General features: G+C 38.7%; 4 protein-coding genes across 14 annotated transcripts in view; 3 read left to right on the forward strand and 1 right to left on the reverse strand.

Annotated features, from left to right (window-relative positions):
* The window catches only part of pnmt (phenylethanolamine N-methyltransferase), a 199078-nt gene extending 160391 nt beyond the window's left edge, over positions 1-38687 (forward strand). Inside the window, exons 2-3 of the mRNA XM_084135935.1 lie at positions 17713-17920; positions 37429-38687. Of these exons, the coding sequence (XP_083992061.1) occupies positions 17713-17920; positions 37429-37867 (647 nt within the window). The 3' untranslated portion in view covers positions 37868-38687. The remainder of the gene's footprint in view (positions 1-17712; positions 17921-37428) is intronic.
* Positions 38688-59619: 20932 nt separating this feature from the next.
* Positions 59620-118265, reverse strand: pkmyt1 (protein kinase, membrane associated tyrosine/threonine 1). 4 transcript variants are annotated; one of them, XM_084135932.1, is made up of 8 exons: positions 116791-118263; positions 115664-116149; positions 114823-115060; positions 114383-114677; positions 114040-114146; positions 97594-97766; positions 84961-85169; positions 59620-60095 (listed from the first exon to the last, which is right to left on the reverse strand). In XM_084135932.1, the coding sequence occupies exons 2-8, from the start codon at positions 116030-116032 to the stop codon at positions 59810-59812; spliced, it is 1677 nt and encodes a 558-aa protein (XP_083992058.1). In that variant the 5' UTR covers positions 116033-116149; positions 116791-118263; the 3' UTR covers positions 59620-59809. The 4 variants fall into 4 exon arrangements, with proteins under 4 accessions (XP_083992058.1, XP_083992057.1, XP_083992059.1 ...); XM_084135931.1 differs by having other exon boundaries at positions 116787-118263; XM_084135933.1 differs by lacking the exon at positions 116791-118263 and adding an exon at positions 116434-116454.
* LOC311096260 (putative nuclease HARBI1) lies at positions 111298-113169 on the forward strand. The gene is made up of 2 exons (XM_084135327.1): positions 111298-112279; positions 112416-113169. Exons 1-2 carry the CDS (start codon positions 112181-112183, stop codon positions 112722-112724), a joined length of 408 nt encoding a protein of 135 aa, XP_083991453.1. The 5' UTR covers positions 111298-112180; the 3' UTR covers positions 112725-113169.
* Positions 118266-128585: 10320 nt separating the features above from the next.
* Positions 128586-144179, forward strand: part of LOC311096657 (transforming growth factor beta-1-induced transcript 1 protein-like) — a 135133-nt gene continuing 119539 nt past the window's right edge. For 4 of the 8 annotated variants that reach the window (XM_084135936.1, XM_084135940.1, XM_084135943.1 and 1 more), the window contains exons 1-4: positions 128586-128787; positions 131552-131602; positions 143226-143380; positions 143476-143537. In XM_084135936.1, coding sequence (XP_083992062.1) covers positions 128775-128787; positions 131552-131602; positions 143226-143380; positions 143476-143537 — 281 coding nt within the window. In that variant the 5' untranslated portion in view covers positions 128586-128774. The other 4 variants (XM_084135937.1, XM_084135939.1, XM_084135941.1 and 1 more) reach the window with 2 other exon arrangements.

The raw sequence follows: 144179 nt of genomic DNA on the forward strand, positions 1-144179 counted from the left end.
GACATAGCCCCACCTACTGGCAACAAAAACTGACATGGTTAACACAGAAATGCAGAACTAACCACATAACTATTGTGTACTAAGCATGCTAGAAACATACTAAACATGCTAGCAACTACTATATATACCTCCTTAAATGCACATTGCCCAACCATGCTCTGTCTTCCTAAAGCCACCGAGTGACGATGGCACGGGTGCGAGGGCCCTTTCATCGCTGCTTGCAGCTTTAATTATTATTATTATTCTTCTCAAAATTTAATCGCATTTTTGAGGGCCTAAACATGCTCGAAAACTCACGAAACTTTGCACACGTGTCAGAACTGGCGAAAACTTACATCTGATATAGGTTTCAGAATTGGGCGGGGCAAAATGGCTCGATAGCGCCACCTATAAAAGTTCAACGGAGTGCGCCTCCCGCTGTGTTCCACGTACGTGTACGAAATTCGGTACATATATGTAATGACCTAATACCTACAAAAAAGTCTCTTGGAGCGTAGCCCTAAACCCAACAGGAAGTCAGCCATTTTGAACTTCCTCTCAGATTTTTGTGCAGTTATTGCCATTTTCAGGCCTCGTACTTTAACGAACTCCTCCTACAGTTTTAATCTGATCATCTTCAAATTTGGTGAGTGTAATCTTAAGGCCTTTGCGACGTTAAATTGCGAAGATCTTGAGTTTTCGTCGAAGGGCGGGTCCTCGGCGGCCTGACAAATTTCGATGTTTCGCCATGAAACAGGAAGTTGCTGTAACTCAGGCATGGAATGTCCAATCTGCCCCAAACTTCACACGTTTGATAAGCATTCTGTCCTGAACACATGACCATGCTCATATTCAGTTACAGTCATAGCGCCACCTGCTGGCAACAGGAAGTGACATGTTTAACACTGTTGTGGACTCCTAATAACATATAAAAAAGTGCCAGCAAGTGCTAAACATGCTAACAACATACTATAAACATGCTAAAACATGCTAGCAAACACTTAGCTAAGTGTTAAAGCATGCTATTACTGCAATTGAATAGGAATTTGCTGTAACTCAGGCATGGAATGTCCAATCTGCCCCAAACTTCACACGTTTGATAAGAGTCATGGCTTGAACACATCTACATGAGAATATTCAGTTATAGTAATAGCGCCACCTACTGGTAACAGGAAGTGTCATGTTTAACACGTTGATGCTGTTCTAGCAACATGTTAAAAATGCCATTGACTTCTAAACATGCTAGAAACATGTTAAAACATGCTAGCAATACTTAGCTAAGTGCTAAAGCATGCTAATTCAATGAAACAGGATGTTGTTGTTACTCAAGAAGGCAATGTCCAATCTGCGTCAAACTTCACACTTTTGATAAGCGTTTTGTCCTGAACACATGACCATGCACATATTCAGTTACAGTCATAGCGCCACCTGCTGGCAACAGGAAGTGACATGTTAAACACTGTTGTGGACTCCTGATAACATATAAAAAAGTGCCAGCAAGTGCTAAACATGCTAACAACATACTAGAAGCTAAAACATGCTAGCAAACACTTAACTAAGTGCTAAAGCATGCTATTACTGCAATTAAATAGGAATTTGCTGTAACTCAGGCACGGAATGTCCAATCTGCCCCAAACTTCACACGTTTGATAAGAGTCATGGCCTGAACACATCTACATGAGAATATTCAGTTATAGTAATAGCGCCACCTACTGGTAACAGGAAGTGTCATGTTTAACACGTTGATGCCGTTCTAGCAACATGTTAAAAATGCCATTGACTTCTAAACATGCTAGAAACATGTTAAAACATGCTAGCAATACTTAGCTAAGTGCTAAAGCATGCTAATTCAATGAAACAGGATGTTGTTGTTACTCAAGAAGGCAATGTCCAATCTGCGCCAAACTTCACATTTTTGATAAGCGTTCTGTCCTGAACACATGACCATGCTCATATTCAGTTACAGTCATAGCGCCACCTGCTGGCAACAGGAAGTGCCATGTTTAACACTGTTGTGAACTCCTGATGACATATAAAAAAGTGCCAGCAAGTGCTAAACATGCTAACAACATACTAGAAACATGCTAAAACATGCTAGCAAACACTTAGCTAAGTGCTAAAGCATGCTATTACTGCAATTAAATAGGAATTGGCTGTAACTCAGGCACGGAATGTCCAATCTGCCCGAAACTTCACACGTTTGATAAGAGTCATGGCCTGAACACATCTACATGAGAATATTCAGTTATAGTAATAGCGCCACCTACTGGTAACAGGAAGTGTCATGTTTAACACGTTGATGCCGTTCTAGCAACATGTTAAAAATGCCATTGTCTTATAAACATGCTAGAAACATGTTAAAACATGCTAGCAATACTTAGCTAAGTGCTAAAGCATGCTAATTCAATGAAACAGGATGTTGTTGTTACTCAAGAAGGCAATGTCCAATCTGCGCCAAACTTCACACTTTTGATAAGCGTTTTGTCCTGAACTCATGACCATGCACATATTCAGTTACAGTCATAGCGCCACCTGCTGGCAACAGGAAGTGGCATGTTTAACCCTGTTGTGAACTCCTGATAACATATAAAAAAGTGCCAGCAAGTGCTAAACATGCTAACAACATACTAGAGACATGCTAAAACATACTAGCAAACACTTAGCTAAGTGCTAAAGAATGATATTACTGCAATTAAATATGAATTTGCTGTAACTCAGGCATGGAATGTCCAATCTGCCCCAAACTTCACACTTTTGATAAGCGTTCTGTCCTGGACACATGACCATGCTTATATTCAGTTACAGTCATAGCGCCACCTGCTGGCAACAGGAAGTGACATGTTTAACACTGTTATGGACTCCTAATAACATATAAAAAAGTGCCAGCAAGTGTTAAACATGCTAACAACATACTAGAAACATGCTAAAACATGCTAGCAAACTCTTAGCTAAGTGCTAAATCATGCTATTATTGCAATTAAATAGGAATTTGCTGTAACTCAGGCATGGAATGTCCAGTCTGCCCCAAACTTCACACTTTTGATAAGAGTCATGGCCTGAACACATCTACATGAGAATGTTCAGTTATAGTAATAGCGCCACCTACTGGCAACAGGAAGTGACATGTTTAACACGTTTATGCCGTTCTAGCAACATGTTAAAAATGCCATTGAGTTCTAAACATGCTAGAAACATGTTAAAACATGCTAACAATGCTTAGCTACGTGCTAAAGAATATAATTCAATGAAACATGACTTTGTTGTTACTCAAGAAGGCAATGTCCAATTTGCACCAAACTTCACACGTTTGATAAGAGTTCTGTCCTGAACACACATCCATGCTCATATTCAGTTATAGTCATAACACAACCTACTGGCAACAGAAACTGACATGGTTAACACAGTAATGCAGTACTAACCACATAATTATTGTGTACTAAGCATGCTAGAAACAGACTAAACATGCTAGCAACACTTAGCTGAGTCATGAAGCATGCTATTATCACCATTATACAAAACATTTTGTAACTGACTTTGACATACTCTTACTATATATACCTCCTTAAATGTACATTTCCCAACCATGCTCTGTCTTCCTAAAGCCACCGAGTGTTGATGGCACGGGTGCGAGGGCCCTTTCATCGCTGCTTGCAGCTTTAATTAGGGCCCGAGCACCGATGGTGTGAGGACCCTCTTGGAATTGCTCTGTTTATTAGGGCCCGAGCACCGATGGTGTGAGGACCCTCTTGGAATTGCTCTGTTTATTATTATTATTATTAGGGCCCGAGCACCGATGGTGTGAGGACCCTCTTGGAATTGCTCTGTTTATTATTAGGGCCCGAGCACCGATGGTGTGAGGACCCTCTTGGAATTGCTCTGTTTATTAGGGCCCGAGCACCGATGGTGTGAGGACCCTCTTGGAATTGCTCTGTTTATTATTATTAGGGCCCGAGCACCGATGGTGTGAGGACCCTCTTGGAATTGCTCTGTTTATTATTATTATTATTATTATTATTATTCTCCGCATTAAATTGCATTTTTGAGGGCCTAAACATGCTCGAAAACTCACGAAACTTTGCACACGCGTCAGAACTGGCGAAAATTTACATCTGATATAGGTTTCAGAATTGGACAGGGCAAAATGGCTCGATAGCGCCACCTATAAAAGTTCAACGGAGTGCGCCTCCCGCAACGTTCCACGTATGTGCACGAAATTCGGTACATACATGTAATGACCTAATACCTACCAAAAAGTCTCTTGGAGCGTAGCCCTAAACACAACAGGAAGTCAGCCATTTTGAACTTCCTCTCAGATTTTTGTGCAGTTTTTGCCATTTTCAGGCCTCATACTTTAACGAACTCCTCCTACAGTTTTAATCTGATCATCTTCAAATTTGGTGAGTGTAATCTTAAGGCCTTTGCGACGTTAAATTGCGAAGATCTTGAGTTTTCGTCGAAGGGCGGGTCCTCGGCGGCCTGACAAATTTCGATGTTTCGCCATGAAACAGGAAGTTGCTGTAACTCAGGCATGGAATGTCCAATCTGCCCCAAACTTCACACGTTTGATAAGAGTTCTGTCCTGAACACATGACCATGCTCATATTCAGTTATAGTCATAGCGCCACCTGCTGGCAACAGGAAGTGACATGTTTAACACTGTTATGGACTCCTAATAACATATAAAAAAGTGCCAGCAAGTGCTAAACATGCTAACAACATACTAGAAGCATGCTAAAACATGCTAGCAAACTCTTAGCTAAGTGCTAAAGCATGCTATTATTGCAATTAAATAGGAATTTGCTGTAACTCAGGCATGGAATGTCCAATCTGCCCCAAACTTCACACTTTTGATAAGCGTTCTGTCCTGAACACATCTACATGAGAATATTCAGTTATAGTAATAGCGCCACCTACTGGTAACAGGAAGTGTCATGTTTAACACGTTGATGCCATTCTAGCAACATGTTAAAAATGCCATTGACTTCTAAACATGCTAGAAACATGTTAAAACATGCTAGCAATACTTAGCTAAGTGCTAAAGCATGCTAATTCAATGAAACAGGATGTTGTTGTTACTCAAGAAGGCAATGTCCAATCTGCGCCAAACTTCACACTTTTAATAAACATTCTGTCCTGAACACATGACCATGCTCATATTCAGTTACAGTCATAGTGCCACCTGCTGGCAACAGGAAGTGACATGTTAAACACTGTTGTGGACATATAAAAACATATAAAAAAGTGCCAGCAAGTGCTAAACATGCTAACAACATACTAGAAACATGCTAAAACATGCTAGCAAACACTTAGCTAAGTGCTAAAGCATGCTATTGCTGCAATTTAATAGGAATTTGCTGTAACACAGGCATGGAATGTCCAATCTGCCCCAAACTTCACACGTTTGATAAGAGTCATGGCCTGAACACATCTACATGAGAATATTCAGTTATAGTAATAGCGCCACCTGCTGTCAACAGGAAGTGACATGTTTAACAGTGTTGTGGTCTCCTAATAACATATAAAAAAGAGCCAGCAAGTGCTAAACAGGTTATCAACATACTAGAAACATGCTAGCAAACACTTAGCTAAGTGCTAAAGCATGCTATTACTGCAATTAAATAGGAATTTGCTGTAACTCAGGCACGGAATGTCCAATCTGCCCCAAACTTCACACTTTTGATAAGAATCATGGCCTGAACACATGTCTATGCTCAAATTCAGTTACAGTAATAGCGCCACCTACTGGCAACAGGAAGTGACATGTTTAACACGTTGATGCCGTTCTAGCAACATGTTAAAAATGCCATTGAGTTCTAAACATGCTAGAAACATGTTAAAACATGCTAGCAATACTTAGCTAAGTGCTAAAGCATGCTAATTCAATGAAACAGGACTTTGTTGTTACTCAAGAAGGCAATGTACAATCTACCCCAAACTTCAAACGTTTGATAAGAGTTATCTCTTGAACACATGTCCATGCTCATATTTAGTTATAGTCATGGCGCCACCTGCTGGCAACAGGAAGTGACGTTTAACACTGTTCTTGACTCCTAATAACATATAAAAAAATGCCAGTAGGTGCTAAACATCCTACCAACATACTAGAGACATGCTAAAACATACTAGCAAACACTTAGCTAAGTGCTAAAGAATGATATTACTGCAATTAAATATGAATTTGCTGTAACTCAGGCATGGAATGTCCAATCTGCCCCAAACTTCACACTTTTGATAAGAATCATGGCCTGAACACATCTACATGAGAATGTTCAGTTATAGTAATAGCGCCACCTATTGGCAACAGGAAGTGACATGTTTAACACGTTGATGCCGTTCTAGCAACATGTTAAAAATGCCATTGAGTTCTAAACATGCTAGAAACATGTTAAAACATGCTAACAATGCTTAGCTAAGTGCTAAAGAATGCTAATTCAATGAAACATGACTTTGTTGTTACTCAAGAAGGCAATGTCCAATTTGCACCAAACTTCACACGTTTGATAAGAGTTCTGTCCTGAACACACATCCATGCTCATATTCAGTTATAGTCATAACGCCACCTACTGGCAACAGAAACTGACATGGTTAACACAGTAATGCAGTACTAACCACATAATTATTGTGTACTAAGCATGCTAGAAACAGACTAAACATGCTAGCAACACTTAGCTGAGTCATGAAGCATGCTATTATCACCATTATACAAAACATTTTGTAACTGACTTTGACATACTCTTACTATATATACCTCCTTAAATGTACATTTCCCAACCATGCTCTGTCTTCCTAAAGCCACCGAGTGTTGATGGCACGGGTGCGAGGGCCCTTTCATCGCTGCTTGCAGCTTTAATTATTATTATTATTATTATTATTATTCTTCTCCGCATTAAATTGCATTTTTGAGGGCCTAAACATGCTCGAAAACTCACGAAACTTTGCACACGCGTCAGAACTGGCGAAAATTTACATCTGATATAGGTTTCAGAATTGGACAGGGCAAATGGCTCGATAGCGCCACCTATAAAAGTTCAACGGAGTGCGCCTCCCGCAACGTTCCACGTATGTGCACGAAATTCGGTACATACATGTAATGACCTAATACCTACCAAAAAGTCTCTTGGAGCGTAGCCCTAAACACAACAGGAAGTCAGCCATTTTGAACTTCCTCTCAGATTTTTGTGCAGTTTTTGCCATTTTCAGGCCTCATACTTTAACGAACTCCTCCTACAGTTTTAATCTGATCATCTTCAAATTTGGTGAGTGTAATCTTAAGGCCTTTGCGACGTTAAATTGCGAAGATCTTGAGTTTTCGTCGAAGGGCGGGTCCTCGGCGGCCTGACAAATTTCGATGTTTCGCCATGAAACAGGAAGTTGCTGTAACTCAGGCATGGAATGTCCAATCTGCCCCAAACTTCACACGTTTGATAAGAGTTCTGTCCTGAACACATGACCATGCTCATATTCAGTTATAGTCATAGCGCCACCTGCTGGCAACAGGAAGTGACATGTTTAACACTGTTATGGACTCCTAATAACATATAAAAAAGTGCCAGCAAGTGCTAAACATGCTAACAACATACTAGAAACATGCTAAAACATGCTAGCAAACACTTAGCTAAGTGCTAAAGCATGCTATTGCTGCAATTTAATAGGAATTTGCTGTAACACAGGCATGGAATGTCCAATCTGCCCCAAACTTCACACGTTTGATAAGAGTCATGGCCTGAACACATCTACATGAGAATATTCAGTTATAGTAATAGCGCCACCTGCTGTCAACAGGAAGTGACATGTTTAACAGTGTTGTGGTCTCCTAATAACATATAAAAAAGAGCCAGCAAGTGCTAAACAGGTTATCAACATACTAGAAACATGCTAGCAAACACTTAGCTAAGTGCTAAAGCATGCTATTACTGCAATTAAATAGGAATTTGCTGTAACTCAGGCACGGAATGTCCAATCTGCCCCAAACTTCACACGTTTGATAAGAATCATGGCCTGAACACATGTCTATGCTCAAATTCAGTTACAGTAATAGCGCCACCTACTGGTAACAGGAAGTGACATGTTTAACACGTTGATGCCATTCTAGCAACATGTTAAAAATGCCATTGAGTTCTAAACATGCTAGAAACATGTTAAAACATGCTAGCAATACTTAGCTAAGTGCTAAAGCATGCTAATTCAATGAAACAGGACTTTGTTGTTACTCAAGAAGGCAATGTACAATCTACCCCAAACTTCACACGTTTGATAAGAGTTATCTCTTGAACACATGTCCATGCTCATATTTAGTTATAGTCATAGCGCCACCTGCTGGCAACAGGAAGTGACGTTTAACACTGTTCTTGACTCCTAATAACATAAAAAAATGCCAGTAGGTGCTAAACATCCTACCAACATACTAGAGACATGCTAAAACATACTAGCAAACACTTAGCTAAGTGCTAAAGAATGATATTACTGCAATTAAATATGAATTTGCTGTAACTCAGGCATGGAATGTCCAATCTGCCCCAAACTTCACACTTTTGATAAGAATCATGGCCTGAACACATCTACATGAGAATGTTCAGTTATAGTAATAGCGCCACCTACTGGCAACAGGAAGTGACATGTTTAACACGTTGATGCCGTTCTAGCAACATGTTAAAAATGCCATTGAGTTCTAAACATGCTAGAAACATGTTAAAACATGCTAACAATGCTTAGCTAAGTGCTAAAGAATGCTAATTCAATGAAACATGACTTTGTTGTTACTCAAGAAGGCAATGTCCAATTTGCACCAAACTTCACACGTTTGATAAGAGTTCTGTCCTGAACACACATCCATGCTCATATTCAGTTATAGTCATAACGCCACCTACTGGCAACAGAAACTGACATGGTTAACACAGTAATGCAGTACTAACCACATAATTATTGTGTACTAAGCATGCTAGAAACAGACTAAACATGCTAGCAACACTTAGCTGAGTCATGAAGCATGCTATTATCACCATTATACAAAACATTTTGTAACTGACTTTGACATACTCTTACTATATATACCTCCTTAAATGTACATTTCCCAACCATGCTCTGTCTTCCTAAAGCCACCGAGTGTTGATGGCACGGGTGCGAGGGCCCTTTCATCGCTGCTTGCAGCTTTAATTATTATTATTATTATTATTCTTCTCCGCATTGAATTGCATTTTTGAGGGCCTAAACATGCTCGAAAACTCACGAAACTTTGCACACACGTCAGAACTGGCGAAAATTTACATCTGATATAGGTTTCAGAATTGGACGGGGCAAAATGGCTCGATAGCGCCACCTATAAAAGTTCAACGGAGTGCGCCTCCCGCATCGTTCCACGTACGTGCACGAAATTCGGTACATACATGTAATTACCTAATACCTACAAAAAAGTCTCTTGGAGCGTAGCCCTAAACACAACAGGAAGTCAGCCATTTTGAACTTCCTCTCAGATTTTTGTGCAGTTTTTGCCATTTTCAGGCCTCGTACTTTAACGAACTCCTCCTACAGTTTTAATCTGATCATCTTCAAATTTGGTGAGTGTAATCTTCAGGCCTTTGCGACGTTAAATTGCGAAGATCTTGAGTTTTCGTCGAAGTGCGGGTCCTCGGCGGCCTGACAAATTTCGATGTTTCGCCATGAAACAGGAAGTTGCTGTAACTCAGGCATGGAATGTCCAATCTGCCCCAAACTTCACACTTTTGATAAGAGTTCTGTCCTGAACACATGACCATGTTCATATTCAGTTATAGTCATAGCGCCACCTGCTGGCAACAGGAAGTGACATGTTTAACACTGTTATGGACTCCTAATAACATATAAAAAAATGCCAGCAAGTGCTAAACATGCTAACAACATACTATAAGCATGCTAAAACATGCTAGCAAACTCTTAGCTAAGTGCTAAAGCATGCTATTATTGCAATTAAATAGGAATTTGCTGTAACTCAGGCATGGAATGTCCAATCTGCCCCAAACTTCACACTTTTGATAAGCGTTCTGTCCTGAACACATCTACATGAGAATATTCAGTTATAGTAATAGCGCCACCTACTGGTAACAGGAAGTGTCATGTTTAACACGTTGATGCCATTCTAGCAACATGTTAAAAATGCCATTGACTTCTAAACATGCTAGAAACATGTTAAAACATGCTAGCAATACTTAGCTAAGTGCTAAAGCATGCTAATTCAATGAAACAGGATGTTGTTGTTACTCAAGAAGGCAATGTCCAATCTGCCCCAAACTTCACACTTTTAATAAACGTTCTGTCCTAAACACATGACCATGCTCATATTCAGTTACAGTCATAGCGCCACCTGTTGGCAACAGGAAGTGACATGTTAAACACTGTTGTGGACATATAAAAACATATAAAAAAAGTGACAGCAAGTGCTAAACATGCTAACAACATACTAGAAACATGCTAAAACATGCTAGCAAACACTTAGCTAAGTGCTAAAGCATGCTATTGCTGCAATTAAATAGGAATTTGCTGTAACACAGGCATGGAATGTCCAATCTGCCCCAAACTTCACACGTTTGATAAGAGTCATGGCCTGAACACATCTACATGAGAATATTCAGTTATAGTAATAGCGCCACCTGCTTTCAACAGGAAGTGACATGTTTAACACTCTTGTGGTCTCCTAATAACATATAAAAAAGAGCCAGCAAGTGCTAAACAGGTTAGCAACATACTAGAAACATGCTAGCAAACACTTAGCTAAGTGCTAAAGCATGCTATTACTGCAATTAAATAGGAATTTGCTGTAACTCAGGCATGGAATGTCCAATCTGCCCCAAACTTCACACATTTGATAAGAATCATGGCCTGAACACATGTCTATGCTCAAATTCAGTTATAGTAATAGCGCCACCTACTGGCAACAGGAAGTGACATGTTTAACACTTTGATGCCGTTCTAGCAACATGTTAAAAATGCCATTGAGTTCTATACATGCTAGAAACATGTTAAAACATGCTAGCAATACTTAGCTAAGTGCTAAAGCATGCTAATTCAATGAAACAGGACTTTGTTGTTACTCAAGAAGGCAATGTACAATCTACCCCAAACTTCACACGTTTGATAAGAGTTATCTCTTGAACACATGTCCATGCTCATATTTAGTTATAGTCATAGCGCCACCTGCTGGCAACAGGAAGTGACGTTTAACACTGTTCTTGACTCCTAATAACATATAAAAAAATGCCAGTAGGTGCTAAACATCCTACCAACATACTAGAGACATGCTAAAACATACTAGCAAACACTTAGCTAAGTGCTAAAGAATGATATTACTGCAATTAAATATGAATTTGCTGTAACTCAGGCATGGAATGTCCAATCTGCCCCAAACTTCACACTTTTGATAAGCGTTCTGTCCTGAACACATGACCATGCTTATATTCAGTTACAGTCATAGCGCCACCTGCTGGCAACAGGAAGTGACATGTTTAACACTGTTATGGACTCCTAATAACATATAAAAAAGTGCCAGCAAGTGCTAAACATGCTAACAACATACTACAAACATGCTAAAACATGCTAGCAAACTCTTAGCTAAGTGCTAAAGCATGCTATTATTGCAATTAAATAGGAATTTGCTGTAACTCAGGCATGGAATGTCCAATCTGCCCCAAACTTCACACATTTGATAAGAATCATGGCCTGAACACATGTCTATGCTCAAATTCAGTTATAGTAATAGCGCCACCTACGGGCAACAGGAAGTGACATGTTTAACACTTTGATGCCGTTCTAGCAACATGTTAAAAATGCCATTGAGTTCTAAACATGCTAGAAACATGTTAAAACATGCTAACAATGCTTAGCTAAGTGCTAAAGAATGCTAATTCAATGAAACATGACTTTGTTGTTACTCAAGAAGGCAATTTCCAATTTGCACCAAACTTCACACGTTTGATAAGAGTTCTGTCCTGAACACACATCCATGGTCATATTCAGTTATAGTCATAACGCCACCTACTGGCAACAGAAACTGACATGGTTAACACAGTAATGCAGTACTAACCACATAATTATTGTGTACTAAGCATGCTAGAAACAGACTAAACATGCTAGCAACACTTAGCTGAGTCATGAAGCATGCTATTATCACCATTATACAAAACATTTTGTAACTGACTTTGACATACTCTTACTATATATACCTCCTTAAATGTACATTTCCCAACCATGCTCTGTCTTCCTAAAGCCACCGAGTGTTGATGGCATGGGTGCGAGGGCCCTTTCATCGCTGCTTGCAGCTTTAATTATTAGGGCCCGAGCACCGATGGTGTGAGGACCCTCTTGGAATTGCTCTGTTTATTATTATTAGGGCCCGAGCACCGATGGTGTGAGGACCCTCTTGGAATTGCTCTGTTTATTATTATTATTATTATTATTATTATTATTATTATTATTATTATTATTCTTCTCCGCATTAAATTGCATTTTTGAGGGCCTAAACATGCTCGAAAACTCACGAAACTTTGCACACGCGTCAGAACTGGCGAAAATTTACATCTGATATAGGTTTCAGAATTGGACGGGGAAAAATGGCTCGATAGCGCCACCTATAAAAGTTCAACGGAGTGCGCCTCCCGCAACGTTCCACGTATGTGCACGAAATTCGGTACATACATGTAATGACCTAATACCTACCAAAAAGTCTCTTGGAGCGTAGCCCTAAACACAACAGGAAGTCAGCCATTTTGAACTTCCTCTCAGATTTTTGTGCAGTTTTTGCCATTTTCAGGCCTCATACTTTAACGAACTCCTCCTACAGTTTTAATCTGATCATCTTCAAATTTGGTGAGTGTAATCTTAAGGCCTTTGCGACGTTAAATTGCGAAGATCTTGAGTTTTCGTCGAAGGGCGGGTCCTCGGCGGCCTGACAAATTTCGATGTTTCGCCATGAAACAGGAAGTTGCTGTAACTCAGGCATGGAATGTCCAATCTGCCCCAAACTTCACACGTTTGATAAGAGTTCTGTCCTGAACACATGACCATGCTCATATTCAGTTATAGTCATAGCGCCACCTGCTGGCAACAGGAAGTGACATGTTTAACACTGTTATGGACTCCTAATAACATATAAAAAAGTGCCAGCAAGTGCTAAACATGCTAACAACATACTAGAAGCATGCTAAAACATGCTAGCAAACTCTTAGCTAAGTGCTAAAGCATGCTATTATTGCAATTAAATAGGAATTTGCTGTAACTCAGGCATGGAATGTCCAATCTGCCCCAAACTTCACACTTTTGATAAGCGTTCTGTCCTGAACACATCTACATGAGAATATTCAGTTATAGTAATAGCGCCACCTACTGGTAACAGGAAGTGTCATGTTTAACCCGTTGATGCCATTCTAGCAACATGTTAAAAATGCCATTGACTTCTAAACATGCTAGAAACATGTTAAAACATGCTAGCAATACTTAGCTAAGTGCTAAAGCATGCTAATTCAATGAAACAGGATGTTGTTGTTACTCAAGAAGGCAATGTCCAATCTGCGCCAAACTTCACACTTTTAATAAACATTCTGTCCTGAACACATGACCATGCTCATATTCAGTTACAGTCATAGTGCCACCTGCTGGCAACAGGAAGTGACATGTTAAACACTGTTGTGGACATATAAAAACATATAAAAAAGTGCCAGCAAGTGCTAAACATGCTAACAACATACTAGAAACATGCTAAAACATGCTAGCAAACACTTAGCTAAGTGCTAAAGCATGCTATTGCTGCAATTTAATAGGAATTTGCTGTAACACAGGCATGGAATGTCCAATCTGCCCCAAACTTCACACGTTTGATAAGAGTCATGGCCTGAACACATCTACATGAGAATATTCAGTTATAGTAATAGCGCCACCTGCTGTCAACAGGAAGTGACATGTTTAACAGTGTTGTGGTCTCCTAATAACATATAAAAAAGAGCCAGCAAGTGCTAAACAGGTTATCAACATACTAGAAACATGCTAGCAAACACTTAGCTAAGTGCTAAAGCATGCTATTACTGCAATTAAATAGGAATTTGCTGTAACTCAGGCACGGAATGTCCAATCTGCCCCAAACTTCACACGTTTGATAAGAATCATGGCCTGAACACATGTCTATGCTCAAATTCAGTTACAGTAATAGCGCCACCTACTGGCAACAGGAAGTGACATGTTTAACACGTTGATGCCGTTCTAGCAACATGTTAAAAATGCCATTGAGTTCTAAACATGCTAGAAACATGTTAAAACATGCTAGCAATACTTAGCTAAGTGCTAAAGCATGCTAATTCAATGAAACAGGACTTTGTTGTTACTCAAGAAGGCAATGTACAATCTACCCCAAACTTCACACGTTTGATAAGAGTTATCTCTTGAACACATGTCCATGCTCATATTTAGTTATAGTCATAGCGCCACCTGCTGGCAACAGGAAGTGACGTTTAACACTGTTCTTGACTCCTAATAACATATAAAAAAATGCCAGTAGGTGCTAAACATCCTACCAACATACTAGAGACATGCTAAAACATACTAGCAAACACTTAGCTAAGTGCTAAAGAATGATATTACTGCAATTAAATATGAATTTGCTGTAACTCAGGCATGGAATGTCCAATCTGCCCCAAACTTCACACTTTTGATAAGAATCATGGCCTGAACACATCTACATGAGAATGTTCAGTTATAGTAATAGCGCCACCTACTGGCAACAGGAAGTGACATGTTTAACACGTTGATGCCGTTCTAGCAACATGTTAAAAATGCCATTGAGTTCTAAACATGCTAGAAACATGTTAAAACATGCTAACAATGCTTAGCTAAGTGCTAAAGAATGCTAATTCAATGAAACATGACTTTGTTGTTACTCAAGAAGGCAATGTCCAATTTGCACCAAACTTCACACGTTTGATAAGAGTTCTGTCCTGAACACACATCCATGCTCATATTCAGTTATAGTCATAACGCCACCTACTGGCAACAGAAACTGACATGGTTAACACAGTAATGCAGTACTAACCACATAATTATTGTGTACTAAGCATGCTAGAAACAGACTAAACATGCTAGCAACACTTAGCTGAGTCATGAAGCATGCTATTATCACCATTATACAAAACATTTTGTAACTGACTTTGACATACTCTTACTATATATACCTCCTTAAATGTACATTTCCCAACCATGCTCTGTCTTCCTAAAGCCACCGAGTGTTGATGGCACGGGTGCGAGGGCCCTTTCATCGCTGCTTGCAGCTTTAATTATTATTATTATTCTTCTCCGCATTTAATCGCATTTTTGAGGGCCTAAACATGCTCGAAAACTCACGAAACTTTGCACACGCGTCAGAACTGGCGAAAATTTACATCTGATATAGGTTTCAGAATTGGGCGGGGCAAAATGTCTCGATAGCGCCACCTATAAAAGTTCAACGGAGTGCGCCTCCCGCTATGTTCCACTTACGTGTACGAAATTCGGTACATACATGTAAGGGCCTAATACCTACAAAAAAGTCTCTTGGAGCGTAGCCCTAAACACAACAGGAAGTCAGCCATTTTCAACTTCCTCTCAGATTTTTATGCAGTTTTTGCCATTTTCATGCCTCGTACTTTAACGAACTCCTCCTACAGTTTTAATCTGATCATCTTCAAATTTGGTGAGTGTAATCTTAAGGCCTTTGCGACGTTAAATTGCGAAGATCTTGAGTTTTCGTTGATGGGCGGGTCCTCGGCGGCCTGACAAATTTTGATTCGCCATGAAACAGGAAATTGCTGTAACTCAGGCATGGAATGTCCAATCTGCCCCAAACTTTACACTTTTGATAAGTGTTCTGTCCTGAACACATGACCATGCTCATATTCAGTTACAGTCAAAGCGCCACATGCTGGCAACAGGAAGTGACATGTTTAACACTGTTGTGAACTCCTGATAACATATACAAAAGTGCCAGCAAGTGCTAAACATGCTAACAACATACTAGACACATGCTAAAACATGCTAGCAAACACTTAGCTAAGTGCTAAAGCATGCTATTACTGCAATTAAATAGGAATTTGCTGTTAACTCAGGCACAGAATGTCCAATCTGCCCCAAACTTCACACGTTTGATAAGAGTCATGGCCTGAACACATCTACATGTTCATATTCAGTTATAGTAATAGCGCCACCTACTGGTAACAGGAAGTGTCATGTTTAACACGTTGATGCCGTTCTAGCAACATGTTAAAAATGCCATTGACTTCTAAACATGCTAGAAACATGTTAAAACATGCTAGCAAAACTTAGCTAAGTGCTAAAGCATGTTAATTCAATGAAACAGGATGTTGTTGTTACTCAAGAAGGCAATGTCCAATCTGCGCCAAACTTCACACTTTTGATAAGCGTTCTGTCCTGAACACATGACCATGCTCATATTCAGTTACAGTCATAGTGCCACCTGCTGGCAACAGGAAGTGACATGTTAAACACTGTTGTGGACTCCTAATAACATATAAAAAAGTGCCAGCAAGTGCTAAACATGCTAACAACATAATAGAAACATGCCAAAACATGCTAGCAAACACTTAGCTTAGTGCTAAAGCATGCTATTACTGCAATTAAATAGGAATTTGCTGTAACACAGGCATGGAATGTCCAATCTGCCCCAAACTTAATATGTAACATGCAAGAAACATGCTAGCAACACATAGCTAAGTTCTAAATCATGCTAGAAATGCTAAAGGAAGTTGTTGTAACTTAAGCATACAATGTCCAATCTACCCCAAACTTCACACGTTTGATAAGAGTTATCTCCTGAACACAAGTCCATGCTCATATTCAGATATAGTCATAGCGCCGCCTGCTGGCAACAGGAAGTGACGTTTAACACTGTTCTGGACTCCTAATGACATATAAAAAAGTGCCACCAACTGCTAAACATGTTAGCAACATACTAGAAACATGCTATCAAATACTTAGCTAAGTGTTAAAGCATGCTATTACTGCAATTAAATATGAATTTGCTGTAACTCAGGCATGCAATGTCCAATCTACCCCAAAATTAATATGTAATATGCTAGAAACATCATAAAACATGCTAGAAATGCTAAAGGAAGTGGTTGTAACTCAAGCATACAATGTCCAATCTGCCCCAAACTTCACATGTTTGATAAAAGTCCTGCACTGAACACATCTACATAGCGATATTCAGATATAGACATAGCCCCACCTACTGGCAACAGAAACTGACATGGTTAACACAGTAATGCAGTACTAACCACATAACTATTGTGTACTAAGCATGCTAGAAACATACTAAACATGCTAGCAACTACTATATATATATATATACCTCCTTAAATGCACATTGCCCAACCATGCTCTGTCTTCCTAAAGCCACCGAGTGACGATGGCACGAGTGCGAGGGCCCTTTCATCGCTGCTTGCAGCTTTAATTATACATTGGAGCTCTATTTTTCCATGACAACTTTTAAACAATAACTAGCAACATTAACTTCATCAATGCAAGTTTACCTTTTATTTGATACTTGACCATACCTAATTACATTTAAACTAACTAGCCCTATAAATGAACCAGTCAAACATTTAATGATATTTGCACTTTGTACAAATAGCCTCTGCCAATTACTATTGCAGAAAAATGCAATAATAAACAGAAGAGGATAGTTGAATACTACAACTAACCTTGAATATCCGCTCTCTTTTACAGATGATATAAGAGGGGACGTTTTAGTTGATGTGGGATCTGGCCCCACTCTTTACCAGGTCATGAGTGGCTGTGAGAGATTTGATCGTGTCATCCTGTCTGACTTTTTGGAGGTGAATCGAAGAGAGCTGCAAAGCTGGCTACAGGAGGGCAAGAGTAGTATTGACTGGACTGCTTACTTCAAGTATGTGTGTGATCTGGAGGGCCGCAGGTGAGATTCCCTTTTCTTGTCCAAAAGAGATAATTAAAGTTGTATATATTTAAAGAATGCTTACTTACTTGAAAATAATGCATGCACAAATCTATTTGCAAACAATATATTCATTTTAATATGACACTTTCCTAACCACATACTTTAGTGAAAGCCAGGGCTTATTTTTATTCCCAGTCTGCCCCTAACTTAGGCTGCATAGACTATTTATGATTTAATCATTGTTTTAGCTCAATAATTTAATGATAGTTGAGATGCAATAAAAGTTAAGGCAATAAGGTTAATTAACAGTGTATTTGAAAAATAACCATTGCCATTCTGATATGCTCTAATGCTCTCACCGGTGCACATGAAATCCAGTCACCTTTATTTCTATAGGTTTGTTTTAAAGCAGCTTCACAATATAAACAGGAAAATAAGAATCAATGATTCAAACTTCATCAAATATAAGACAGATTCAAATTCTGTGGTATTGGAGCTCTACAGAAGACAATAGTGTCATTATTCAGCTCATGGTCAGTTTTTTGTGCCTTTATTGGATAAGACAGTTACAGATTAGACGGGAAAGCATGGGGCAGAGAGAAGGGAACAGGATTTGCAAAGGACCTTGGGCTAGGAATCGAACTCGGATCACCAGAGGTGCAGTTGCACTATGGGCCCTATCTTGCACCCAGCGCAATTTACTTTGTACATCGACGCATGTATCATTCCTATTCTGCACCCGACGCACAGCGGACTTTTCCCTCCACCGATTTTTTTTGCGCTCAATTTGCGCTCCTGTGGGCGGTTCAGCGAAAAGAGGAGGCGTGTTCCGGCGCAAACATTCCCTGGTGCTATTTTGCAGTTCCAGAAAACAATTCCACCACAGACCAGGAAAAACCTAGTCTAAAGTCAGTGAAGAGTTTTCAGTGGCGCATTCAGATGCTATTTTAAGGGCGCATGTGTTGTAGCAAATTCTAAGTCCTCAAATCGGGTCTCGAAGAAATCTCTCAAGAGTCGAATTTCCAGGTGTCAGAAGAAATAACTTTATTGACAAGCAACAAAGTGAGATGCAGCTGTTCATCTGATCTACAATGGTCAGAACCTCAGGTTTTATACTTTTTCTTATCACTAGGTAGCCAATCAGCTATCGAGATCTCGCTACCGCTAGCGTCACCTTTCCGGAGACATTATTCTATTGGTGGAAAAATCTTTGGTCATACCCATTTTCTAGAACATCTTTGGTCACATGATTCAATGCACCTGCAGTGTTGTCATACCATCCATCATTTTTAATTGACGTTTTTAGTACCATCTTATCAGCTACCCATACACATCTTCTCTCTGAGCTTGTTAGGTACTCTTTCATCCTCACAGACCACTTGACCTAATTTAACCTGATGTATCCTGTTTTAACCTGGGTTCTGACTGAGACACAAAAATACAGACTTTTTACATGAGGCAAAGGAAAATCTCCAACACATCCCCCCTTTGGGACTTATTCAAGTCCCACCTTCATGTTTATCCCAGAATGTATCTTCATGCGCAAGCCTCCTTCCGTTATCTATCAATCATGGCCAAAAATAGACCATCCGTCTTTCTTATCAATAGGCTTTTGTCACAAAGGTACACTCTGGAGGAATAGTGAGACCAAACATCTCCGCCCCCCTTTGACTAGAGCGGAGTAAAAGATCTCACCTTCCTTTTCTATTATCATTCTTGAGGGAGAGATGAGCATCTGTTATCCAGTTTTAATCAACATTTCTTGTACAGACTTGAGGGTAGAGTTGTCCCACGGTGCCAGAGAAACTGCACAGGCGCTTCCGGTGGCCTGGAGTGCTATCTGGGTTGCTCCATCGTTGCCAGAGGTGCCCTGGTCCTGCCTAGGGCGCTATCTGGTGTTGGAGCAGGCAGCGGGTTTTTAAACCACCAGTTGAGTCTGCCCTTGCTGGTCCGGCAATCGGTGACCGCGCTTGTAATTAATTCCTCTTTTGCCCCGTAAAAACATTTTCCAGTTGCCTAAGGCATTTACTTCACATTTATTTCATAAAGAAAACTTTAAAATATTAAAAATAACTTTTTTAATATTAATAAGTGATTAAAAAGTGATAAGAGTGATTAAAAGTAATAAAAACATTCTGATCTTTTCCCTTTATATCTGGTTGCATTACCTCGTACCACGGGCAATGACCTGCTTTAAACCATGTATCGTCCCCTCTCATTCACATATTCATATTTTGTGAACAATTAGTGTGATTATATAAAATATACTCAGTAGGATTATATGTAAAAATATATGAAGGATTATATGTAAGAATATATGTAGGATTATATGTAAGAATATACTCTGGAAGGAGCCCTTGTTTCAAAACAAAACAAAAAAACAAAAAATAACCCCTCTAACTAACTCCCTACTCTACCATGTTCTAATGATCTGTCTAATTTTACCCCAAAAATAAAATACACAGTGGGGCTACCTCCCTCTCTATCAAAAACAGTGTCAAATTGTGAAAATCAATAATCAGAAAATAAAAATAACAAGGCACTCTCTTCTTTACTCCTTCATCAGCACTGCTCACAGGAAGTCATCCAACTCGTCCAGACCTGGCCCAATAGGGCACACCCCATGTCAACTCCGGAAAGGTTGACTGACACATTAATCATCTGTTTGGCAGCTGCGTTGCTAGCATAGATCTGAGGAAAGGCACAACACAACAGAACAGCAAAAGAAAAAGCAACAACAGCAAAATAACAACTACTGTGGCTGTTATTATTCCTATTTTAGGAAGTCATTTATGCTATGATCCAAATATATAACTAGTTCCCAATATGCTTATCTCCTCTTTTCCGTGACTTCAGTGACCCTTATTATTCAGTTTCTTCCATGCCTGGGTGAATGGTTCATCAGGAACTGTATTATTTGGAACATAAGTAAAACAGTTAGCTTCAAATATTATACAACGCATTCTTTCTCCGCGAATAACCAATTTAATGCTGGTCTGTTTTGCCATATCATGTCGCTTATGAGTTCCCAACTGTTCTCCCAAGGCTCTCATTGTGCCTTCAGTGTGTTAATGAACTTCTGTTGATTGCAATAAATGTAATTCATCCATTCTTAATTTTATCAAGTTATGCATACAAATATACTCAAAGCCTGATTTACTTAATGCTTAAAGCTATGCTTAAACTCAGTTGGTATTCCCCATGGTTGATCAAGCAAATCTATACACACCTTTTCTGACATTGTTTTGAACACAAATATTGCATTTGGCAATCTATCAATCTTCTATCAAAATCATCTATCATCAACTGTTTATTTTTATTTTATTCTGAACTCACTTCCCCCCTTTGTGCGATGGTCAAAACCATGCACATCTGAAATTAAAATATTAAAAAGGGTTGCTAGTGTAATTATTTGTCTTTTAATATCTCATTTGTCCAATAGTCTGAAGTTGAGGGTTTTGCTTATGCCTTCTTGACTTATGATATAGACTTAATTTTACATTCAATTATCTATCCTAAATTTCAAGGTGCGAATACAACCAATTCTAAATTGGTAACACAACTCTGATGACAAAAGCTACTGAATGTAGGCAATGTGGCATTCCCCATGTGACAGTGTCTAAATGTTTAGAATAACACAGCTGGCCGATATCAGTTGCCATTTGATTGTGTTAAACACTGCTGTCATAAACCCCAAATTTTTCAATATCTAATAGATACAATTTTCTGGTAGGTCTGGACATGCTGTCATTTGAAAGAACCATTATCAGTTTCTCTTATCTGATTTGTCATTCATCTGTTAATTTAATTTCTCTTCATAATATTTTCTTCTGTTGCTTATGAGATGCTCTTTTAAATGACTGGAGATTTCAGCATAATCTCGAATTCATGACCAACAATATTAACATTGTGCAATCCCTGGCATTTGTGATACCACGTGTTTGTAATTTGTGTAATTACTATTTTTATTTCTAAACCTAAAAAATTAACTATTGACCAAGATGGAGTGACCAGCACCATAGCTTTATCATCCACATTTTTTGTTGTTGAATAGTATCACTCAAGCTTATATCAGCTCTGTCTTGAAAGCAGAGCCCAAAAACTCTGTTCAATGGACAACATCATCAATTATCTAATTATGCATTTACCCCTAGTTGGTTAATGCAGTAGTCCCTCACTCTGCTAAGTCCAGCATCAGTTGTAGTTAATTATTGAGTCATGCAAACACTTCCCCTTCCCTTCTTTTTTTTTTTTTTTTTTTTTTTTTTTTTTAATGCTTACAGCTGGACTAATGTTTATTGAAAGAAAGCAAATAGAGAGTGTCAGCTTCACAGAATATAGAGAACTGCTGTTGGACCAGTGAATAATCAAAATACAATTAATATGGCCAATCAATGAAATTTGAAGCGGTCTCTGTAGTGATCATTGAAAACGCATCACCTGGGCCTACTGAGTAAAGGATGAAGTCCTTCTGCTTGGACCAGCGATCAGTTGAACTGGTTGAGCTGCTGTCTGAATGTTTCCCTCCTCATCCAATGCATTTGATCTGTCAGTCTTTGCTGGCATTCAAGGGTCTGGTGTCATGTTGGGATATAGTGGTTTGACTCTGGATGCTGTTGTCTCTCTGCCTCTCCTCAGTCTGGCTTTTGGCCAAGCCACGGAGGAGGCGACTTTGCATGATGGCAGGATGTTTTTCTTGGTTGTTTCTGCATCAACACTGTCTATGTCCTTTCCAGCCCCTCAGAAGTTTCAGCTTCCTCTTTCAGAGGGGATGAAGGCCCACCAACCGAACGCCTCTTCTTTTCTCTGCAGCCGTGACCTTATGTTTCTCGCTCTCACTTGTTGCACAGTCCAGTTGTTGTTGTTTATGTTGAGGCAGCCGTCCCAAGAGCTGTCTGGTGTCATCTGGAAATTGAACACTCAGAGATCCGCATGAATCAAATTCATCCTTTATAAATTCTTCAACCATCTCTTTCAATTGTCCCTTAATTTCAGAAGTCTCATCTGGTTGATAACAGCAGTTTCCCCATGCAATTTTAATAAAGCAAGTTCTTTGCAGAATGCAGAAAATAGCAGCCTTTCAGTCTGTCTAAGTTGCCTTATTTTCAGTCACATATATAGTATTTCATCGCTCGTTTTATCGATCCCTACTCTCTCAAGCATTTTAGGATTAAATCAATGAGTCTCATTACTGTAAAATGTGTATAATACAGTATGGCTGTTAAAAATGTCTGTTTAGCTTTTGTCACCCAATCCTGCTCAATCAACACAATGCACAAGTTATTTTGAGTAACACAATCCAAAGATCTCAACATTTCTGCAATGGCTCAAATTTAAAACTGTCTCCCAGGGACAACAAGTTGCAAACATCATAGGCTACATCTTTATATAACAGGTCAGTCATACCCACATCTAGCATGTCTCTCTATATATACATATTTTATCTATAAATGTCAGATATTTCTATAAACCTTTTTATCAATTATTTGATTTTCCCCTCGGAACTACACAAACCACTTATACTAAGGAGAAAACTCCAGTGTTTTTGATGGCCACCAGTTTGCGCAATCTTCCATATCAATCCCTGTTAGGCTTGCTTATTAATTGAATTCCCCCATAGACCGGTCAACTAACATTTAAGCAATTTTTCTATTTTCTTTCAGGTTAATTTCTTATCAGTTATTTTTATTGGTGTTTTCTTGGTATTTGTGAAATTAGTCTACTTTTAATTCTGACTGGATTAGCAGATTTCACCAATCTTACTTGATCTCTTAGTAAACTGTTTTTGAATACCTTTTTATTTATTTATTTATTTATTTATTTTTATTTACACATAGCCACATCTAATGTTCCCTCAGCTGGTCATTTTGATTTTAGGCTTCTTTCCCCATTTTTGAAGGGTTGTCCTATAGTATCTCTGCAAAATTAATATTTTGATCTTGGTATCTCTACAGGTGTTGATGCCATTATAATCTTAAATATTATCAGTGTGTTTCATACCTTTTTAGTATACCTTACTAACCCCAGCTTGCATCTATTCTCAACTAGTTTTCAGCAAGTTGGTCAGACATTTATTAAGATATCTGATTAGTCTTTCTCAGGTATTTAAAAATGCAGTTCCTCTATTACAGGTCCACTGGTGGAGATGACAGTTACAAATAAAATCTCTCAAAGTGTTGTTCAAAGTGTATGTTGGAAATGGTTACTCACTTTCTGGTTTATATGCTAGTCAGAACTTGGAAAGGTGAACTCTTTCTCTCTGTCTCCCTCCTTTCCTTCCTCACACACACACATGCAGTCTCACTTTCTTCTTGCTGCCCTTCCTCTCTCTATCAGAGGCAGCCCCTCCTTTCTGCCTCTCTTTCTCATATCAGTCACCGTTTGCTTTTGCTATATGAGAGAGAAATAAGTGTTCTTTCATAATTCTAGTTTCTCTTTATAAATGAATATCGTTCTTTTTCAAACAGTCCTTATCTGTAAATTTTACGCGCACACAAACACACTTTTACTCGTTATTTTTTCTTGTAACAATGAAGAGACAAAGCCGAATTATTGTTCAGGATAGGCTGTTTTTCTCCAGCCGGATCACAGCTCTTGCAATCAGAAGAATGGGCAAATTGACGACAAAGCCAATTTTTTTGTAATCTTCCTGCAGTTACACTTCCTGTCCTAAATATAGATAATAGATGGGGTCAATTTCACTTCATGGCCTCCCCACATGGTGATTGAAATGTTGAATTCCTCTCTAGTGCATGTTTCTAAGTTTAATGGCGCAAATAAATCAATCAAATTTTTTCTTTCTTTTTTCTTTAAGAATTTTTCTCCCCGTTTCCTCTCCTGCCCCTCCTATTTGTCCATCGTTGCGACATTCTCAGTTGTTACTGACTGCTCTTCTTTGACAGCTGACTGCTCTTCTGTCTCTTCTCCATTTTCATAAATTTCTACCCACATATGACTGGTATGGTTGGGGTTGCTCCTCAAAACTACCACTACCTCCAGCCTTTCCAGTGTCCAATTATCTACCAGTGCTGGTCTGATTTCCCCTCCATGTCTGACTTCAACGACTGTGTCACTTTCCCACTGTACTGGTCTTAGACATGAGCTCACTACCATATACATGTTCCTCAAAATTGTGGCTCTTCCCAAACCCTGAGGCCAAGTGTACCACGCATCTCTTTTCAGGTATGGGATGTACAATGGATTCAGATTTATTTTTGATTTAATCAGCAATGATTCCAAAAGGGTAGTTTTGGGAAGGTCAAATCTGTTCAAGTGTGGTCTTAAGGCTTCAAGGTGATCTGTCTTTTGATCGCTTTAACCCAATCCACTAAGGGCCACTCATCCTCAAGGTGATTCAGATTTGTGATTTTTGTCAATTTTTGTAAGAATTCATTTTTCTTTTGAGTCGTCAATTCTTGTCTCAGTCCTTCATCTACCTGTATGAATTATTTTTCTAAACAAAAATGATTTTTGATGCCTTTGGTTTGTCTTAATGCCTGTTTAAAGTCATTTTCTTCTTTTATTTCTCTTCTTCCTCATAATGATCTCGTGCCCTGGTCAACATGTGTTTTCTTCTTCAAGCTTCAAAAAATATAATCAGTTATTTTATTACTTTCACCTTTCTCCCTCCCTACTTCTTTATCTCAATCCAAATATACTTAGTTTGTTAGTATATTCATTCATACACCCGGGATTTCATTCACACACATACATACATTCATACACACACACAGTTATTTTTCCTTATAACAAATGGAGAGACAAAGTTAATTCATTCAATTTCTGTTCAATATGGGCTGTGTTTCTCTATCTGGATCACAGAATCTGCAATCTGGAACGTGACCAAACAGTCTACAAACCCAGTATCTGGGAGTGTTTTTATGAATTCTATATTTTCTTATATTCTTTATATTAATTTGCTTTTCATTGTCCATAGAATTTCATCAGTCTCGTCTCTCCATTTTTATAGATCAAACATAATATTCTCATACACTTTCACTGTCTCAGCTTCTCTCAGTCACTTATCTCAGTCTTATCTCAGGAATGACTTCTCTCCTCTTAATTAGGGCAGTTCAAAGCAGCGTGGTCAGTGCCAACACAAAACAGCTCAAAGCAACTCGGTTAATTATCAGGCAAAGCAGTTAATGGCAAAGCAAAAGAGTTTAACACAGCGCGATTAGTGTTACAGCAGAGCAGTTTAAAGTAGCGTAGTTAGTGATAAAGCAAAATAGTTTAACAGCGCGATTAGTATTATAGTAGAGCAGTTTAAAGTAGCGTAATCTGTGATCACAGCACAACCAAAAGAAACTTTATCTCTGGATCCTGGCCTTTTATAAATTTTCCTTAAACACCAATTTTATGCTCCGGAATTTATTAAGCGCTTTATCTTATCTAACTGACGCACTTCTTGAGTTTTTTAAGCACTTCCTGCTTTATTTCGCACTTCCTGCTTTATTTCGCACTTCCTGCGTTTATTTCGCACTTCCTGCGTTTAAGCACTTCTTGCTTTATTTCGCACTTCCTGCGTTTCGCACTTCCTGCGTTTCGCACTTCCTGCGTTTATTTCGCACTTCCTGCGTTTATTTCGCACTTCCTGCGTTTCGCACTTCCTGCGTTTATTTCGCACTTCCTGCGTTTAGGCACTTCTTGCCTTTTTTCGCACTTCCTGCGTTTCGCACTTCCTGCGTTTAAGCACTTCTTGCTTTAGGCCTACTTACGCATGCGCTCCTTCTTGAGACCTGGAAATTACCCTCCTTTTAATTCCTTATCAATTTTAGGTTCTTTTTGGTGGGGTCTTTTATTTAAAGCCGTTACCAACCAGGCGCTAGCTTACCAGGAGCCACACAAAACAAATATAAGCAAAAATTGCTTACCTGATTTTATGGCGCGCCTTTGTTTTGTGAGGCCTCTGCCAGCGAGCTCCCCCGGTCACTCCTCGACCCCTTCGCCACTCCTGGCTGGCTCGCCAATTATGTTGTAGCAAATTCTAAGTCCTCAAATCGGGTCTCGAAGAAATCTCTCAAGAGTCGAATTTCCAGGTGTCAGAAGAAATAACTTTATTGACAAGCAACAAAGTGAGATGCAGCTGTTCATCTGATCTACAATGGTCAGAACCTCAGGTTTTATACTTTTTCTTATCACTAGGTAGCCAATCAGCTATCGAGATCTCGCTACCGCTAGCGTCACCTTTCCGGAGACATTATTCTATTGGTGGAAAAATCTTTGGTCATACCCATTTTCTAGAACATCTTTGGTCACATGATTCAATGCACCTGCAGTGTTGTCATACCATCCATCATTTTTAATTGACGTTTTTAGTACCATCTTATCAGCTACCCATACACATCTTCTCTCTGAGCTTGTTAGGTACTCTTTCATCCTCACAGACCACTTGACCTAATTTAACCTGATGTATCCTGTTTTAACCTGGGTTCTGACTGAGACACAAAAATACAGACTTTTTACATGAGGCAAAGGAAAATCTCCAACACATGCTTGGCCATAATGTAGCGTGTGCACAACGCACATACACTTTGCTTCTTTCATCTACACACAGACACAGCAGTTGCCATTTTTGCAAACCATAAATAATAAGAAAAAATATTCCACATGAGGGAAATCACTGTGCTGTCCATGAAGATGTGAAAAAATAGGCATAAATCTAGCTTACACATTTACCCAAATTATTATACGCCTGTTTAACCGAAGCTAATTTGGGTGGGTTTCTCCCATCCCCATACAATATCACTTCTCTGTCTTTTACGGCCCTGACGAGAACGTCGGTCTCCTCGGCTGTGAAACGCTCTTGGCGTGCGCCTGGCAAATCCGCTGTTAAAATAGCATCTGCCATGGAACAAACGCACCATACTCTTAAAGGGGTCATATAATGCCATTTTTGTACAAGTTATTATGATTCTTTAGGGTCTAAATGAAAAGTTTGTAATACACTTTAATTAAAAATTCTCATTAGTATTGTAAGAAAACACTAATTTTACCTGGTCAAAAACAGCTCTGTTTTCAGCACGCCATTTAAGTGCATGTGTCTTTAAATTATAATGAGCTTTGCTCACCCCACCCCTCTGTTCTGTGCGTACACAGTTTGTAATAACACAATAACCATAACGCGTTGTTCATTATAAACTTGGGATTATGAATTATATTGAGAACGTTGTACATAGAAAACATGCCGTAATGTACCCTGAGTGTAAACATTAGCCGCATTCATCGTGAAGCGTGCAAGCAATTTGCAAAGATTAATATAAAGGTTAATAAAACGTTACACTCACTTCTTCTGGAGGTGCAGCAGGAACACGAATAGTTGGTACCGATCCTTTTTTCAGGAGCAGCTTCCTAGCAAAACCAGCTTTATACTGACCCTCATTTATAAAGCAGCCTGGTGAGAAATGATTCGCGCAAACACGTTGACGTTGATCGTGGGGAATATTCCCTTCGAAAACAAAACTCAGCCACTGCGTCTTCAGTGGTTCGGATTTAGGAACATAAAAATGACTGCTGTGTTCGTTATTACACCCAAGAACAGAACACCACAATCGCTTAGACGCCATTCTGCTCCAGCGTATCAACAATGTCCACACGAACTATGATGATAGCACGCGCAGGGCGGGTGGGGTCTGTGTTGAAACGCTGCTGTCAATTAACAATCGTGGGAGGGGCGTCCGACCGTGTGACGTTACACGGTCAGACGGCTCGATTTGAGACAGGGGAAAAAATATAAGGAGATTAAAAAAAGACCACTGGTACAGGCACTGCCAACACACATTTCAGTACAATCAACTTGTAAAAGTGCATCTACCATTATATGACCCCTTTAAAGGGAATGTGAGATGATGCTCTGATTGGTTTATTTCACGTTACACCCAAACCACACCTATGAGTAATGTAGCTACTTCAGACCAACCCATTTTAGATTTGCGTCAGGCGCAAGAGTAATTTATCCCGCCAGTATAATAGCAACAGTGCCCGAGATCCGCCCACAAAGTTACTTGCCTTTCGCGTTTGATACTTGCGTTTCAGATCGTTAAAATAAGACCCTATTTGTCAGAGCGCTGCTCATAAGGCTATCGGCTCCAACAAGTCAGTGTATTGTTGATTAAGTTTAGCTCAATAACTAACTAAATAAATAAATAAATAAAGTTCATCCTGAAACAAGTTCTGTTAAGCTGTAAGCATCTCTACATAAGGCAATGGTGTTGTTATTTAGCTTAATTCAGTTCATTGTTGATTCAGTTCAAGACAAGTCAAGTCAAGTCACATTTATATATATAGCGCTTTTTACAAAACAGATTGTTTCAAAGCAGCTTTACAGAGATAACAGGAACATAAGGCAAAAAAGTTTGTTTCCAGAAGAAAATAGCTTCACAGTCCAGCTTAAGTAAGTTCAGTGATGTTTCATTTTTGTTTTAAAAAAGTTTTTAATTTAGTTAATTTATATATAAATATAGCCGATCTGGAGTAAAACATGATGTCATCATCCAGCTCAGTTCAGTTCTTGTATAATAGTGTCAATGCAGGCAGATAAATATTATTGTTGAATATTAAATTGAATGTCCCCATTCAGTTCAATTACAGCAACAAAATTCGTCAATTATGAGTATGAGTTATGAGTTAGGTTGATGCAAAGTCTATTTAGCTGCTCTGCAGAAAACTGATATCATCATTGTTCAAGTTTTTATATAATTAAAATAAAATATGACAATATTACTAAATATCAAGTGTCTTCTAAACCCCAACTAAGCAAGCCAAAGGTGACAGTGGCAAATAACCCAAACTCCATTAGATGACAGGTATGGATACATTTTTTTGGGAGAAACCCAGTTCAGACAGAGGGCTTCTGGTGTGATTTATGATTGTGGATTGATATAATTAAAAAATTTCTTCCAGATCATTCTGCTTGAAGATCGGGATTGCAAGTCACATTAGCATTTGGTGGGAGGAGGAGTTGTAGTCTGTCCAGCAGAGGTGCAGACTAACCATAGATCACAACTGTTCAGCGTTTTTAACCATATAATGTTTATATTATGTTTCTGATATTTAAATATATGTACAGTGGTTTCCTATCAAAAGCTACACTCGATGTTGTGTGAGGTAATTAGAATTGTTAGGCAGTATTCATGCTGTTCTTGCCCTCAAGGGTGCTGTGTACGAGCACTGCAAGTCATTTCCTAACAGAGTGCTCCGCTCTAAGCTTGCTTTCTTTTAACCCTCTGGGGTCTGAGGTGTTTTCTGGGCCTTGGAGGTGTTCTGACATGCTCTGACATTTGTGCTTATTTCTGTTACTTGTGACATTTTCATGGCTAAAGTCTAATTACACTGTATTCAGCACAAACTCTGCTACAATAATATATCAGCAGCATGTGTGTAAAAGTTTGTTGTTTTGAGATAATGACATTTATGCGTGGTTTGTGAAAATACAAAAAAAAATTCTCACTGAAATAAGGTCATGAAACCCATACTGATTATTTCTTCACAAGACTTTTGAAAATTGTATGACGTAGCCTAGAATATTTGCTCTAAAACTATGTGAAAATCACCCTGACTGCTCATTCAGATAAGACAATATATTGATTTAAAACATTTACGACGTGTTTTGTGTGAAAAAGCTTTATGCGGGAGCTCATTAATATGTAAGCTTTTCACACCTGAGAAAGACAAAGACCCTCCCCTAACAGCCCTGTTAGGAACTATCAGGCCCTATCATTCTGAGCAACCTTGCACAAAGAATGAGGAGATTTAAAAAAGAATGGCTTTTAGATTTTTTGGATTTATTTACAACACAACATAATCCAAAGATACAAAACAAATGACAAAAAAGCACTCATTGAAAACAATTATCCAAAGACAGAGACCTTTGTGCCATTCCTAAAAACATTGTACATACCTTTCATTTCCAAGGTGTTTGATTTTCACTTTACCATGTTCATGTACAGAGACTCATGTGAATGTTGAAGTCAGCAGGAGTGGCATCTGGGCCCTGAAAAAAAAAAAAAAATTGAACATACTGATATCAAGAGAAACTATAGGCCTGCACGATTTTGGGAATAAATTTTAGATTTTTCTGGTTAAAATTGCTTTTTAAAATTCACAGAATACACACATACACACACAAGTAAATGTTTCCAACAATATATAATATAATGAACACCAGGTTTGTTGTGCCTTGTAGGCATTGGCTATGCGCAGTGCTGCATAAAATAATAATAACAATAACCATAGCAGCCTATAAATCTTCCAAAATATTTCAGTAACAACTAAGCTAGAGAAAAATATATTGATTATCATGTTACTTCAAATGTTTCCATTCGTTATGATGATATGAAATGAGATAATAGTAAAAACATGAAGCCGTTTGGTGCTTTTCAAACGCGATCGCGATCCAAAATATGATGCATTCAAACGCGATCGCGCTCAAATATAAAACATTATGGTTACCAATACATATCTACATTTGAGCAGATATCCACACAGTACACAGTAACAGTAAACAGGGGTCTAAATATTATAATATTCCCCATATATCTAGCAACAGTTCAACTGCAATGTGAAATTTATGCAACAATAACAAACTAATATGTAAGAATTTCTTACCTTACATCTTTCTTGTCTTCAAATCGCGTTCTTCTTCTTCTGAGGTAATTCCAATGTAAGCTCACGGCGCGTCTTTCAAACTCGACGAAAAGCAGAGACTTGTGAAGTGTTTTGGTGTTTTGTTTTTGAGGTAACGAGCGTGTTCGCGTTCCATGTGGAGATTTGCATGTGAATATCTTTTGCGCGAGTGGGCGTGTTCAAATTAAAAAATAATTAGGAAGCCTTTGAGAAGCTGGACATCTTGTTGGTTTTATACAAATTACTTAAACTATTTATTTGTTTTCAGTTTGAATCCGATCATTTAAAAGTACACACTTAAATGTTTATAAAGGTATATGGCTCATAAATGTGTGACAAGTATTCGCTGAGTTTTGTTTCAGTTTATAGACGTGCTCAAGAAAAAAAAGTTCCCCGCGACGGAGAGGCAGAACGCACACCCTGTTTATTTTCTTTATTTTACAAAAGCACAGTGTTTTGATTTGATTGTAAGTGGACACATACAAAAGTAAAAATATCACAGATTCTTTTTTTTAAATATAATTTAAGTTTATAGTGCTACAATGTGAAGAAAATCCGGCAAAACGCGCCGGCTCGTTTGCCGACCTCAGAGGGTTAAGAAAGAAAGGGGCGAGCCTCTGCACCCTCGTTAAGATCGAGGGGCTCATTTGCTGAGGGGCAAGAGACAGGTCCTGCCTTTTCTCTTGTGCCCTCGAGCCCGCTGCTGAAGCCTGCTCCGGTGTTCTTCAGACCGGGCTGAGGACGTGGGTTCTCTTGCCTCCAGTGAAATGGAGCCACCTCCAAGCACTCCTCACGTGATGATAAAGCGTACGAGGAGTTACACAAGGAGTTACTCGAGGTGGTGACTCGTGTGGTGGCCAGGCTTCAATTGCCACAGGAGCAAGAGAACCCCAGACACTCCAAGCTAGATGACAGATTTCTGTCGGGTGGCCAAGAGGAGGTACACCAATGTCGATCTCTAGCCTTTTTCGCTGATCTCCATGCAGAACAACATCCATGCTGGTGGACAGATTGTTCCAGGGCAACGGGTCAGGATGCAGGCGTACCAGGCTGACCTGCTGAAGGATTTGAGCATGAGCAGGGCATTAGTGAGGAGGCATTTTCAGAAGTACACCAGCCCACAGACCTGACTCTCCACTCGACCAAGCAAATCTTCCATGGCTGCTATGTAGGGGTGTGCAGTGGTGACAATATCTGTATCTGTAACAATTGCAAAATTATTCGTATCTGTATCATACAATTACTTGAGAAGACTGTTTTGTCAATGGTTTGCAGCCTATCTATTTTCTTCTTAGTCACCACTGAACAAATATGCCTTGTATAATTAATAAAATGCACAATATTGCCAAAAGTTTTAGGACGTCTGCCTTTACATGCACATGAACTTTAATGACATCCCATTCTTAATCCGTAGGGTTTAATATGGAGTTGATCCACCCTTTGCAGCTATAACAGCTTCAATTCTTTTGGGAAGGCTTTCCAGAAGGTTTAGGAGTGTTTATGGGAATTTGTTACCCTTCTTCTAGAAGCGTATTTGTGAGGTCAGGCACTAATGTTGGACGAGAAGGCCTGGCTTGCAGTCTCCACTCTAATTAATCCTAAAGGTGTTCTATCGGGTTGATGTCAGGACTCTATGCAGGCCAGTCAAGTTTCTACACACCAAACTCGCTCATCCATGTGTTTATGGACCATGTCTTTTTATAGGTGCACAGTCATGTTGGAACAGGAAGGGGCCACCCCCAAACTGTTCCCACAAAGATGGGAGCATGAAATTGTCCAAAATCTCTTGGTATGTTGAAGCATTAAGAGAGTTCCTTTCACAGGAACTAAGGGGCCAATCCCAACCGCTGAAAAACAACCCCACACCATAATCCCCAAACTCCACCAAACTTTACACTTGCACAATGCAGTCAGGCAAGTACCGTTCTCCTGGCATCCGTCAAACCCAGACGTCCAGTGGCGGCGTGCTTTACACCATTGCATCTGACGCTTTGCATTGCACTTGGTGATGTAAGGCATGGATGCAGCTGCTCGGCCATGGAAACCCCCATTCTCTCTACACACTGTTCTTGAGTTAATCTGAAGGCCATGCAAAGTTTGGAGGTCTGTATTGACTCTGCAGAATGATGCTGACTTCTGCGCACTGTGCGTCTCAGCATGCGCTGACCTCACTCTGTGATTTTACGTGGCCTACCACTTCGTGGCTGAGTTGCTGTTGTTCCCAATTGATTCCACTTCGTTATAATACCACTAACAGGAAATTTCACGAATGGACTTATTGCACAGGTGGCAACCTATCACGGTACTACACTTGAATTCACAGCTCCTGAGAGCGACCCATCCTTTCACAAATGTTTGTAGAAGCAGTCTGCATGCCTAGCTGCTTGGTTTTATACAACTGTGGCCATTGACGTGATTGAATACCTGAATTCAGTGATTTGGAGGGGTGTCCCAGTACTTTTGGCAATATAGTGTATATTTTTATTACGATTATAACATTTATTTAAAGGGTACCTATTAATGCAAAATCCACTTTTACATGATGTTTGGACATAAATGTGTGTTGGCAGTGTGTGAACACAATCCCCCTACAATGATAAAAATCCACCCACTCCTTTTAAAAAAAAAATCCTCATTAGACCAAAGCAGTCTCATTAAACATGCCGTTTTGATTCTCTGAGCAGTGTGACATCATACTGCTCAGGCCCCACCCACGGCCGCTGACTGACAGTCCTGCATTACCATAGTTTCCACTCTCAGCGAGTTGTACACTATCTGCCATTTTCTCCATGCTGTAGCAGCTGTAGCAACAACAATGTCTCGTAAGCAATCCCGGTGATCTGTTGTTGGATGTAAGAGTGAACATAAGAGTCTTAATTTTCTGAGCCACTGAGGACGCAGTGGATTACATTTACATTTAGCAGACGCCTTTGTCCAAAGCGACTGACAAATGAGGACTAAAGCAAGCTAGTCATCGTGAAGAGGCAAAAACAACGCAAGAAGTGCTCAAACTACAGAGTTCAGGCATTGCTCAGAGTAGCATAAGCCAGACAAGGGAGGATTAAAGGAAAAGGAAAGATTTTTTTGAGTCTGGATTAGTTTTAATTTTGAAGGTAATGCACCCCAAAATATACCTAAATTTGTGTATGTCTGTGCAAATCATTTTACTCCAGACTGCTTTGTAAACAAGGGGCAATACAAGGCAGGCTTTCCTAAAAAGTTGTTACTCGAGGATGGATCAGTACCAGTTGTTCATGATCCAGCTTACAGTCTCCAGATCGATACTGGTCAGGGTAGTAATGAAAGGGAGAGCGCACACTTTATTAAAGTTCATAGGAGTTGTTTTACGGATATAAAGTTGTACAGTTTATTAAGCACCCCCTGAAAAGGCATAACGTCTGTATATATCTATTTACTGTTAGTTGTAACGAGTGGTTTTGTGTAATTCACTGTGTATGTTGATGATAATGAAAGTTTGAGAGAGAGTTTATGGATAAAACTTCAATGCACACTTTGTACTGTTTTGTTCAGCTCACACTGATTTTCTGGAGTGAAAACGGACGCTTCATCTTTTGTGCAATAAACTTCATAAAACTCATTAGTAAAGTTTTGGCCATCATTCAGACGGAGTCCGCAACAACAGGCTTGTAGTGGATAGCAAGGTGATAACATAAGTTATAACTGTAATTAAACTAAACTATACCTGTTCTGTCTCCATGCAGCATATATTCTCTGGCTCTGTAGGCATCATTGTCCAACTGAACATCATTTTTCGAAACTGAACACCGCAGTACAGTTTCTGAATTTTATTGCGCGAAAGTCCACACAAGGGCAAAGGGGCCGTAGAACATGTTCCCCTCCCAGACAGAGAGTCTGGCTACTACAGCCAGTACTTTTTGTTTCCCAAGAAAGATGGGGGGTTGCGTCCAATTTTAGATCTTTGTGGTTTGAACCATTTTCTCCAAACATACAAGTTCAAGATGCTAACAGTCAAAATGATTGTGTTTCAGATACAATCCACGGGTTGGTTTATTACGATCAATCTTGAGGATACATACTCTCATATAGAAATTCTGCCACAACACAGGAAGTTCCTGAGGTTTACTTTTGGTGACGAAGCTTACCAGTATTGGGTCCTTCCATTCAACCTTGTCTTGTCACCCTGCACATACACAGAATGTATGGATGCAGAACTGGCTCCTTTGCAACTCCAGGGCATTCGCATTTTGAATTACATAGATGACTGGCTGATTTTGGCTCAGTCTCAAGAGCTTGCATTTCGACATCAGGATGTCATCCTTGCTCATCTCAAATCTCTGACTCCAAGAAAAGCATTCTCTCTCCTGCCCAGAGGATAAGGTATTTAGGGGTCGTATGGGACTCGGTCACGATGTGGACACAACTGTCTCCTGTTGCATACATAAATCGCCAAGGCAGACTGCATTCGCGCCGCCTGAAAAGGCTGGCGCAGCAGGTTTTGCTTTGGGCTCAGAACAAGTTCCTGTCCCTCAGGGTGATTTATAGTCCAGGGCATATAAATATGGGAGCAGACTTACTGTCCAGACAGCCTGTGACACACAGGGAATGGAACTCCACCCCGAAGTAGTCAAACAAATTTAGGAAAAACTTTACAATGCATAGGTGTAACTCTTCACCTCAATCGCTCTCAGGAGTCCTTGCCAAGGTCTGTCAACAAGGGTCTTGCATCTTGCTGATAACACCTCGTTGGAGTTTGGTTCTCAGACCTAATGTTCCTCCTTGACGGCTCGCTGTGGGTAATACCGATCAGGAGAGACCTCTTATATCAGGTACAGAGGGCGATATTTCATCCCCGCCCGAGCTTTGGAACCTTCATGTTTGGCCCCTGAGGGGGACCAACTAAGAGATGCTGGGCTTCCATCTGACGTGGTGGAGACTCTTCTAAGTGCTAGGGCTCCCTTTTGAAAGATGATGTACTACCCTTCATGGGATTTAGCAATAGTGCTCGAAGGCCTTTTGAGCCACTAGAGTCATCTCCTGTCAAACTTCTGACTCTAATGATGGGTTTTCTCATGGCTATTACTTCTCTAAAGAGAAGTGGGGATTTGTAGGCTCTGTCAGTCTCGCCATTCTGCTTAGACTCTGCCCCTGGACTGGTCAAAGCTATTTTGCGAAGCCTTCTGTCCTCCGCTGTTCACTATGCTGGAACAGGAAAGGATCCACTTTCTGTGTCCACCTGCGTCCACCGCACCAGCCAGTGGCGTAAGTCACAGTAGCTTTTCATACGCTGTAAAGCTGCAACTGGGGTCAGCTGCCACCAAGCATACTATATCACATTGGCTGAGCGATGCCATTGCCCTAGTCTATGAGGTGTGCCATCAAGCTTTGCCTCTAGAAGTTAGGGCCCATTCTACTAGGAGTTGCATCATCCAAGGCTTTGGCAAGAGTATGTCATCCCTTGCAACAAGTATGAGATGCGTTAGGCTGATCCTCTCCGCACACATTTATCAGGTTCTATAGTTTGGATGTTCATGCTCTCATGTCCTTGAGTCAACTTCCCAAGCTCACGTCTGAGACCTCTCCAACATTTGTGTGCACACACTACACAATCTTGTGGGGTCCAGACACTTCCTGTGCAGTGGAGTTGGTATTCTCATTCCCATTAGCGTTATGAAGTGTGTCATTCAGAAATATGTCATATTACAAAAGTAAAAATGGCTGTGAATGCAATGTAAAAGCAAGTATAAACAGTACAGATATAACATTTGCATTGAGGAGATTTTAAGCATGAAATCTTCAAATCAGTAAAAAAAAAGAAAAAAAAAGAAATGTTATTTTAATCAATTGGATGCAAACACCACATAAAAAGTATCTGTAAGAAGGCAAATATCTAATTGTGTCTTGGACCTTTTGATTTTCTCTAGTTCATCGGCTTGGGCAGAGAAAGCTACACGTCTTCGCTCAGTTGTGTCTAATGTGCTGCCCCTTGATGTACACCAATCCTGCCCATTATCACCAGGGTTCTTGCCCCCTTCTGGAGCTGACTGTCTGGTGTCATCTTTCTGCCTTGAGAGTGTAAGCCATGACTTACTTTCCTTCACCAATGCCTTAGGCCACATCTCCAGCCTGCTTAAAAAAGGTGGATACCTCCTACTTATTGGTGCCCTGGGAGAGAGCTTCTACATGGGTGCTCCAGGGCTGTACATTCCTGTGGTCCCTCTGGATGAGTCTCAGGTCTGTGCTAGCCTGAAGGCCAGTGGATATGAGCTGTTGCAGCTTTGTATTTACCACCTGCCATCAGATATGAAGGTGGGGGTAGATGATGTCACTGGTGTGTTCTTTGCAAAAGCCAAGAAAGCATAAACATTTTAGTTGAAGAATACATGAATTGGAAAGGTAGGGAATTAATGTATGTCTCTATATTGCTTCACTTTTACTGTGATTAAAAGATATTGAAAACAATCATATTGTCATGCAAAGCTGAATTGACCTCATTTCACTGCAGATAAACTCAAAAGTTAAAAAGTTAAATTAGCAATGATTGCTAATGTTTGGTTTCACTCGTTAAAATTCACCTCACAGCTAAATTTACCTCATTCATTGCCACTAAGCTTATCAAAAGTCCCTTTTTTAGAATTCTGTATTTTAAAGATAATTTTGTAAAACCCAAATAAGCTTTACATATCTTTATTGAAAAGGGTTTAAACAATATTTTTCATGCTTGTTCAGTGAACCATAAACTATTATTAAACATGCACCTGTGGAACACTCCTTAATACACTAACAGTTTTTACAGAGGTAGACACTAAAGATGAAGCTTAGGATAGTGTTACAGGGAGACCGAAAGGACAGCTAATTGTATCGTGTAACCATATGTCTCCCCAGATGTGTTTGAGAACTTGCAAATGTCTTGGTAGAAGAGTGGGATAACATCTTACAGCAAGAACTGGCAAATCTGGTGCAGTCCATGAGGACATGTATGTACTGTAGTACTTAAAGCAGTTAGTGGCTACACCAGATACTGACTTTTATTTTTGACCCTCCCTTTGTTTAGGGACTCATTTAATTTCTGTTTGTCAAATGTCTGTGAAACTTGTTCAATTTATGTCTCAGTTGTTGAATATAATTTCATACAAATACTTACATGTTAAGTATTTGATGGAAATAAAAGCAGTTGAAAGTATTGTTTAGTATTGTGTCTTTGAATATCATACATGACAGTTCATTAACCCTCTATGAATGAATTATGACAAGCTGAGTTAGGATTTGTTTTTACTGTTTTTATTCTCCTCCAGGCATGAAAAAAGCATAGGCTACTTGTTTATTTCCTCTAAAATATTTCCTTTACTTGATTTTATCACTGGAAATGACGCATGCAAAATCTAAATCTCTGTCCATTATTTTGCAAGCAATTGATGATCTAATCTTCCCGTCCTTCGGATGAGACGTTAAACCGAGGTCCTGACTCTCTGTGGTCATTAAAAATCCCAGGATGTCCTTCGAAAAAGAGTAGGGGTGTAACCCCAGCATCCTGGCCAAATTTGCCCCTTGGCCTCTGTCTATCATGGCCTCCTAATCATCCCCATATACTGATTGGCTTCATCGCTCTGTCTCCTCTCCACCAGTAAACTGGTGTGTGGTGGGTGTTCTGGCGCAATATGGCTGCCGTCGCATCATCCAAGTGGATGCTGCACATTGGTGGTGGTTGAGGAGATTCCCCCCTTCTATGTAAAGCGCTTTGAGGTCTCAGAAAAAGCACTATATAAATGTAACGAATTATGATAAAAGAAATCTTCGCACAATATTGGAAATTTTTAAATTTTAAACCATGAAGGCGAGCCAGTAGATATCACATAAGCAATGTGCCATCTTTGCTCTAGAGTTATGCCAGTGAAGAAGTCTCAAACCCCAGTCAATTATTCACTACAGAAAGTGAAAGTAAAAACATCTAAGGCTTCATTAACGGTGCATATTCTCTCAGAGACGATGAGAGCTAAATCTATTTCAGTGTGCTTATAACGGTATATAACTGTCTTAATTTATTTTCTTAATTATCCTGGGGCCCATAAGTAGTGAAAAAATGAGAAGAGAAGTATTTTGGGTTAAACAAGTTGTTTTTTAAATGAGGAGTAAGCTAATCTAACTAATCTTTTATTTTCCTCACAGCTCGTCGGTTATGGGCTGATGCGCTATAAAATTATTGTGGGGCGAACTAATTGTAGCCTAATATTAATTTAATAAAAGTAGTAGTATTTATAATAATAATTAAATACATTAATTGGAAATGTCAAATCCTTTTGATGAGGTCGATAGCTTGATGCTGATCATTTTCTGATCATCGTCTATCAGCTGATCATCATCTATCGATCGGCACAACCTGGCACGGGGGTTATTGCGGGACCCTCCAACAAGCAATTGGATATGCAAATGAAAGATATTTATTTTATATAAGGGTTTAGAAAGGTTTTCTAAATTGGTAGCTCAGATCCAGTGGGTTTAGTCGGCCAAAACAAAAAACAGAGGTTTTCTAGCTAATTTTTAGTAGTCTTCCCTAGAACAAAAGAATAAACTAAAAGATACAATTCTTTCCTCCCTGCTGACCAATAAACATGAGAAAAATGAAAAATTAAACAAAAAGGCCTCCCCCTTCTTACACAATCAGTCCGTTTAAAAGGATAATTGCAACTAATACATTTACCGGCCTATACCGCTAACAATTCAGTCTCCTTGCAAGGAGCTTTAGTCACATTTATTTATATAGCCTAGCGCTTTTTACAATACAGATTGTTTCAAAGCAGCTTTACATTTTGCGTGGCAGGGGGAGGCAGCTGCCACTCGACCCATCACCGTTATTTGTGCCTGCCACTCGTCAAGCCACAGATATATGCGCCTGCCACTTGACCAGTCACCGTTATACGTGCCCGCCACTCAAACAGTCATGGATATATGCACCTGCCTCGTGACTCCTGTAGCCAGCGGGAGCCAGAACGGTATGCACAATGGGTCAATATTCACCATTAACCATTAACCAAATGCTTTTCACCTGTCTTACCAGACACTCCGAATGATGCACATGATCAAATAGACAGTCATCCCGCATTTCCTTCTACTCTTATTTAGCCTACCTATTTGCCACATTACCTTATATTTTATTCCGCCGTTTTAATTCAGAGCGTGAGTCTCGTGACAATAGAGTCGCACCTGCGACAAGATCTCACTACATCTACCAGACACTCCAATTGATGCACGAGAGCACACAGACAGTGCAATCCTGCTCTTATTTATCTTTTTGTCATCTTATCTTATATTTTATTCGCTTGTTTTGCCCGTAATTGAGCGCGTCTTGTGGCTCTTACTAAGCGTTGCGCCAGCCACTAGCATCGCACCTGCCTCAAGATCTCACTACATCTACCAGACACTCCGATTGATGCACGAGAGCACACAGACAGTGCAATCCTGCTCTTATTTACCTTTTTGTCATCTTATCTTATATTTTATTCACTTGTTTTGCCCATAATTGAGCGCGTCTCGTGGCTCTTACTAAGCGTCGCGCCAGCCACTAGCGTCGCACCTGCCACAAGATCTCTCACTGTTTTACTGCCTGATACTCCGATTGACATGAACAAAAAGGGCGAATAAGATGGCAAATAAGAGCAGTATTTTACTGTCTGTTTGCACATGTGCATCAATCAGAGTGTCTGGTAGATTTAAACAGTGAGAGATCTTGAGGCAGGCGCGGTGCTAAGTTGTGGCTTACGCAAAGCTTAGGTGACGTGACGCACGCTCCATTATGGACAAAAAGAGGGAATAAAATATAAGATAAGATGACAAATAGATAAATAAGAACAGGATTGCACTGTCTGTTTGCACATGTGCATCAATCGGAGTGTCTGGTACATGTAAACAGTGAGAGATCTTGAGGCAGGCGCAACACTAGGTTGTGGTTGGCGCGACACTTAGTAAGTGTCACTCGCGCTCCGAATTAAAACGGCAGAAAAAATATAAAGTAAGGTGGCAAATGGGTAGGCTAAATAAAAGTAGAAGTAAACGCGGGATGCATGTCTAACTGTCTATTTGATCGCATCAGTCGGAGTGCCTTGTAGCTAGCTGTAAGGCAGGTGAAAAGCGTTTAGTTAATGGTGAATATTGACCTATTGTGCGTACCGTTTTTGCCCGCTAGCTATAGGGGATATGTGCTGCATTTTGTTTAAAAAACACCTTATATATTGTGTAAGGTCCCGAGGCAGGCGCATATAACGGTGACGGGTCGAGTGGCAGCTGCCCCTAGCGGTGACGGGTTGAGTGACAGGTCGATTGGCAGCTCCCCCTGCCACGCAGAGATTTTACCCCCTCTCAAAATAATCCAAAAAAGCGGCTATATATATAGCCGCTCTGGAGTAAACCATGATGTCATCGTCCAGCTCAGATCAGTTCTTGTATAATAGTGTCAATGCAGGCAGATCAATATTATTGTTGAATATTAAATTAAATATTAAATTTAATGTCCCCAACTAAGCAAGCCAAGACAATGGCAACAATGGCACAAAACTTTACGGGGATAGGAGCACAAAGCAAACTGGCAATGGCACATACCACATTTTGAGGAACACGTACACACATGTGCTACAACATAAGGAAGCAAGCTGCGTTTACACCTGGCATTAACATGCGACCTGTATCCGGATGTTGTCCACATACACATTGAAAAGACAAGTGTAAACGCGCTTCTGATCGGAATGTTATCCGATCAGCGTGTCTAGGTTAGGAGGTAGTCGAGGACGCATTGTGATCGGATCTCAGTGTAATGTAAACCCAATCCAGCCATCGTGTCTGCATTCACAGGTGGACGTCACACAAAACCCTGCCTACTGTCATTATTCCCCCTCCTCTCTCCGGAACTGAGAGCTGTGTGGTTTTGTGATACAGTCGAAAGCGAAGTACACCTAGGCTACATCACAAATATACTGAAATGTTTGCCTTCGCAGTTCACACCCGAAAGTTGCAGAACCATTCATTTTCTGTAAAGAACGTGCATTTTCCCACCACAGCTGGCAACGTTCTCGGACCCATACATTTCTCTGTACCGTTTCCATTACGGCCTCTATCCACATTATTAGTAGCGTACTTGCAGCCTCTTCATCATCCTCATTTTGCGAGATTTGTAAAATGTCCCTCGACTGAAAACTGGTGGGTTTTTAAAAGAAAACCCACCACTTCAGGTCGACTTTGCACCTGAGCAATCCTTTTTTTTTTTTTGTGCGAGATCCGATCTGTTATCCAGATACAGAAGCCACTTGATGTGGACAGGTGTAAATGCACCGTGTCCTGATTGCTTATGATCGGATCACGGTGATCACGTTAATGCCAGAGTCTTTCTACAAAATGGGTGCCATTTGGGTCCGAAACGTTTGATGAGATGCATAAGGCACAAACATGTCCCAAAATGTGTTATTCATTCATGTGTTCTTGTTAACATGATATATGATAAAAAAATATTTTTTTTTCAAAAATATTTTTCATTAGTTCATAGCCAATTTCACATGTCCGTGTTGACCAACATGACATTTGCATCTAAAATATCACCAAAAAAGTTATGTCTTTTTTTAAAACATTTATTATTTTCAGGATTATATGCGTGTCCCTTTTCACATAAGATATATATTTTATTCAAAATAAACCTTATTTTTTGTAAATATTTTGTGATTTGTGTGCGTCCCTCAGTTTGATTTACCACCCTGTCACACTAACTTGTTTTATCTATAAATAATGTACTGTTGCTTTAAATGACATCACAAAGCAGAAGTGACATCATTGGAGCCTTGTAGCCGCCAAGAACAAAAGCAGGCAAGTACTGACATTCCTATACATTCTTTATTTGTTGATTTTTCATGTTGAGCAAGTTCCGTCAAGCTTAAACCAGCCACCCCGTCATCGTCATGCAAAATAGAGAGGGAAAATAACTTTTTATTTTACATTATTAATGCAAAAATATATATATTTCAGATAGAATGCATGTATGCTAGGTGAGGAACTTGACCACATGGGAGATCTGCAGCCATTTTGGGCTGAAATTTACCACCCCTTCACATGTTTTATTGTGATGTGGTGGTAAGGGATGTGACGGGGTGGTTCTGCTTCCCATTTGAATGTGAGGATGTGTGAAATCAAGGATTCTAATATAGGCTAATCATTTTTTTTCTGTTAACTTAACCCTGTTTTGTTCATTCACTCACTCACTATATCACTCACTATCTCTTTCACTCACCATGTCACTCACTCACTCAATCAGTCGCTCGATGGTGTTTTTAGCCCCCAATGGCTCCTTCCAGGCAGCTAACCCTAACCTCAACCTTAAACCTACCCATCCCCTCGCTGCCTGGAAGGCGCCGTTGGGGGCTAAAAACACCAAACACCCAATCAGTCACTCACTCACTATCTCTTTTACTCACTATCTCACTCACTCACTATCTCTTTCACTCACCATGTCACTCACTCAATCACTTTTTCACTCACTATCTCAATAACTATCTCACTCACTCACTATCTCTTTCACTCACTCACGCACTCACTATCTGTGCTTAATGAAGAATGTTACATTTTATAACATTTGCAGATAGATCTGTCTCCATCATGGCTCCATTAAGCGCTGCTGAGAGACAATGGCGATGCCGTGCACGTCGGGATGCTGATACTGAGAGAAAGCAAAAATATCTAGAGAGTGAGCGTGTCATGAACGCGAGAGAGAAGGCAATTGCAGGTAAAAGTATGTTTATTAAGATAAACAGAGATGTCAGATCCACACAAACACGACACACTGGGGCGGGAGAATGACGCAGGGACTTTGACGGGCAAACCGGGCTGGTGATGGATGAAGGAACGAAGACCACCGGCGACAGCCAAAACGGGACAGGAACAAACACCGGTAACACCACAACGCTCTGACAACAGATGACACCAGTCACAGAGAATATATAGGTGAGTAAATTGGCATCAGCTGGCGCTGATGATCAGTGGTGATCGGAGGACACACCCACACTAATGATGCACACAACACAACAATCACACGAGACAAGAAAAAGGCAGTGAACTCATGAACCGTGACAGAGCGTCAGAGATGGAGACGGGATGTAGAGGAAGGAAAAAAGAAGAAGATTAGTGATCTAAGTGAGCGAGGGAAGCGTCAGCTGCCTAAAAAGAGGAGGAAGCAGAACAAAAAGAGAAAAGAGAAAGCAGAGGCTAGAAAGCACAGTCTGGACACCTTTCCTTTGAGTCCAGATCCTGTCAACAGTCAACAGTTAGGATCTTCAAGGTCAGGGTTGTGTGCAGTTAGCATTATAAATAAATGGATACATAAATAAGAAAATTTATATATTTATACAATAAAGTGTCTTAAGAAAATAAGACACTGGCCTATCATTGATGAGTAATTGTTTTTATATATGGTGTACATGACTTAAACCCCTAAGTTACCAGCATATTTTTGTTTTGTTTCAGGCAACAGAAAGAAGGAAAGCGAATCTCCAGGAAGAACAGAGATATACTAGCGATTTCTTTAGTTTTTCAATTTCTTTGCGTAGAGAAGGAAAGAAAACGTGCTGACAAATACAGAAAAAGATATAAGCGCTTAAATAAGAATGACTCCCCTCGTTCAAAAATAAATGAATTAACTAAGACGGGCAGAGTAAGCTCCAAATCAGAAAAACACTACTCTATCATGAAGCCTTGATTGAAGACATAAAGAATAAGTACTGTAAAGCAAGAAAAAAAAAAAAAAGAAGAAAAACAACTAATAGCAAAGGTAACAGAGGGGAGTATTATGAAGGCTACAAGGTTTTGCTGAAAATGACCCTGGATTTTCAAAGAAATTGTTGTCGTCTCGAGTGAAGAAGGTTTTGACTTCGGACTTGAAAGCAGCAGTGAACCTGTTTGTGGGATTTCTGTTGGTGGAACAGAGGTCTTCACTCTGAACGCAGTGCCGAACAACAGTTGGATAACGACTGGACGAAAACAAACAATTACCAAGAACAAGGTGAAGAAGCAGAAAAGGTTTCTGGCTGACACAATGAAAAATCCTTCACAAAACATTTCTTACTGAAAACACAAACAACTTATCATGCTCCCTTTTCTGTAAGCTTCGCCCATTTTGGGTTGTACATCCCACTCTCTCTGACCGGAACACGTGTCTGTGCAAGATCCATGAAAATCTGAGATTTGTCATTGAGAAGTTGCATAATTTGACATAATTTGAATTCAAGAGTTTGACTAAAATGATAACCTGTGACACCTCCAGGAAATGTGCATGTATGATGAGTGCGAGGAATGCAAAGACAAGACTGTTCAGCTCTCCAGATTTGATGGCTCAGCAAAGGTTGCATTCACTCAATGGGCCACAGCAGAGAAAGCAAGGGAAGATGCGAGGGAGGGACCAACCACTGTCAAGATCACAGTGAAGAAAACAATGGAGGACACACAAGACAATCTTGTGGAGTTATTCCACACTCTTCTCCATAAATTCAAAAGACACACATTCAACATAAATCAACAGTACTCCTACTGCAGAGAGTTGAAGAAGAACCTATCAAAAGAGGAGGCAGTGATCCACATTGACTTCTCTGAAAACTACACATGCAAATACAGCTCAGAGATCCAAGCTGTCCACTTTGGCTCCTCGCACCAACAAGCTACTCTGCACACTGGTGTTTTCTACATAGGTGATGAAAAAGAGCCCATCTGTTTTAGCACAGTGTCACCCTCCAAACACAAAAGCCCCCCAGCTATATGGGCACACATGAATCCAGTGCTGAATTATCTACATCCACATACCAGATGTATCTGTTCTATACTTTCTGAGTGATGGACCTTGTACCCAATACAAACAGAAAGGGAATTTCTTCCTTTTCAGCACAGAGCTCGCAAGACGAGGCCTGAAAGGTGGAACATGGAACTTTTTTGAGGCAAGCCATGGCAAAGGGGCCCCTGACGGTGTTGGGGGAACCTCGAAAAGAAGAGCGGACAAGCTGGTGACCAATGGCCGTGTCGTACCCGATGCCCATGAGCTATATAAGGCCCTCACTGAACATAATCCATCACTCAGAACTAAAGATATTCCTCATGGAGTTCTAATACACAAAAAATCCACAAACGCACGTAGCCAAGCAAGTTAGCTTGGACTTGGCCTTTTTACTCGTATCTTCATGAAACATACATCGATCATGAAAAATGACACATCGTTATTTACAGCAGGAGCTCACGATTAAAAAGAGCCCAAACTCAATATATTCCATCAATCAGATCTAAATATATTTCCTCATGGCGTTCTAACACAAAAATACCTCAGACGCTCCTATCCTAGTATATACTCATGAAGCACTTGCGTTTGGTTTTCACTTATAACTTCACGAAGCATGCACAGATCGTAGAAAAATGCATCATTATTTTCAGCAGACTCTCACAAAAGAGCCCAAACTCAGCATAATCCATCACTCAGATCTAAAGATATTCCTTGTATTCACTTATGTCGCGTTCTAACTCATAACTCAATGAAGCATGCATCAATTGTAGAAAATGGCACATCATTATTTACAGCAGATTGTTAAGATTAAAAAGAGCCCAAACTCACCATAATCCATCTCACTCAGATCGATATTCCTCATGGCGTTCTAACACAAAAAATACCAGAGGCGCACCTATGAAGTAGCAATAGCAGTGATGCTATGTTGTTTTGATGTGACGTTTCAGCTCATAACTCAATGAAACATGCATGGATTGTGAAATATCGAACATCTTTATTGACAGCAGATTCTCACGATTACAAAGAGCCCAACACAACATAATCCATTGCTTTGATCACGAGATATTCCTCACGAAGTGATGCATACTTGGCTAAAAAACAAGTCTCTCATCTTTCCGGGGTGCAAAGTGTTTTCCAATTTTCCCGGAACCGTCCGTGCTAGTTTTCAAACATGGAATAACACAAAATATGTATCATCTTAAAACTTAGAATCTCAGCTTTTTAAAGCATCCAACCACTTCGATCAACTCTGAACGATTGCTGACTAGTCTCTCTAAACCGGAGTGTACCGCCCACGGGCGCCACCTAGCTGCGAAAATATTCATTATCATATTTTTCAAAAATATTGCCTCAATTAACACAAAATTGGTGTCATTTGAAAGCTTAGAGTCTTAACTTTACAGTGAATGTAGCTAATTTGAAAAACTCCTAAGTATTGCTGAGTTATTTGCTGATAACTAGAATATTTTTTTTCATAATCTATAAAATACTTTTTTGTACTATGTACTGCAATGTGTCAAAAACATCATACATCTCATGAAACATTCAAAAATCGTTGAAAATGGCACTTCATTTTTTACAGCATATTAATACAATTAAAATGAGCCCAAAATTAACTTTATCTATTGCTCTTATGACAAGATATTCTTCATGGTGAAACAATTTTAAAAATGCCCATGAGGGGGCGTCAAGGTCTCAACAAAAAGGCTATCTTGGTTCCAAATGCTGTAATTTTTGATTACTTTATCCAATCACCACACAATTTTATCCAGATGCAGCTCATATGTAGAGGGACTTCCCCAAAAAAGAATTTTCCTCCTACCTTATTTCCTTCCTGAGTTATTCCATGTCAAATAAGAAAGATATGCATTATCATTATAAAAATTATATATATTTTTTTGTATTTTATCAGCAGTTTCTCGGCAGGAGAATGTCCAAATTTAATGTAATTTATATTTTCAAAAATTTTGAAAAATGTTCTTTCAAACGATACCTACCTTTTGACTCTCCTTGCTACAGTTTTGAAGTTATGAGTCTTTAGTTTTGTGTGTGTCACTCAGACAAAACAACTCTAAAAATGCCTTCAGGGGTTAAGGGGTTAATAGACTAATGAACAGACCTGTCTATTATGTGAAAAACAAAAATGTAATGGTTTAATGCTGTTTAACATACTTTAAAAGTTTTATACTGTTCAGGCCTATGGAAAAACCATCAATGTGGAAATTAATAGCCTATATCATTTTGGTATAAAGACACTGCATACAGATGATTTTTCGGGTGCATGCAGTATCATGGCATCTGTCTGACCTAGAGTGTATCGATATACCGGAATTGATGATAATCACAATATTTAAAATATTAAATATTGTTAATTAGGGATGTTACAATATATTTTTGGATTCTCTGAAAATGACTTGTTAATCATCCTAGTCTGCTGGACTTGCCGATCAGCAGTGAGCGCAATACTGTTCACCCACCTCCGCCACCATTGTCTTGGAGATTTGGCCACAGTACAGAGAGTAAGTTGCAATCATTTTGCAAGTCCTGAAATGGGAAATATTAAATTAACCTGTTAACTGCTGACACTTTTCTGTGTTTAATTATATTAACATTCATCTGCGCTTTTAGTCCAAAAGTGGTCTCATTCAGATAAAAATTTATGGATTATTGTATGTTTACTTCAAATATCATTAGAGAGCATCATCTATTTTTACCCAAAATAAGGCGATGTGAGCATTATGGAATGCTAAACTCTCACATGTAATTTGTTTCATTCATACTTTAAGCAATAAGTATGCACTTGTGCAATAAGTCCACAAGTGAGACTCATAGGAGTAATAAAAATTATGACGTTCCATGAAATCCCTAAAATGAACAAAGACATCCAGCTATCGCTGTAGCTGAAAAAATGCAGATAGAGACATTTTGACTGATTAAACATGAAGAGAATTAACACACCGTTGTGATGGTATATGTGACTGTCTGTGAAAACCCAGCTGAAGTAATTTTTTTTGTGATTCTACATAAAATCATCCTATATAATATAAAAAACATTCTGTGAAAATATAATCTTGATATCTTATTGACTGAGTAAGGCCATGCCAAAGATTCACTGAATTGCAGGATTAGAATCATGTTTTAGAGAAATTCCCATGTAAAATCAAGCTTATTTTTTAAACTGCAACACATTTGAACCAGTTATCCTGCCATATGCCACATTAAAGCTGAGATTCTCCAATTTTCTGTTATATATGACACATTTATAGGAAAATTCTTAAAGTTTTGTTGAACAGGTATATTTATTATGATGCGCATGTCCAAAAAGCATAAAAAAGCTTGATTGTAGCAACAATTATCAAGTCAATTCAGTGGAATGAAAAAAAAGTCATCAATATATAAAAAGACTGAATTATGTCTTTAAAATAAGATGGTTATCTTGGCAGAATGTTAAGTTACAAAACAAATATCCTGTTCCTGAAATTTCGGTTATGACACGAAGAAATCCACACAGAAATTGGAACCCGACTTAAATCAGAATTTTCTTGCCTTTCCCGGCACTGACCTGATTGTAGCTTGTGCGAATTTAAATTAAGGTCTGTTTGCACTTTCTAATGGTAGAAAATAAGTTTCTGAATCAAATGATACAAGAATCAGCAGGTGTTTCTGCTGATTCTGTTTAATTGTTTCTGCTGATTCTGTTTAAAAGGTGTTTAATCAGCAAGTTAAACACAGAGACGATTGAAATCAGTGTTTAGGAAGACAAATTCCGGTATTTTTTGTGCAAAATAAAACGTATTGTCAATAAAATCATTCATTTCAGTATTTGTCATAGGCCTATTATAAATTTAAATTTGAGCACTACATCTTAAAGCTCTTGGTATAATCTATCATTTACAGCAATAAACACAAAGTTTTGTCATTTTTATGGCTATGACTACTTTGACGTTCTTAATCTCTGTAGATTATGCGACTTTAGCCGGTGTTTCACAGGTGGTGGGTCACATATAGTTTATCTGTTCTTCAAGCCATTTCGGGTATTTTTACAAGGATAATGTATATTTATAATGGAATGCCAATCGACATAGACCTTATCGTTGTATAGAATACTATAAAATAATATAATTTCTGCCTCATCCTGTGATAAGAAGCCACAACAGTTCACAGAAGGAAGTTGATTTAAACTGGTTGACATTAAAGGGTTTGCTCACCCAAAAATGACAAAATTGTCATCACTCACCCTAATATTGTTTCCCGAAAGACCCGAAAAGACTTTCGTTCATCTTCAAAACACAAATGAAGATATTTTAAATAAAATCTGAAATTTCCCACCCTTCATTGACAGTCTACACATCTGCCACTTTGTCGCTTCAAAAAGTTCATTAAGAGAATCCATATGAATCGATTTAATCCAAATTTTCTCGCTTTATATGATGAACAGGATGAATTTAAGGCTTAGGCACATATAAAAATTGATCAGCGAACATAAACAGAACTCAACCATACTGCTTGTTGCACAAGAACAAACCTCATTGGTTCTTGCAGAAGCTCAAACGTGCTGCATAACATACGAGAACAAACCTCAATGGTTCTCAGACGTCAAACGAGCATGCTTGAGCTTCTGTTTACCATAACTGATGTGTGCATTTATGAATGTTCATATGTGAATAAAAGCCTAAATTCAATCTGTTCATCATATAAAGCGAACATGTTTTTCTCCTTCTAGAGTCTCCCGCTTTCCCTGACACAGCCACGAAGGCCGTCCTAGAGACTCCCGCTTTCCCTGATACGGCCACGGAGGCCGTCCCCGAGACACTCAGCACTTAAGAGCCAGCTCTGCCCTTGTCCCCTGAGCTGCCTGATCAACCCTGGTCCCCCGAGCTGCCGGCTCCGCCCTGGACTCCCAAGCTGCCGGTTCCGCCCTGGAGGCTTCCTATCCTACCTAAGGCACTCCTAGCCAGCCTCCAGGGCACCCACCCTCCCACCCCACTTTCCCACCCCACTTGACCATTTTTGCTCGATGTCCCGTTTTCCGAAGAGGGAAGTACTGTCACAATCACCAACTCAGTAACCCGTCAGCACTACATTTCTCAGCATACCTCCTGGTCCCCACCTGCACTCAGTCAATCAAAGCTGTTAGAAAAAGTTGTGCAGTCAGAATTGATCCTTGTAACGAGGTTAGATGTTGTGGGAAGGAGGAGGCGGGAACCGGTGAACATTTAAATACTTTAATAAATAAATAAACACAAAATGAAAATAAAGACGGCAGCCCCTCATGGTCGACTGCCGCCACACATAATAAAACAAAACATCAAATAAAAAAGTCCAGGCCTGGTCCTCTCTCGTCCTTCACGATCGTCGGTCCTTCGTGAGAGATACGAGACTGGTGCCTCGCGCAGGTGTCGCTCATCAGCAATCATGCCACCGGCCTCACACCGTTCTCTCACGGCCCTCAGCATCGTCCTGCTCGCCGCATACCCCCATCGTCCCTCGCAGGCCAGGGGGGTACCCTCAAGACTGCACTCTACTTTGCTTTGCTAAAGGTGTCCAATGACATTTTACTTGCAGTTGATGCTGGTAAAAATGGTTTTGATGCTACTAGATCTTACAGCTGCCGATCATGATGTACCTCTTTGGCATTTAAATGGTGTTAAGGGTACTGGCTTACAATGGTTTAGTTCATATCTTAAAGACAGATCATTTTAAGTTTTCCTCCTCTTCAGCTCCTATAATAAGCGATGTATCTCAGGGCTCCATTCTGGGCCCTCTTCTCTTTAACTTATAAATGCATCCGCTGGGGATTATTATTATGGGGCAGGGGCGGACTTAAGCCGCTGAGGTAAGCAGCCGCTTAGGCCCCTGACAAATACCAAGAAGCCTATATAAATCATATATTACTTATTCGTTTTCTATCATATAGTGTATGGCCTGTCTATAACCATTAAGATTTTTTTTTTGTAATTTAATATTTTTATTCATTTTCAATTTTTTGCCAAGATACAACAACAATAATAATTTGTGCAGTTACATTACTTCCAGTAATTGCATTAAACATAAGTAATATACACCACACATTCCTTAACTACAAAACCCCCCTCCCTCCCTCCCACTCTCCCTCCCTCCCTCCCACTCTCCCTCCCTCCCTCCCTCCCTCTCTCCCTCCCTCTCATTTCCCTCCCTCCCATTTCCCTCCCTCCCTCCCTCCCTCCCATTTCCCTATGGAGCACACAAGTTAGACCAGAGACATGATCAAGATTACAAATTGGACCTAATGGGTTACCACAAATGAAAGATACAAAAAGTCATAACAATAACTTCTTTACATCCCCTGCAGCCTTTTCCCACATCACCAACGTTTTTAACTTGACATTATTAATACGGGCTGATGACCACTCCAGGTAGATCACCTCGAGAAGAGTTTGAAGCCAGTGTTTTATTGATAATCGGTGCGGAGGAAGCCACCTCAGAACAACAATTTTTTTTGCTGCAGTCAAACCAGCCAACCAAAGTTTACGTTCTATCTCAGTGATCTTGAACCTGGAATCGTCATTTAGAAGAAGCAGCGCCGGCTCCAGAGAAAACTTCTTCCCCACCAGAACAGTCATTTTATCCACAACTTTGCCCCAAAAACTTTGTACATCTGGGCACTCCCATAAGACATGTAGTAATGTGCCCATAGTGCCTTGACTACAAAATGTACAGAAGGGGTTGGGCACTAGACCTAATAAATGTCTTTTACGTGGTGTCAGATAGGTCCTATGGCAGATTTTGTAGTGGATTAATTGGTGATTTGGATTTTTAGAAGACTCAAATACATTATTCCACACCACCTCCCAATTAATGGTCTCTGTTCCAAGAGGTATATCCACCTCCCACGATCTATACCCAGGCAATTCTGTAGTGATGTATGACATGAGATTGTTATAAATGAATGAGACCGTTTTCCTTTGGGGTGCTCTTTCCATAAGAGACACTATAGGATGAATCTTTAATGCAGACCCCCAGGGAACCTTGAGAGAATTAAGTGCTGACCTTACCCTAAAATAGAGAAATTGTGAATTTCTTGGAATATCAAAGTGGGACATTAGAACAGGAAAATCTAAAATAGAATTTTGCCCTGAGATATCCCCCAACGTCCATATCCCATATTGAGCCCACAGTTGAGAAATGAATGGTTTACCACCTGTCAATAAATTGATATTGTGCCAAATAGGAGAGTGTTTATGCCATTTCAGTTTGAAGTCTACGTGTTTCTCAAAATTTTTCACAATTTGTAATGTATACGAAATAATCGGTCCAAATTCTGAATAGCACTTCTTATGTTTCAAACCAGAGAAAATCACATCCCGAAGCCTAAAAGGGTGCACCAGCTCCTGTTCTAACGTTTTCCAAGGTGACACTAATTCCGCATCAAGCCAGTATTTTAAAGAACGTAATATAAAGGCCCAATGATACAGTTTGAAGTTCGGGCACGCCCATCCACCCTGAGATTTATCCCGTTGTAATGTTGACCATTTAATGCGCGGCTTCTTCCCATTCCAAGTAAATTTTTTAAGCATTGAATCAAGTTTTTGCCAGTAGCCTGTCGGGGGTAATATTGGAATCATAGAACTAATAAAGTTTATACGTGGAAGAATATTCATTTTGATAGTAGCCATGCGGGCAGGCATGGACGATGGAAATGCTGCCCATTTCACTAGGTCATTCTCAACTTTTTTCAAAATAGATGAGTAATTATTCCTAGCTATTGCATGGATACTGGGACTAATTTCAACACCTAAATATGTGGCCTTTTGCGCCACTGGTATACGGGATTGGATATTTAATTTCTTCAGATCCGTATTCAACAACATTAAAATTGATTTGGAATAGTTAAGCTTGTAGCCAGAAAGTGTACCAAAGTGTTCTATAATTTTTAGAACATTCGGAAGGGATTGCTGTAAATCCGAAAGATAAATAAGTGTATCGTCCGCGTACAAAGAAACGGAGTGTAATGTGGACCCTATTTTAACTGGAGCTACTAAGGTGCTTTGACGTATGTATTGGGCTAATGGTTCGAGTGATAAATTAAAAATGGAAGGAGATGCTGGGCACCCCTGTCTGGAACCACGACAAATACTGAAAAGATCAGAAAGGTGTCCAGCTGTAACAACCCTTGCTGAGGGATTAGAATATAATACTTGTATCATTTTAATAAAATTTGGGCCAAATTTGAATTTTTCTAGTACGTTCCACAAATATCTCCATTCCAGGCGATCAAACGCTTTTTCAGCATCAAGAAATAAAAATCCACAAGGTAGTTCTGTCTTTTTGGTTTCCGAGATAATATGTAGAAGCCGCCGGACATTATCTGAAGCTAGCCGCCCTTTAAGAAAACCAGTCTGATCTAAATTTATTAACTTCCCAGTAACCCTATCAAGACGCATGGCAATAACTTTGGAATACATTTTTATATCTGCATTAATTAAAGAAATAGGGCGATAGCTTGAGCAATTCTGGGGGTCCTTCCCTGGTTTATAGAGTACCGAAACAAGTGCTGTGTTGAGATCCCTGTGGAAGAAGCCCTTTTCTATAGCTGAATTAATAGTATCTAGCCAAATAGGTCCTATAATATCCCATAATTCCAGATACAGCTCCACAGGTAACCCGTCAATTCCTGGTGAGCGCCCCCTATTGGTTAATTTAACCGCTGTATGTAATTCCTCTAGCGTTATGGGGATATCCAAGTCCTTGGATTCATTGTCCGATAACTCAGGTAAATTCAGGTTGTCAAAAAATGAATCAAATAAGTCCTGCGAGGATCGTTCGTCCGAAGAGTAGAGGTTCTCAAAAAATGATTTAAATGAATTATTAATGTCGGCTGTTTTGGTGACCAATCCGTTCACTGGACAATTTATAGAAGGAATATTAAATTGGTTTTCTTGTTGTTTTAATGTTAATGCAAGGAGACGGCTTGGTTTACTACTATCAGTGTAATATTTGTGTTTGGTGATATGCATCATGAATTCAGCCCGTTGCCTCAGTATATTATCTAGTTCTGCCCTCACAGCCCTAAGCTTTGTTGCTACCTGATTACTATAGTTGTCCTTAAGCTCCCTCTCTAATTTGCAGCAAGCCTGTTCCATTTGAGTAATCTTTTGTGTTCTGCTCCGTTTAAGATAAGATGAAAAACTAATTGCATTTTGGCGCAGAAAGCCTTTGATTACTGACCAAACAATCGCTTTGTCTGAAACTGAGTCTTTGTTAATATTAATAAATTCCACTAGTTTGGGCTTAACTTGTGCAAGGTATTTTTCATTTCTCAACAGAGTTGTATTAAATCTCCACCTAGACGATTTACCTTGTAAAAAGTCAAAATTAAATAAAGTCATAATTGCATTATGGTCAGAGATAATACAAGGTAAGAAAACCATCTTATCTACAGTTGCAATCAAGTCTGGTGTGGATAACATGTAATCTATTCTTGAGAACATCTTATGATAGGGGGAAAAATAAGTATAATCTCTGGCTGTAGGGTTCTGAAGCCTCCATATATCAACCAAGTTTATATCTTTGACAAAGTTCTTTAAAGCCTCAGAAGATAAAGCTTGTGCACGTGTAATGGATGGATTAGATCTATCTAAATTGCAATCAAAGAACGTATTCATATCCGATCCTATAATAAGTGAATAATTAGACAAACTTAGCAACTCTTTAGTCATCCAAGGAAAATAGGATGAGTCAAAAATCGTGGGGGCATAAATGCTTATAAAAGCTATTTTTTTACTCTGAATAGAGACCCCGCAGTAGGCCAATCTCCCTGAGTTGTTAGAGTTAACCTTCTCAATAACCAAATTAAGTTTGCGTTTCATTAATACCATAACTCCTTTAGTCTTAGAGCCATCCCCCGAGGACGCCACCACTTTATAATGTTTATTCTGCATGCGATGGACACAAGCTGGTTGTAAATGAGTTTCAGATAGGAGAGCCACATCAACATTTTTCCTTCTCAGGAAATCTAGGACTTTTGTTCGCTTATACGGTGAATTTAAACCTCTAACATTGAGGGACAATACAATATAATTAGTCATCCTGATAACCTCTAACCAAAATGCATTGTAATCCTGATATAAAATAAAGAATACAATTATTCTGTGTGAACCCCAAACCCCCCACCCCCTTGTGATAAACACTTGACTTCCTTGGTTCTATCCTCAACTTATCTACTCTCCCTGGGAGAGCTATCCGAGCATTAAATCTTAACATATAATGCCAAAATCAATATAATCCAGTAATATATGGTGGGAGCGATATAATATAAACACATACCTAAAAAAAAAAAAAAAAAAAAAAAAAATTAACAATGAAATTAAGATATGTTATCAATAATATTAAACCAGAATAATGTTGCGCTTTAAAGTGCCTCTTCAAATTGAAAAATAGGGTAAAATACAAATGAGAACATGCCAATGTGAGAACACATTGGCATGTGGCGTCCCACTAAGTGTGTAACTAAACACATTGATTATGATTAAATAAGTTCTGAGAGAGGGGCACTTGCAGAGTTCGGCTATCTGCACTCTGCCCCCAGAAGCGACAAGAGACATTCAACATTCACATTCCAACTGAGTGTAGTCCCCTAGATTAAAGTCATTAAAGTCATTGTAATAAGGACCCCCTGCGGACGATATCAATCCTGTCATTTGTAAATGTGTACCTCCTGTCCAGTCATCACCAACTCAGTCCTTTTTTGAGCCGAGGTGTTGATTGTAGAAAGTTTCAGCAGTCTCTGCAGAGCTGAATGAATGCCGAGATCCCTCAAAGTACACCACCAGCGTTGCAGGGTATCGTAGGCTGAACTTAACCCCCTTCTCATAAAACTGTGATTTTACCTTCTTGTAGGCGCTGCGCTTGGCCGCCAGCCGAGCACTCAGATCCGGGAAGATAAAGATTTTCCTGCCCTCGTAAAAGAGCTGACGCTTTTGTATAGCCAGTTGCAGGACGCGCTCTCTCTCCTGAAAGCGGTGGAAGCAAAGAATGAACGGCCGCGGGTTTGCGTCAGGGCTCGGTTTAGGTATCGGCGCTCTGTGACATCTTTCCAGCTCCGGGACTTTTGACAAGCTGTCATCATTCAACACTTTGACCAAGAGTTCAGACATGAACTTCAAAGGACACTTCCCCCGCTCGCTGTCCTCCGCGACGCCGATGACCCTGAGATTCGTACGCCTTTGCCTATTTTCATACCCGTCCAACATGTCCTTCAAACCGTTGTTTTCTTTCGTGAGGTCCCGCACAGAGGACTTCAGCTCCGCCACGGATGATTCCAGTGTAGAAATCCGGTCACTGTGGTCTGTAAGCACGTCCTCCGCCTCATTGAAGCGAACTTCGTACGACTCCACTTGTTGTTTAACAGCTTCTGGTGTATTTTGAATCGGTGAGAGCGACATCTTTATCAATTTTGTCAGCTCGTCCGTGATGTTATTTCGGTTCTTTTCCAGTTCCTCCACCAACATGGCTAGCGTTAGATGCTCAGCCGCCATGGAACGCGTTGTTGTACGTCCCTCTTCAATGCTTTTGTTCGAAACCTTGTCCTTTCCTTTTTTATCTGACATCCCAAATAATAGTTCAGAAACGGAAAACCATCAGTGAAAGGTTATAGTCACTTTATAGGCGTAAATTTATAAGTAAAACACCATTTGCTCGGGAGCTCTCCTCTACACGTTCGCTTTATCACGCCATCGACCGGAAGTCATAACCATTAAGATTTTAATGTTATTATTACATCTGCTTGAATGCAGGCCCCCCCTTTGAGTTTGTGATTTTCTTTCTTTTATTTGTGAAGTAATTTTTCTTTTCTTTTACATTGAGAAAATACAACAGTTCCAGGTTACAGAAATTTTGACGCATTAATATTAAAGTGTAATCACAAATATGGTTAATTAACTGTAAATAGTTTGTTTGTGAATTTAGGTTGTGTGAATTCAATTGTATTTAATTTTACATTGAGAAAATAAAAGTTCCAGGTTACAGGAACTTTAACATTTGTTAACATGCAGTTTATCTACAAATGTAAAAAAAACCAAAAAAAAAACCGAATAGAATAGAAAAAAGTATATATAGAAAAAAAATGTTTTGAGTTCAAAGTTTGACTGTTGGGGCCCCATACCTGGAATAGCTTAGGGCCCCCAAATCCCTAAGTCCGCCAAAGTCTTGTTTCATTTATATGCTGATGATACCCAGTACATACCATTGAAAGCTGGCGATTCCATTCAACCCTTGTTGGACTGTCTTGATGATGTTAAGAAATGGTTAACAAATAACTTTCTCCAACTTAATGGGGACAAAACAGAAATAATTGTCTTTGGTCCCCCGAGATTGAGAGATGGTCTCATTAATGAGCTTGGCAATCATTTCCCCTCAATTTCTTCCCAAGTCAGGATCCTTGGTATCATCCTGGTTTTGATCAATTACGGATTATTTCTAAACTTAAACAATTTTTGTCTTTCCAAAATTTGGAGAAGGTAATTCATGCTTTCATCACATCGCGGTTAGATTATTGGAATTCATTGTACTTGGGTCTTCCTCAGTCATCTCTTGCTTGCCTCCAGATGGTTCAAAATGCAGCTACAAGGCTGTTGACCAGGGCAAAGAAATATGACCCTGTCACCCCTATTTTAGCATCACTCCATTAGCTCCTGGTCAATTTTAGGATCCAGTTTAAAATTCTGTTGTTTGTTTTTAAAGCTCTAATTGATCAAGCTCCTTCTTATCTAAAAGATCTTCTTATTCCACATTCATCTAGCAGATCTTTATGATCTTCATATATTCAGTTATTTTTGTTTGTCCCTCAATCCCGTTTAAAAACTAAGGGTGATAGAGCCTTTTCCATCGCTGCCCCTCGCTTATGGAATCAACTGCCATTGGATATCCACCTTGCACCTTCTATTATCCTTTTAAAAAAGAGGCTGAAAACTTATCTCTTCTCCCAGGCATTTTAATCTTCTTTTAGTATTGTTTCACTGTCTGCTATTTTGTTTTATTCTGTTTATTCTTCTACTCACTCTTTTCAGCACTTTGGTCAGCTTTGCTGTTTAAATGCGCTATATAAATATTTTTTACTAACTTACTAGCCTACCCTTAGTTTCCTTTATTAAACTATTATATCCAAGCTTTATTGTCTCTGTTTGCCGCTCACAAATCAAGTCAAAGTTATTCTTTCTTGACCAGGAAGAGAATTTATTTCCTAGAATTGATAACTGATTATGCTGTCTGTTCGATAGACAAACTAATTCAATAATTGGTAACATTGGTAATATCCCAACAGCATATATTATATCAAGCTGCCCAGTACAAATAAGAATAAACAATTTTATTTAACCTTATGACCAAAGTAGCAATACAAGATACAGCCAAAAATCATCAAACCAGGTTTAAAACTCTTAAATGCCTGTAAATGTTTTTCTTACATGACAGATGGAAACTAAATTAGAAATAATACATTTGCTTTATACTATACAAGAGTGTTTTGCATTCATAACTCAAGGCTTGCTTTCTAGGGTGGCCTCATCAAAGAGGTTGAGCAAGTTCTTTGGCTCAAAGTTGCTTTTATCAGACAAATCAGTGGAGATCCAGCTTCTCTTTCGGCTGCTGGGCGAGTCTGTGAGACTGCGCTGGTAGCTGTGATGAATCAGACTCGAGCTGCTGCTGGAATGGATTCTGGAGGGAGTGTGTGCGCGCTGGCTGTGCGTTGATGTATGGGTAGAGTCGATGTGCGGGTTCGACAGTGGCGTAGATGTACTGCCAACAGATAAGCTCGCCTGGACTCTGTACAAGTGGAAAAAAAAACAGAAAATGAAAATGTAGACGATGTAGTCGATTTTTACATTTTCTGTGAGTGGGCCTAGTCTGTAAAATTCCCCACCATGACGGTGTTGTACAGTAATGGTAAAGCTGATGTGTCGCTAGGGTGTTCTGAGAGCAGGGCTCCTACTTTTTTTATGAACACCATATTCAAGGACTGTTCCAGGATACAAGGTATCATGAAAGCCTCAAAGATCATATATATTGTAAACGATTGCATTGACTGTGGAATTAAATGATAATAAGCACAATTAACAAAACCGTAGGAGAGACCAAAGTATGTGAGCACATTGGACTGACAGCACTTTCTCCTTGTTCAAGTCATCAAATCCCTCAGTCCTGCGTTTTCCAGTACCTGCTCATCACATTGTGGCAATAGAGTGCAACACAATCGGGTTCCTTGTGTAAAATTTCTACTGTTTTTTTTTTTAATGATAACTTACAATCAAAGACAGACCTACCATGAGTTCTGAGCTGGTATTTACATTACAAATGAGGAGAGCAATAGAAGCAACAATCAAAGAGACAGACCTACCATGAGTTCTGAGCTGGTATTTACATTACAAATGAGGAGAGCAATATAAGCAACTAAACTAACAATATGATAACACTATGCAAGTGCTGTGACACTTCCCAGTTTAGTCTAACGCAGTATACATGTCAAGTCACCTTCATTTATATAGCGCTTTTAACAATATAGATTGTTTCAAAGCAGCTTTACAGTGATAATAGGAAATTAAAATAACAGATTGTTTTGGCTTTATAGCAGCTCTAGAATAAAGTTATTGTCCAGCTAAAGTTAGTTTTGATTGATTCACTTCCGTCGCCAACGATCATTAGTTATTAACTTAGGGGCCGCTAACACGACACCGTTCTAACAGAAAACCCTTAAGTTCTCTCTGCGCAAACTTTAAAAACGCGAACCTGTGAGAACACAGATGGCGTGCACATGCGTATTACGTGTTTAGTCTATAGGTATGCACGTTTGAATATATATGTGCGCAGGCGTGTAGTCCTTTACAAACCAACCTTCAACAAACTACTTGTCTGGCCTTAAAATTTATAATACAGAATTTTTAATCGCTTCCGCGTAGCCACATGAACCGGAATTATCCCGACAACGTTTTATCTGTACAAAGGTAAAGGGAAATTAAGGAGGCCTTCACAGGGGAGAGACTATCAACTAGGACTGCGTTGTCGTTGTGTCCAGGCGCAGATCCTTCATCAGATCTGGATACGGCGGACAGCGGTAAACAACAAGTAAACAAGTTGGTAAACAAGTACATCAGGATTGTAGTTCCCGGTAGTGGGAAGTGTTCCCGGTTCTGGCTGACCTAATCTATGTAGCCTAACATTGAATTATAGAAGTTTATGTGTTATGTGTATGCTAGGTCAAAGAGATGTGTTTTTAGTCTAGATTTAAACTGACAGAGTGTGTCTGCTTCCCGGACAATGTTAGGAAGACTGTTCTAGAGTTTTGGTGCAAAATAGGAAAAGGATCCACCGCCAGCAGTCGATTTTGATATTCTAAGTAATATCAACTGGCCGGAATTTTGAGATCGCAATAGACATAAAGGACTAAAATGTGTTTAGAGCTCGCTCAAGTACTGCGGAGCTAAACCATTTAGTGCTTTGTAAGTAATTAGCAATATTTTAAAATGTATACAATGTTTAACCCTCTGGGGTCTGAGGGGTTTTCTGGCCCTGGAGGTGTTCTGACATGCTCTGACATTTGTGCTTATTTCTGTTACTTGTGACATTTTCATGGCTAAAGTCTGATTACACTGTATTTAGCACAAACTCTGCTACAATAATATGTCAGCAGCATATATGTAAAAGTTTGCAGTTTTGAGATAATGACATTTATGCGTAGTTTGTAAAAATACAAAAAAAAAATTGTCACTGAAATAAGGCTATGAAACCCATACTGATTATTTCTTCACAAGACTTTTGAAAATTGTATCACGTAGCCTAGAATATTTGCTCCAAAACTATGTGAAAATCATCCTGCATACTCATTCAGATAAGACAATACATTGATTTAAAATTTGCAAGACATGTTTTGTGTGAGAAAGCTTTATGCGGAGAGGCGTGGACATCATGAATATTTAATTTCTTTCACACCTGAGAAAGACAAAGACCCTCCCTAATTGCCCTATTAGGAGCTATCAGGCCCTGTCATTCTGAGCAACCTTGCACAAAGAATGAGGAGATTTAAAAAAGAATGGCTTTTTGATTGTTTGGATTTATTTACAACACAACATAATCCAAAGATACACAACAAATGACAAAAAAGCACTTATTGAAAACAATGATCCAAAGACAGAGACCTTTGTGCCATTCCTAAAAACATTGTACATACCTTTCATTTCCAAGGTGTTTGATTTTCACTTTACCATGTTCATGTACAGAGACTCATGTGAATGTTGAAGTCAGCAGGACTCATCCGTGGGGCATCTGGTCCCTGAAAAAAAAAAAAGAAAAAAAAAAGTGAACATACTGATATCAAGAGAAACTATAGGCCTGCACGATTTTGGGAATAAATTTTAGATTTTTCTGGTTAAAATTGCTTTTTAAAATTCACAGAATACACACACACACACACACAAATGTTTCCAACAATATATAATATAATGAACACCAGGTTTGTTGTGCCTTGTAGGCATAGGCTATGCGCAGTGCTGCATAAAATAATAACAACAATAACCTATAGCAGCCAATAAATCTTCCAAAAGATTTCAGTAACAACTACGCTAGAGAAAAATATATTGATTATCATATGTTACTTCAAATGTTTCCATTCGTTATGATGTTATGAAATGAGATAATAGTAAAAACATGAAGCCTAATGTTTGGTGCGTTTTGCTTTTCAAACGCGATCGCGCTCCAAAATATGATACATTCAAACGCACAGCATGATCAAAAATATGATACATTCAAACACACAGCACGCTCCAAAATATGATACATTCAAACGCACAGCATGCTCCAAAATATGAAACATTATGGTTACCATATTATACATATCTACGTTTGAGCAGATATCCACAAACACAGTAACAGTAAACACGGGTCTAAATATTATAATATTCACCATATATCTAGCAACAGTTCAACTGCAATGTGAAGTTTATGCAACAATAACTAACTAATAATTAAGAATTTCTTACCTTACATCTTTCTTGTGTTCAAATCGCGTTCTTCTTCTTCTGAGGTAAATCCAATGTAAGCTCAGGCGCGTCTTCCAAACTCGACGAAAAGCAGAGACTTGTGAAGTTTTTTCGTGCTTTGTTTTTGAGGTAACGAGCGCGTTCGCGTTCCATGTGGAGATTTGCATGTGAATCTCTTTTACGCGTGTGGGCGTGGTCAAATTAAAAATAATGAGCAAGCGTTTGAGATACTGGACATCTTGTTGGTTTTATACAAATTACTTAAACAGAGAATATTTGTTTTCAGTTTGAATCCAATCATTTAAAAGTACACACTTAAATGTTTATAAAGGTATATGGCTCATAAATGTGTGACAAGTATTCGCTGAGTTTTGTTTCAGCTTATAGACGTGCTCAAGAAAAAAAAGTTCACCGCGATGGAGAGGCAGAAAGCACACCCTGTTTATTTTACAAAAGCACAATGTTTTGATTTGATTGTAAGTGGACACATACAAAAGTAGAAATATCACAGATTCTTTTTTTATATTTCTTTTTTCTGTATGACCATAAATGACGGAGTAATTTAAGTTTATTGTGCTACTATGTGAAAAAAATCCAGCAAAACGCGCCGGCTCGTTTGCTGACCCCAGAGGGTTAAAAGGGAGCCAATTCAGTGTTGACAGAACTGGGCTAATATGTGATGCGATCTGGGAAAACCCTTCGGATGTCGCGCTGGTATGTTTTCAGTAAGTTTTAAAAATGGGTTGAATGTCAGGTTTTTTTTGTCAAAATTGGGTTTTTATTAAATTATTCTATAACATCTTGTCTATCATCTCTGAATATATCTTGGCAAAATTAACTAGTTTAGTGCAGATTTATAGTGGCAAGCTGAAAAGACTGTGTCTTTCTCTTTAAGAACACGCATGTTGACGGAGGTGCAAAAAAAATAAACAAATAAAATAAAATAAATAAATAAAAGAGAAGTGTTAAGAGAAGGAGACCTGTGGGCGAATATATATATAGGTCTCCTTCTCTTAACACTACAAAGACAGTTCACCTATCAAAATAAACCACATAACATCTAGAATAAAGGTATATCAATGTGCATTTCCTGCCAGTCCTGTGTAAACTACAACGGCACGCAAGTTTTTCTTTTATCCAACGTTATCGTGAGATGCGGAGCGGAGCACAAAGAGAATTACAGAGTCTGAAAGTAGCCTCTCAATTGTCCAATTTCAAAACAGTTTTCACATAATGAATTTTGAGTTCGTAAGCTTTTGAATGATACCTAATCTATGATGATTACTAAAATATGTGATATGAAAAAAAGGCAATAAAAAAAAAAAAGAGCGGCAATCGTCCCGCTAGCAGGACGTGACAGTTAATTAAACCTGTCTTTTAGGGATGCACGATGATATCGGCACAACATCGGTATCGGCCGATAAAAGCTTTAAATGACCATCATCGGCATCGGCCAATATGAATATTTCTGCCGATGAGCCTTGCCGATGTTTCCTATGTGCACGTGACGACCGTGAACATAGCATGAGTGCCAGCAACTTAAACTTCCAACATGTGGAGGCATTTCTAGCATGAGTGTCAGTTTGGTTTGAGATGTGCTGGGGACAGAGATGCATTCGCAAGTGCATTTTCAGAAGTGCTGGGTACAATGACGCAGTATTTTTTTTCTCTTTCGTGCAGGTCATGTTTCGAAAGACGATGTCCTGTAGCTTACTAATGTAAACTCTCCAAGCTACTATGCTCTCCACAGAGCATAAAATATTCATTTTATTTTATTTTTCGTGTTCGCATTTATGAGGAAAAACAGTGACAGTTCTCGGTTACGGACGTGAGCGCTCTGAAAGCGGCACTAATAGAGACTGCTTTAAAACTTCCACAGAGACCTCAAACAGAAAGCACAAAGCCTTTCTAAGTGAATTTCGTTTTGTAATAATTGTATCTTAATTTTAAAAAATGTTTCATCAACCAATTGCCTGGATTTAGCCTAATAAATAATAAGTAAACCAGATAATAGATATCACGACACAGAGGTGCGTGCGTGAACTGGAGTTCGTCTCATAAATGAAACGAAACTCAGCATAGCTTACTTGCCTCACAGACCTGATAAATATATCTATTATCTACAGAACGTTTGAAATCATATTTTTAAACATAACAATTCAAAACGAAAGAAAACTATGTAATCCGAAATGTGCATTTCTCTCTGGCGCGTTCACTGTGTCGGCTGCAAAGATGAAGTTGACTGGCGATCTTCGGAGTAGGCTAGTCACTAGTCAGTCAACTTCATCTTTGCAGCCGACACAGAAAACACTTGTTTATTAAATAAACAATTAAAATGTCTCCTTGCTATATTTGACATATTCATAATCATTACTTTTGCGCTTCTCTGTGACAACTTTTAGTTGCTTTATTGGCAGTGCCACCCTTTCATGTTACAGTACATGAACGGGTCACCACCGCATCAGCACCGAAAACGGGAGCATTTGGTAGACCTGTTCAAGTAGGAGAAGATGTACATTTTTTTATTTGAAATTTTTTTTTCTATTTATTTTACTTCTAAGGACTGAAGTTTAAAGTCTGAACTTAAAAATAAACTGTGGCAATGGTATATCATTTATTCTCCAAGTGAAATAATTTACCTATTTTTCAGGGGTGAATGTCTGTCTACATTTGTAAAATTATACATTTATGGTAGAATCAAATGTTGTTTGTTTGTCTTGTAAATTGCCTTAACACATGAGTGTAATACAGTAAAGGTAGTACAGGAGAGAGACTTGGATTTCTCTTCAGTAAAATAAAAGTGTAAATATATCAGGGGGAAAATGTGTATATATCAGCATCGGACAAAATTAGTTTGAAAATATCGGCATATCGATTATCGTGCATCCCTACTGTCTTTCTCAAAATTCTGTTCCTGAAAATCATAGCGATCAGCCGACTTCAGATAACTATAACTTTTGTTACCGACAAACGATGAAATAAATAAAAACAGATTTGGAAAGGGTTTGAAACCAGCTTTAATATGGTATCAAAACCTGTAATAAGTAAAATTTCACCATATTATGGGTTTTCCCAGATCGCATCACATATGGTCATACTTCCTGGTTCTGGTAAGAACTCTAGCTGCTGCGTTTTGGACCAGCTGTAGTTTGTTTATTAAGCATGCAGGGCAACCACCCATAAAGAGCATTACAATAATCTAACCTTGATGTCATGAACGTATGAACTAATTATTCCGCATATGTCATGAAGATGGAAAAATGCAGTTTTACAGATACTAGACACGCGACTTTCAGATGAAAGATTGGTTTCAAAGAGCACACCCAGGTACCTAACTGACGAACGAAGACTTGACAGAGTAGGTTTAAAAGCTACTCTGCTAGTAGGTATAAGTATAAAAGCTAGGTTTATACTTGACGCGTCCGCACGAGCGCGAAGGTGCGCGCGGCAAAAATGCAGTGTGGGCGGTCGTGCGCAGGACCCCATTTCGCTTGGCGGTGTGCATGGCTTTTTTTGTAACAGCGCGCGCGGCTCCGCATCCGAAGATGAACGACTTCAAGCCGAATCTGGCCGAGCTTCAACTTTTCACCACACCGGCACCCAGTTTGCATGTCTAAATTAGTTGCTTAATGAACATAAAGGTCCATGTTTCATAAAAATGTGAAATTAGAAAATACGTAAGAAATCGTTAATTTAGTTATGTTGTATACACATTCTCATATCCATAGATTTTGTTTTATTGTCATGAGTAATAATTTCAGGGTTTACTGGGTTTTACACGATTCTTTTTGTAGTGTGGTATTAGTGGTGGTGTACTAAAATAAACATTGTCACGTGTGTATAGCTTTCTTCTTCTCCCCGCTGATTCCTGATGGTTTAGAGGACAATTACTCGAGTCGCCCCCTATCGTTTCAAAGAATAGTACAACGGCGAGCGCGTCAAGTATAAACGCCTCGTCCGTTTGGGGAGGTGCGCGCGCAGTCTGCGGAGACTCGGGCTGCGGAGCCAGGCGAAAGTATAAACAAGGCTTTAGACAGTATTCTAGGTTATTACGTGAGGAAGTTTTTTGTCCAATAATTAGAATCTTTGTTTTTTTCAGAATTAAGTAGTAGGAAATCACTAGTCATCCAACTTTTTATATCAGCTATGCATTCCGTTAATTTTGTGAATTTGTGAAATAAGTTTTATCAGGGCGTGAAGAAATATAGAGCAGAGTATCATCAGCATAACAGTGAAAACTAATGCCATGCTTCCTAATGATATCTCCTAAGGGTAGCAAGTACAGAGTGAACAGCAACGGTCCTAGTACTGAGCCTTGTGGTATGCCATACTGAACTTTTAATCGATAAGACATCTCTTCATTTACAGCTACAAACTGATAACGGTCAGATAAGTATGATTTAAACCATGCTAATGCAATTCCACTAATGCCAACATCATTTTCGAGTCTATTTAAAAGAATGTTGTGGTCAATAGTATCAAATGCAGCACTAAGATCGAGTAACACTAATAGCGAGATACAACCACGATCGGATGATAAGAGCAAATCATTTGTGACTCTAATGAGAGCTGTCTCAGTACTATGGTACGGTCTAAATCCTGACTGAAAATCCTCGCAGATATAATTTCTTTCTAAAAAGGAACTTTCTTGAGGATACTGCCTTTTCTAGTATATTTGACAGAAAAGGTTGATTCGAGATCGGCCTGTAATTGACTAATTCTGTAGGATAAAGTTGTGGATTTTTAACAAGCAGTTTAATCATAGCCAGCTTAAAAGTTTTTGGTACGTACCATTAATGACAAAGATGAATTAATGATAGAAGAAGAGGATCTATGACCTCTGGAAGCATCTCTTTCAATAGCTTAGTCGGCATAGGGTTTTATACATGTTGTCGATTTAGATGATTTAATGAGTTTAGAAAATTCTTCTTCTCCTATAGCATTGAATGAATATAATCTTTCCTCGAGGAGACTACAATACACTGCCTGATGCGATACTGTAGTAGACGGTTGCAAATTTATAATTTTTTTCCTGATATTATCAATCTTGCTAGTAAAGAAGTTCATAAAGTCATTACTGCTGTGCTGCTTGGAAACGTCTGGGGTTGAAGATTTATTTTTCGTTAATTTAGCCACTGTTTCAAATAAATACCTAGGGTTTATTTTATTTCATTCTAATAGGGTTGAAAAATAAGCAGATCTAGCAGCTTTTAAGGCCTCTCTGTATGCAATCGTGCTCTCTTTCATTGAAATGCGAAAAAAAAACTCTAGTTTTGTTTTCTTTCAGTTGCGCTCCATTTTTCTGGCTGCTCTCTTAAGGGCCTGAGTATGCTCGTTGTACCACGGCGTTGGACTATTTTCTTTAATCTTCTTTAAGTGCAAAGGAGCAACTGTGTCTAAGGTGCTCGAAAAGAGAGAGTAAAAAGTTTCTGTTGCAATATCAAGTTATTTTAAGCTATCTGGGATGCTGAGGAGATGAAACTGATCAGGAATATTATTAATAAAGCAATCTTTAGTGGCAGAAGTGATAGGTCTAACATATTTGTAACACGGAGTCGACTTTGCAGCCTTGGCTAAATTAAGTATACACAAGACTAGATAATGATCTGAGATGTCATCGCTCTGCTGTAGAACTTCAATGGCATCAACATTGATTCCATGTGATAATATTAGATCTAGAGATCCTGACACGTGTTCTCTGCTATAGAATTTCAATGGCATCAACATTGATTCCATGTGATAACATTAGATCTAGAGGTCCTGACACGTGTTGTCGAACTCCAATAGAATTCAGAATGTAGAATGTAAATGCCAATCCCAATGCATCTTTTTCGTTGTATATTAAAATCACTAACAAATAGGACTTTACCTGTAGCCAGTGCTAAGTCTGTATGGTGGCCTGTATACAGTAGCCAGCACAAATCTCAAGCGTGATTAATCATTTACACTAGATAGTGTTACATTAAGCACCAACACTTTAAAATAATTATATTTAAAACAAGACTTCTCAGTAATTCTGAAGATATTATTATAAATTACAGCAACACCTCCCCCTTTGCCTTTCAGATGAGGCTCATGTTTATAACAGTAATCTTGGGGGATGGACTCATTTAAAGTAATGTAATCGGCTGGTTTTAGCCAGGTTTCTGTCAAACACAGCACATCTAAGTTATAATCTGTAATATCATATTAACAATAAGTGCTTTTGAAGTAAGGGATTGAATATTCAGCAACCCAAGCTTTATCATTTGTTCATCCGTATTATATCTGTTTTTTTATTTATTGAACATCAATTAAATTTTTACCCTTAAATGGGTTTAGGAGTTTTTTGTATGTCCTAATTCGGGGTACAGACATAGTCTCTATATGATGATATCTAGGTGAAAGAGTCTCTATGTGATGTGATTTATCTGACCTCAGTGACGTGAGACAGCTAACAGATGGTCGGTTTAGCCAGTCTGTCTGCTTCCTGACCTGAGCCCCAGATTGTCATGTTTGAGCTCTAAGACTATGTGCCATATTACTAGAGAGAAGAGCAGCACCATCCCAGGAGAAATAAATATCATCTCTTTTCAACAGGTCAGGTCTGCCCCAAAAACACCACTCAGACAGCCAGCCATTGAGTGAGCACAGTCTACTAAGCAGCTCATCACTCCTGCGAACCGGAAGAGGGCCAGAGCAAATTCCTGTGCCTGACATCGTACTTGAGAGTTCACACAACTCTTTAACGTTGATTTTGGTGATCTCCGACTGGCGAAGTCGAACATCATTAGTGCCGACGTGAATAATAATCTTAGAGAATTTACACTTTGCATTAGCAGCACTTTTAAATTTGCTTTGATGTCAGGCGCTCTGACTTCCGGCAAACATGTGACTATGGTGGCTGGTGTCTCTATTTTCACGTTCTGTGTAATAGAATCACCAATAACTAGGGCACATTCAACAGGATTCTCAGTGCGTGCTTCACTGAGTGGAGAGAACCTGTTTAATGTTGTAATCGGAACGGAAGATCGGTGTTTTGTCCCGCGACTACAGCGTCTCACGGTCACCCAGTTGCCCTGCTGCATGGGCTCTACAGCCGGAACCGAACAATGTACAGAGTTCACTAAGCTAGTCGCATTCTTACTATCGATTAAAGATTAAAGTTTGGATGCGTGTCTCTAGTTCTGAAATCTTCTCCGTCAGCCTGACTGTGTCCCCACATTTATCACATGAAAATCCTTCATTGCTGACAGAGAAGGCTATACTATACATGTGACATGAAGTGCAAGTGACAATAACAGGAGAAGACATTACTCTTCTCTACTCTACACTAAATATGTATATATTTTTAAATAGATATAGAATAGATGAGAAAGGGTTTACTTCTCCCTCAACTCAGGATTTACCCACAGTTCTACAGTATAAATTACTACATCTGCTGTTAATATTTACATAGAAAATCAGGTAGAAAAAAATGCCCATAGGTTGTTTTAAAAGTTAATTTGATGAGAATTTGATTAGACCAAAATAAACAAGCTTTATGCATTTTGTTTGTGATTTGTGTCATGTATGACTATTGTGCATCTGACATAATACTATTATGGTAAATATGATGTCCTAATTATAAAATATAAAAATCACAAGTTTTTTCACAAATTTCTGGAAATTACCACCATCATTTTGATTGCAAAAATCACAAAAAAATCGTGAAATCCTGGAGGGACTGGTAAGTGATGGAGGCTGTTTTAAATATCCCTCTTCATAGCAAGTCTCCCTCTCTACAAACACAATGCTCCATCTTCCCAGAATACTAATCACCTCCACTAATCACATAGCAATCAACATCCTGCACGAATACTCACCTGGACATTCAAGCAGCATCAGGTATTGTTCAGGTATCCTTGGACTACACAGACCTTCAAATACTTACCTGTGGTATCCTGTTGGAAACTGATGAACGTCATCAATTTTCTCACATTGAGAAATCCTCTATTTTCCTCCTTGTGTTGCTCCTTCGCTTATTTTTCCTGTCTGTTCTCCAGATGCTGGTCACCCTGTCAACAAGAACAACATTAAAGTGCCCCTATTATGCTATTTTAAAGTTTCCTAATGTTGTTTTGGAGTCCCCTACAAAAGGTTTACATGCATCAAAGGTCAAAAAACTGTTAAAGTTCCTCATAAAATACATTTGCACATCACCACATTTTTCAATGATTCTCAGACGACTCGTCAAATGAATCAATCTCTCTAAATCCCTCCAGCTACTCTGCTCTGATTGGCCAGACAGCTCAGTCTGTTGTGATTGATTTACCGCGTACAGCGCGTGCGTAGAAAACAAAAACGGCCATTACCATAACAACGTCAGCTGTCCTGAGGCTTCCTACACCTTAAACTAAACACAGTAACGAACAATGACGTCGATTTTACCATATCAATGCGAGTGCGAGTCCAATGATGAAACACTGGAAGAACTAGTTATTCAACCCAAACCTCCATCGCAAGGACAACTCGAGTAGGACGTTTCTCAGTAATACACTACTCAGTTTGAGGTACATTATGAGATGTTGCAAGTGTAATTCCTCACCATCAGCATTAACAAGTGCATGTCCATCAACAAACCGATTATTTTAATTGTACTCATTTATTTACAGAGTATTTTTGAAATATATTGCGGTGAACACGTGGAAACTGTATCAATAACAGTGCATGTATGCAATGTATACATTAGCTGAGCTCTACCGTTAATGACTGATGTAACAAACGTTGGTAAAACAAATCTTGCTCCATGCTTAATCTTTCCTCAAAGTAGTGAGAACGACAGACAATCTGCATTAATAGACACAGTTATAGGTAATAGTGGCCCACAAACTGATTAGCAGAAGTATTTAAGTAAGACAGTGATAACGTGAGTTAGCCAGTTAGCAGGAGACCTACACAATATAAAACTCAAAACTAAGTATTTTGAACACCATCTTTCAAGAGCAAGCGGTTTGCGAATCCTGCATTGAACTCTGAGATTTGAGAAGCAGTCGTCAGTGAAATAAAGGGAACACAGCAAAAGTTTAGGATTATACTGCTGTGATATCATGGTAAAGATGAATTTTAACCACTAATTTTTTAATCATCTTCTCGACATGATGCTATCCAGTATCCAAAGGAATCAGCTGCAGGTTTGAGGTTCAAGTTTTCCCTGGTGTCTGCGCAGTGCGCACGCAATAAGTGGGCGGGCAATATGCTAATGTTTCGTTTTGATGTCACAACGAAACAGCTTATGACTTGTTTGAAAAACAATTCATTTCATTGACTCAGTCGACTCTTACCTTTGAAAGACAATAACTTTATATACGGTGCACTTTCAAATTTAAAACTTTGCAGGATGTTTTCATTCACTTACAGCTATGTTACACACTACATGAAAGATCATTTTCAAAAATCCATAATAGGGGCCCTTTAATATCAAAGTAAAGTCTCAATCTCTGTTTGAACTGTAACTTACCTGTGTTTAGTTAATAAACTTACCTGTGTTTAGTTTAGTTAATAAACTTCCGCATCTGGGTTAATATATTTCCGTTTCAGTGTGATCCGTCAAGTCAAGCCACTTACTTATATAGCGCTTTTTACAATACAGATTGTTTCAAAGCAGCTTTACAGTGCTAACAGAAAATTACGCCTTCACTATCATCCATGGACCCTTTCGCTGAGTTGCTGGAACATCTTTGTTGAGCTCTTGCTCTGAGGTTCATTCGGTTAACCCACCACTAGCACCCACTATTACACACCTCTGAAAGATGGGGAAGAGATGACAGAGGAGGTGCTCAGTGCAGTTCAGCCAGTCCTGTGATCAACCCAGTGCACTATTCTGACTCAGCAAAGGAGAGCAGTGGATTTCTGCTTCACTGCTTGCTCAAGCAAGAGATGTAGCCGCAACTCCTCCCCACGGGTCATGGCTAATACTCAATTCACCCAAACTCTCCTGGTCCACCGGTGAGGTCCTGGCATGGGGAGACGGCCACACCGCAGACTACCGCTACAGTCAACCAGCACCTCGCTGGTTGAGCGAGCGCTGGCCCAGTCTGTTCCTTTCTGTATCACAAGATCACCATCAAATACATGTACCCTATTCTTCTAATCCCTACCTCTCGGGAACTCCTCTGGGGTTCAACTGTGTTCACCAAGCTGGACATTTGCAGTGCCAACAACCTTGTTCATCTACAGAAGGGACACGAGTGGAAGACCAAATTTGTGACCTCCACAGGCCACTATGAATATTGTTCCATGCCGTATGTTACATGCATATTACCATAGATATTCCAAGGATTCATGAACAAGGCATTTCAGGAATACCTCTATCGATGCATCCTTGTGTACATTGACGACAACATCTTCTCCCGAAACCTGATTGACCAATGGCAGCAAGTGTTGCTGGTGTTGGAAAAGCTACACTGGTAGGTTAATGGACTTATCAAATTTCTGTTTTCAGGAATAGACAATTCAGTTCCTAGGGTAAAACATCAGCACAGAGGACATAGATGGACCCAGGGAAAGTCAGTGCAGTACTCACCTGGCAACTTCCCACCACTATAAAGAGTATTTCCCTGGGTTTGGACAATTTTTACCGTCGATTCATCTGGTATTACAACATCGTCACTGCACCTCTCACCTGTGGTAAAAATAAAAAACAAGTCTCAGTCAAGGACTGCTCCAGCCTCTGAAGGATGTCTTTACAAGTGCTCCAATCCTCCTTCATCCTGACCCTATTCTCCTTTCAGTTGTGAAAGTCGATACTTCCAGTCTGTCTCCCTCATCCTCAAATGGTGTGGCTGATTCCCCTCTGCTGCTGCTCCTAGACGACAGTCAATGCTGTCTGTGAGATCTTGGACTTGCGCATTGGAGGGGTCATCTTGATTACCTTGAAGACTGAGAGAGGTATGGCCCAGAGGATAGGTCCTGGGTCGCTCAAGATGATAACCTGGATCTGGCCCTACTCAACAGCCTCCAGGTTTCCTGTTGCTGCTGGTCCTTTGAATAGTCTTAACCCTCTGAGGTCGGCAATCACGCCGGCGTGATTTGCTCGGTTTTTTTCTTATCAGTTCAAACAAGACTCCAAATACTCTGTTGACTTTGATCTTACAAACCAGTTTCATACATCAATCGATCCTGTTAAGTGTGTATTATTTTTGTGTATACTCACAATAAAAACAAAGTGTTGTGCTTTTTGCCAAATAAAGAAAAATAAACATGATGTGAGTTCTGCTTTCTCTCTGTCAGTGAAGTCAATTCTGAAACGCGTCCGAAAATGAACAATAACTCAGCGAATACTCAGTCAAACAGGCATACAGACACACAGGCATGAAGCTTGAATTCTCTTCTTTTAAATTAAGTATTTTTTATAAAAAACAAATATTCTCAGTTTATGTAATCTGTATGAAAAGAGCGAGATGTCAGTCGTTCTCATCTCAGCTAATTATTTTTAATGTGACCCCGCCCACGGAGAGCGCGCGCTATTCAAACGCAAATGACTGAGGCATCCATGCAAACTGTGAACGCCCCCATATCAGCTCGAGAAAACACATCAAGTTTATTCAGATCATTGTACTTGTTTACACCGTCTCGCGGTGCTGTGAGGAATAATACTATCGTAATAATAATAATGGAAAATGTACCTCAGAAGTGCTGGTATTTCGAGGAGCAACGGATCCTGAGAATACTGTAGTAAGTTTTTTCATTCTCAAGTGAATCGCGTTTCTGTGTGTGAATGAATGAACGGCAGAGATGCACGCTGTTTACCACAACTCGCAAAAAGACGGTTTAAATTTGAATCGCATTTGTGTGTGTGAATGAATGATCCGCTTTTAGCAAACTATATTGCTATACTGAGATGAGTAAAAATCGACTGAAATATGTTGAAATAAAATGTATTTGTATAAGCAACGTATTAAACTGCAAATTAACATTTATATTTCTTATATAAACGAAAGACCTATGTTACAGACATATGAAAGACAACATTTCATTGACTAGTTTTGGATAGATTATACATTTTTACTGTAAAATATTTGCCACCTCAAATAAGCTTTTGTTTGCCAATTTTTGCTCATATATTAAATATAGTATGTTTTGTCAAAAATAATCAAATAATATGTTATTATGTGTTTGTTCCAATGTAGCCTAGGCTATATTCAAAGTAATGAATCCTTAACTTTGAAATATGTATGATAAAATGTATACTTTAGTTTTTACAAAGAAAGATTGCACTTGAATTGTTGTTGTAATTGTAACCTTTCTAATAAAAAAATATAATAATAATAATATTAGGGATGCAACAATACAGTTAGCCCACGGTTCAATACATACCTCGGTTTTTTAACCACGGTTTTCGGTTCGGTTCTGATGGCTTTACACAGAGTGTTTTTTTGTTATTCTGTGCTTAGGCAATAGGAACAGTAAGAGGTTAAGGAGAAAAAAAAAAAAAACGATTTATTGCAATACTCCTTTATTTTACTTAAAAGCTAAGCAAAGTCCACTAGTTCCTAGTGTATTGTATAATATACAATTAACACTGACATCTCACAGCTGCTGGTAGCCCATGTACAAACTGGGGAACACATAAATTCCTCAATTTTGAAAATAAACATAGGCCTACATCATGTTAGTAAACATAAAGGGAGTCAGTCTAGGACAACTCGAGGTATCGCACACCGGACGCGCACTTTTTAAGTTTATGGCCAGCAATATTGTTATGTTTAAGGACATTATGAAATTAAGATAATGCCTGTACTATGTTATGATTGTACTGTACAATTAAATATAATCGTTGCTAAGTCTGCAGTCTGAACACTTTACCTCAGAGCGTCCGTTAACTTAATGAATTGACAATATCACCTGAAAATCCGATAACATCAGCAATTTTCATTCAAGCAGCTGATTTCTGTGAATGAATGTAAAACTAAATGTAGCCTATACTGCAGCACAGAGTTAAGTCAGTATATACATTAACGACGATTTGAGACAAATAAATGTACATTTAATGTAAAACTATGTAGATGGCGCTCTGTGGCGCGGCAGGATTTTGAACACGGTCCTGAGCCGTTGCTGGGCGCCGCGGACAGACGCTGGAAGGCGCCGACGGTGTGTGTAGCGCTACGTACACTCATAGAGAATAATGTGTTCGAATTTAAAAGACGTGGCGCTGCGCGTCCGGTGTGCGACCCCTTTAAATTGACCATTTCAAATAAACATATTTGTGCCTTCAGACAGTGATATTGCTGGGTGATGGCGCCGCAGATGTGCAGTCATGTTTGAAGTGTTTCCGTTTGAGTAGGCTACACGTGTAAAACAATGCTTGCACACAGTTATTTTTATTGTTTACCGTTTTTTCTTCCTCAGCAAAACCGAAATGTCCCGACACCACGGATTTGAAAGACGCCGGCGCTTCCTCGTACTGTAGCCTCACTTCACCGCCGCTCGCCATGTTAAAGTGTGGAATGATGGTTAAGCGCCCCCTAAATTTAGAGCATAGCGATTGAATATTTACGGGGAATTTCCTTATCAGCTCATAGACTTACAGGCACACACAAACAGTCAATTCGGAGAGAAGTAAAACGCACATAAATTATTTAAACGTAAAACTGAAAAAAACGCAATTCACAAGCGCGTATTGAACCGTGGATGTCGTACCGAACGGTTCAATATTATATTGAGAATTGTGGCATCCCTAATATATATATATATACACATATTGCTCTTGCATTCTTTCTTGTGGCTCAGTGACACACCTGAATGAATGGCTCATTAAGTATGCGGGCCCCATTGTCTCCTCAGGTGTGAACCACTAAATATGCATGATGGTGTTGGATCGTTGACGCCCACTCGCATATTGCCTTTCCAAACAGAAAGTGTCTTGCAAAATTTAAATCAATGTATTGTTTTATGTGAATGATAAGGCAGGATGATTTTCAGATCATTTTGAAGAAAAAACTCTAGGCGACAAAATGCATTATTCAGAAGTCTTATTGACACATATTTAGTATGTGTTTTGTGGCCTTATTTCAGAAACTTTAGTTTTTAGTTTTTTCAATAACCATGCATAAACATTATTCTCTCAAAAATACAAACATGTACATACATGTTGCTCACATATTATGGTAGCCCTGTTTGTGCTAAATAGAGTGTAATTACACCTTTGCCATTAATATGTTTATAAGCAACTGAAAAAAGCACAAATGTCAGGGCATGTCAGAACATCTCAAGGACCCCAAAAACCCCTTAGACCCCAGAGGGTTAACCATTCCCCCCATTATGATGGTAGTACCAAGAGTGTTTCTATGTGATTGCTAGGTGTTCAGCTAGCTGTTCGTTTGCCTAGGGTGTTATTGCTGGTGCGTTACCATTTTTTGCTGGTACGTTGCCATTTTTTGCTGGTACAAGTCAAAAAAGCCACCCCTATGACTTCATGAAAGTCACACTTCTTAGCCCAGGGCTCTACGCTATTTTTTTTTCCAAGGAGTACATGTGCTCCTAAATGAAAAAATTTAGGAGCACACAAAGAAATATAGGAGCACAGTGAAAAAAGTTCATTAAACTGCTCAATTCATATGGATTAGTTTTATGATCTTTTTATGAACTTTTTTCGAAGCATCAAAGTGGTAGTTGTGTAGCTGTCAATGGAGGGAAAGAAATCTCTATTTCATCAAAAAGTTCTTCATTTGTGTTCCGAAGATGAGTGAAAGTCTTACGGGTTTGGAACAACATGATGGAGAGTAATAAATTACAGAATTTTCTATTTTGGGTGAACTACCTGTTTAATAATTATGCAATTATTATTTTTACCCTACTTCAAAATATATAAAAAGAATGAACACCTCAATAAAGTATAAAGTGCTAAAAACAAACAAATGCCAGCTTGCTTTTTTCCTTTGCAGTACTTGCAGTAGGCTAAATTAAGTTGTCCTCAAAAATGAGTTTTTGTCGTCTTCCTGTCCTCAGTGTCGACTGTTTTGGTCGTAACTTCAGTTTCTGCACTTGGTCTTTTGCTGAGACCTAAACGTTGCTAAACATTTTGATACTCATTCGCACTGTGCTCGTAAATTATTTTTCAAGTTCGCACATAACTATTTTTAGGCACAAATGCGAGTGAAATACTCGCACTGTAGAGCCCTGTCTTAGCCGACCCAACACTTTATCACAACTTTTCCATTCAGCTAGGTTCGTCAACCATAGCTCCATACAGGACAGCCAGGAACATTTGGGGTTGTGATTGATGATCAGTTAAACTTCACAGACCACACTGCTAGAAATACCCGGTCCTGCAGATTTGCCTCATACAAAATTAGGAGGTCCAGTCCTTCCTTTCCTTTCAGAGCTACACAACTCCTTGTCCAAGCTCTTGTTCCACCAGACTGAAATATTGCAATGCTCTTTTGGCATGCCTTTCAGGATGCACTGTAAAACCTCTGCAAATGATCCAGAATGCTGCAGCAAAAGTGGTCTTTAACGAACCGAAGAGAGTGCACGTCACACCTCTCCTCATAAAATTGCACTCGTTGCCAATTGCTGCTTGCATCAAATTCAAGGCACTGATGTTTGCCTACAGAACAGCCACTGGCTCTGCACCCCTATACTTAAACACACTACTTCAGACCTATGTGCCCTCCATAAGCTTGAATTCTGCGAGTGAACGGCGCCTTGTGGTGCCATCCCAAAAAGGCACAAAATCACAGACCTTTATCTTGACTGTTCCCAAGCTGGTGGAATGACCAGCGCCTCAACCTGAGCTGCTGAGTCTTTAGCCATTTTCAAGAAACATCTTTTTCGTCAACATTTGAACCATTAATACTAATACTGTTTTAAAGATAACCTTGCTCCAGTTGTTGTAATAGACTAACTGGTGCTAGACTCACAGCACTTGCATATTGTTGCCCTGTTGTTGACTGATTGCTTCTATTGCTCTCTTCATTTGTAAGTCGCTTTTGATAAAAGCGTCCACTAAATTATTAAATGTAATATGGCTAAGATCTTTTCAATAGTGTTTTAATGCCAATACCTCCATGAACTGATCCAAACTATTAGTTTTCCTCCTGTGTAAAATCGGTTCCCTTTCGTGGTCACTCCGAGTTACGTCGGATGACAACGAATGGGGTTTCGCTTAGAAAGCCTATCACCTTCGAGTATATAAAACGAGCCAATGGCAATGAAATGCCATGGGTCTGCGGAATTTGCATAGCGTAACTCCGCCCCACCGTGGGGGTATATAAGGAAGTACGCTGGCAACATGCAGATATGTTTTCGCTTCGGAGCCGAGAGCTATTCTTCACTCCACTGAAGCCTGATTCCCGAGTTACTCTTTACCTCTGTATCCTTCGAGACGAGCGAACTCTCCGGTGTTGGTGTGACGGCGATCTCCAGCGAGTGCACATTACCCTGTTGATCTGACAGATAGTGTGTTTCTCCCTGGTTTTTCCTCTCACAAAAAGAGCTTGCACGCGGCACGTCTTTTTAAAGATGCCTCGCCCGTGCACTTCTGGTTGCGGTCGCAATGGTTCTTCTGATGGGCACAATCGCTGCTTTGTGTGTTTGGGCATTGATCACGCTAAAGCAGCGCTTGTGGATGACTCGTTCTCACTGTGGGAACATGACCATCTCCGCGCTACGGTCGAGACTCAATGAGCTCACTCGAGTGAGAGTCCCCTCATCCACACCCCGATCTACGGTCTCCCCGAGAGGCTGTACTTCGGTTGGTGGCCAGGGTGACCTGAGGGTGACGGTGTGGAACAAACCGCCGATTCGTCCGCGGTCCACACCCCCCTCTCCAGCGCTGGTACCCGCGAGTGTCCAAACTGAGACCGCTGTTTAGCGCTCCAGAAAAGGATGCAATGTCGATCGCTGCATCACAAGGTGGGCAGGAGTCCTCGGGAAGTGAGGATTCGACTGTGCTGCCACCTTTGGGTGTGCCAGCATTGTCCGAGTCTGATCCCGAGATGACGGCCATGCTTTCCCGGGCAGCCGCGGCCATTGGGCTCGAGTGGTCCCCGCCACCCGACCCAGTGCGCTCGCGGCTGGACGATTGGTTTTTGGGTGCGGCCGCTGACCCTCGTCGGCGTCCAACCCCAATACCTTTCTACCCGGATGTGCATGAGGAGGTCACGTGGTCCTGGAAGACACCATTGTCTTCCCGCGATCGTTCGTCGACCTCCTCCGCCTTTCCTCCCCTCGATAAGGCTGCTGCTTGTGGGTACACTGGGGTTCCCCCGGTGGAATGTTCTGTCGCGATGCAGCTGTGTCCGGCAAGCGCTTCCTCTCGTGGTGACCCTAAGCACCCATTCAAAGCCTGTAGATTTTCGTCTACCTTGGTGACGAAGTCTTACAGAGCGGCGGGACAGGCAGCCGCCTCTTTGCATGCCATGGCCATCTTGCAGGTCTACCAGGCCAGATGCTCAGGGACATGCACGAGGGCAGGACTGACCCAGGGCTCTTTGATGAGCTGCGTGCCGCCACCGACCATGCTCTCCGAGCGACGAAGGTGACCGCACGCTCCCTGGGTCAGGTGATGTCCACAGCTGTGGTCCAGGAGAGACATCTCTGGCTGAACCTGGCTGATATGCGGGAGGCCGAGCGGACTCGTCTGCTCGACACCCCCATATCCCAGGCCGGCCTTTTCGGCGGTGCGGTCGAGGACTTTGCCCAACAGTTCTCGACCGCTCAGAAGCAGACTGAGGCGATCAAGCACATTCTGCCCCGACGGCCCGCTGCTGCCTCCACCCAGCTGTCGGCACAGAATCCTCAGCCTGCTCGCCGCCAAGGGCGCCGTCCTGCGGCTCCCGCCCCTCCCGCACGGTCCCAGCAGCAGCCTCCACCCGGGCCGCGTCGTGGAGGAAGCCGCAGGAAGGCGCCACAGCCCTCTCCGGCCCCGCGCCCGCTAAACGCCAGGCTAAGCGGCGCCCCTGAGACGGGCTGCTCAGGATTGGCCATCAGTTCTTCACAGGAGATGGTAGCAGGGCCACTCCTTCCCCCGGTGGAGGGCCGGGGGAGAATCTTTTGTTCTCCACTCCCCGCTGCTCGTCCAACGACGAGCAGTACCCTAATGTGATTAAAGAAAGAACTGGTTCCCCCAACCCTGAGCACACAGAGTTCTCGGACCATAGTGCGCGCCGCCCACGGGTCCCGCCACTATCGTCCCCCTCTGTCACAGAGTTCTCGGATGACAGCATGCGCCACCCTCGGGCCACGCTCCTCTCATCCCCCTCTGTCGCCAGACCCCTGCCAGAGCACGCCCCCGTGGGACGCTGGTCCTCCCCTGGCCTCCTCTGGCAGGATGCGGCTAATGACCGTGCCCCCGCACAGGGCCGCTATGCCACCCTCGCCTGGGCCGGTCATTCCGCCTCGCTGCACCACCGACGGTACGTCTGTGGTTCAAATGACCCCGCTGGCGCAGTTTCTGGAGGCCTGGCTAGAGCTTCCCAGACTGTCCCGCTGGGTCGCGAAAACCATCAGGCTCGGCTACGCGATTTAGTTTGCGCAGTCTCCTCCCCGCTTCAGGGGAGTCCGCTTCACTATGGTCAGTGGCAATGCCCCTGTCATGAGAGCGGAGATCGCCACCCTACTGGCGAAGGGTGCGATCGAGACTGTCCCTCCAGCCGAAATGAAGTCCGGCTTCTAAACCGTCTTGAACCGCTCCCTTCACAGGCTGCCGTTCAAGATGCTCACTGCCAAACGCATCCTCCAGTGCGTGTGGCCGCAGGATTGGTTTGCAGCGATCGACCTGAAGGACGCCTACTTCCATGTCTCCATTTTACCTCGACACAGACCGTTCCTACGGTTTGCTTTCGAGGGGCAGGCATACCAGTACGCGGTTCTCCCATTCGGGCTAGCCCTGTCTCCTCGCGTCTTCACGAAAGTCGTCGAGGCAGCCCTTGTTCCCCTCCGGGAACACGGGGTTTCGCATCCTGAACTATCTCGACGATTGGCTGATCCTAGCTCACTCTCGAGACCAGGTTTGCGAACACAAGGACCTAGTGCTCCGGCATCTAGCTCGTCTGGGCCTTCGGGTCAACTGGGAGAAGAGCAAACTCTGCCCCGTGCAGAGGATCTCTTTTCTCGGTATGGAGATCGACTCGGTCGCCATGTGCGCGCAGTCACTGCTGACTTGTCTTCGCCAATTCGAGGGCAAGAGTGCGGTTCCACTGAAACTATTTCAGAGGCTCCACACTTCCAAACACTTGGTACAATTTACTTTTCTGATGAAGATTAAGAGATTGTCATGAAAAATATAATGAATTTAAATGCATTTACAAGGCAGAAAAAAAAGGCTTCTGCTACCACAAAAGTTTGTAAAGGCAGCTGAAAGAAAATCGGATTATATTAATGCAAGTGAATCAACTGAATTTATTAAATAATTTATAGTTTATTTTAAATGGAAGCCCTCAACTGCAACGTGAAAAAGTGTCTTAGATCCTTCCTGAACCTCAGTCTTAAGATCTTTTTTTTTTTTTTATTTCTCTCTCTTCAAATATTTTTTCTCTTATTAAAAACTTTTTCTCTCTTCAAAAACTTTTCTCTCTTATTTTCCCCCTCAAGTAGGCACCACAAAAGAGAAAAAAACAATGATGCTAGCTAACATCAACATGCGGTACCAACCTCGGCCACCAGGCACCACTATCAGTAAACATGAAATCCAATCTAAGCATGAATTATCCTTGAATAATAGATTTACAAGAAAGTTTTGCACATCATAATAAAGCATAAAAAAAGAAAACTTTAAATGTGTATACTGTATGTTAAAGGGAAAGTTCACCCAAAAATGAACTAATTACTCACCCTTATGTCGTTCCAAATCCGTAAGACTTTCGTTCATCTTTTGAACACAAATGAAGATCTTTTTAATGAAATCTGAGAGCTTTCTGTCCCTCCAATTGACAGCCTACACAACTAACACTTTCAAGCCCCAGAAAGGCAGTAAAAAGATCGTTGAAGTAATCCATGTGACTCCAGTGGTTTAACCTCAATTTTATGAAGCAACGTTAGAGCTTTGTTTGCGCAAAAAACGTAATTTACCACTTTAGTTACAAAATAGTAATCTCCAACGTGCGTTCACGTAACAATGTCCGCTCTCGTGTCAACTCAACATGCATGCATGGTGGTACTCTCGTGAACGCACAATGGAGATTAATATTTTGGAAATAATGAGGTATGTTTTTTTTTTACAAAACAAAGCACTCACATCACTTCATAAAATTGAGGTTAAACCACTGGAGTCACATGGATTACTTTAATCATGTCTTACTACCTTTACGGCTGTCAATGGAGAATCTTACATGTTTGGAACGACATGAGAGTAATTAATGACTGAATTTTCATTTTTGGGTGAACTAAACCTTTAACGGTACCTCCTACATTTGTAGTGCAACAAATGCTGATTAGTGGCATTTTTACTTTTATTGAGCTAGTTTCATTAAATTCTGAACATTATTTTAAAGCTTCTGCTTGTATTTTTGTGCAGATGTTTTGTTGGAATCACAACACTCACTTGAGCCAAGACAACAAGCATAGAGGCAAAACAAGTGGAAAGGTTTCAGAGAAGAGGAACAACAGTCAACCCTCATTTGTGTGCACATCTTTGAGTGTGTATATATTAACTAAAATAATATATTAATATATTGAAAGACTGAAAAAGTTTTGCCAGTAAAATCCTTGCAATGCCTTGCTGCCAGTTTTAATAAATATTTACTTGCAACACCCTTGACTTGGTTTTTATTCATTTGTAAATATATTCAGATAGTGTTCATCCTAATGCATTTAAATCAATATATTACAGTTTACTGTTAAAAAATATTATTTTCAGCATTTTAAATGTTAAACTATTACAACATCATCTTGGATTTTTGGGGTATTTACAGGATTTTATTGGCAACTTTAGTTGCCAGGTAAATACTGTACTTTCGTGAAATTACAAAATATTGCTGTAAAATAAACTACAAATTTATTTTAGCTGCTGTAAAATATTTCACATACAACAATTAACAGTATTATAGTGTAATTAATTTTACAGCAATTAACAATATTTTTACAGGACTTTATTGGCAACTTTTTTGCCAATAAATTCTGTTACATTTTTTACAGTGTGGAATGAAAGTGTGAATAAATGGAATAAAAGTGTGAATATATAGAATGAAACTTGAATATATATAGAATGAAAGTCTGAATATATAGAATGAAAGTTTGAATATATGGATGAAAGTCTGAATATATGGAATGAAAGTTAAATATATAGAATGAAAGTCTGAATATATGGAATGTAACCTGAAAATATGGAATGAAAGTCTGAATATATGAATGAAACTAATATACAGAATGAAAGTCTGAATATATGGAATGAAACCTGATGATTTAAAAGGGAAGTCTGAATAGAGATTCGTACAGTATGTGTGCACAGTGTAGTTACTAAAGAAAGTACTGGAAATATAAGGTGGGTAAACTACATGGGTTAATGTTAGGTTTAGGGATAGGTTCATGGTTAGTACCTAGTTATAACCCAACTATTGTAATTGCTATAATAAGTACATAGTATGTACACGCAGAACAGGACTGTAAAATAAAGTGCTACCGTAAATTCCTTAGAGAATGATGCATGAAGATCTTTCAGCAACATTTTGTTTTTAATTTGTCATTTGTGTGAATTGTACCTGTGGGTAAAGGTGGGAGTGTGTTCACGGCCGTCTGGAGGGAACACACAGTTATGAATGGGGCTTTCGGAGTCAAAGTGAATGTTGCTTACATCTGCGTCTCTCTCCCACCTCTCTCTTGGAGGAGTACAGGTTGATGAGGACTCATAGCCCGAGGTAAACAGCAGATTGAGAGAAGATATAAAATTCCAACTGGCTGTAAGGAGGAACTGTTGGAGGAAAAAAAAATCCTGTTTAACAAAACATACTTGGGAATTAGCTCTTAAGGTCTGTTCACACCAAGAATAATATAATAATAATAATAATAATTAATATAGCTATAGGCAGTGATTAAGGGGCCAAGCACACTAACTGTAAAAATTACTAATTAAAAACATCTGTAGATGATTATAAGCAAAAGGTTGAAAAATTATAAATACAACCACTTGTAATATGATTTCATTGCCAATCACTTTTGGCCAAAAGGTGGTGCTATCACCAAATTGATATGGTCTGGTCACTGGGGGCTGTGGAGTGAAAATGACACAAAATTTGGTGTCAACATGGCAAAGCCCCTCAGATTAATTTGGCATCATGCAATCAAATTAGTTGATACATTAAATGATAATAATTCTGTCTATCAAAATGAAATATTTTTTGCTGGCATGGTCTGAAGATGATTTGAGTTGAATTTTGGTGAAAATTGGACAATTAATGATCTAGGAGTTCGAAAAAGTCGTTTTTCAATGTAATTCAAAATAATGGACAGCAAATTTGATACTGTGCCATACTTAGTATCACTGTTCTCTGTGACTGGATGACTGAAGGAATCTATCAAGACCGTTTCAATAGCTTAGCTAATTAGCATCAGCTAATGCTCAGCTTCATTACAATAGGCACAAATATTCAAAAGCTATTGGTATTTTTGACTACAAGGTGGCACTGTACCGAAACTTGTAATGTAAAGCATTGTGCAGAAGACACATACTGAGTTTTGTAATGATACGGCAATGTGTTTGTAAAATATAGCATTTTACGACAAAATTAAAAATGGCCAATACTCAAAATGGCTGACATGGAAAAATACTCTTAGGTCATGCTTGTGATGACATAAAAAGGTTAATCTCAATACGCTAAAGGCTTGCAGAGATATAACATCACATCTATTTTGGTGTGTTTTTTGTAGAATTTGTTCACATATTTTTTGAGAAAGGTGTAACTAATCTAGTGGTGCACGATATATCGGCCGCCGATATAATATCGTCCGATATGGTCATTTTTTTACACATCGATATCGTTCCGATGTCAAAATAGGGCAGATGTGAACAGGCTGATAATCATTCCTGTCTATTTGACGTGTGAAGTTGAAGATGAAGTTGACGATGCTGACTCGTGATCGTCGCAGTAGTGAACGCGCCTGAGAGAAATGCACATTTCATACGGATGACATAAGCAGAGAGCAGTCTGTTTTCTTTCGTTTTGAATTGTTCTGTTTAAAAGTACACATTTCAAGCTTTATATATATGTCTCAGGTCTGTGAGGCAAGTAGGCTACCTTATACACTGAGTTTCGGTTCATTTATGAGACAAGCTCCAGGTTCACGCGCCAGCGCCTCCGTGTCGTGATTAAATATTTTCTACTATATTTACTTCTTATTTATTAAATCCAGGCAATTGGTTGATGAAACATTGATAAAAATTAAGATACAATTAATACAAAACTAAATTAAATTTAAAGACAGGCTTTGTGCTTTCTGTTTGAGGTATCTGTGAAAGTTTTAAAGCAGTCTTTTAGTGCCACTTTCAGAGCGCTCACGTCCGTAACGGAGAACTGTCCCGTCCGTAACATTGTTTTTTTTGTGTGGAATAAATTTCTAAATAAATGCGACTTATAGTCCAGTGCGACTTATATATGTTTTTCCCTCTTCATGACGCATTTTTTGACTGATTGTTTTTTTGACTCGTAGATATTCGAATATATATTCGAATACATTGCTTGATATTTGATACCCATTCGAATCTGATTTTTCTCAAAAGTGACAGCCCTAGTATCAGGCAGAATGTAGTTATATGGGCGTAATAGGAATTGCAAAGAACAGCAGTCGTCTTGCCAAACAGTCCAGTTTGGCTCAATCCATATATTTGGCGACATAGTAGAAATTAAGCTAACGTCCTTCGGGCTATGCACGTACACTTCCAGGTCGGGTCAGTAGCCTATAGAGTATTGATCAGCTGCAGCTTGCTTTTACTCTAAAGTCTTGATGTATTGTCACCCTAGTAAAAAAAACAGCCTATGTGGAGGTGGAAAAATATCTTCCTTGAGTGATAAGAAGTGTTTTGTTTCACCATTGAATGGATGAAAAGCACGCTAACAATTAAAATATCCACTGTAGCTGCAGCCCAACTTTATTCTAGCCTACACGTAGCACGTACACGTAGCAAGTGTTCAGCGTGTGTTGACGTGAACATGGACATAATTGAAAGTTTATGCACTGGGATTTTGTTGGGATTCACTTAATATATCAGAGATTGCTGAGGGGTGTTTATAAATATCTGGGAAATTTCTGGATGTTTCTTAATGTTTCTTAATGACAGAGGTTAGGTACAGAGCAGCCTACACAATCGTTGAACTAGGCTGGAGGCGTAAATTCAACAGCACAGTTTTTCAGCACTTGTCAATCTCACCATTTAACCCAATGAGCATGTTATACAAAACTCTCAGACATTGACATTGCCTATTCATTGCCTTTTCATCCTTATTCATAGTGTGAATCCAGGACACACTTGTATCCTTTATAAAAATTTATTTTTATATAAATATTTATTTTTTCTTCTGAAAATCTGATGACATATTTTGCACACAGGTAAAGGTGCCCAATATCAGTCATTTCTGAAAAATAAAATGAAAAAAAATTGTGTTTTGGAAAATAGCTCTTTATTTGATTATCATAAAAATGTGTTTTCTATACAGAGATATCGACATCCGTAAATATCGGTATCAGATCAGATCAGTGGTCTAGGATAGCGTTTTTCATCTGGGGAGTACAGAGAACAGGTGTTTAGGTGTTTGTTAAAAGTTAAAGTTACACCAAAGATGTACAAGTTGAAAAGTTCCAAATCTATTTGTCCTGTAGCGCAAGTGTGTTTATTACATCAGAAATGTGTGTGTATATATATATATATATGTGTGTGTGTGTGACTTCATTTTCCAGCAGGATTTGCACCTGCCCACACTGCCAAAAGAACCAAAACCTGGTTCAATGACCATGGTATCACTGTGTAATTACGGTGTGATTTTATGTAATATTAAATTTTTTTGAAATCCTGTTTTCGTGGGTTTTATGAGCTGGAAGCCCAAATTATGTACAAATAAACAACTAAATACTTGAAATCGTTTAAGTTGTGGGCCCTGAATCTATAATCTATGGAAGTTTAACGTTTTGAATGGAATTATGGAAATAAATAAACTTTTCCATGATATTCAAATTTTTTGGAAAGGGTCTGTACATATATATATATATATATATATATATATACGTTACACATTTTGTATTTATTTTATTCTACGGAGCCCCTGAGGGGACCTTTGCAAAAAAAAAACAAAAAACGGACTTTCGTGTGCGCACGAGAAAGTTTTGCGTGCTCACGTGTTACAATTTCTGGTATGGTTATAGTGTCATTACTACAAATGTGGGAAAAGGGATGAGATGAGAGTGTGCTTGGAGCATGACTCCAGAGATTTGTCTTATTATAGGGAGTTTGCATTTGAGATTGTTTGTGGACTGTGCTTTACTGTAAGAAAAAAAAGCATGAATATCACATGAATGAATAACAGGTCCCACATCATGGATTACATAATCAGAGAGAAGCCTTTTCTTTTCGTTTTGAATTGTTTTGTTTAAAGACATTTCAAGCTTTCTTCAGATGTATTTCTCATGTATGTGAGGCATACACTGAGTTTAGGTTAATTTATGATGAGATGCGCTCCAGTTCACGTGCAATGCAAGTATTAATTGCAATGCAATGCAATAATTGGTATTTGGCGCTTGTAAATGTGACGTGACATTTCGTGGTCGTGAACCGAACATCTTCTTACTCTTTACTAGTTAACAGTAAATAAACATGAATGAGCAATAGGTGTGTTGAAAGATACAGTACAACTTACTGAAATGTTTATGCCTCATACATAATATCGATCAATCAGTGTTTTTCAACCGCGGAAAGAGGTCAATAACAGCTGGAGAAGAATGTCACAAAATGTTACACTTACCCCAGGAAAGCCATTTGATAGCAGGTTAGTTGGCTAGACAAATTATTTTTGCTAAATATGTGCACTATATTAAAATATTTATTATATTTTTACTTGTATCATTAAAATATTGTAACGTTGTTATTATAGCCTAGTAAAAACCACATTATATTTATAGTTGTTATTTTTAACCTTTAATAATAATACGAGCTGACTGGGCTCTTGTCAAAAAAAAAAAAAAAAAAAATCAAATCAAATCACAATCACAAGATTTGAATTGAAATATCAAGCTATGATAAAAACAGTAGCCTACTAGTCATAGTACCATGTAAACATTGTGACATGTTGTCCCTAAACTTAACAAAATTCTGTTTAGTTACCAAATGTTTTGACACACAATACACATCCTGCATAAATGTCCCATGTTTGACCGGACAGAATGTTCAAAATATCTTATTTTCTTGAGCATACTTGTTCTTATTTATTGTTCTATTTATTTTATACTATTGTACTATTGAGACATTAACAAGTTTGCAGTAATGCAAAGATGTCATTATTTAATTTAGTAAAAAATATAATTTCAATTTGAACACACTGTGCATTTAAGTTGTTGTTGCTAGTTTGAGTTCAAAAATACACATTTCAGCATTATCACTAATCTGTGTGTGCATTTTCCTTGAGAACCAAGCAAGTTGACTCATGAAACCATTTGTTTATTATATCGCAATCGCAATATTGACCTCAATAATCGCAATATGACATTTTCTCCAAATCGTGCACCCCTAGTAGAACTGTCACGGTTACAATCGGGCCAGTGCTGCATGGTCACGAAAGTTTGCATGCGTTTTCAAGCCTTGCTAATTTAAGCATTCAAGCACAAGAATACGCGAAAGAAAGTAGCGCATGCTGTGTTAGAAGTTTTGTGAGAAAACTACATGACTCTGACAGCAAATAAAAAAATGAATTCTTTCATGTCTCCGTGTGCTTGAATGGACAAATTCACCGATTTATCTAAAAATGCCCACCTTGGCGAGTATCATGAGTAAACTGGTTATGGTTTAACTTTAAGTGAATGCAAACAGTAGAGAAAGGCAACGTGGATCCGTGCATTAAACATTTTAATGTTAATCAAAGACAAATCACTCACTGCTCTTCATTGAATAACTTTTTTGTAACTACAATAAAGATTAACCTTTATTCAATTTGTACAGTGAAGATTATATGCACTGTTGTTTTACATTTCATAACTTTTTTGAATTTCTGAACCTAAAAAAACTACTGTTAGACCTACCTGAAAAGCACTAATTATTTCATTTATTTATTTGTGCTTATAGTTTGATTATTTGTTCTTTTTTTATTATTGACTGTTTACTTTTCTTTAATATGATCTTTGAAATTTCAATTAGTTAGATAGTAGTTTTAGCTATAGTATTGAAACAGTATTGGAATAGAGAATTGTTACATTTCTAAAATGTTGGTGTCATAAACTTAACCTTAAGGATACATGGGTCAAAAACAACAAAAACAATACCGATCCCCAGCCCTATAAATATGATAAATATGATATATACATATGTTTTAAAGTAATATGAATGTTTAGACATGACTTTATTTGACAGTTCTGGATAGTTTATGAAGTGTTTACAGTAAAATACTGCCTCATCAATTAAGTTTTTGTTTGTGAATTTCTGCTCAGATATACAGATGGTACTCAACCATCGTTCCCGCGGCGGTAAATTGCGGGTGTGCATTTGCAGCCTCTTACCGCTAAGAGGCGCTACAATCACAGACTTTGCAAAGTGTCAGTTTATTCTCTCTATTGCGTAATCTGCCACTGCGCCGCGGCTCATTGAGAGCGATTGAAAGCTGGTAGCAAATCAATTCAAATGAAACATTGAACGAATTCATAATCACAATACTTAAATTACTGAAATTAAATTGAATAAATTGAATAATGAAAAAAAAATTCAACATAAAACATTGCAATAGAAAAATATTAGGTCACATCAATGAGGCTTTGTAAGAGCATAAGACTTTAGCTTAACAGTATTCAGACGATAGCTCTGTGGTCAATGCAACAACATGAGCCTCTTGGAGCTTCAAGCGATCTGAGATCGAATCTCAGTGTAGCCGACAGTGTTTATGTTTTTCCGTTCTTGATGCTTAAATATGTATCTGTTTATTAAAGTCAAGCATCTTGTTTAATTATCAATTGTACATTACAACATAAATTTGCTACATTCCAGTTGAGCCGCTGTAAAGACGACACATCTGATGAAGGAAGACTATCAGCCGATCGCACCAGAAAATGAAGATGATGAAGCTCGTCTTTAATCTGCTAAATTTTTTTGGTTTGTTTTTTTGTGAATCATTCACGAAATTGAGATGACTGACAGTGATACCCGGCCATAGCAACGGAAGACATTTTTCAAAACAGATCGAACAAATCAGAAAAATACTTTCAATACAGTATTGCTTTCAATTAAAAAAATAAACAATTGAAAATGTAAAATAAAAATAAAATTAAGTTTGAAAACCCATCGCACATTTCAAGGTATAAATAAAGTGTCGGGACAGTTTATTTATTTAAAACAGGGTTGCATCGATAGAGTTTATTCCCTTTGCGATGCAAAATAAGAAACACAGAATCTTATTCTTGCAACATTTTAAATTTCTACTGTCAAAGAAATTGCAGCCAAGTTAAAAAATTAAAACGGTACAAAACGAAAATAGTTCAAAGCAACATAAATTAAGAACAGGCGTTTTTCTTTGCCTCTCTCTCGTGCTGGATCTCTTTTTAGTAAGTTTCTTTTGTCTCCCTCACTGCGCTCGCCGGGTCTTTCTCGAATTTAAACATTTCAGGGTAAAAACACACCATACAGCTGATAATACTGTATATGTCGCTGCGTGTCATCCACACAAATCACGACAGAAACAACTGTAACAAATAGCCTTTGTTGCTTCAAAGATACAGCATGCCTTGCTGAATTCACCTTACAATAAAACGAGGTTGATCGCGAATTAAAGAGCTCTGTATCTGCTAAATTGAAATTGTGTGTGAAAATCTTTAAATACAATCAATAAAACTACAATATTTATAATTTAATAAGATATAGGGCCTACATATGGACTTTTGGAGATTTTGAGATTTATCCTTAAAAGAATTTTGCCTTTGCCTGCTCATCAGGCTGGCTATCCGACACTCTCCATATGAAAGATGGAACATTAACACCTCTTGTCCTGCACCCCCACGATAAAGCAACTATACTGCCTTCTCCAAACCCCCCACAGGCTATCTGAGTTTGCAAAACAAAACAGGAAGACTATCAGCCGATCGCACCAGAAAATGAAGATGATGAAGCTCGTCTTTAATCTGCAAAATTTTTTTTGTTTGTTTTTCTGTGAATCATTCACGAAATTGAGATGACTGACAGTGATACCCGGCCATAGCAACGGAAGACATTTTTCAAAACAGATCGAACAAATCAGAAAAATACTTTCAATACAGTATTGCTTTCAATTAAAAAAATAAACAATTGAAAATGTAAAAGAAAAAGAAAAAGAAAATTAATTAAGTTTGAAAACCCATCGCACATTTCAAGGTATAAATAAAGTGTCGGGACAGTTTATTTATTTAAAACAGGGTTGCATCGATAGAGTTTATTCCCTTTGCGATGCAAAATAAGAAACACAGAATCTTATTCTTGCAACATTTTACATTTCTACTGTCAAAGAAATTGCAGCCAAGTTAAAAAATTAAAACGGTACAAAACGAAAATAGTTCAAAGCAACATAAATTAAGAACAGGCGTTTTTCTTTGCCTCTCTCTCGTGCTGGATCTCTTTTTAGTAAGTTTCTTTTGTCTCCCTCACTGCGCGCGCCGGGTCTTTCTCGAAATTAAACATTTCAGGGTAAAAACACACCATACAGCTGATAATACTGTATATGTCGCTGCGTGTCATCCACACAAATCACGACAGAAACAACTGTAACAAATAGCCTTTGTTGCTTCAAAGATACAGCATGCCTTGCTGAATTCACCTTACAATAAAACGAGGTTGATCGCGAATTAAAGAGCTCTGTATCTGCTAAATTGAAATTGTGTGTGAAAACCTTTAAATACAATCAATAAAACTACAATATTTATAATTTAATAAGATATAGGGCCTACATATGGACTTTTGGAGATTTTGAGATTTATCCTTAAAATAATTTTGCCTTTGCCTGCTCATCAGGCTGGCTATCCGACACTCTCCATATGAAAGATGGAACATTAACACCTCTTGTCCTGCACCCCCACGATAAAGCAACTATACTGCCTTCTCCAAACCCCCCACAGGCTATCTGAGTTTGCAAAACAAAACAAAGAGTTTGCAATTCACACTTAAATCGCTATTCTAGACATTAACAATAGGCTATTCAAGTGTTGATAATGAAGGAATTAAATAATTTAGGATATGTAGTAATATTTCAGTCATAAATGTTTATTACTAAATATTTAATTAGGCCTATTTCAATAATTGAAGAATTAAAACGCTACTTCAGTTTGGGACAGCTTTTTCCAAGCAAAACTAAATACAATCTTCAAACGCATGTTCATTTGTTGTCATGAACAAAATGTTCAACTCAATATTAAATTCCACAGGGATCTTTGAATCCTTAAAACCAGGGTGTGATTTGTGAATAAAGTTTTTTATTCAAATAAATCTCGAACCACAGTGCTTCGTGCTGCTGTTCAACTAAATAACATTTATAGAATAATTATGAACTTAAATGAAACAATATCGCAACATTGACAAATACATTTATTTGATCTGTTTTTACAATTTAATTCAGGGCGATTTAGCCTACATTTAATTAGAGCGAGATTTTCACCCTTTCCTTGTCCTTTCCTCATTGGGAAGCGCTCACATGATAGCTAAACATGTTTGAGTAGATCCTCTGTACCTCTCGGTTTCATATGGATTACATAATCAGGCTTTAGACATAGCCGATTAATTTCGTATTGTGACTGAGCTGAGGCGAGTGGCTTTCGGTTCATTTTTGTGACGCGCAGTTCCCGGAGACAGAGACGACAGACAAACTTTTGTCGTTAGCCTAATATGAATAAAAGTTTACAGTTTTGAACGATGTAGGCTACTCTACTCTTATCTGTATGACCGAAAAACTACAGAGTAGCCTATTAAGTTATTTTAGCTGTTAAGAGAAAAATAAATCCAAATGAACGCGCCGCCGCGTTTGTCGAACACTAATTCAACATGCCAGAATAAAACCCGACTTTAGAACAATGCATATAGCGCCACTTGTTGTGGTGTGCCAAAACACTTAATTATAAACTTCAATATTTCATTCAAAACAATCTCAAAACGCTTTGTGACATTTTGAAAAGCTGTGCATGCATTACTGCCATTGGAACCATGAACGTAACAGAATACTGGTTCTGATTTTATTGTTTGTCGTCTAAACGTGCCTGTTGCATATCTTTATTTTATATATTTTACATGGTCTATTGAATTAGCATTGATAGATAGATAGCAGTGTTTCCCCTAGGTTTACAGGTTTGGGGGGGGGGGGGGGGGGGGAATTGACACAGACACTATCTATCTATCTATCTATCAATCACATTAATTGGTTGTCTGGGAGGGTAATGCTTTGTAAAAGTTAACATAAAACAAATTTTTTTAAAAAAATGTTGACATAAGATATCTCTTTAAAAAAATAAAATAAACATATTTAAATCTTTTTAAAATTGACTTTTGCAAATAACGTTTGTTAAATTTATAGAAGTATTTGTTAATATTAATGGACCAGAGCTTAAATAGTTTTATTTTTTAACTAACAACTAAAAAAAGATTTATAAATACTAACAAATATATTGCTCATTCATTGTTCGTTAATGTTAGTTAATACATTTATATGACAAACAAATTTTAAATGGGAGAAGTTTTTATTTCTATGATGCATTGGAGAGAATAATCCTGTCAGGCGCAGCACTGCTGTGAACGCGCGTTCACGTTTAAACACACTTTAAACAATGTATTATTCAATGCATTACTTCTATATAATTATATATTAAGTTGCTCAAGCAAGTGGTAAAATATTTAACCATGTATTTATATTAAAATCTTTTGCATTTCAATTTTAATACAATAAATCTTGCATGTCACAAAGAACTTGTTTTTCCACCTCCACGAATGTCATTATGTCGCCTTGTTGAGGTAAATTGTAGTTTTCCTTGCTTTACCCCGGTCTTAAAATGAAAAAAGTAGCATTTAATTAAATACATTTATGGTATAAATACATACATTTTATTTAATTAATCGCACTTATGGTGAAATGACTACATTTTCAGGTCAATCTGTGTTCATTTTGACCACGAAACATGCGCTGTCACTTTAATTCAGCGTTTGCAGCACAGCAAAAATCATAGACAGTATATAAACGGCAAAAATAGACTCGGTGCGGAAACGATCTCTGCACTGCTGTATACGCACCGCAACTGGAACAGATCGATCATCGACACGGACTGCATCCACGTGCAGTGTGAAAGCTCTGTAAACATGGGTACGGAAAACAATACTCACCGCATACACACTGCAAACGAAATATTTGTGAAACGGGCGTTAGGAGAGCTACTCCGGCTGCTACTCGCAGTAGAGTGAGTGTTGCCATCTTCAGTTCAGCGACATATTTCCCGCCGCGCGCTCTCTGTCCGCTAGTGCTCTGTATTTGACGCAAGTGTTTGTTTGTGTGTGAGTGTGCGCGCTTGCGCACTCATTTGGATAATCGTAAACGCGCAAACACAGACAGAAAAGACATGCCATCGTGGAAATAAGATAAATAACATATTACTTAAGGGCTATTTAGTTTTTGTAATAAAATAAAAAAAATTAATCTGGCGCTATAAAGAAAATCAAATCAAATTTACTTGACCTTCAAGGGGGGCGGGGGGAGCCGTTAGGAGGGCGGGGCGCCCCCCTTATATAATGGTAGGGGAAACACTGGATAGATATATATATATATATATATATAATATATATATATATATATATATATATATATATATATATATATATATTTTTTTTTTTTTTTTTTACAGAACTGCTTTTGAAATTACGATTGGAATTATTATAGGCTACAGAAGTAAAGTCATTGTATAATATTTGTTCATTAGTGTAAAATGGAAATGCATGGTAATTTTATTTTATAAATATAAACAAAAAACTATGGTGTAACAGAGTTTTAGAACTAGACAAATCTCTCTGCATCAGTAATAGGCTATAAAATGCATTAATAGGCTAATATAAAAATTTCAGTAGTCCAAGTTGGTTCGGGATTTGAACTCGTGTCATCTAAATGATCGAAACGTAAGTTCTACCACTCGGCCATGACTTTACTCGTTGCGAAATGCCCAAACGTTCAAATGTGTGTTCGCTCACACGAGCGAGAAGCGCTCTTTATTCGTCTCATTTCTCAATAGAATAGTACAAATAATCAGCTTCATTGCACATCATTTACTTTTGTTTGTTATTTTTGGTATTAAATTTCTTTTTTTTTTGTGTGTGTGTTTTTTTTTAATCGCACTGCTCCCCGGGGAATAGGCTTGTCGCCCACCGACGTCTAGGCCTACAATATGAAATACAGGTTATATTGTTATCGTCTCTATTTTTAACTTGTTATTCTATTTTTCTGGCCTTATGAAAATGTTCTATTCTGTTTACCATAGTTGTAGTAAACAATTGCTGCAATTGCAATTGCTGCTGTTTTGCACAATATCCCTTTGCGCCACCTGGCGGTCATTTCGCGAATGACTTTGAAATGCGACTGGTTTATTTTTGCCGCGGTAGTTTTGCCGCGCCGGCTGGCGCGGCGGTAATAGGCATTCTGGTTGGTTACCATCTGTAGATGTTTTGAATGAGCTAGTAATAGTTATAGTAATAGTTATACAGTTATAGTTGTGATATAATATGACAGCGCTGAGAGCGTCTGTCTCTGGCTCAGCGCCAGCCAACACACAAATGCAAATTTGAATTTATAAGTTTACGTCGCTTCTTACGTCTGTTTCGGAGAACCAGAGGGCAAATATTTCAACAGACAGCTGAGGCATTTAAGTGGCACTGAAATGAGGCACCGAAATCTGCGTTTTGATCCGGTCCGGTTACATACCGGACTACCGGTTACTTGGGTACCGGTTCCACTGGTTCCCTATTCATCATTTGTTTGGTACAAGAAAAACAGGAAGAACCGGCAAGTCAGTTGACCCCAGAGGGTTAATATAGACCTAATATCCCAGATAAATCCTTAAGCACATGAATGAGCAGGGTGCTTTTTAACTTCACCTTTTCTGTAAACTGGATATATACACAGAAATGTGTATATATCCAGTATGCATTATGTAATGCTTACCTGACACCAGTGGAATAAGGACAGAAAGCTCTCAATGATGCAGAGGGAAACCTGTCGTCTCCACTTGCGTTTGCACACTGTGGGCAGAGAGAGCAGCTGCTGTGCTGTGGCTCTTTTGCAGGGCTCTGGGGTTAACATAAGTTGTAGCATATACTGCATGTCTTCTGATAGCCCTGAAACACACACGTACACAAATGCTAGCATGTAGGACAAATGTTTTGGGAAAAAAAATTCTAATCGCATAAGTTGGCTATGTATTAAGTAAACGTGAACGGTAAGGGCAAAAAAAGGCCTGTGTCACAATAATGGATCTGTGTATTAGGTCTTAAAGTGACAGCAGCCTAATATACCTTTTACCAATCACATTATATAATTTACACTGCAAAATTACAACTGCAATAAATAATGTTATGAGATTAATTTTTTTAATAAATTTCTAAATAAAATGAAGTTCAGTTAGGAAAAAACTGAGTCAATGACACCGATTCGTTCAAAACGCTAAAGCATTCAGTAACACAACTCAGCTGAGTTTTGCTTTGAGAAAGCGCAATAGTTTTGCTTTGATCTTTGTTTGGAACTATTATATGCATTACAAAAATAGTACAAAAAGAGTCAATACTGGGTCTAAAATGTAAGTAACTTAATATTAACTACTTGTTTATTGAACTATAAAATAAATGTAACATTTGCAATCGTGATAATATTCGGCAAAACACCTCCCTTGGTCGTGTTATGTTACTTAACTATATTATGTTATAAATAAACTAAACATTTAGAATTTTTACCTCAGTATGTTTCTTCACGTGTGCTGTTACGCTCATTTGTTTTGATTTCTCCACAAAAGTCTCTCACAAAGAGACAGGCAGTGTGAGCCTCAACAGCATGACCTTGTTACCAGAAAATACACTATTCATTATCAATCGCTGTTTACACAGAATGTAGGCCTAATAAAATCAGAATCATTCTTGTGTTTCCATGCTTCCCTAGTTACAGGGTTCCTACACATTTTCCATTTCAAAATTCCATACTTTTCCAGACTCAAATTTCCAAACCTCTCTGTAGATTTTCAGACCATATTTAAAGTGCCCCTATTATGCTTTTTCGAATATTCCCTTTCATGCAATGTGTAATGCAGCTTTCTGCAAAGTTATGAAGATGAAAGAGCACGCAAAAAATAAAGTTGTTGTTTCTCAAAAGAAAGAATCGACTCTGAAGTCTGAAAACCACCTAAACGAGTCGTCAGGAATTTGAATCTTACTTCCGTGACGGCTACACGTTACTGGGTAACACATTTGCCTAATGCCCACCTATGTTTTATGCTGTCCGCCCGCAAACACTGTAGCGGGTTCGTGTTGTGTATGTCGAGAAGATGTTGTTTTCTGCTCTGCAAAAGCAAATCCTCTTTGTAAACCCTTTCAAAGGATGAGGATGTGAAGAGTCTGGTTAAAATTACCAAATTACCACAATTAGCGATACAACAGCAGTATAACCTTTTGATGAATGCTTCTAAAATCTCCATTGCCCCTTTTCCACCAAAAAAGAACTGGTTCGGAACTGGTGCTGGTTCAAAGTTGGTTCAACTTGCGAACCTTCTCAGAACCTGTTTGTTTTTCCACTGACTAGAGAGCCCAGCAAACGACGTCGTTACATCACTGTGTACGTTGCCATAGGCTATGTCTTAGCTTTCCTAGAAACGCTTGCGCCAAATTCAAGCATAACAATTACAATGGCGGACTACATCGTCTTTCTGCAAATGTTTCTCCTGGCTTTGCGATCCTATATTGGGGTCAGAAGAAGATGTTTAGAACACATTTGTTCTGTTTGTCTGGACTACTATACCGGAGGTTACGTTCGAGAAGAAGTTCGACAATAACCCCGCCCCCAGCCCCCGACGTAGGCATGATGTGGTAAAAGAACGGTTCTAGTCCAGCAAAGAGTTGGTGCCGCTTTGGAACCAATTTTCCTGGCCGAGAACCGGTTCTTTGGCTGTCGAAACACAAAGAACTGGTTCGCGAGTAGGCACCGGCTCCGAACCGGCACCAGCACTGCCTTGGTGGAAAAGGGGTACATGAGGTCTAAATGAGGTTTACAATTCTTTACAGTGTGTAATCGCTGAGGACTGAGGAAGCCTCCGGAGCTGAAGCTCAGTTATGGTAATGGGTGTTTAGCTTCCGACAGGCGCTGTAAGCGGTCAACCAATCACAACAGACTGGGCCGTCTGGCCAATCAGAGCACAGCAGGCAGCGGAAAGGAAGGATTTAAAGAGACTGAATCATCGGACGATTCATTTGAGAATCATTGAAAAATGTGGTGATGTACAATGTATATTATGAGAAAATGACGCTTGAAGAAACCATCCTAATAAAGCTACCTGAAAATGTGCAAGTGTACCTGGACAACAGCTGTTTTAAAATATTGATTTGATTCAGTTAATAGAAAATACTTGACATATAAAATCTATTTATGACATTATTTTGGAAAGCATCCTCACTTTACAGCATTTTAACACAAGTGCCTAAAACGTCTCACAGTACTGTAGCTTTGCAGGAAGGTTTCTTTAAGTATCTTGGAGACATTGCTGCAGTTCTTCTGGATTTAGTCTGTCTCAGTTTTTTTTTCTTCTGTTTCTTCATGTAATCACAGACAGAATCAATGATTGTGAGATCAGATCATTCTGGCTCTTGTCACTCCTTGTGCATACAAAAATCTCACTGGATTATTACAATTAATGGCAAAATGAATGTTTGGAAATGTAAGCTGACACTACAGCAAAATATATAAATAACTGGCTTAAAACTATTTTTTAGGGGGTGAAAATACTAAAGTGCCTAAGACTTTTTCACAGTAGTGTATATATACAGACTCTTGCATGCACACAAGAAACTTTTTCGTGCCCTCAAGAAACTATTCACATGCGCACAGGATTTTTTTGAATGCTTACAATTTACAATTACGCATTCCAATTTCTAGTTTTATATACTATAACCTATGTCCTTTTTGCATCCCTGCCAGCTTACTATGAAGAAAAAAAGAGCAAATATGCACATGAATTAATAGAAATCTAGACCCATTTGCTCAAAATTTGGCTTTCCTTAGGGTAATACCTCTAATATCAAGGCCTAATGTCCAATTTAATGGATCCTCTGTGGCGGAGGAGAAACCATGACATGAAATGGGCTGATGGCACAATATGGCTGTGTGCATTGTCCTATTTGCCAAGTTCAAGGGTCTATCAAAAGACTGGTACTTACTTAATAAATATATTTGCTTCTTATTGGCCTACTAAAGTGTTCCTGCAACGGGAGTATTCTCTGGCTAGAGCGCAGAACAGCGGAGTGTGTGTGGACAGAAGTGCATGCCTGAGCTTGTATTTTGGGTTAAGCTGCGTTGCTTTGACATTGTGGAAAATAGAATAATAGAAACAAAATGTATTAAGCTTTTTACCCGTTATTATCAATCTAAATTAATCTCGTTTTTGATTTAACTTTATTTCGTTTTTCATTATTTTAATTTATTTTTTTCTTTATTTAAATTGTTTTTTTCTTCATTTAAATTTCGTTTTTTCTTTATTTAAATTTCATTTTTCTTTATTTAAATTTTGTTTTTTCTTTATTTAAATCTACCCTTTACTGTGTCAGTAATTTGTTAGTCAGAAAAATATTAGACTACCTTAAAAGTATTGCTTAAGTTAACAGACTTGTGTGTGTGTGTGTGTGTATGTGTGTGTGTGTTATATCACTAGTGCAGTGTCCGTTCTCGGAGCATATAAGCCCTGACCGCGTGAGGCGCGCCGTTTCCCGCTCGCGTTGTTCTGTAGTTTATTAAAAGTTTATTAATTCTGAACGTGTCGCGTCTCGCGTGTCCATCTATATTGCACCAAATGGACACTGCACTCCCTTGTGAAGTCGATTGGATGAACGGTTCTCGAAATAATCAAAATGCAAACGGACAGACACATAGAGAATACTGCCTTTATTAGAGAGAAGAATATGTTCAGCCCCCTCTCTCCGAAGCTTCAAATATTCTATGTTAATTACTACCGAAGCTTCGAAGCTAAAAAAAAATGGTATTCGGACCAGGCCTAGAATTTTTAATCATTAGAGTAGGCTAATCACATCAAGGAAAAAAAGGAACAGTTTTGAACACTGATCTGACCTTTTTATGCATTCACTAATTTGTAACGGAATGCTATATTCTGCCTGGATAAAGAAGCGTCATCTACAGCTCAACCTTGCAAAGATGGAGCTCCATGTAATTCCTGCAAACCCATCAGCTGACCACAACATCACTGTACAAATGGAGTTTACAACATTAACGCCAACCAGGACAGAAAAAATCTAGGGATCGTGTTTGCCACTAACTTTTTTTACACCCATATTTCAAAAACAGTCTGCAGATGTATGGAAGTAAAATAATGTCAAATGTTTTTGAAATAAAAAGCCTGTTGAATTGCACTACTTGAAAAAAAAATAGGCATTGCATTAACCATGCTTGCATTTGAATGCATTGTATTTTTATGGCTTGCATTTTTATGGGCTGAAATTCAACATGGTTGAATATTTAAGCTGTGAATATTTCAATTAAAAACATTTCAAACACCTTTTCATTATTAAAAATTCAATAATCCATATTCACCTTTCATATTTCACTTCCAAAATATTCAAACTGTTTAAAAATACAACCAATAATATTCAACAGGCAATTTTCAGGCCATTTTATTTCGCTTTGCAAAATTCGCTTCCACAAATTCAGTGGTTCAAATTCGACAGTAAATTCAACATTGACGTCCAGGAACTGCAGGAAAAGCAATAGATTACCGAGCATACTCTCCATCTGCTGTTAGTCAACCTCACCATCAGATGGTGCAAAAGCGCTTGTTGTTGACGAAGACATTCATTCATAAAATGGAAATGATTATCTGTGTCAGTATGTGCGGAAAAGATGATAAACACACAAAAGCTGTGTGTTTATGTTTCATTCAATAACTTCATTGTTACTTTCCCTGTGTATTCTACATGTCATCAGCTTTCTCTACCATGAACAGGATTATAATCGGTTTCCCTCAATACCTCATACTCAAGGATTCCCCTTCAGTTGGGACAAAACGCTTAACGTAGCTTAATGTACTAATACAGTGATATGAAAGATCAATCTTGCACCTTATTGGGGAAGTAGGCTGTAGGCTACTATATAGGCTACAGGCAAGCATGGACTCAGAATATGAACTTGACGCGCAAAGTTTCATGCTGAGCGTTTCGTGATATACTGGCGATATAAGCCTACTGGTGATATACATATACTGATATACTATATATAGTATGCCTACGTGTATTGCATTAGCTTAAACTGTCATAGCACTTGCATATTGTTGTCCTATTGTTAAATTAACTGTAAATCACTTTGGATAAAAGCGTCTGCTAAATGACTAAATGTAAAATTGGCTTGACATTGGACATTCGCACATTTCGGGACCGTCTCTAAAGTTGCATACAACATTGGCATACACGTTTCTAACTTCAATAGCAAACTTTTAAATTTATAAAAATATCAAAAATCCAAAGGGTGCGCATTATGCCTGACACTACATGAACACTTTACAGTTGGTTTTATGACTGTAAGTCGTTCTATTCAAATGCTATCGGAGTTAGAAACGTGTATACCAAAGTCGTATACACTTTAGAGACGGTCCCTAAATGTGTGAATGTCCAACATCAAGCCAACTTTATGCCAGTCTATCACTGGGAAACGCTCAGCTTTGCGCGTTATTCTGAGTCCATCTGCTTACCTGCGAGTTTGGTCTTTTACATCACTGTAGTCCATTAATCTACGTTAAGCGTTGTATATGTCCAGAAGTATTGAGGGAAACCCTAATAGCCTGCATGCAGCACATCGCCACAATATAAAGTTAAGGCAACTAAACAACCAAGAGAAATATATGTCAACCGTAGGCCGTGAAGTAACCGTGAAGGCACTGAATTTAACATAAAACAGCCGTCATAATAATCACAAATACACTTACATTGCTGTAAATGAGTTTTATGAATGAATGACTTGCTCTAATTTTGCTGGTCTTCGTCAACAACACGCGCTTTTGCACCATCTGATGGTGAGGTTGACTAACAGCAGATGGAGAGTATGCTCGGTAATCTATTGCTTTTCCTGCAGTTCCTGGACGTCAATGTTGAATTTACTGTCGAATTTGAACCACTGAATTTGTGGAAGCGAATTTGCAAAGCGAAATAAAATGGACCGAAAATTGCCTGTTGAATATTATTGGTTGTATTTTTAAACAGTTTGAATATTTTGGAAGTGAAATATGAAAGGTGAATATGGATAATTGAATTTTTAATAATGAAAAGGTGTTTGAAATGCAAAGCACTACTTACTATAAGGTATAAGTGTGACACTGTCACACCCATCATACATATTAGGTACACTAATGTTTAATTGTGATCATTAAGTATTGTCATTGTCAATTATGTTTTTTTTGTAGTGTCGAGTTGAGTTTCAGTTGTCCTTATCTTAACCCTAGCCCTTGAGTTATCCTAACCATAGCCCTTAGCCCTAATAAGGTGAATAATAACCTTGCCACTTTGTCATTGCTATCAACTCCGACTCAGGGCTCGACATTAAGCCTTTTCATGTGCTTGTCCTTTGGACAAGTAAATCTGTCATTCACTTGTCCGAGTAAAAAAGTTGCTTGTCCGGAATTTTTTTGGTGTGTGTGTGTGCTGTAAATATAATTTATTCTGAAGAAATATCCTTATCTGTGTTCAATCAGCTCTGATATATTTAAATCTGCATATTGTCATATCTGCAACTTTAAAGGGCTTTAAAGGTGCAGATATGGTGCCACCCCCACCCCCCAAATCTTATTAAATGTATGCTTTATCATTAGTTTTAAATTGTATCAATAGATTAAATTGGAATAGCCTAATAAGATAATATAGGGCTGTTGTTACCCTAGGTAGGGCTGATCAAATTAAATAATTTACACTGAAAATTTACAAATGCATTATATAATGTTATGAATATGAGATGTTTTAAATATTTTTGAATATACAAATAAGAAACGTTGGAAAGAATGATACTTTTAAACATGAAAGTAAACCGCCAGTAGGAGGCGGCAGGCGACCGTCTTAATGAGCGAGTCATTGAGTCATTCATTCAAACGATTCGTTCAAACAACTGATTCATTCAAGAATGAGACATGTTTATGAATGGGACATTGAATCTTTGACTCAGTCAATTCGTTCAAAACGCTGAATCATTCAGTAATGAAAACACGGTTAAGTGTTGCTGTGAGATGTGATACGGTTCTGCTGTGATCTTTGTTTGGAACTATTTTCGCGGCTGAAACAGAACAAAAACAGTCAATATTGTGTCTAAAATGTAAGTGACTTAATTTGAACTGTTGTATGAAAGCAATGTCACATTTTAAGTCGTGATGGTATTCAGGAAAACACTCGCTGTGCACTCGTCGTGTGAGGTTGCTAAACTGTATCATATGTTAAAAATATTAAAACACATTTTGAATTGTGGCACTGGCAGTATGTTGTTAACTGAGTTTAAACTGAGTTTACATTTGTTTGGACTTCTCCTCGAGAGGCTGCGCGAGCCTCAACAGTGCAACCTTGTTACCGTCAGTAATACTTATCCACTATCGATCGCAACTTACAATAATGATACAATCAGAATCATTCTCTCATTTTAGTGATTCCCTAGTTATTTTTTTTGTTATTGACTTTTAATCAGGCTACTTGTCCGGTCGGGCAAGGAAAATTCTCTTTTACTTGTCCCTTCAAAAAATCCACTTGTCCCAGACAAGCGGACAAGCGTTAATGTCGAGCCCGTCAGGTCCTGTTGTTAGCACCGTATATATTTTTAAATTATGCTAGATGAAGTTAAAATATGGAGACACAAATATTAAGCAAAAAAATTGAAACTCATATATTGAGGTGGTGATGAAAAATTTACTACCAGGTCAAATTGCGTTTGTTACCTTTTACTACCTTTCAAGGGCCTTAATTTTGGTAGATTCTTTTTACTACCTTTTACTACTTTTTACTACCGCGCGGACACCCTGTTAATGCAATGCCTATTTTTTTCAAGTAGTGCAATTCAACAGGCTTTTTATTTCAAAAACATTTGACATTATTTTACTTCCATACAGATGATCCAGAACACGGCAGCACGTCTGGTCTTTAATCAACCGTCTGGTCTCACTTGCTCCCATTTGTGGACAGAATCAAATTTAAGGTTTTGAAGTCGACTTTCAGGATTGCCACAGGAACGACGCCTTGTTGTCCCTTCACAACGAGGCAAAAAGTCACTCTCCAAAGCTTTCACCCTTTTTTGTCTCTTTATTTCTAACATTCGCTTCATCCTTTAAGAACGTAATACACAAATATACTAAGTACTGAATATAAACTAGGTCAATGTATACACATTTCATTTACGGTTATATAAATTAAATAAATGCAGCCTGTAAATGGCAGCCTTGAGCACCCGGTAATTACATAAACATTAAATAAACTATACTTAAACCCAGATACTGAAATAATAGCCTTTTACAGATAATCCAGTATGCTGAATTACGTACTTTTTAATTTAATTACTATTTCTTCCTTTAGAGACCAAGGCACTTCTCCACTGTCGGTCTGAACGGTTCTAAGAACGCTAAGGAAAGGTTCCAGTTATATTTCCACTTCAGCCTTGTACAGCACGGCATGGCACGATTACAACCCGTTCTTGGACTGGAATTCTCAGCATTGTTAGCTAACCTTGCTGAACCGTGCTGCTAGAACGCGCAAAGTGACGTCGCATCTCAGAATTGGTCACTTGTCTGCTGCCTGACTAGCAGTTTCTCTATAGCTGTCTAAGAGTGCTATTTGAGAGACGTAAACACAAATTAATAATAAATTAAAAGAAATATCTGATTATGCCCCAGAACACGGTTTCTATTTACATCTCGTCTGTAAACTCTTGCGTTACCAAGGCAAAAACTGACACATTTGTATTGCATTCCAAAGAGCTCCGTTATCAGCCCCACAGTGGAAAATTAAACCATATCCGTACCTGAATGGAATAGTTAAGCAAAGAGAACGATTTGGCCTGACAGTGGAAAAGCGAATTAAAGTGTAATTGTCAGTACTTTTTGCAACAAAATAATAGCTCCAACGAAAGCCACAGCAGAACTGCAGCACACAGCAGTGTTGGTGAATGAATCTGCGGCTTTGAACAAACCGTGAGAGTCAATGATTCATTCATAATTACAGCCACTTGCTTCGTTACTGAATGAATGAATGACTTGATGACTCACTCATCACTGGCGGTTTTAATTTAAAATTTAAAAGCATCATGTTTTTACCATTATTGCATATTTCTCTATTGAATTGTTATTTATTTAAAGCATTTTTTATTTTATAAAGGTATTTGTAAAGGTAAAAAATGCACTGGAAAAATTAATTTAAGGAGGCAAATATTGTCCCTTACTGAAAAAGGTGTGACTGCAGAGAGGGGGGTACGCAGAAGGATGTTTAAAGGGGAACAAGGCAACTCTAGCCATTTCTTCGCTGATTTTCACTTTTGTTGTCGCGTGTTTTCTCAGCGAGCTCCCCCTACAGCTGTGGGCCGTATATTTAACAACACTATAGTAAAAAAAAATCTCACTTGCGGCACCCTCCTCCCCCTTTCTATCGCTGCTCATGTGCATTTGTTATTATGGGAGCCAGCCAACTTTATCATGTGGAGCTATGTCTTCCGAGGTGGGTAATACATCATACACAGTATCATATGGCGTGTGTGTTTATGTTGAATTGCCGTAAAGCAGTTCGTGTTTCTCGCTCGTTCTCGCTTCTCACGAGACTTCCTATTTCCAACTTACCGGGATGTTAGACCCTATGTTGCAAGGTTGGTTTTCCGCCAGGGAACGCTGGGGGGTGCGGGGAAAGTCACCATTCTCACCAGAACAGGTTCCCTATCAAGGCTACAGAACTTCAACATTACGGATGTCGTATATGGGAACTCCTCTCCTCCTTCACTTCCGCTGAAATCTTATAGGCTAACGCCAGCAGAGCTGGCCAATTGACGCAAAATATGCAAATACTGAAACACCATTGCAGTAATAATGCAAGTGCAGCGTCAATTCCCTTTAGAATCTCTCTCTTCACGCTCAAATCGTGTGCTAGAAAGCTGATACTAACCACTACAACTTTTTAAGGATTATTCACCGTCGTCGAAGGTGCGCCGAAGATACTTCAACTGTCTTCTGCATCCGATGGCGACCTTCTGCAACTTATGCTCGGGCCCCATCATGCCCCCGGACGCACACCTGTTCTGCGTTGCGTGCATGGGGCTGGCCCATGCCGAGTCAGCCCTCAAGGATGGCGGGTCCTCCGAGCACTGCGCGGATATGTCCCTAAGAGCTCTCAGGACGAGGCGGGATGAAGCTCGCGCAGCAGTGGGGATCGGGCACACTGCCGCCGCCGAGCCGCTGGTGTGCCCCCCCAACCGCGGCGTCGAGGTTCGACCCCCGGTGAGTTTCCCCGACCCCACCTTTCACCCCCTCTCGCGAAGTCGCTGACTTCGTGTCCTTCGGGGCAAGTGAGGAGGAGGACTCCATGTCTCTGTCTGCCTCCAAGAACGACTGGGGCACGGAGCGGGCCGCACCGGAGCTGGCGGCTGCGGAGACCCCGGCTGACCTGCAGGACGAACTTTTTCGTATCCTCTCCAAGGCCGTCGAGGAACTGGACCTCTCTTGGAAAGCTCCGGATGAGCCATCCAAGAGCAAACTCGACGCGTGGTTCCTCCAGTCGAGCATCTGTCAGGCCGCTTCGAAAAGGGGAACCCCGTTCTTTCCTGACGTGCACGAGCACGTTGTAAAGTCGTGGGTGGCCCCGCAATCGCTGCGCACTCTCACTTCCACCCAGGCCATGTTTGCCCCCGTGGACGAGGCGGGAGACCACGGCTACCTCCGTATCCCCCCCGTCGAGGAGACCGTCGCCGCGCACCTCTGCCCGTCGGCTCCCGCCCTGGGCTCGGACCGCAGCCTGCCGTCCAGAGCCTGCAGATTCACAGCCCACCAGGCTAACAAGGCCTACGGCGCGGCGGGAGAGGCGGTATCTGCGCTGCACGCCATGGCCGTTCTCCAAGTGCTGCAGGCTAAACTGCTGAAGTCTCTGGATGGCGCCGCCTCTATCGATGCTGACGCCATCTGGGATCTCCGTTCAGCCACGGACCTCGCGCTCCTGGCCACGAAGCGCTCGGCCCAGGCGATAGGCCGTTCGATGGGGTTTTTGGTGGTCCTCCACAGACACCTGTGGCTCACCCTTTCGGACATGCAGGAGGCTGACAGGAAGACGCTGCTGAATGCACCGATCTCCCCAGCCTATCTGTAGACATGCGTTGGTGACACGGTTCCTTAAGGGAGCTAGGAGATTATGCCCTGCACGACCGCCTTCGGTGCCGCCGTGGGATTTAGCTTTGGTCTTGGAGGCTTTGTCACGACCGCCCTTCGAGCCCTTAGCTTCGATCGCCATTAAGGAGCTATCGATAAAAACGGCTCTGCTTCTCGCTCTCACTTCGGCGAAGCGGGTTGGGGATTTACAGGCTTTCTCTGTAAGTGAAGATTGTATTCGCTTTGGACCGGGAAACTGTAATGTGACTCTCAGACCGAGACCGGGTTATGTCCCTAAGTCGCTCAATACCCCGTTCAGGGCGCAGATTGTTTCTCTGCCTGCCCTGTCCGCTGAGCCATCAACCTCTCAGGGTTCGGATGCTCAGAGTGCTGTTTGCCCAGTCAGAGCGCTCCGGGAATATATTTTTTCGCTCGGCCGCTTTTCGACAATCGGACCAGCTCTTTGTGTGCTTTGGTGGGTGCAACAAGGGACGGGGGGTCTCTAAACAGAGGCTTGCTCACTGGATTGTGGACACTATTGTTTTGGCCTATGATTGCCTGGGGAAGGAATGCCCCCTTAACGTCAAGGCCCATTCGACCAGAGCGATCGCCTCCTCGTGGGCCTGGACTAAGGGTATGTCTATTCAGGATTTGTGTCTTGCGGCTGGCTGGTCTTCTCAGAACACGTTTGCCAGGTTTTACAGGTTGGATATACCCTCTGTAGCGTCTCGAGTGCTTTCGGTGAGTGATTGCAATGCATAGCATTTAGGAAGCTGCTCTGCGCTTTGCTCATGAGTTGTTCTATGTGCTATTATTTTGGTTAACATACCAACACACCGCTATGCGTTGGCCTTTTCTTACTGTTGTTGCCCTGTTGCTCGACAGTGCTAACTTCCCCCGGTTATACTGCTCGGGATATGCAAATTCGGGCAGTGTTTTGTGAGCTTGTGATTGGTCCTTGTGGACCTATCAGAGGTTAGAGATTCGCTATTGGTCAATCTCGGCCTATCAGATGCTCGCATGCTGGGGGGGGCGGTGTTGGTATTGGGTTCTGTTGTCAGTGGTCTGTTATGCTGCCACGGCGGGATTTTATACAGTTCTCATATACGAAATCCGTAATATAGAAGTTCCGTAGCCTTGATAGGGAACGTCTCCGGTTACTTTCGTAACCTCGGTTCCCTGAAAGGCAAGGAACGAGACATTACGCTCGCCGCCATGTTCGCTTTGATTCAAGCGTTTGTTCGATTCTGAAGGGAATTGACGCTGCACTTGCATTATTACTGCAACGGTGTTTCAGTATTTGCATATTTTGCGTCAATTGGCCAGCTCTGCTGGCGTTAGCCTATAAGATTTCAGCGGAAGTGAAGGAGGAGAGGAGTTCCCATATACGACATCCGTAATGTCTCGTTCCTTGCCTTTCAGGGAACCGAGGTTACGAAAGTAACCGGAGACGTTATTTAACCATCCAAATGATTTCTAAACGGATTTATTAAGTTGAAATAGTTGCCAAGTTCCCCTTTAAAAGCCTTAGAGCGCACGCCACTCTAAAAAGTTTGAGAACCACTGATCTATATGATATCCATTTAAACAACAGACTAAACAATATATAGACTGAAATCGCGAAATGGCTTTAAACAATATTAAATTGTGAGTGAGACTTCTCAGAAATGAACAGGGTATTAAGTGATTTTAAACCATAATTTAAGAAAGCACAATTTGAAAATTGTCAGTTAATTTTCTCTTGTGCTATCTTCCAAAATGGTTATGCAAGTTTGTTTCTATTTCAGATCAAAACTGACATGCGAAATAAACTTCAAAGAGAGCACCTTGCTGCATGCTTAAGGATTAAAAAAATTAAATCAGATAAAAAATTCACTGCGCAGACAGAAACTGTCACCTTTGTAAAGTTGAAAAAACTCAGTTTTGGGAATCTGAAGATTTCATTATGATAATATTTGTTCATGCTTTTAGTATAATTTTATGAATTTATGCATAATGTGAATTTCTAATGTGATTATTTCTAAATTATTAGTTAATGATATTGAGTATTTTCTGTAAAATTAATTCAAACCTTTGTTTGACTAGTTTATTCTGAACACGCTCAAGCGCCACACCACAAAATAAAAGTCACAACAATAAGCGCGGCTTACGTCACTTAGGAAAATGTTCCTAAGAGAACCACCCTGGTGGCTAGTTCCTAGAAGTAAGTTTCTAGAACTACCCGATGTGAAAGCCCCTATTGTGTGAAACCGCAAGTGCCTGGTTGCATAAAGCACCTTAAGTGGAATTTTCCCTTAAGATCGCCCTTAGGTTTCCCTTAAACTTAATGGTGTTGCAGAAAATAACCCTTAAGTGTTACTTAAGGTTTTTTTTTTTTACTGAAACGTGATACACCCTTAGAATTACCCTTAAGTGTCTATCTTTCACTTAAGTAATCCCTTAAAAACCATTAAGTGTTGCATAAAGCCCCTTAACTGTCATTTTCCTAAGTACAGTTTAAGGTTAGAAAAACTTTACCTTAAAAGAGTTTATGAACACAAATGAGAAAAAATGGCTGAGTTTATGGATCCTGTTCAAGATATAGATGTGCCAAGGCGAATTTATCGCGATAGGGAGAACCCTCTGGACCATCTTAGCGATGAAAAACTGCTTCGAGGATATCAATTTGATCGCCGCGGAATTTATGAAATGGCTAACAAACTAGAAGGCGACCTTGACCATGTTACCCAGCGCAACCACTCACTACCCTCTGTGTTACAGTTGCTTATAGCACTTCGGTTCTTGGCGACTGGGAGTTTCCAGTCTGTAGTGGGAGATGTTTTCCACGTTCATAAGTCGTCCGTCAGCAGAGTTATTCACCGAATTGCAGGGGCCCTTTGCCGTCATTTAAGCCAAACTGTGACGTTTCCATCTCGTGTTGAACTGGATGTCATTCAAACCTCTTTTTTTCGGAAAGCGGGGTTTCCTCGAATAAGTGGTGTAATTGACGGCACACATGTCACATGAATTCAGGTGCCCCGCGCGCACGAAGATCAGTATGTGAACAGAAAAAATTACCATTCTGTTAATGTGCAGTTAGTGTGTGACCATCTGTGCAGAATAAGAAATGTCGTTGCATCGTGGCCAGGGAGTACACATGACTCTAGGATTTTGACTGAGACCAAGATTGGGAGAGATTTTGAGGTTGGAATGCACGGTGGTCTTCTGCTAGGGGACAGTGGTTACCCCTGCCGACCATGGCTCATGACGCCCTTCATGAATCCCCTTAACGCTGCACAGGCATGTATTTAATAATGTTACAGACAACTTAGATGTACAAAGCATTAAAAAAAAACATATATATTGTCTAACTTATTGATTTTTTTTGTGTATTAAAATGTATTAAAATGTATTGTGACTTGTTGGTTATTGTTTGATCCTGTAGGAAAGATACAACAATGCGTTGACACACACAAGGTCGATAGTTGAGAGGACGATCGGACAGCTTAAACGGAGATTTCACTGTCTCCACAGCGAACTGTGCGTTGAGCCTCCAAGGGCTTGCAAAATTATTGTCGCCTGCGTTGTTCTTTTTAACATGTCCAAAATGTATTCTGCCTTCGAAGAGGAAGATGATCTCGAAGAAGAGGGTCATGAGGCAGAAGAGGCTCATGAAGCAAATCTTCTGCAACAAGATTTCCAACAGGCTGGATTTGTTGTCAGAGATGCCATCGTAAATGCATTCTTTAATTAGTAGGCCTATAGTATGGCCAATAGTTGTAGTAGTAGGCTAATATTAAAAATAAAATGTATTAGCAGCAGTAGTAATATTAATGATAAAATTTATTATTAGCCTATTAGTATTAATATAAATGATAAAATGTATATGCCTAGGCTAGCAGTTGCAATTTAAGGTAATGCAATTCATAGTGCTATTTAGTAGCCTACTAATATTATATATGAATGTATTAGCTATATTGTATTTGCTATTATTATTATTGGTATTTTGTTAATATATTTGTTCTTGTAATTACATAAATAAATGCAAAACTTTTCAGATCTGTCATAAAATGTATTTATTCGTCAATTGATGTGATTGTTATTTTCCCTTCACTTTGTAGCTGCAGAAGTTTGTTATTAAGAATGATGTTGTAAAGGTCTTGATTTTCCTTCTCCTCTTGTAGCGGCTGGAGAGGGTATTTGCGTCTTTCTGCAATTCACAAATGTTTTGGAGGAATTATGAAATATAATAAATAATATTGGGGCTGTTCTAAGTCAAATTAACAAAACTAAAATAACTGTTAACAAAGAAGCAATAACTCACTTTGCTGCCTGGTTTGGCGTACTGCTGGCAGCACCTGCAGTTTTGTTATCGTTAGCTCTCTGTGATATGGTAACAAAATGCACTCAGTGCGTGCGAAGAAAATAGCGTTTTTTTTTCTTACCAGTTTTGTTGGACTCCCTCTTATGAAGGTTGATTTATTTTTTTGCCACCACAGAGACGTTTTCATATTTTTTTATTACCTCTGAAACCGTCCTCTTTACGCCTAAATTCCGTGCGTTAATTTTCTCGGTTATTTCCTCCCACTGTTTATGTTTTTTGGCAGCAGTTATAACGGGATTAAGTTTGCTTCTTAAAATTGCTTTTCTTTTCCCATATTCATCAAGAAGAATACACTTCTCATCCTCTGTCCAATTTGGCTTTCTTTTTTTGTTTTCCTTATCCATTTCTTTATCTATTGTATCCATTGTTTTAAAGCTCCTAGCTATGGGTTAATGTGTACAGTAGCGTGTCTATGGCAACAATAGATTTTTATAATGGCAAACCTGGATCGCTGTCGTGAAACACTTAACGGTTTCCCTTACCTAAGAGAACTGTTTAAGGGATTATATGCAACAGCCTTAAATCATTCCCTTAGTTAAGGGGAAATCACGCCTTAAGTCCCACACTTAAGGGAAAAACTTAAGGCGTTTTATGCACCCGGGCACAGGTCCTTAAAGTGTCCCTAAACGTATCAAGAACATTTTCAGCATTTCACTTAGCCACATGAAATGATAATGTACAGTACCATTTGTGAATTCTGCGGGTAAGTGACCCATTCGGAGCTGCTGCCAGTCATCTTCTCCTTTAGGAACTTCAATGTTACAGGCCAACTCCAGGATGGAAACACCCAAACTAAAAGAGAAGAGAAGAGAAGAGAAGAGAAGAGAAGAGAAGAGAAGAGAAGAGAAGAGAAGAGAAGAGAAGAGAAGAGAAGAGAAGAGAAGAGAAGAGAAGAGAAGAGAAGAGAAGAGAAGAGATTAGAATATACAAATCTTTATACAATAATTTACAATTTATACAACTCACAAAATAACTAATTTGGTTCTTACCGTTGACATTTAAATATAAACAAGATAACATTCACTAACCTAAAGATGTCTGCAGCAGTCCCATACTCTCCTCTCAATAGCTCAGGGGCCATATATCTGGGGTCTCCTTCCTGTAAATCATCATCCATCTTCATTTCTCTCTTTTCCTCTATCGCTTGTTTTTGGACATCTCTAGGAAGCTTGATCAACAAGCCAAAGTCTCCAAGTTTGAGCCGTCCAGACTTTGTAATGAAAATATTTGCTGGTTTGATGTCCATATGGGCAAACCCATGAGCGTGCAAGTGGTCGAGCGCTGAAAGCATGTCACACAGGTATGTCCAGGCACTTGTCTCACCTGGTACAACACAACACACACACACACTCGTCTTGAGTAACTTATATTTGCAATGCAATGCAAAAAAAATGCAATGTTTATTATAAACCAGTCTTTTGTTGCGGTCATTGGTGAGAGAGTTTTTCTTGTGTAGTTTGCTGTATACCAGTGTGAAATGACGTTTCCTCAGCGTATAGCTGTAGGCTGGTACAGCAGAGTTCAGTCTGGATGTAGAGGTGACCAGCCTCCTCCCAAGCAGCAATGAAGCCCAGCACGTAAGGGTGTGGCAGTAGTCTCTCATGATTCCAAGCCTCAGTAATGCTTTTTGCTCGTTCAACCTCACCACGGAACCGCTGCACTGAACGCTTCACAGCGTACTGGCAACCATCCAAAAGACTCACCACCTGACAGACAAAAATGAATGAATGAATGCATTTATATAGCACTTTTAGATACAACTGTACCGTCAAAGTGCTTTACAATGGGATCAGGGGTCTCTCCTCAACCACCACCAGTGTGCAGCATCCACACACCAGCTATAGGTGGAGAAGAGAATAAAGCCAATTCAGTGGAAGGGGATTATTAGGAGACCATGATAGATAAGGGCCAGTGAGGAAATTCGGCTAGGACACCGGGGTTACACCCCTACTCTTTACGAGAAGTGCCATGGGATGTTTTATGACGACAGAGAGGACAGTCATTTGAAGAACATCTGAAAAAACACAGTATCATTAGTGTATTCATTGATGATCTTGAAACATCACCATTATCTGAAATGTATCATGTATAAATGTATTATATGAATCAGTTTCAGAGTACATTCTTTACTTCAGCGAATCAAGTCTAGTATTTTGAAAAATATTTGAGACATTGGGCAGAAAAAGATGGTGGCTGATATTACTTCTCACTGGAAATAGAAGTATACATCCTGCAGAAATAGTATGAATAGGAATGATGGTAGTATGCTATTCCACATAAACCCTTAGAAGGCATTTAGCATGTCTCACCTTGAAAACCTCACCAAAGGAACCTCGTCCAATCAGGCCCAGGTTGATAAAGCACTGGCTGAAAAAAGACTGCAGTCGAGACGGGTCGTACACAGAGCGAGAAGGGGGTGACTCAATAAGGGAGCGTGACAGGGGCGTCCACGGAGTGGGGTGATGGAGAAACACTCGGCTAAGGGGGGGGCATCCTTTTGATGGTGGCCGTGGCGGTAAAGAATGAGATAATGGCCGCGGAGGGGACAGGGAGGAAGATGATGAGGAAGAGAAGGGAGGTCTCCGTTTCTTTAGGGAAAAGGACTGCTGGGCATGAAAGAAGTGGGTAGGCAGAGGGAGAGGGGTGCTGACCACTGATGTCTGATAAGAAGACGACATAGGAAATGTATAATCAGTTCTAATGTAGGCTTGACAAATTTTCAGAAGATTACTTCAAATAATAGAATTGTGAATGCTGACAGCTCATCCAGATGCTCCACATCAATATGCACTAACCTATAACAGAACAGGAGATGGGGTGTTTAATATTATGACATAAAATACACAAATGAAGAAAACAATACCAAAACAAAAATATATTCAACCATCAATTACTAAGTTGACAATACTACAAGGTACCATTACAAAAAATGATGGCAGTAAAACAGTACTTTGATGGTATCAGATGGTACTGTGATACCATAGCACTGAATAATTACCATTACCAAAACATGGAAAAACCATGGTACTTTTGTTAGCGACAAATTATTTGAAGATAAAAAACTTGTCTTGATGATTACCATAACGGTAACCACATTGGTTACTTTTTAATAGTCCACGGAACACCAGGACAGTATGCAGGCCTAAATCACAGAATACCAAGTGTTACCAGGGTAAATCTACATGGTATTACCATCGCATTTATATATAAATAAAACAGTACTTTGTGGCACAAATTAAAGTATAAATTGTGTAACGTTACCGTGAATGATCATTTAGGAGAATATTTCAAATAATATTATCGGAACTGAAGCAGTTGTGATGATATAAAATGAACTTTTCAGAAAGTAAACATAAAAAAGAAATGCACTCCTTCAAAGGAATCTTCCGTCACAAATATTTATTATGTTTCAGAAACGTTAACGTTACATACCTACATTTTGTGTTGCTCTTGGTTGGTATTCAAATATCTAATTTCTTTTAATCAATCAAGTATATTATTATTAATCATATCTCGCGCCATACGCGTTCAAATACTTAAGGAGCGGGCGATGACGTGACACCGTGTGCGTTCTCGGTGCATTGTGGGATAGTGGAGAGAGTTCTTCTTCTTCTCGCTCTCTCTCCACCGGATGTGCCAATACCTATTTTTTACAGTCTATCTATGGCCAATACGCATAGTGACATGTTTTTTTTTATTTTTATTTTTAATGCTTCAACAACACAAACAAACAAGGTACAAATCTCTGAATATATAACCGCAATAGTTCAACGCATAGTGACGTGCCATTGGCTACAGAAAGGCATTTATAACTGAAAGATTTACAAACAAGACTGAGCTTACATTCAATCATCACATCACAATATACATACCATACCCAACAGTAAGTAGGTTAAAGACAAAGAAAGAAAGAAAGAAAGAAAGAAGTCGTTTATTATTATTATTAGTATTAGTATTAGTATTATTATTATTATTATAAAACCAAAATCTTCCAATAAGGAGTACAATAAAATGCTTTGGGACTTTTCATCCCTCTCAGTGTCTTCAAATATACTAGAAATTCCTCATTAAAAACCAGTAATCGTGGAGGAATTTTGAAAAATGTACATTTGTGTATGTAAAATTTCAGCAAAAGCAACACATTATTTATTACATAAGATACCTTTTTATCCTTAATTAACAACCCAAACTTAACAGTTTCCCAAAACAGTATCAGCCTTACGGGTATTCTTAGCTCATTCCAGAATGTGTTTACCATATTGCACTGAAAAAAACAAAACAAGTGTTCAACCATTTCTATCTCTAACTTGCATATTTGACATACAATTTAATCCCCAACATTAAATCTTATTCTTAAAAATTCTTTTGCTTACATTTTCTATAATAAGTTGTTGTATTTTAGGTATTATCATTGAATATTTCACTTATATATTACACTTTAGAGGAGCAGCTTAGATTGCATTTACCACAAAAAGCATCATGGCTCAGTATATTCCCAACATTGTCCATAACATGTAGTGACCATATGCCTTTCTGCCACCACTCATCAATAAACACAGATTTCCTGTTCACTGTTATACCTGTTGTATATCTGTTGTTCCAGACTGTCTGACATGTTATAAGGACTAAAATTATGTTTGAAAATCACCAATGTAATAATACTTTTTGAAGTCACACTGCAACAAAAAAAAATTATGCCACCACATTTTTTGAATACAGCAGTAGGAATCTCAAACCAGAGAGAGGACTTATCATTAATGAAAGACATCTAAGTTTAATGACCCCATTCATAATATCAAAGTCAGTCATTTTAAGACCACATGCATTCTTCATAATCTTTAATCATATCTCGTTTACGTATAGAATGATTCTTAATTTTCCATATAAAATGAGTTTAATTTGTTAATTGCCTTTTTTTTTTTTTGCAGAAACTAGCTAGAGAGAAACATGGATAGATGAATCTAGAAAGATTCTCTACTTTCATTTAGATTTCTCCACAGTTTTATCAATATTTACATTTTCTAAATTATCCACCATCTTAGATAACCAGATACCTAAATATTTACCTTCATTTTTAACTGGGATATTGTACAATGTTAAATTAGAATGATCATGAATGGCCAATAGCTTGCATTTTGACATATTTACCATTAAACCTGCTTTTGAAAAAAATCTTGATTAACTGAAGTGCTAGGGGTATTTACTGTTCATTTCTTAAAAAAAGACCTAGTCCGCAAATTGAATGACATTAAAATAATTCCCTTCTAGATCAATGCCAGATATGGTTCCCATTTTGAGTAAAATAGACAACATTTCTGCTACAGAGCTACAGAACTGTTTATGTCTTTATAAAGCATTCCAACAATATTAATAAACTTAGGACCAAAATCAAAGTGTTAAGAGTTTGACGAATAAAATAATATTCCACCATGTCAAAGGCCTTATAGAAATCCAAAAGTAAAATGAAACCATCTTCTTCAATTAGATGACCATATTCAATCAAATCAAAAACCTAATATTATTATGAATTTACCTATCCTTTAAGAATAATGATTGGGTTACACTAATAATTTGTGATATTCCAGTTTTTATCTAGAAGCCAGTGCTTTAGTGAATAGTTTGTAATCCGTATTTAGTAGTGTCATGGGGCATAGGTTATCTAACCTCTTATATTTTCCCGGCTTTGGTATCAAAATTATAAGCCCTTATTTCATAGTTGGCAATAATTCATTATTATTTATACAATCCTGTAAGGCTTCAAATAAAAGATATTTTAGGACATTCCAAAATAATTTATAAAAATCTGTGGTTAAACCATCAGGACCCAGTGATTTACCAGGTTTACTCTGTTTAATAGCTGCATTAAGCTCTTGCATGGTTATGTCTGATTCACACAGTTCTTTAAAAACACTAGTAATTGACGGGATTTTATTTTTTATCATCTGAAAAAAAAAGAAGACTTGGAATTAATAGAGGAAAAAGATGAGGAATACAATTTAGAGTAAAATGTAGAACCTCTTTTGCTATTGAGTTTACAGAGCTCCACTTAGCTCTGTATTTCCCGTATGCCCCTTTTGCCTTTTTAATATAGAATTCATCTAAAATGGAATGTAGCTTAATAAGTTTTTCTTTCTCTTCATTTGACATATTAGGTTGACAACAGCATTTATTAATCTCTTGAATTAACTGGATTTCTTTTTTATCAGATTTTTGCTAAAGGTCATCGAATATTCTGCCTGATGGAATAAATTCAGGACCACCATGTATTTGTCTGGTTGTGCCCCTTGGATGTTGATTGCTAGTCGTTGTTTTGTTTTTTGTTTTTTTTCTATCTTATTTTTTTTTTTTTTTTTACGTGACAATTGTGAAATAGACTGCACCCTGACTTTTTTTTTTGGTAAATTAATTTCCTAGCTAGCTCTGTGTGGTTTTTGTTTGGTTATTAGTTTTGTTTAATGTATTGGTTGGTTTGTAGCTGGCTAGTGGAATTGTTTATTTATTGATGTTTTTGTCATCTTTAAATTAAATTAAATAATGTATTTAATTTGAACTGCTTTTCACCCTTGATTAAACAGCAGGGAGTAGCTTCCCACCATTGTCGGTGGAGAACTGGGAGTACAATTTAATAGAGCCCTTACAGGTTTTGTGGGTTGATTTGTGTGGTTACTAATTGTGAATGTGTATCACATAATCCTGTTTGTATTGAAGGGTTAATGGGGGTTTGCTGTGGTTTTCACAGAATGCAGTGAAGTGTCCCCTGTATAGGTAGCTCAGTTCCTGTATTCCCAGTTGGACAATTGCTGCCCCCGTCAGCTGACTTGGCTCAGGGTTTTTTTTATTATTATTATTATTATTATTTTTTATATGGTCCTGTTTAATAAAGAGTTATGTATTTTTCTACAACTTTTTGTCTTCTGTGACAGATTTGTTTCTTTTCCCTTTTTTTGGGCCCTATCGGGTTTTCACAGATATATATAAAATACTAATAACCTATATTCTTTGCATATTCTTCCATAGATATCATATATAAAGGCTAGATGTCTCGTGCGCGCTGCTGGCCAATGGAGGTCGACGTCCGCACGTGGCGGCCATCTTGCCACAGTGTGCTCGCTCACTCGTTTAATGGTGCATATACTTTTAAATAACCATAACTTGCTCAATTTTCTACCGATTTTCAAATGGTTTGGTTTGTTATAAACGTCAGAGATGTAGTTATGACACCACATACATACACTGCATACATATGAAAAATTATAACATACATTTTCAAGCATTCGGAATTATAGCCACGTTAATAACGTTTGTAAGAAACCAAACCGTTTGTAAATCCGTCAATATTTCAGCGAGATATGAGGATTTGTGTGCATGCTGATCACTCACCTAATGCACAGCTTCACTGTGACAAGATGGCCGAACGGTGATGCCGGAAGTGACTGCGCCATAAGACATCTAGCGTTTATATATGATATCTATGTATTCTTCTTCTTCTTCTTCTTCTTCTTCTGTGGTTTTTATTGGTTTTTACGTTTGCAAACGAGTTGCATTACCGCCATCTTCTGGACTGAGGTGTGAACTCATTGGGATGTTAGTTTATCTACCCACCAAAAATTCCTATTTGCAAGCTGAGTTTCTTTCAAAAAGATCATAACATCCTTAATTATAGATTGTGTGCAAACTCAATAGGTTTTTAAAACTCAATCCATTCTTCGTTGCCATCTCTAGTTCTTTCCTTTTTCAAGAGTACTTTCTACATGTCAAGAGTACATGTTTTACACAATTTCCACTTCTCCACAATGTATACATTATCCAGTCTGGTGTTTTCCTATTAAACTTAGGCAGCTATTTAATCTTGTGTGCCCTATTCTCAACCTTGTAAGCATAGTTTCCTCCTGCCGTCTCAGACTACTGTACTTAGCTATCACTTCTTTCTGAATGCTGTATGTCTTCCTTTCTCCTCCTGATTCCATGTATCCTGGTACATTTTGTTAATATTATCATTAATTTCTGAAATTGTATCCTGCCACATTTTTTTAATATTATCTTTATTGATAACTTTAATTTCTGATTTGCTAAGTGAAACTTGTATATCTGTTCTGCCTTCCCTCAATACCCACATGCGCTGGAATCTAAAAATTACTTGATTCATTTCATCTAAAGATCTTGCCTACATATAGATTTTCCACTCTGAATACTTGACAGGGAGAATATGGAATCTGACCAGGTGACTATCTTATGCAGCTTAACTTCCTTTTCCCATTGCAATGTTAAAATAATGACTGTTATTTCAACTGAGAAGACTGAGGTGATCTGAAGTTATTTTTTGGATGTGAATATTGTATTTTGGGATGAATACAGCTGCACCTGTTTCGCCAGTTATTGGATCTTTGGATTCATCTGTGTATATCTGTATTGAGTCATCATACCTGGTTTATATATACTGTTGGATATTTTGATATATGCCTAGATTTTACAATGTCTTTTTTTCCCATATTCACTAGGAAAACAGAATAACTATGGTGGGATGGCAGTCTTACTTATTGTTTTTCAGCATGCAATAGTGTCTATTCCCATCTCCTTTGCCTCTTTCCCCCATTCCATCCAAAGCTAATGATGTTAGTTTGGCTGTACTTCCAACACTCTTCAAGTACCTTTTTGTAGGGTGTGTTATTTCATGCCCCTGCAGATTTGTCCTGTATGACATTGTTAGTTTGAGCCGCCTGATCTTTAATGGCATCTCTCCTACTTCTACTTGCAATGAGGCTACATGTGATGTTCTGAAAGCTCCACAACATGAACATACCCAGAAAGCATGGTGACATTGATACAATGTTGAGTTTTGATCCAAATCCATTTTGGTTGAGATTGACATTTCAATGTTTAAAGTGTGTTGAATCAGCATTGAAATTTTGATGAAAGCCAGCAGCACACATAGGTGGAGACAGTGACATTGAACAGTGATTTGTAGTTGATGAGCACAAGATCATTCAGGCATGTATCTCTGCAGATCACTAGTGATAATAACGTTAGCTGATAATTCATGGAGTTTGTGTACATAGTGACGTTATTATTATTAACGTTATTACAGCTTGGATGTACCAAACTACGTTTGGATGATTACAGATGAGACGTTAGTAGGCTACTGCAAATAATGAGTCAAGTAAGTATATATCTTGATATATGCTTTCTTTATTTAAAATTTTTCACCGTAACATGGCAGTTGTTTTGCGATTAAGAGTGTAACATTATTTTAATCGCAGATAGTAGCTATAGACGTAATATAGACTCGAGAGGTGAATTAATCATGTTTCCAATAATATGGCTGCATTCTAATAATTTCTTACATCATAATGTTTTCGCATGTGTGGGTGTGTTCGAGGAATTTGGCTGCTGAATATATTTTTTTTAATTAAACCGACTTTTTAAATAATTTTAAACACACTAAATGACTTAAAGTTAAATTTGCTGGATGCTGATCCAATATTGTAACACTCAAAGACATTTATATACATTTAATACATATAATCAATTATAACCACTATTAATAAAATATCACCCACCTCTAGAAATAATGCTTAATGTATTTTTTTTTTCTTTTTTGCATTTGAAGAGTGATTTTTGTGCTTATCTGGAGTTAAACATTCATTTTGCAGGATCAGTTCATATTTGTGATTAGAGACACAGTGGTGTGGAATCACAGACCCATATTGATGAGGTGATGTTACCAGATTTGTCATGAATTGTTGCACAGACAACACACCCTGATCAAGCTAAAACACTGCTATCAAGACACTAACTATCCCTATAGCTTGTAAATGATTTGAATCTTCTCCATTTGCAAGTAATAAATTCCCACCTGTGCATTTACAGATAACCCTCTAATCATCATATATTTTACAGGTAACAAACCAAAGGAAGAGGGCCACAGAATTGCTGTGTCAACCGTGGTAAATACAGGAACGTCCTTCATGAAGATATGTGCGATAAGCTGAAACTTACAAGCCAAGATGAGGAAAAATTTAAGATGACCTTTCTCAATTTGCATGGGTCTTGGGTTATTAATCTATATTTGTGTAATTGATAAAGTTATGTATAATTCCCTGTAAAGTAGAAATAAAAATGTTCTCTATTTTTAATCACTTTAAGCCCAGTGTCAGTGAAGATGGTGTGGTCAATGTAATCCTTTCTACTACAATGTTGCCCTGATGACTGAGGTAATACATCACATAGGTGATGCAGTAGCGGTCAAAAGTTTACGTACACCTTGCTTGCAGAATAAACTGCTTCATCAGGGCAGTACTTAATAAAAAGAGAACACAAATTTTTGAAATCCCTCCTATTGCTAAAATTATTAACATTTTGCAGATACTGCAAGGTGTATATAAACTTTGGAGCGCATATCTATCACTTTCATTCAATTGAGCCAAATATAATAATGGACTGGATCTGTTTTATAAACAATTGGTTTCCTTCAGTTTTTTTCTTCAAGATATTTTTTCTGACTTTCCTGCCTCTTTGGAACATTTCCATTCACATATAACTGAGAGAGATGCTGCTGGAGAGCTTCTGGGACATTGACATAAACAGAACTTTCCAACAACTTAAAGAAAATTGGTGACAAATGATTTTGGTTTTCTTGGTTTTGTGCCATTGGAGTCCTTCAGTTTTTTTTTTTTTTTTTTTTTTGGTCAAACTTACATTCAGTGTAATGGGGTAAGAGATTTTAGAAGAAACCTTTAGGTCCTGTTTAATGTTGGTGCTAAAGGTTCAAGAGCTTATAAGTAACGAGGTTTGGTAACACTTTACAATTAAGTCTCATTTGTTAACATTAGTTTATGTATTAGCCAACATGAACTAACAATGAGCAATTTATTTACAATATGTATTAATCTTTATTAATATTAGTTAATAAAAATATAGTTTGTTAAAGTTAGTTAATATAATTTATAGTCATTGTTCATGTTAATTCACAGTGCATTAACTAATTTAAATACACAACTTTTGAATATAATGTATTATTAAATGTTGAAATTAACATTAAGATTAATAAATGCTTAAAGTAATATTCTTATTTCATGTTAACTGAAGTACTTAACTAAAAATACCTGTTGTAGCCTACATGGAATGATACTTTTCTTCACATTTTGTTTGTATTAATTCATGGGTTGTGTGTGTGAGGTACTGTGTGTTTGCTTCTAAAATTATGTGTGTACTGGTAATCACTACGTTAATATGGGGACCAAATGACCCCACAAATAAAGTAATACCAGTAAATGTCAGGTGTGGGAGTAGTGAGAGGAGCGAGGACTCAAGTGCAGAGTTGATGGGCTTTATTTTAATAATAAAAAATAAAACAAAATACAAACAAAAATTACCCCGAGGGGAAAGGGACGGGACGACACGACACGACACGAGGGTAACATACCATGTAGAAATGACAACGGACCAGCACAGGACTTCTTCTTCTTCTTCTTCTTTCAATTTTTATGGCGGTTGGCAACTAACTTTAATAGTGCATTACCGCCACCTGCTGGACTGGGGTGTGGTACTGGATACCTTTCTAAAAAAATAAAAATAAAAAATAAATAAATAAATTTAAAAATAAATATATAAATAAATTATAATAATAAAATAAAACAAAACATCACCTAAATTCTTTTAATTAGAGGACTTCTTCTTCTTCTTCTTCTTCTTCTTCTTCTTCTTCTTCTATGGATTTATTGGCGGGTCGCATACCAACTTTATGGTGCATACCGCCACCACCTGTGCTGGAGTGTGAAGTGATTTAATGTATGTTAAAAGATGTCTATATCCTGTTCCTAAGACCACTATGCTTAATGAATTTTAAAACTGACCTTACAATTTCCCCGGATCCTTGTTTTGTGTTTAATATGTTGTTGATTGTAAATTCTTTGCATCCCATTTCCTGTAGCTCTCTTATTAACTCATTCCTTTCCTGTTCATTCCTAGGACAAAATAACAACACATGCTCAACTGTTTCCTTTATTTGGCATATTTCTCATAATCCTGTAGCCTACCATGTTTCCCTATAATATGAAGTGTAGAATTAAGTTTTGTATGTCCCATCCTTAGTCTTGTTAAAATAACCTGATCATCTCTACTTCATTTTTTTTTGTCAATATAGGCTACTTTGTCTTACAGTATTATGTATATTATAAAAATGTCTTCCTGTTTTACATTCCAATTCCAATTTCTTTGCTATTTCTGGTTGCAAGCTTCTTTAATGATACTTTTTCCTTCTATCCTACTTAATGCAACTGTAATAGGGATGTTCAGTTTAAGTGACTCTTTAACCATTTTATCAGATCTTTCATTTCCTGGTAGGCTATATCAACATGTGCTGGTACCCAAACAAATTTAATTATTGTTCCAGCTTGCCTTAATCTATACATAATATTCAATATTTCTATATAGATATCATATCTAACTGTTTGATATGTTTGTAGGCTTATAAGTGATACCATTGAATCTGAACAAATCACAACTTTATTTGGCATCACTTCTTCCACCCAACTAAGTGCCATCTGAATTGCCACCAATTCTGCAGTATACACTGAAGTCCCATCTGTTAATCTCCCCAGCACAGGACTGCAAACACAGGGAGAATAAATAGGGAGAAAACAAGGCAGGTAACGAGGGAGGACAGGTGGGGCAAATGAACCAAGAATCAGGTAACAAGGTGGGTGGGGTTAGACAATAGACAGGAGAGCACATGGCACAAGGAAACGTGACAAGCCATGTGCTCACTCCAAACATGACAAAAACAAGCACATGGCCAGTAAAACAAATCACAAGCCATGTGCTTACACAAAACGAGACATGAACACGCAGACGGAAGAGCGTACAGCTCAAGTGAACTCGAAACCGCACGCTCACGAGACAAGACAGAGCGCACGAGAATGAGCGAAAGCCCATTCCGTGCGCTCACAACAGAAAACAAACACACAGAGCATGGATGTCTGAATCCCGACACAGAACTGAAACCAAACTAGGCCGACGTGCCGGGATCCAAACACCATGCCCCGCACGCAAATTTTTTTTTTTCCAGGATGGTAGGGGAAGCCTCATGAATATTCATTAGGGAAGTCATCTCTGATTGGTCTTAACCCCAGTGACGGGTAGGTTTAGGGGCGGGGTTAGGGAGGTCATAAGACCCCCAGTGACGGGTAGGTTTAGGGGTGGGGTTAGGGGTAGGTCATCAGACTAATCAGGGATGACTTCCCTAATGAATATTCATGAGTCTTCCCCTACCATCCTGGGAAAAGAAATATCGCGCCCCACACATGTAACAAGGCACGTAGACAAGTGAGTGCATTACATGGAAACAATCTTATAAATCATACAGAATGATGTTTTCTGAAAATGTAAAAATGCAGATTGTTTTCTGTGATGGATAGGTTTAGGTTTAAATACCTTTGTATGTGAGGCAGACAAAGATTGTGCATATAAGCCTCATTGTCCAGACTCTTTCTAAATTAGAGTTAAAGTGTTGTAACTGTTTGTGTTTATGTATAGTGTTTCTTGGGTTTTTTCTTGTGCATCAACAGAAAGGTTTTTGTGTATTTATTTTAGAGACTGTTTTGTCAGTAAATGTAGAGGGTTTCAATTTGAATTTCTGTTGATTGTGGTTATTAAGAGTTATTTTTTTTTATTCAAATTTGAAATGTACTGAATTGCAACTTTATTATATATATAAAAAAGAACTACAAATGTATTAAAATATATAACAATGTACATGTATATTACATTAAAGTATATTTAGTTCACATTAATTGCTTGTCAGTATATTTGGAAGTACACGTTTACCATATTTCAAAGTCCATATAAAAATGTATTAAAGGGATGGTATAATGCCCTTTTCACAATATGTAAAATAAATCTCTGATGTCCCCATGTGTGTATTTGAAGTTTTAGCTCAAAATACCCCACAGATATGTTTATATAGCATGTTAAAGTTGTCACTTTTTGAGGGTGAGAAAAAACGCACCGTATTTGTGCCTGTCCCTTTAAATGCAAATGAACTGCTGCTCCCGTCATAGAGGGCGGAGCTTCAACAGCTTGTGTCCTTTTACCTCACACAGACATGAACTGTAAATTTCAAAAACTTTTAGCCTTTTATGTTCAAACCGGAGTCAGAAAGATGGAGAGACTCAAAAAGAAGTGACAAAAACATTTCTGAATGGTTAGTTGATGAATTTATGTAGCTTATGTGTAATTATCTTCTAGTTATTGATTAGCATATTCTGTCTTGATAATCTATACATTTTATGTAAATTTTAGGGTTTATGATGTCACTAACCCAGGAGGAATTGTCATGTAGTCCCTACCAGCCGTTTGTTGTAGTCCTTAAAAAGCAATTTCTTTAAAAGAAAATATCTCCCTTTGCGTTGAACTTTGAGCATGTAACTTTGCAGATGTTGTTTATGTTCAAATAGCAACATCACACACTAACTAAGGTTAGAAAAGTGAAATCATAATCAACCACCCCTTTGAAGTCCCACTTAAGTTGCTCCAAAAAATCACTCTTAATTTCAACTAATTGCATTTAATTTGCACTTAATCTGTGATACATTTGAAATCAATTATATATAATATGCAATAAGTCTGTCAAAAACATTAAACTTAATTCACACTTAAGTGTATTGTTAACTGACATTAAAGTATATTTTAGTTCACATTAATAAAGCCATTATGAAAGTACATATAAAGTTGTATTAAAGTCCCACTTAAGTTGTTTCAAAAAAATCACTCTTAATGTCAATTTATTGCATTTTATTTGAACTTAATCTGTGATAAATTTGGAATTAATTACATATAATGTGCATTAAGTGTGCCGAAAACATTGCATTTAATTCACACTTAAGTGTATTCCTTTAAAGTATATTATTTGTGTAATAAGTACACTTAATAAAAGTAAACTAAAGTACACTTTTTTTCTCACAAGGGTATGCTAAAGAAGAAACAAGCTGGGCCAAAACCAACTGATTTAAATAACGCTGTCAGTACTATGGCACTTTTTGTTGGGTTGCCTCTATGCTGCGAAAACCCTTAAATGATCTGTTGGCACAAAAGAGGACGCATATGTGTTTCTGGCATCTTGGTTATAAAAATAACTACAGTACGTGCTTTATTATTGTAGTAATCTCCCAGTAGTCATCATTATGAACAACTAATGCACAATTTTCAATTCCAAATATGGGCTGGAAATGTAACTAGATCCGCCCCTCTGACCCGTTACGTCCTCTGGAATAAGAAAAACGCACAGTCCGAGGACAACTCCCAGCCTGGAAACTTCGGGACGAGCAGGAAAAGATTACCAGACATATTTCTCAGATACTTTCTCGGGAAGTCATATCAATTTAACTTTTTTTTTTTTTTTTTTTTTTTTTTTTTTTTACACTGATGGACGATTTAGGTATGTAATGTCTAATTATTTTATGATAGCCTACGTTTCCTAAATTTCCTTTGAATACATCACTGCAGCCTAAACCATTAGCCTAAATGGAAATGCAGGATAGGGACAGGGTGGAGGGCTTGGAACGCGGCGTCATTTCTTTTTCGTAGCGGTTTCTAAAAGCACACTGATGAGCTCTAGAAAAAGATGAGTTAGATGGACACGTATTCATACTGTTGATCTGCAGTCCGAAAACAGACACGTACATCTACATCTGTCCGACATAATTCTATAAAAGGTATGTTCACATTGATACATCAGTTCTTCTCGGCAGTTTTCAAGTTTAACGTAGGCCTATGTTTAATTCGTCCTGAGAGTGGGCATCTTGTAGTTGTATCAGTCACAGTACATCCCACATCTGGTAACGTTTGAGGACTATAAAAAAAGTCTTGGACCTATGTAGAAACACCCGCCCTTTCACCCGCCACCACATAGGTTTTATTTGGATAATTCTTCCTGAAGATGAGGACTTCTATTTGTCTCGTTTTAGGTTTTAGTTTGTTTTAGTAACATTTTTATAGAAATCCTCATCTGTGCAAATTTGGATGTAAACATGCACTAGACAAAATGTAACAAGTAGAATGATGTATTCAAAGTAGCCTATTAAGTATCATGTAGGCCTACATAAATATTTATGGTAGCCTAATAGTATAGTGTATGGATCAGTAAGATTTTTTTTAATGTTTTTTTTTATATATATATTTTTATAAGTCTCATATGCTCACCAAAGATGCATTTACTTGATCAAAAATACAGTAATATTGTGAATTATTATTATTATTTAAAATAACTGTTTTCTATTTTATATATTTAAAAAGTAATTTACTCCTGTGATGACAAAGCTGAATTTTCAACATCATTAGGCCTACTTCAGTCTTCTGATTCACATCCTTCAGAAGTCATTCTAACATGCTGATTTGCAGCTCAAGAATATTATTATAAATGTAGATAATATTTTAGTAAATACAGTGATATTTTTTTTGATGATTCTTGATGAATAGAAATTTAGAAAGAACAGTATTAAGAACACTATTTTAAATTGTAATAATATTTCACAATATTACTGTTTTTTACTGTATTTTTAATTCAATAACTCATTAAATGGGCATTAAATGTAGTCATGCAATGCTGATGTTGTTAACATTAACAATTTAAGAACAAAGTATCATTTGCACGGTTTGACGTGATATGATAAGCGATCGTTAGATTTAATCAGTGCGATTTGGCAAGTTGGCATGCTTTTTTCCCTTAGTTGGTCAGAACAAAAGTGGATGTTACTTGTTCAGATGACATTTTCCGGTGAAAATTATTATGTTGGTCGTACTTCCAAAAAGTAGAATCTGTGATTCTGAATGACAGTATCCACACCTGCGCGGCGACTGACAGCCGCACATTCTTCCCAAAACATTGGATTCATGCGCACTGTGCTGTGCCGAGGCACAACCCACGTAAAGTTGATAATTCTGCAAATAACTGCAATTGCAGATTTCGAACATAGATGGCGACAAAGTGGAAAAACTATGGACTGCAGCTTTAAATCTAACTTAATTCAAATCTTAAAGGGTTAGTTCACCCAAAAATGAAAATTCTGTCAGTAATTACTCACCCTCATGTTGTTCCAACCCCGTAAGACCTTCGTTCATCTTCGGAACACAAATTAAGATATTTTTGATTTATAAACTTAAGATTGAGCCACTGTAGTCACTTGGACTATATTAACGATGTCTTTAATACATTTTCTGGGCCAGCAAGTTATAATGTCTTAGAAGCCTATGGAGGAGTGATCCAGCTCTCAGATTTAATCAAAAATATCTTAATTTGTGTTCCGAAGATGAACGAAGGGTGAACTAACCCTTTAACTTAACTTAAATCTTAAATCTCAAATATAATATTATTGACTGATTTACCTTTGTGGGTTAAATTCCCCTTCTATTATTGTGCAGAGCTTTTGAAGGTTATTTGTCAGAGTATACTGCATGATTGTTGAGTGGGCTGTTAGCCAAGCCAAATGAACATGCTTTTCTAAATATGGTTAGAATTTCCAGAGAGAAGAATTTTAGCTCCATATATGCGCACAGTACACAAACCATCTAGATTATACAGAATGGTTTGTTGAACTGGATGATAAAATAACTTCTACATGAACTAAGTTCATCCAGGGTGATCTAGTATTTGTTTTTATTCAAACACACTTTAAAGACCCACAGAAAAGTGTTCTGGAAAAATACAATGTTGATATGTACAGTAACACCAATGTGGGGCCTTTGACTTCATTGTAGGGTAAGAAATGAAATGTGACTGAAAGTGCAAATAATGCTCCAGTTATTTAATATTTTTATTTGTAATTAATATAGCACTATATTCTATAATTATGGCTGTAGAGTCAGTGAAGAGAGTACTGAATGCATATTAATATAAAGTGTGTTTAGAAAACAACAACAACAACAACAAAGAATTCATTGATTACATTAAATCCACAGTAGTGTTATAGCAGTTTAGAGAAGTTATCTTGTGCATAATTTACATATACCTTAGTATTTGGTCTCACATTAACATCTCACATTAACATTTCATATGGTGTACAAGCACAACGCCTTCCCTCTCACTGGATACAGCTCTGTTTTTCTGCCTCTGTAATGTACAAACAGGCATTTGGTTGTAGCTTTTGCTCTGCTAGCTGATGTGTGTCTATGGTCTCATAGTTTGTCTGTCTGCCTCTCTTCAGGAGTGTCTGATACATCTAACTACCCTCTCAGTCCCCGTGTTGTTTTGTTTGGTACGTAGTTTTATGACTGTCTGTTTGTCCTCCTATTTATGTGTATGCACATTTACAGCAATTTTCTTTGCATGTTATTTCAACACTTTAAATTACCATACAACAAGCATGACACAATAACTTGCAAGCAAGCTATATGAGTATTATGTATGCGTGAAATACATGGATGACCCACTTGGCTCTTGACTTCCCCTTCCATTTCCAGAATATTTAGATTTTAGTATTACTTATGCATATCATGACATTTTATGAAGACAAATTATTGTTTTAGTCTAAAGTTTAAAATTCAAAATCTAAGTTTTGAAGTGTATGTAAAAGTTTGTGCTGTAAATACAGCCAAAGTCATTTGCTCATAACATCCTTTTGTAGATGTAACTCTGTAATTATCTGTACATTGTTTTTTCTTTTTGTTTGCTTTGACAGTTTTTAGATTTTAAGTTAGACACAACAACAAAACCTCCTTTCTTGCTTTTCATAGATGCACCATAAAATTTTCAACACTGAAGTTGGTTGTATTATACAGCAAACTATCAAGTTTATTTTGAAGGAAAATCATACAAATACATAACTTATATATATATATATATATATATATATATATACTCACCTAAAGGATTATTAGGAACACCATACTAATACTGTGTTTGACCCCCTTTCGCCTTCAGAACTGCCTTAATTCTACGTGGCATTGATTCAACAAGGTGCTGAAAGCATTCTTTAGAAATGTTGGCCCATATTGATAGGATAGCATCTTGCAGTTGATGGAGATTTGTGGGATGCACATCCAGGGCACGAAGCTCCCGTTCCACCACATCCCAAAGATGCTCTATTGGGTTGAGATCTGGTGACTGTGGGGGCCATTTTAGTACAGTGAACTCATTGTCATGTTCAAGAAACCAATTTGAAATGATTCAAGCTTTGTGACATGGTGCATTATCCTGCTGGAAGTAGCCATCAGAGGATGGGTACATGGTGGTCATAAAGGGATGGACATGGTCAGAAACAATGCTCAGGTAGGCCGTGGCATTTAAACGATGCCCAATTGGCACTAAGGGGCCTAAAGTGTGCCAAGAAAACATCCCCCACACCATTACACCACCACCACCAGCCTGCACAGTGGTAACAAGGCATGATGGATCCATGTTCTCATTCTGTTTACGCCAAATTCTGACTCTACCATCTGAATGTCTCAACAGAAATCGAGACTCATCAGACCAGGCAACATTTTTCCAGTCTTCAACTGTCCAATTTTGGTGAGCTCGTGCAAATTGTAGCCTCTTTTTCCTATTTGTAGTGGAGATGAGTGGTACCCGGTGGGGTCTTCTGCTGTTGTAGCCCATCCGCCTCAAGGTTGTGCGTGTTGTGGCTTCACAAATGCTTTGCTGCATACCTCGGTTGTAACGAGTGGTTATTTCAGTCAAAGTTGCTCTTCTATCAGCTTGAATCAGTCGGCCCATTCTCCTCTGACCTCTAGAATCAACAAGGCATTTTCGCCCACAGGACTGCCGCATACTGGATGTTTTTCCATTTTCACACCATTCTTTGTAAACCCTAGAAATGGTTGTGCGTGAAAATCCCAGTAACTGAGCAGATTGTGAAATACTCAGATCGGCCCGTCTGGCACCAACAACCATGCCACGCTCAAAATTGCTTAAATCACATTTCTTTCCCATTCTGACAGTCAGTTTGGAGTTCAGGAGATTGTCTTGACCAGGACCACACCCCTAAATGCATTGAAGCAACTGCCATGTGATTGGTTGATTAGATAATTGCATTAATGAGAAATTGAACAGGTGTTCCTAATAATCCTTTAGGTGAGTGTATATATATATATATATATATATATATATATATACACTATCAGTCAAAAGTTGGATCGGTAAAATTTTTAATGTTTTTAAAAGAAGTCTCTTCTGCTCACCAAGGCTGCATTTATTTAATTTTCTTTAAACAGTAATATTGTGAAATTTTATTACAATTTAAAACAGCTGTTTTCTATGTGAAAATATAGTAAAATGTAATTTATTCCTGTGATCAAAGCTGAATTTTCAGCATCATTACTCCATTCTTCAGTGTCACGCATGATTCTTCAGAAATCATTCTAATATGATAATTTGCTGCTCAAGAAACATTTCTCATTATTATCAATGCTGAAAACAGTTATTTACATTTTTATTTCAGGATTCTTTGATGAATAGAAAGTTCAAAAGAACAGCATTTATCTGAAATAGAAAGCTTTTGTAACATTAAACTCTACCTTTCAAAAGTTTGGGGTCAGTAAGAATTTTTATTTTATTTTTTGGGGAAAGAAATAAAATAAATAAATACATTTATTCATCAAGGATGAATTAAATTAATTAAAAGTTACAGTAAAGACATTTATAATGTTACAAAATATTCTATTTCAAATAAATGCTGTTCTTTTGAACTTTCTATTCATCAAAGAATCTTGAAAACAATTTGTACACAACTGTTTTCAACAGTGATAATAATGAATGTTTTTTGAGCATCAAATCCACATATTAGAATGATTTCTGAAGGATCATGTGACACTGAAGACTGGAGTAATGGAATAAATTAATGGAATAAATAAATTTAAATTAAATTCTGATCACAGGAATAAATTACATTTTAAAATATATTAAAATAGAAAAGATTTATTCTAAAATGATTAAAAAAGTAACTAATTAATCACACACTTTTCTATAATAATTTGTAATTGATCACACCTAAAATTAAAAAAAATTAATATATTTTTATATTGTAATAATTTCACATTTAATCTCCAAATGAATGTAGAAAGAACATAAAGATAGTAGCATATATTTTAAATATTTTTTAATGGCATCTTTTTATGTAAAAAGGCCAGTCTCTATGAAATAAATTTTTCTAAATTTTAGCCATTTAGTACTGCCATTCTGTCATGACCCGGTTACGAACTCGGGTCTTCGGTGTGAGAAACAGTCACTTAGCAAACTGAGCCACTATTAGTCGGCAGAACCCAGAAGATGAGGCAGACACAGCAGTACTAGGCCGCTGTCGGTAGCCTAAAAGAGGCCTAGAAATAGGGTTTCGTTCCACCAAGTGGGGCACTACCTACTTTTTTTATATTTAACATCAGAAATATATAGAGATTCCTTAGGAAAAAGTTCTCCACACACAACCTTGCAGTTTTTGAGAAAAATGATGCTAAAGGTGCCCATTTTGAAAAAAAGGGAAAACATAGGGAATTTTGCACTTTCAAACCGGTTTATCATATAAACACAAAAATACCGAATTACCACTTGAAGTACAAAATAAACCAGTTTGAAATGTGTGATATACCTGAAGTTGCTATCTAGGGACAGTAAACATGATAAGATTATCAAGAAAACTTCTACTGTATTTAACATCCCAATTACTTCTCATTATGTTGTTCCAATTCAAAGGTAATATTTGAGGTAAAATCTGAATAACAAATAGAATTAAGCCAAAATATAATAATATTACAGAGCTGCCAACTCTCACGCATTCACCGTGAGACTCACGCAATTGACACTTTTCACACGCTCTCACGCCACACATCCATTTTCTCACGCACAGAAAAATCGCGAAGCAAAGAGGACATGGAGACCAACAGACTAGACAGAGCAGGTTAGTTATGATATGAAAAAAATCTCAGCTCTCAGATTCTGTGAATTTTATTACGAAATTCAAACAATAAATACCGTTTTGGCGTTTGTAATTGTGACGCGACAGATCGGCACGTGACCCGATCATCTCTACTAGCTAATAGTAAATAAACACGAATGAACAATGTTGAAAGAAACAGTAGGCTACAGCTTACCGAAATGTATATTCTTCATACATAATATCGACCAATCAATCAAACAAAGGGGTCAATAAAAAAGCTGGAGAACAATTACGTCACATAACATTTACCTCAGGAAAGCCATTTAATGACCATAATATAGGCACGTTAGTTGGCTAGAAAAAGAGCTATAGAGAGTATTTTGCTAAATATGTGTACTATATTACATATTTATTATATTTGTACTTATATCATTAAATAAAGTTGTTATTATAATAAAAAACGCATTATATTTGAGTTATTTTTAACCTTAAATAGGCTAATACTACCAGCTGATAGGGCTGTCTATGTAGCCTATGTATTTTTTTTCTTGAGAAAAATTAACGCCTATCTTGTGTACCTAATATTTATCCAAATGAGTCAATATTAAATCAAATCACAAGAATTGAATTCGTGAAATTTGTTTCAAGAAATTTGTTTAAAAAAAAACTTTACTATATAAACATTGTCACTAAACCTAATAAAATTCAGTTTAGTTACTAAAATGTTTTGACAATCACAATACACTTATTGTGATGCAAGTTCTTTTGCAAACCCCCCCTAATATCCCCAAATCTCACTCCAAGTTAAACTCAAAAGTATAAAAAAAACCCCACTTTTAAAAATAACACATTTAATGGTTTATTGTTAATTTGCATACACGAGCAGTAACTGCACTACATCAGAGACAATTTATATAAAAGGGTAGGTTTAGGGGTCGGGTTAGTGTGTGTGTGTGTGTGTGTGTGTGAGAGAGAGAGAGAGATGGGTAGGTTTAGGGGTCGGGTTAGTGTGTGTGTGTGAGAGAGATGGGTAGGTTTAGGGGTCGGGTTAGTGTGTGTGTGAGAGAGAGAGATGGGTAGGTAAATAAATAAATCAAAATTAAATCTTGTTTACAATAATCATTCCTGTGAATATGTACATGTAGTCAAAGTCCTTTTAGTTTATTAGCAAAAGCTAACGTTAGCTCCGTAGTGTCCGACGTTTTGAGCCATTCCTACGCACATTGCTTGATTTTTTCCCATCGGACTTCAGTAAAGGGCTGCGGACCTTTCCCACCATCTTTTCCGACATGAAGAATACACTTTACGGATCGAGCTTGATCGCCGCTATCAGATGAAGATGTGCTGCTTACATCCTCCTCCATGTTTACATGTGCGTAGTGATATTGGCTTGATTTCGGCTCTGACCTACTTACATTTTCGATGCTGATTGGTTGAAAATCTAGCTCAACAGTTTTATATGTCTCAATACGCAGTCAATATAGTGCGCCAATAAATGACACTTTTCTCATTAACTGCAGGATAATGCGTGGAGAACTTTTTGCTTGGATACCTTTTATTAACGTTGAACATATTGAGCAAAAGAAAAAGTAGTGCCCCGTTTGTCGGAACGAAACTGAACGATACAGCTCACATACAGCGGCCTATACTAGAGACGGTGTTTTAATAATGTAAAAAAGTAAAGATCTTCAGGCAAAAAATATAAATTCACAACGTCAAAAGTAATTCCAAGAGAAAAAAAGGGTAATCCACCAAGTCAAAAGGTAAATCCACAAGACAAGTAGGTGCAGAAAAAGCCTCAAAAGATAATCCAAAAAATAAACGAGTACCACAAGAGAGTCTAACTGGAGCAACAAACGTTCACAGCTTCACTGAGGCTAGGTGCTAAACATTCAAACACAAAGCAAAGAACTAAGGAAAACTAAGGGTTTAAATACATTCAAGGGAAACGAGGCACAGGTGCAAATAATAACTGGAAACAAGGGAAAACAAAAGGATCAGACAAAAAGCACAATGGGGGCCTCTAGTGGCCAAAAACCGGAAAAACCCCAGCCGAATGCTGACACATTCAGCATTACAGTAAAATTAAAAGCTATACATTTTAACATTTATTAGGCTTTAAAAAACTTTTTTTGATTTAATTGAACTTAAAACAATCTTTACATAAACCCATTGTAATAAATGGCACATTAACTTTGCCCTTCAATATATAAGGGCTAAAAAAAAATGTTTATTGGCACAGTCAGACCAGTTCAGTTTCCTTTCGAGGGAAGTCGCGCTGTGTTGAAAGATGATATTTTGGGGAACGCCTTCAGCATGACTGCGTTTAAAGCCTGTATGGAACTAGTCCAATCTCGATTAGTGTTGCTTCATGATGTCACATGTGACAGCGTAGTGGAAGCTATAAATAGCTTATTTGGTTTTGTTTGTCACTATATATCTATATATCAGTATAGCGGGCCAAAAGAAAGTTTTCAGGCAGTGTGCGTCCCCTTGCCTGCGTTATATGAGCGAAGGTGACACACACTCACTCTGTGTGATGTGTTTGGGAGTGGAGCATGCACAGGCAGTGCTCGAGGGTTTGCCTCGATGACTTGCTGCCTCTTAGGAAGCTCCGCTCCCGCCTGGCCCTGTTTGAGGCCCAGGACGAGGACCTGATGCTCGAATTATCTGGCTCTGAGGAGTTAGATATTTTGGGCATCGACGCAGGACAATCAGAGGACTCACCACCTCATTCTCCTGCCTTTGAGGAGCTGCTGGAGGTTGTGACCAGAGCTGTGGCCAAATTAAATATCAAGTGGCCCACAGAGAAACAGGAGACCTTAAAGAAAAGTAAACTCGATGAACGTTTCCTGCAGGCTCGGTCACAGCCTTCGCAACGGAGCCTTCCGTTTTTCACCGATCTCCACACAGAGGTGTTGAGATCGTGGAACAAGCCATTCTCGTCATGGCTTTCAAGTCCCAACGTCCACATTTATTCTTTGATTTTGGGCTCAAAAGAGAACGGCTATGTGGTCACCTTCAGGCTTATATATGGCGGCGGGTTGGGTCATCTTCCTTTATATAGCGCTTTTAAAGGGTTAGTTCACCCAAAAATGAAAATTCTGTCAGTAATTACTCACCCTCATGTTGTTCCAACCCCGTAAGACCTTCGTTCATACAACACAAAAGCGCTACGCTATTACACTACGTGAAAAAACTCGAGGCCCAGAGAGAAGGAAATGAATAGTGGAATAAAGTCGTTATTTTTGGGGGGTTTTTGCGCACAAAAAGTATTCTCATCGCTTTATAAACTTAAAGGGGCTATGTGTAGGTTTTTACTTAAAAAAATCTTTAAGATAGAGTTTTCATTTGTACATGTATGAGCCAACCATGATGTAATAAAAAGAATGACACCTTGACTGTCCACCACGGTTGCCTCTATCAGCCTGTAGGCTCAATTGTGTGTGGAGGAGTCGGGCCCGAATCGGCGCGAAAATTCACAAAATGTGACGTCATGTGCGTTCTCGTCTACTTGGGCTTACATCCGTACGGCACGGCAGCCATTATTAGTAAGCAGCGGCAATCGGTAGTGTTTTCAAATGGTGTTTTCTTACCTCAAACATTATGCTGGTGAATCTCGATGAGCCGTCAGTGGTTGCTGCGGCAACCCTGGATGATGTGGTCGTGCTCGTACGAGCGTGTGCGCACCGAGAACAAGCATGAGACTGGCTGCAGTTCCTCTAACTGACACTGGTGTCAGTAACTGTTAGAAATTTCAGAACCTACTCAATGCTCCTTTAAGATTGAGCCACTGTAGTCACTTGGACTATATTAACGATGTCTTTAATGCATTTTCTGGGCCAGCAAGTTATAACGTCTTTAGAAGCCTATGGAGGAGTGAGCCAGCTCTCAGATTTAATCAAAAATATCTTAATTTGTGTTCCGAAGATGAACCAAGGTCTTACGGGGTTGGAACAACATGAGGGTGAGTAATTACTGAAAGAATTTTCATTTTTGGGTGAACTAACCCTTTAACAATATAGATTGTTTCAAAGCAGCTTTACAGTGATAATAGAAAATTAAAGTAACAGAGATTGTTTTGGTTTTACAGCAGCTCTAGAATAAAGTTATTGTCCAGCTAAAGTTAGTTTTTGATTGATTCACTTCTGTTGCAAAGATCATTAGTTATTAACTTAGGGGCTGCTTACATGACACCTTTTTAACTGAAAACAGAAAACTTTTAATGCGTTCTGGCCGTTCATTTGCACGACAATGGTGTTTGGTGGCTCGAGAACGAAAACTTTGAAATAGGTTCCAAGGTGCAAGCTTTGAATTTTTTAAAGCTATCTGTGAAAAGTGACAGCATGCATTTGCATATTACATGTTTAGTCTATAGGTATGCACGTTTTAATATATATGTGCACATGCGTGTAGTCTTTTTTACAAATTGACATCGGCAAATTACTTGTCTGGCCTGCATAATACAGATTTTTTTGTCGTTTCCACGGATCCATGCGAACTGGAATCATTTTGATAACGTTTTATCTGTACAGAGGTAAAGGGAAGGGAAGGAGACCTTCACAGGGGAGAGTCTAGTTGACATTTCAGGGCTGCATTGTCGTCGTGTCTACTAGGCACAGTGTCCTTCATCAGATCTGGATATGGCTTGGATCCGGCAAACTATGGTAAACCTCTGGATAAACAGAGAGACAATATTAGTGTAGACACCATTCTTCTTTTGATATAACGAGTACATCAGGTGTTATGGGAAGTGTTCCCGGTTCCGGCTGACCTAGTTTAAGCAGCCTAATATTTTACATGATTTGAATTATAGAAGTTGATAAAGTGTTATTTGCATGCTAGGTTAAAGAGATGTGTTTTTAGTCTAGATTTAAACGGACAGAGTGTGTCTGCTTCCCGTACAATGTTATGAAGTCTGTTCCCAAGTTTAGGTGCTAGTAAATAGGAAAAGGATCTACCGCCATCAGTCGATTTTGATATTCTAGGTATTATCAACTGGCCAGAATTTTGTGATCGCATTAGACGTGAAGGACTATAATGCGTTAAGAGCTCGCTCAAGTACTGGGGAGCTAAACCATTTATGCTTTGTAAGTAATCAGCAATATTTTTAAATTTATACAATGTTTAATAGGGAGCCAATTCAGTCAAGTCAAGTCAAGACACCTTCATTTATGTTTATGTGTTTATTCACAGAACACAACAAGTTCATATTTACAGATTTAAAGAAGATACATTCTGTAAAAAAGGACTACCCAGAAGCCATACCGGCTTATAAATAGGGCCCTTCAAGACACATAATCAGCACTAATAACAACAAATAATAGTCCACCCACCCAATACCCATCCACACCAACAACAACAACAACAACACCATTGACCACAAAATATCCTCCCACCAGCCAGCATACATCACACATCTCATCCATCCCTCAAACAAAATCCAATAATAGGGGTATTCAAACATCACAAAAAAGAAAGTCAGATAAGTCCATAAAATATGAAACCTTCAGCCTTATGGGGTCTATCATGCATAATGTTGTAACAATTTGTGTTTAAAATGCTTTTTAAATATATCAAGAGAAGGTAGTTCCTTTATAGAATTGTCAATCTCATTCCAGATCCCAGGACCCTTACATGCTATACTAAAGCTAGTACACTTCATCTTACGCTTTTTCCCTTGTAATAGAGTTCTCCTTCTAGTGTTATGGTCATGAGTAGACGAGGTTACTGGAATGAGATGGCAAAGTTTTGGATGCAATTTATAAACTACGTTATACATAATACAAGCATTTTGAAAACTGTTGGACTCAGCGAGCTTCAAAAGCTTATACCTATAAAAAAGCGGACCAGAGGGAGCATCATAATTTGCCCATAATTTTTTTATATAGCGCTTTTAACAATATGAATTGTTTCAAAGCAGCTTTACAGTGATAATAGGACATTACAGTAACAGAGATTGTTTTGGCTTTACAGCAGCTCTAGGATAAAGTTATTGTCCAGCTAAAGTTAGTTTTGATTGATTGATTCACTTCTGTTGCGAAGATCATTATTTATTAACTTAGGGGCCTGCTAACACGACACCGTTCTAACAGAAAACCCTCAACGCGCTCCGGCCGCCCATCCTCACAAAACAGTGCCTGGTGGCTCAAGAACGAACCACCAGGAAATAGGTTTCAAGGTGCAAACAATTATCAGTTATCTCTGCACAAACACCAATGCATCACATGCGCATCACGTGTTCAGTCCATAGGTATGCGCGTTTGAATATATATGTGCGCAGGCGTGTAGTCCTTCTTTACAAATCAACCCTCAACAAACTACTTGTCTGGCCTTAAAAAATTATAATGAGTTCAGTGTTTACAGAACCGGGCTAATATGGTCATACTTCCTGGTTCTAGTAAGCACTCTAGCTGCTGCATTTTGGACCAGCTGTCCAAACTATAGTTTGTTAATTATGCGTGCAGGGCCAATAAATCAAATCTCTGTTTTTTTCAGAATTAAGTTGTAGGAAATTACTAGTCATCCAGTTTTTTATATCAGCTATGCATTCCGTTCATTTTGTGAATTGGTAAGTTTCTTCAGTGTGCGAAGAAATATACAGCTGAGCGATATGTAAAATGCAGCACTAAGATCGAGTAAAACTAATAGAGAGATACAACCACGATAGGATGATAAGAGATGGCGTTCTAGGGCCACTAAAATGGACATTGTCTGGCCAAAAGACCATGCCGTGACTTTAGTTGCTCTGAGAGCAAAATCAGTTGCCGAACACAGTTCCTGCATCAGTCTCAGCTCAGCACTACCCTCGTGCACCTCTTTCAGAGCTTTTGCCTGATGGACCTGCAGGATGGCCATGGCATGCAGGGCAGAGGCAAAAGTCCTGGGAAATTTTCATGTACCCATCAAGCTGCCCCACCGTCAAGGGTAGTGAGTGCGGAGGAGCCCGCGAAGCATGATCAGGTAGTAAAATGTGCCTTCCACAACTTTGTGAGCTCCCCATGCACCTGTGAGTCGCGCCCTGCCCTGGTTCCTTTCTTCCTGGAAACTTTCATCCAACCGTGAGCGCTCAGAACAGGGTGGAGGATTCCACTCTAATTCCGCTCTCTAATGCTGCTGTCGACAGCTCGTCCTCATCTGAAGCCCTGAATGAAATTATGTGTGCATTGTGTGACACAACATCGAAGTCAAAGTGCAAGAGTAGTGGGAGGTCAGTGGGGATTCATTCTTGTGTCGGCCTGAGCGCTAGCCACAGTGCGGGTAGTGGCTGAGCTTTCTTGCCAGAAAAGAGAAGCGACCACAACGTTGCCATGGTCCATGTTCTCGCAATGAGAACATGATCCATCCACGAAAGCTTTCTGAGTGTGTGCGCAGCCAAGGCATGCGAGGCATAGATTGTGGCCGTATGAGAAGGACAGATATCAACCGCACCCGGAAATACCCAAGTATCTTTAAAAAGACGCTCATCGTTTGTGCAAGCTCTTTTAGGGAAACTGTTCTTTTAGCTGAATCACCCAGGGGAAACTTTCATCACTTTTCTGTGCTCGCTCTTTTAGGAGAGAGACAGCTTTTTTCCAGTTAGAACAGCTCTTTTAGAGGTAAAGATTGGAATGAGCGTGTGTCCGAAAAACAAATCTGACTGGAGTGTTTGCATGCCGTTCATTCATTCCTGTATAAAAGGGAGTGGCATGCAAATTCCAATTACCAATTCTCAGTGGCTTTTTCTGAATTCTCAGAGGTGATTGGGGCTCCCAAGTCTGGCCCCTAGTGTCATAATTCGATAGTTGAAAGTTGTGAAAATACAGTAAAACTGACATATAGAGCTGTGCTTGAGGGGATTCCATTCTCGAGGCCTGGATCATGTCCCAGTTCTTTTCCTTCTCCTGTCAAGTTTTCCACTATTCTTATAATTTTTAAAAAGGCCAATAATTAAAAAAGAAAGAACAGCCCCTCAGAGTCTTGACTTACTACTTTTCCATGATGTTTTTGTATAACTTTTTTGTCTTTGTAGATGCCCTGCTTGCTGATCTGGAAAATTCAGCCTTTCCTTTGGGTCACTATCCTGTCCTACTGACCTCTGACCCTCCAGTGAACTCTGATCCCCAATCCAGTGCTCAGGATCCTGCCCAGAACCGGCCACTCCCTCCAGCATACACTCCGCAACAAGTATGCCATAAGCACCATTTTTAAAAACAAATATACATCTGATGTAATGTTTCTAAGCAATAGAGTCAAACGATTCCTATTCATCTGTTTCATAGACTGTTTCTGCTGCGATGAAGTCGAATGGCTCTCAGAACTCTATCCCAGACAAACTTTACAGGTATTGTAGCTCCCAAGAACGTAATGTCCTGAATAATACATTGATTTTCACACATGGTACATGGTTCAAATAAAGACCGAAGTGAGTTTAGATGATCTGACACTTGATCTGCCATATGCACATACATTCTATTCTCAACATAAGTTCCCTTTTCGGTAACACTTTATAATAGCTGCATGGTATGAATCATTAGTTAAGCATTGGTAAATAGTTAATCATTTATAAAGCATTGGCCCTACATTAATATACATTAGTAAGCAGTTTATAAATACAGCTATAAATTCTTTTTTCTTGATTTATAAGCATGTCTATAATGTGTTTAATAATTGTATTTTCATACTTTATTAATGATCAATTTATCATTTCTAAATTAAGTATTACATTATTTACAAACCAGTTATTTAGGAGTTTTCAGTGGTTCATAAGATCATTTAGAAAGTGTAAGTAAATGATTAATAAACTGTTTAAAGGTACATTTATACATCTTATTATTTAGACATAGAGTAATAGTTACTCTGCTTTATTAACACATATTCCTACTGTAATTCATGATTAATTCAGGTAGTTATAAAACATTTAGTAGTTGTCAGTGAACTATTTTTGTGAGCTCATCTAAAGTGAGGACTATTTATGCCTCGTAAA

This window comes from Abramis brama, assembly GCF_963993115.1.
Source record: "Abramis brama genome assembly, chromosome: 14".
Taxonomy (NCBI): domain Eukaryota; kingdom Metazoa; phylum Chordata; class Actinopteri; order Cypriniformes; family Leuciscidae; genus Abramis; species Abramis brama.

What these genes read in the sequence shown, in the direction of transcription:
- LOC311096260 (XM_084135327.1), top strand. Translation starts at nt 112,181, where the DNA reads ATGCACGGTGGTCTTCTGCTAGGGGACAGTGGTTACCCCTGCCGACCA. An exon ending in ACGCTGCACAGGCATGTATT is followed by an intron (nt 112,280 to 112,415) that starts TAATAATGTTAC and finishes TTGATCCTGTAG; the next exon opens with GAAAGATACAACAATGCGTT.
- pkmyt1 (XM_084135932.1), bottom strand. Translation starts at nt 116,032, where the DNA reads ATGTCGTCTTCTTATCAGACATCAGTGGTCAGCACCCCTCTCCCTCTG. An exon ending in CCTTTGGTGAGGTTTTCAAG is followed by an intron (nt 115,061 to 115,663) that starts GTGAGACATGCT and finishes TTTGTCTGTCAG; the next exon opens with GTGGTGAGTCTTTTGGATGG. An exon ending in ACTCCCACCTTTACCCACAG is followed by an intron (nt 60,096 to 84,960) that starts GTACAATTCACA and finishes CCACTTGTACAG; the next exon opens with AGTCCAGGCGAGCTTATCTG.